Source organism: Hemicordylus capensis, chromosome 2 (genome assembly GCF_027244095.1).
Source record: "Hemicordylus capensis ecotype Gifberg chromosome 2, rHemCap1.1.pri, whole genome shotgun sequence".
In the NCBI taxonomy this organism is placed as follows: domain Eukaryota; kingdom Metazoa; phylum Chordata; class Lepidosauria; order Squamata; family Cordylidae; genus Hemicordylus; species Hemicordylus capensis.
The window spans coordinates 395,995,365-396,126,012 of NC_069658.1; the positions used below are offsets into that span (position 1 = coordinate 395,995,365).

At 46.2% G+C, this 130,648-nt stretch overlaps 3 protein-coding genes and 1 long non-coding RNA gene across 11 annotated transcripts; 3 read left to right on the forward strand and 1 right to left on the reverse strand.

The window, feature by feature from the left end:
* The first annotated feature begins 1,731 nt into the window (after positions 1–1,731).
* LOC128345054 (CMRF35-like molecule 8) lies at positions 1,732–14,466 on the forward strand. 7 transcript variants are annotated; one of them, XM_053296372.1, is made up of 6 exons: positions 1,732–1,881; positions 6,011–6,346; positions 7,231–7,315; positions 8,315–8,424; positions 11,773–11,816; positions 13,860–14,466. In XM_053296372.1, the coding sequence occupies exons 1-6, from the start codon at positions 1,833–1,835 to the stop codon at positions 14,022–14,024; spliced, it is 789 nt and encodes a 262-aa protein (XP_053152347.1). In that variant the 5' UTR covers positions 1,732–1,832; the 3' UTR covers positions 14,025–14,466. The 7 variants fall into 7 exon arrangements, with proteins under 7 accessions (XP_053152347.1, XP_053152350.1, XP_053152348.1 ...); XM_053296375.1 differs by having other exon boundaries at positions 8,386–8,424; XM_053296373.1 differs by having other exon boundaries at positions 6,011–6,307.
* Positions 14,467–15,032: 566 nt separating this feature from the next.
* HEATR9 (HEAT repeat containing 9) lies at positions 15,033–70,372 on the reverse strand. Its single transcript, XM_053296371.1, has 17 exons — positions 70,051–70,372; positions 63,754–63,893; positions 50,942–50,991; positions 48,849–49,018; positions 42,328–42,424; positions 38,853–38,909; positions 37,329–37,385; positions 35,579–35,639; positions 28,906–29,036; positions 28,559–28,747; positions 26,079–26,171; positions 24,179–24,298; positions 21,663–21,736; positions 18,892–18,943; positions 16,906–16,992; positions 16,670–16,761; positions 15,033–15,189 (listed from the first exon to the last, which is right to left on the reverse strand). The coding sequence occupies exons 2-17, from the start codon at positions 63,848–63,850 to the stop codon at positions 15,105–15,107; spliced, it is 1,512 nt and encodes a 503-aa protein (XP_053152346.1). The 5' UTR covers positions 63,851–63,893; positions 70,051–70,372; the 3' UTR covers positions 15,033–15,104.
* A 2,922-nt stretch (positions 70,373–73,294) lies between these two features.
* Positions 73,295–76,579, forward strand: LOC128345055 (uncharacterized). The gene is made up of 3 exons (XR_008316238.1): positions 73,295–73,553; positions 74,758–74,813; positions 76,448–76,579. It is a non-coding gene; the product is annotated as an uncharacterized LOC128345055 (long non-coding RNA).
* A 5,914-nt stretch (positions 76,580–82,493) lies between these two features.
* On the forward strand, positions 82,494–124,014 carry XYLT2 (xylosyltransferase 2). Of its 2 annotated transcripts, none has more exons than XM_053296368.1 (11): positions 82,494–82,677; positions 100,469–100,940; positions 102,641–102,816; positions 103,803–104,005; positions 104,985–105,065; positions 107,433–107,649; positions 110,776–110,952; positions 112,922–113,184; positions 114,292–114,487; positions 115,574–115,907; positions 121,453–124,014. In XM_053296368.1, the coding sequence occupies exons 1-11, from the start codon at positions 82,537–82,539 to the stop codon at positions 121,773–121,775; spliced, it is 2,583 nt and encodes an 860-aa protein (XP_053152343.1). In that variant the 5' UTR covers positions 82,494–82,536; the 3' UTR covers positions 121,776–124,014. The 2 variants fall into 2 exon arrangements, with proteins under 2 accessions (XP_053152343.1, XP_053152344.1); XM_053296369.1 differs by lacking the exon at positions 82,494–82,677 and adding an exon at positions 99,249–99,816.
* Positions 124,015–130,648: the final 6,634 nt, after the last annotated feature.

Genomic DNA, 130,648 nt, shown 5'->3' on the forward strand with positions numbered 1-130,648 from the left:
TGCCTATGTATGTTCCTACCTCTTGGGCAGATTCCAGATGGTGTCCCTCGGGGACTTTTGTTCTTTAAAATCTGAACTTCAGTTTGGTGTCCCTCAGGGCTCAGTATTGTCTCCGATGTTGTTTAACATTTACATGAAACTGCTGGGAGAGATCATCAGGAGATTTGGTGCAGGGTGTTACCAGTATGCTGATGACACCCCCCAAATTTCCTCCATGTCAACCTCGTCAGAAGAAGTCATAACCTCCCTAAATGCCTGCCTGGAGGCAGTGATGGGCTGTATGAGACATAACAACCTGAGACTGAATCCAGATTAGACGGAGGTACTTATTGTGTGGGGCTGGAAATTGGGAGCCATTTTGATCTGCCTGTTCTGGATGGGGTCACACTTTCCCAGAAGGAACAGGTATGCAGTCTGGGGGTGCTTCTTGACACAAACCTCTCCCTGGTGTCCCAGGATGAGGCAGTGGCCAGAGGTGCATTCTATCAGCTTCGGCTGATACGCCAGCTGTGTCCGTTTCTTGAGATAAATGGCCTCTTTTATTTTATTTATTTATTTATTTATTTATTTATTTATTTATTTAATCACATTTATATACCACCCAAATTTTCATCTCTGGGAGGTTAACATAAAACAATTTAAACACATATAAAATGTTAAAACAATTCAACAATTTAAATCAATCACAAAATTAAATTCCAACAAATTTTAAAAGGCTGAGAAAGCTTGGTTAAAAAGATGGGTTTTCAGATGTTTTTTAAAAATTGCCAAAGATGAGGAGGATCATATCTTAGTAGGGAGCACATTCCACAATCTCAGGGCAGCAACCGAGAAGGCCCATCTTTGTGTAGCCATCAGACGAGTTGGCGGTAACTGGAGACAGACCTCCTCAGATGTCCTCAATGGGCCGTGGGGCTCATAGTGAAGAAGGCGCTCTCTTAAATACCCAGGGCCTAAGCCATTTAGGGCTTTATAAGCTATAACTAGCACTTTGTATTTCGCCCGGAAACCTATTGGCAGCCAGTGTAACTCCATCAGCAAAGGAGTAATGTGGTCTCTCCAAGATGACCCAGAGACCAACCTGGCTGCAGCATTCTGAACCAACTGATGTTTCCGGACTACGTACAAAGGCAGCCCCACATAGAGTGCATTACAGAAGTCAATTCAAGTCTGAAATTGTTCTCTGGGCGGCTCACAAGAGAGAAATTAAAACATACAACAAAAACACATAACACATTACAAAACTTAATAAAGCTGCTCATTCTAGGATAAGTCTTTTTTACTTTCAGTATCAGGCAAAAACAAATTTTGCTCCCATTATCAGCTATAGCATTAATTGGAAATATATTACTAAGAATAATATCTTCTACAAAACCAAGCAAAGTAATTTCAAGACAAGCAGTAATTAGACATTAGCAACTGAAGGTGCTACCATCCTCCAAAGACTGATAGCCCTTTTGCATGACCATCACTTATGGGAGAAAAAAGGACAGCCATCAAATTCTGATGTTGATTTGAAACCACAAGCCCTTCTAAGATAAACAAGGTTTGGCTGCATTCTTGAAAGCTAACATTCTGTCACAAAGTATTATGTTCAGAGAGTAGCCAGAAATGGTTAATTTGCAAATGACAGCAACATGTGTATGGAGGGTGGCAGAAGAGGAGGCTTCCTTCTTTTGTTTCCAGGAGGAAGTCATTCTGCTCTCTGCTCTCTCTTTCAGATCTTGTGAGTGAGCTGCAGAACTTCCCTTCCAGCTTATGGAATCCACAAGCTCAAGAGACCATCTAGATGTTGCTTACCCTTGAATTTACGCCTACTCTAACAGAGAACTATGAAGATGCTGAGGACATTGTATCTTCTCATTTGGGTGTTAACTCCAGGTAAGGAAGAGATTAAAATTATTCCAAGGCCACAGGTCATAAGTGTAGGGCAGGTGTTTTGTTTTGTTTTAAAGAAGCAAGGACAATACTGCAGAAAGTGCAGCAGAAACAGAAGAGCAGGTGGCACAAAAAGAGCAGGAAAAGGGCTACTATAAGGGTTGCAAAGATCATAGGAATGTCACTTATGAACTTCAGAAGCAAATTCTGCAAGACAGCCTTGTGTTTGTTGTACAGTATTTTTCTATAGGGGTATCTTTAAAAATCAAGATCTTCCGCTCACATGTGCACACACTCCATTTTAACCTTTTGTAATTCAGTTTATCATTTAAGTAACTTTACTCCCATGTCTTGGATTTGTTTTGTCTTATGTTAGAGTACTGAGAAAATATCACCCTCTGGATCCAATTGTTTGCAAACCTCACTTGAGCTACATCCAGCTGGTTGTTTATTTTAGCCACTGCTGAGTGATGTTGTGGGCTGTCTAAATGACAACAGCACTTTGTACAACCTTATTGCACCATTTGCTTGAAAATCACAAAATACCTGTGTCTTTTCCAACCACTTTTTAATTCCTAACATGAACAAAAAAGTGGGGGGGGGATGTTGGGGCATGTGGGAGGAGGAAAAGGTGTGGAAAGGCCACATTGCGAATTTTATTTATTTATTTTCATTTATTTTCTAAACTTATACGAGGAGCTCAGAGCAGTGTACATGGTTATTTTTATCCTCACAACAACCCTGTGAGGAAGGTTAGGTTGAGAGATACATGACTGGCCCAGAGTCACCCAGTTAATTTTATGGCTGAATGGGGATTCGAACTCAAATCTTCCCGATCCTAGTCCAACACTCTAACCACTACACTATGCTGGCTCTGTGTGGGTGATGACATATGAAAGGACTAGCTTCCATGGGTATGCTCTGCTCATGCCTCCTCATTTACACATGAGTGTTGGAAGTGAAGGACTTTACACTATCTCTTGTCTCAATGACATAGGAGGACAGACTAGTGAGTCAGAGGGCTAGAGGGTCAAGACATTGGTCATCCCTTCTCTACTGCTCTGACACGATCCCTTTGGAATGTAGATTGCTACTCTTAGGGACTAACTTCCTTCCTGCTTTGCACTTCCTTTCTCCCTTCTCTTCCTGTTCCTACTACCTTGCAACATGCAAGCAAGCTACTCTCCCTGCACCATGTGTGCAGAGATGCAGAATCCATTTGCATCCAGCTAGATAGATAGATTAGAGATCCTAACTCCTCACTTTCCTATCTAGAATGGAGTTCTTTAATAAATGCCATATATATTGATTTGAAACTATGAACTGGCTCCAAGTTACTTTACTCTCAGCATACACACATGCCTAACCAAATTCTGCTGTGTTGTGCCTCTGTGCACTCTGCTATAATGAAAAAGGGATTCTCTTACCAGAGAAAATTCCCAACAATGAGCACCCCTCGCTTCCTGGATGCACTTCTCTTTCGTTCTCACCTGTGCAGCCTTCCCCCCACCCCCTTTGCTACTTAGGTAGCTATTATGACTTTTCAGCTTCCCCAACCTTTTTAATTTTTGTTGGGTGGGTTCTCACAATTCTTGAGAGCTCTGTTAAAAGTTAAATCCCAGATTCAGATGGTACACTTGCTCTCAAATTGTGGCTGTAAGAATCCAGGAATTTTCAGCGGTGTCAGGTTGGCACTGCCCCAACCCAGCATTTAATAGAGATCAACAGCTGTAGATCAAATCCTTGTTTACCAGTCTCTGCTAAATGGCAGGATAGCATGATACCAACCTGACATCATTGGAAATGTGTGGGTTCTTACAACTGCAAATCAGGAGCACGTAGACCATGTGAATCTGGGATTTAACCTTTAACACTGAAAATGCAAAGTGCTGGTTATAACCTAGAAAGCCCTAAACAGCTTAGGCCCTGGGTATTTAAGAGCACGTCTTCTTCACCATGAACTCCACTGCTCATTGAGATCATCAGGAGAAGTTCATCTACAGTTGCCACTGGCTCATCTGGTGGCTACGCAGGGACGGGCCTTCTCCATTGCTGCCCCAGGGCTTTGGAATGCACTTCCTACTGAAATAAGAGAGCCTCTCCATCTCTGCCAATTTTTTAAAAGGCAGTTAAGACTCTTCTAATTAGATTTACAGTTTAAAATATTTTTTAAACTTTGTGTTAAATGTTTAATTATTTTGTTTTATCATTTTAATTTTGTTTTAATTTGCATTGTTTTATTGTAAACTGCCCAGAGACACAAGTTTGGGGAGGTATACAAATGATAGATAGATAGATAGATAGATAGATAGATAAGCAGAGCTCATGGGGATCTTGAGAACCCACCCATTGTCAGTCTTGCACAATTGTACTATTCTTCTTGCCACCTGACTTAATAATAGTAATAATAATTAATTAAAATTAATAAGTAGCAGCTTGAAGGGGGCTTGATTCTGGAGGGGGAACCTTTCGTAGGGATTGCACCCACCTACTTCACCCTGTGTCTGAGCTCAACCTGTAGGAGCTGCTGGTCACAGTAGGCAACAAGTTAAGTAGCTGGCTGAGCAGAGTCATAGTGGGCTGTTGCACCAGCAGTGGGGCTGTCTGCAGTGGAGGCTCTTCCATATCCAGGGAGGCCTCTGCCTGGCGTTACTCAGCCTCATCTCTTCCATGTGGGCATGTCCCTATCTCCTTTGCCCAAGGAAACTCCTCTGCCTCATGAGGAGACCCTTCCAGATCAAATCTGCAGGCTGTCAGCCAAGCACTCCAGCACCACTGCTGCGTCTGGATCCGGGTTTGGCAGTAGAGACGAGGGTGGTTTCACCGTGGGGGCTAGGCAGGGATCTCTGGAGCATGGGACTCCCCACTGATGCCACCTCATCTAGGTGTTCCCCAGATCTGTGAAGGGTAGGGTCAAGGAGAGGAGGGCCTCTGGTTCTGAATCAGGAGCTCCACTCATCTCCTCCTCCTCCTCCTCCTCTCCTCCTCCTCCTCTGTGGAATCCCCAGTGTTCCAATCAGATGGGTTCCTGGCACACACACACCCCACCTACCAGAGGGATCTGATTCAAGTCCTGGCATGCAGGATCTTTCCCAGGCAACAGAGTTGGGGAAAGCCAGAGATCTCTGCACTGGAGTACCGCTCTGTGCCAGAGTGGTGAGAGGCTGCTGCTTTTGTACTCAGGAGAGCCCTACTGGAGTCTGTGACTGGGGGTTGGGTAATGCTGCAGAAGCTCAGGAAGAAGACATGCAGTAAACAAGAAATGTGTTTCTTAGTGTGCAACAACAAATTTAAAATTAAAATAGATTTTGTCATTTTCTGTGTACATGCACATTTAAGCACCTTCAGGGGAAGTGAGAGTGGGAGGGGTAGTAGTAGGGGCACACCTTGGTGTGAACAGAAAATAGCAGGATTAACTAATGCAAGAACTGTGATGTGCAGATGCTCTAGCATAATTTCCTCAAGCAGTTCTTGTGCAAGTCCACTGAACTTCCCTTTAAAAAGCCTCATCTGAATACTCTAGAGCAGGGATTCTCAACATAGGGCCCCCAGATGTTCTTGGACTTCAACTCCCATAATCCCCAGGCCCAGTGGCCTTTGGCTAGGGATTATGGGAGTTGAAGTCCAAGAACATACATACATAAAAATAGCTGTGTGTTTTGACTGGGAAGGTATGAGTGAAGGTCTAGCACAAGTGCAAAACAACAGGTGAGGTTCTCAGCAAAAATCCAGGCTCACATAAAGACTGCACAAAACGGATTTTCTCAGGTTCACTTTTGGTCATTTGAGAACAAACACCCACCAAATCCAGCTCAAAGGGACATCTCCCATTACAGATCTCCCAGTAATGAATGGGTCCCAGTGAGCTTCCCTAAAAAGGGAGCTCAATGGAGAGGTGCCCTACTCAAGAAAACCTTGCTCTTTAGTCTTTATAGCTACTAGCCTAGCTTCAGAAGCAACAGATCTCAGAGAATAAACCCATAATTTGATCTATGCTTACAGGGATGGAGGAGGAGCTTATCTGGAAGAAGACATTTCCTGAATGTGCAATAGCAAACTCTATTAGGCCACAATACAGCTTGACTGTACAGAATAAGCTGGCTGATCAGTCTTCCTTCTCTGTTTTCCACAGGCTGCTTGGCATTGACAGGTCCAGCTGAAGTGACAGGTTACATAGGAGGATCACTCCGTCTATCCTGCCACTATGAGGAAGCGTTTGAACAGAACACCAAGTTTTGGTGTAAAGGATACCAGTTCATAGAAGTCTGTTCTAGTAGTATAACTAAATCAGAATCAGAAGAGAAAGTGGAAAAAGACAGAGTCTCCATTGAAGATAATAAGAAACAACACTACTTCAATGTGACTATGGACAAGTTGAGACTGGAAGATGATGGTTTTTATCAGTGTGGCATTGAGAGAAGAATTATCGGTAATATAAGGCACAGTGTTCAAGTGACTATTTCCCTAGGTAAATGCTTCTCCTTCTCTACTGTCACAGGACCCCAGGCTTACCATGTGCTGGCGTTCCAGCTCAAAATCCCGCTCATGGCCACTGTTCCCAAGCTGCAGCATCAGCTCTGGTTGGAAGAGAGGCTCTGAAGACACCACCCAAGTGCAACAGCTGAGCAGCGGGTCATGGAGGGAAGTGAAGACAGGGGTGGGAAGGCAGAGTGCATCTTAGGAAGGGCCATAATGATTGGGATGGGACTGGGAGGTACAGAGAGTGCACAAGTATACATTTAGGCAGCCCAACATGATGATGGACAAAAGGCAAGTGAGGACTGGGTCTATGAGCACACCACAGGAGGTGGAAAGGGGTTGTTATAACTTCATCCCCTGAGCTCTGACTCTGAGGCACTTTGGGGTTAGCCAAGCTGAGCAGACATCCTCTGGACCTGATCTACTCATTATAAAGATAAATATGTAAGGCAGAGAATACTAGGTTGATGCCTTTTCTATGTAAATGAAAAATTGAAAGTCTCCACAACATCAAAGGCCTGATGAAACTTTCCTCCTCATGTGCTAAAAAATGCAATGTTAGGAATTAGGGTAATAGCTGCTTAACTTTTTGTTAAGTAAATAAATCATGGTTAAAAATTGGAGACCAATTTGATGGCCCTTACATGTTTTGTTAACACTTCTGCATCACCCTGGAGTGAAGTCTGATGGATCTGATAAGAAAAACAATAAGGTCATTCACACGACCAGCCCTACAGAGATAGGAACACTGCATTCCCTGGAACTTCTCACCTCTCAAAGAAGTAGGGATGAGGCCAAAATATTATTTTAGAAGGGCTACCACTACAATTGTTGTTGATTCTGTCTGGTTATTTTTCATTGTCCATTCCTCAGGTCCAGAAGGAATAACAACAAAACAGCCAGAACTCAACCACCCCATAAAGACTACTGAATCCAACACCAGCTTTACTCCTTCAAAGTGAGTATTGGGATTTTCTGCTAACCAGGCAAACAGGGGCAGCTTTAAAAGTATTCTTCTCTTTTATTTAGCAAGGGAGTCACCGTTGTTCCTGTTCATCCCAACATAGAGTCCTTCCCAGTGACTGTCACTATTTAGATTGTGTGCCTCCTTGTGACAGGGAACCATCTCCTCATGTTTCCCTATGTAAACCACTCCGAGAATGCTTTTGATGAGAAACAGAATAGAAGTATTCAGAATAATAATAAAATCAAATAAGTGTTCATTATGCTATCATGTGAGTCTTTTCTGTGTAGAATCAGTGATCCTGAAATGCTTTTAACAACCCCTATAGTTCCCCCGCCTGCCCAAAAATAGCAATAGCAATAGCAATAGCACTTACATTTATATACCGCTCTATAGCCAGAGCTCTCTAAGCGGTTTACAATGATTTAGCATATTGCCCCCCAACATTCTGGGTACTTATTTTACCGACCTCGGAAGGATGGAAGGCTGAGTCAACCTTGAGCCCCTGGTCAGGATTGAACTTGTAACCTTCTGGTTCAGGGCAGCAGTTTTACCACTGCGCCACCAGGGGCTCAATGGTGTACAATATCTCTGCAGCTAGCATCTTCCATGGCTGAGATATCAAGTGGAATGGGGAGAGAGGCTGCCTCTGAAAATCTTTCTGCTATCTAGCTTTAACACGAACACTTTTAACCTGCTGCTACCTGCCATGTGTTATGTCAACCAAACAGAAACAGCTCTGAATAGAGGGGTTTCCTTCTCCAAACCAGCATACTTCTTTGACATTGTCCATCCACTAATCAAAGTCATATCTGACAGTAGTGCAATCACGCTTTATATGTGTTACAAACTGGCCATGGTCACAGCAGATTGTACTATTTCAATGTTTCTTTTGTGCTTGTTACATGAAGATTTCTAAAAGAAATAATCATTGAAAGCAAAAATGTAAAAACATATTCTGTCTTTTCTTTCTTTTTTCTTTTTTGGCAACAGGCCTGGGAAATCAAAGTCCAAAGTGGTGATATATTGCATTGTTCTGCTGTTTATTCTTCTCTTGCTTGCAGCTGTAGTACTGGTGGTGGTGTCGCGGAAAAAGAAAAGAGGTGAGAGCAATGCTGTGCCAGGGGATGCTCTTCACTAAGGGCAGGTGGGACATTGCTCTCCCACCATCTACGTGTCCCCCACTTTTTCCATCCCATATCCTTACTTTGCTGAATACTTTTAATGCTTTCCATCAGGTCACAGGAGACAATTTTATCTGGCTCTCTCCCTTATGCCTGGCACATCTCTTGTAGAAAGTGGGGGGAGGGGGGACTTTGCTTTTATCCAGTGTAAAGCTGCCCTTAAACAGGGCTTTCTTCTGCAACACTCTGCACAGTCACAAAGCTTCATTCTCTGATTGACTATTTGTCCAAAAGTCACTGCGAAGAGCCACTTTGAAATGGTCCTCTTCCTCCTCCTCCTTTTCCTTCTTTGCTGCTCCTGTAGCAACAGCAGCGGCAGCCACTACTCACATCTCCTCCCCACATTGCCGATCTGATTGAGAAAAGCGGGGTGGAATGAAAAAGAAAATGTCAGAATGTCAGTGGAGTACTGGAGATGCTCTACAGAGTGTCTCTAGTACTCTGTTGCCCTTTCAGTGTTCAGCAGCATGGGAAAGAGGCACCAAAAATGTGATGGGAAAGGTTATTTCTGTTACAAAAGAGGATAAGAAAGATGCATGTGCACATGAGTAGGGGATGAAAACATCTGGCACTGGCACACAGAATTCTTGGGCCACTACTGTACCAAAATCCACCCTTTCGTAACTTAAGCTTTATGAATTAATCTTGCGCTCTGCAGCAGCAGAGACCAAGTCTTTGCCTTTATCTGTGTAGCAGGACTTCAGGTATCTGAAGGAAGTGCTACCATGTCCCCCCTCTATCTTCTCTTTTCCAGGCTAAACATATCCCGTTCCTTTAACCACAGAGTTTGTTTCCCACCCCAACCATCTTTGTTGCCCTCCTTTGAACTTGTTCCATTTTGTCTACATCCTTGTGACAATGTGGCTACAGCCAAATCAGGTATTTCCCAGACTATACCTGTGCATTTGACTATTCCCACCCCCACCCCCAAGTGCAAAACTTTAGTTTCTGTTTGAGTCCATTTTATTCATATCAGCCCACTTTTCTATTCTAGTATCAAGCTCATTTTAAATGATATTCCTACCTTCTGAGGTGTTCACTATCCATCCCATTTTAAAGTCATTTCTTCCCTGCATCCCTTCATCTAAGTCAGTGATAAAAAATGTTGAAGAGTATCCAGCCCAGGATAGAGCTCTGTGGCACCTCACTCAAAACCTCCCTCCAGTTTGGTGAGCCATTGATGAACATGGTTTTCCAACCAGCTATGAATCCATTTGATGATATTATTTATCTACTCTACATTTTACTGGTTTGCTCACCAAAATATCTTGTGGAACTTTGTCACATGTTTTGCTGAAATCAAGATAAGTAATGTTTACAGTATTCCCACAACCTACCAAGCTAGTAACTGGATACAAAATATAGGTTTAGACCAGGCCTGCTCAACTTCGGCCCTCCTGCAGATGTTGGCCTACAGTTCCCATAATCCCTGGCTATTGGCTGCTGTGGCTGAGAATTATGGGAGTTGTAGTCCAAAAACAGCTGGGGGGCCTAAGTTGAGCAGGCCTGGTTTAGACCCAGTTCAGACATACAGTTTAATTGCACTTAAAGTGAACAGAGTTTTTAACTGTAGTATGCCCGAACTTGGAAAACCTGTGTTAAGGGCCTCGACAAACTCCAATTGGGAGACCTGAGATTTTCTCAATGGTTCGCCACCAATAACTGCAGTTATGCCACCAAAGTGTTACGCCTGAAGGCAGACTTGTCCCTAACTGCAGTTAAGTACCCATTTCCAAACTCCAATTATAGATGCAATGGCACAGACCCACCCAAGGACGCTGCTGCTCCATGCTTTCAGCACTTCTCGCTCGCAGCGGCTTAGAAAAACAGCCCTGCCCCTCCTGTCAGCCATGCAGCTATGGAGTTGCCAGGCTACAGGCTCCGGACTGGCCATGCTGTCAAGCCACTCAGCAACTCGGGGCAAGCAGTCATGCGTGTCCACAAGCACGAACACACCAAGTGGAAGCAGGGGAACAAGAGGGGGAAGCCAAGAGGCAAACCGAATTAGAGGAGCTGGAGCAGCCAAGTTCTATTGTTTACAAAGAAAGGGTGGGGAAGGAGGGCCCAGCCCCTTCTGGGAGGGGGATTTTTGCTCCCTAAGTCTTACCCATGAGAAGAGCCATCCTTTGGACACTAATTGAAAATTTACAAAATGGTATTCATGTTGTAGGCTGAATCTCCAGCCCATTACCCCACATAATGCTCTCTCATGAGAGTGGCAGACTAAGGGGAGCAAGGGAGGATGCTCCATGTGGGAAAGCCGCAGGGACGGGCACTTGGGCAAGTGCTCTCCTGGTCTCAGGAACCGTTGCCAAGTCCCTGTCAAACCCTGCACCCTGCCGGCCCACCCGCCAATGTGGAGATGTGCACCGGCACACCACCATCCAAGGATGGCTGGAAACCGGGGCTCTCTGCTCCTGGGAAACTCCACTCCTCTAGATCTACATATGCCGCAACACCGGCCCTGGCCCAGGAATTTCAAATGCCTGGAAGGTCCGCTCCGCTGTCCACTGCCTGCCCCATCCTTGTGATTGGTTTTTGTGAGGGTGCTATGGGCAGGGTCTGAAAGGCAGACCCCCGGAAGGGCCAACCCAGCCACTGAACAGTCCCAAATCGACTGCCTCTTTTGGCTGCTCTATGGTTGGGTTGGCCCTGGAAAGATCATGGTGAACTTTTCTTATTCTTCTCCGAAGGCTTTGCATTTCCTCACTGCAGACCCACAGGAGCATGACCTGTGCGTCATGACCCCCTCATGACTACAAGAACACACCTGCAGCCAGATTGCTGTTAAAAGAGGGCAAGTGCAGTGTAATGTGTGTTTCCTCACAGCAATGCTGTTTCCCCTGCAGTCAGGATTCGCCATGTATACACACATATACACATGTATGCACACCATTTGTTACATCCAAATGGAATATCACTCTTGTCACTGAAAAATCATTTACAGTAAAAATCTCACTAATGTAGCTAAAACAGCTAAACAGCTAAGACATGTAGAAAGGCCCTCTGTTTTGAACTGGGGGGCATATCGCATAATGTGGGGAAATGTAATTTGCTGGCACCAGTGACTGGAGACCTTTCTGGTTCTATGACCTTAGCTAGGATTATCTCTTGTATTGCTGTAGGAGTTTAACACCAGAGGGATTATAGCCAAGTATATGTTTCTTGCCGCTTGACTAAAATTCCACAGGAATTTATTGCACTTACACTTGTTGCATCTGCTTGGTTTGACATACAGTATCTGATTTATTGAGGCATCTGTTTCAGGTTCATGTGTGCAGAGAGAAAAAGAAATAAACCTATCAGAAATGGTAAGGCAAAGAATTGCATCACTCTGTGATATCACACAACCTTGAAGCCAATGTTTGAGTGATGCCATGGTCTGAACTGTCTTAACAACAAAATCTATTACTGGATATTTGCTTAGATCACTAAGAGAAGGTGTTTGCTCCTTATTTGGGTCCATTAAGAATTCATTTTTAGCTCTGAAGACTATGGCAGCTATTACTGGGGCCAGAACAGTCAACTATGTTGTTTAATATCCTGATGTTTCATATCCTGGATGTTTAGACTATTTTTACCAAAATCCCTTCGTGGGTTTATTTCATTTTATATTGCCCTTTATTGTAAAGATGGGAATGAATAGTGCAGCAACTAAGGCTATGGAAACCTGGGCTCCAGTTAGGGGGAAACTATTGATGGAAAGGATTCTGGACCCACCATTGCCTGGTGCATTTCTACAAAGCCAGTCCTTGGGTGCTTCCAGGTAGTTTATTTCCTCAGTAGTGGCAGCTCGAAGCAGGAATGGAAGAAACAAGTACCAACCAGCGGGAGGAAGGGGTACTACTCTTGCTTCTTTTGTGCCATAGCTGCTGTCCCACCTTTGCTGATCAGTCCCTAGAGGCACTGTCCACCTCGCTTAGCACCACAGAGATAGGCGGAGTCTCCAAGTAGACTGCAGGTGTCAAGTGGGCCGATTCTGTTTGCCTGTCACTTAAAAAGTGCTACTGTTAGCTGCAGAGGCAGTCACCCGGCAGTGCCTTCAGAACAGAATTCTCCCCACATCAGAAATGCATGAAATAGTATAGGTTGCAAACGATGTGCAAATACATCCACTAACAGTAGCCGCGAGACAGCCTCTTGTAATATAAATTTTTACTTTTAAATTATATTGCTTTCCTTGTAGATTTAAATTAAAATATAATGTACAGTACAAACAATCTCTTCAGCCAGTGGTTCCGGTGTGGCCTTTGATCAGGATCAGTCCACCCTCTAGGTGTCCTAGGTGCCAAGCAGGGAGGGGTGAAGGGGGTGGGGAAGCACCAAAGCCAGACCCTGCCTTTGGTACTTAATAAATTGCATCTCTGTGTTTTAGAGACTCTCAGCATTTCAGTGGGGGAGTATGAGATTGTGGAAAGGAAGATGCATTGGGGGGGCCATAATCACTAGAATGCTTGTTCGTGACTTTCTATCTGGGTCATAGCTACATTTGAAGGGGGAGGGGAGCCTACGATTAGGAGAAGTGTAACAGAAACAGGAACAAGCTTTAAAACATGTACAAGTGAAGAGACAAACTTTGACAAGTATAAATCCAGAGCAGTTGCATTTCAGCTAGTGGGCCAGAAGTGTAGCATACTTTTGCAGCTCTTTGGGCTTTTTCAAATGGGCTTAATGCTCTGTTCCTGTTATTTGCTGTCTGAACCCAGCTCACTTGTCTCTCAGATGCCAAGTCAACACACAATACATCAAATGCCCACAATGGCTTCGCTGTTCCTGACCAACCCCAAGGCTCTGATGGGACAGGGCTCTACAGCAATGCAGAGGTTCCTCCCAGAGTGCCCGTCTCACAGGGATATCCCCCAATGCACCACACTCATCGCGTGGTGCATTGAGGGATATCCAGTGGCCAGGGAAACGAATCCTGGCCTCAAATGATCCATGCTGCATAGAGCAGCATGGATCATCTGGGAGCGCAAGTCGCACTCCCAGCAGAAGTCTGCTGGTCATCGGAGGGGGGAGGGGTGTTGGCAAAGACTTCCTGCCCACCCATCTGCCTGGTCATGTGAATGGCCTTGATTTTGATTTCTAGCCAGGTTGGGGAATAATACTGGGGGCAAAAAGAAACATCCATATGCAGTCTCTAGAGCAGGGCTGCTCAATTTCAGCCTTCCAGCTGTTTTTGGACTACAGCTCCCATAAACCCCAACCACAGTGGCCAATAGTCAGGGATTATGGGAGTTGTAGGCCAACATCGGCAGGAGAGCTGAAGATGAGCAGCCCTGCTGTAGAGTATATTGGGCTTGCTCCACTCATAAGCTTGCTGGCTTGGTTTCAATAGGACCATTTCATTTCAGGCTTCAGAGAAGAGAGAGGAAGTTCCTTACGCCACGCTGATGATTTCAGATCTGCAGGAGAAATCCATCTATGCCAATGCAGATCTTGTCTGCAACCCAACTCTCCCACAGACAACTACCGAGGAGGTTGTGTATACAGAGGTGGCAAAGAATTCTAAATGTTAACAAAGAGCTTCTCTCTTGTGCATTGGGTGTGTTTTTATCCAGAGCAGTGCCCTAGACCAGAGCCCCTTCTACTTGAAAAAGGCAATGGGTGATAGCATGGAACTGAACAACTCATTGCTCTTTGGTTAGAACTCTGCTCAACACAGTCATCTCTTGATGATCTGAAGAATGAAAGCAGACAGGCACTACTTGTGATGCCAAGAAGAGAAAAATACTAGATCTGCATTTACAGAAGCCACACATGGCAGGAAGGTGCAAGAACCTGCCCGAGAGATAAATATTACTGCTGGAAATGGGGCCAGGGGTGGGTGGGTGTTGCTTTCAGTGTACCTTCACATAGGACTTGGTGATTTTATTTGTATCATGGAATGTAGAATTTGGATCTGACTTGATTTCCATTTTTTAAACTATGCACTCTTGTTAAAAGCAAACAGATTTCTGATTCTCATCGTTTCAGAGCAATGCTTTAAAAGATGAAGCTCAGGCACCTACAAAAGACTTTGAGCAGGGCTTCCAGTAATCAAAAGATGAAGTTCCTTTAATGTATATAGCAGGGCTGTCCTTAAAGAGCCCTGGTGGGGTGCGAGGCTTGGGGCAAATCAGCCAGTGTGGGACCCCCTTCCAGTTAATTCCAATGGGGGTTAAAAGAGTGGGGCCCAGGATGGTCACCCTGCTTGCCATGCCCTAAGGACAGCCCTGGTATATAGCCCTTTTCCTCCCTGTGGTTTATGGTTCCTCACTATCTGGTCCAAGGAGGAAACTGGTCCTGGTGATTTGCTTAAATTGACAGAAACAAAGTTATGCAGATTAAATATGGCTTGAAAGTGTATCGGCCAAATGGCAACCAAAAGCTAACCAGTCTGTAGAAAGATTAGCCAGGCTCTGAACATCTGCCATCAGCTTGACTCTCCAACCCCAAGTAACTGCTGAAGAACTGCACTCCGCGAATAGGGATGCTCGAAGAAAACCTCAGACATCTTCCCTCTCTTCCTATATGCTGGACACCAGAAAACCAGAAGCCATGCTTTATTCCATCCGTCTTGTCTTCGTGTCCGTTTTGCCATCCAAAAAAATGAGACCTCACTGGATCCTGTAGGATTGGAGCATCAAGTATTTCTGGGCACCAGAGAGTTTATCAAGGATCTTCAAGGCTTTGGAAGATTCCCTGGAAAGGAGGTGGGGAGAGGGAAGCAGAAATATTGAGGAAGGGAAGGAAGGTCTATGAACTTGGCTCCCCTGGAGGGATACATATTTCTGAACCTTTTAATAAACAATATGCCCAGCCAGTTACATATCATCTGCTCCCAGAGACCATTCTTTTTGAAGTGTTTATTTCCTGAATGCACAACTTGCTCAGGAAGCTTGATGCTAAACGTTCCCAGTGCGGGCATGCCAACCACTCAGTTCCAGGACTCTGAGTGACAGATTATCAGTAGGCTTTTCCCCTTATGCCTGCTACTCTGCTTCGTGCGCTCCACAGAGGAAAACATTTCATCAAGCCATTTTCAATCTACTAGGACTAAAGCCTACTATGTTCTTGCACTGAGGGATGTCAGGCAGGGGTTCAGCCTCTGCATCCCCACACAACTCTGGTCAGAGAAGGGAACTTCAGAGTGACCAGCCACACCAGCCAAGGAAGACTCTTTACACCAATAAAACAGAAGGCAAGGCAGGTGATGCACCCTGGGTCCTATTAAAGCAACTGGCTCAAGCTTGCTTGCTAGTCTGAGTAGTGCTTGAATCGTGGGATGGGGAAAGTTGTTGGAAGTTCTCTGTGATGAGAGAATCCCTTTTTCATTATAGCAGAGTGCACAGAGGCACAACACAGCGGAATTTAGTTAGGCATGCATGTATGCTGAGAGTAAAGTAATTTGGAGCCAATTCATAGTTACAAATTAATACATAACGCATTTATTAAGGAACTCCATTCTAGATAGGAAAGTGAGGAGTTAGGATTTCTAATCTATCTATCTAGCTGGATGCAGATGGATTCTGCATCTTCTCTGCACACATGGTGCAGGGAGAGGAGCTTGCCATGTTGCAAGGTAGAAGGGCAGGTAGGGAAGAGAGAGAAGAAGGAAGTTAATCCCTAAGAATACCAATCTACATTTCAAAGGGATAGTGTCAGAGCAGTAGAGAAGGGATGACCAATGTCTTGACCCTCTAGCCCTCTGACTTACTAGTCTGTCCTCCACTGTCTGAGACAAGAGACAGCGCAAAGTCCTTTAACTTCCAACAAAAGTAGAGGTCCTTTATGAAATCCATAAGCCCCACCTTCTGGCTCCTTCCACCTTGTAATTTTAGCCCAATCACTCTCCCTACAGCCTTCAAAAAGAGCCATCACCAAAGGTAAGGGAGTCTGAATCCCCCCCCCCCATAATTTGAGCACCAAGCAATTAGAGGGTCTGCTACTGTTGGCTTCAGACTGGTTTTGCCTCACCCTGATCTGCATAGGAGCTGGGTCTGGCACATTCCTTCCCACTTTTGGGGTGCTCATCTCCTCACCACTTGCTTCTCCTGTCTCTGCCTCCCTGGAGATTTTGCCCCCTTTCTGCCTCCAGAGGCCTCCTCACAGAGAGGTATGATAGGAATGCTTCTCTTCCACCTTGACAGCTTTGCTTCCGTTCCTATCATGCACACAATACCTGGCTAGAATTCCTTCTGTTTGTTCCTTGTGCATCAGGCTCTTCCTCACATGTACATTGTTCATTCCCAACGTGGCAAATGTCCTGATAACCTGCAATATGGCAGTGAGGAGTGGGATGGAAAGCTAAGGTACTGGTCAGCCAAAATGGTACGTGTACACACACACACACACACACACACACACACACACACACACACACAAAAGCTTTTGTCTCCGGAGCACCCAATCACCAACCTGTATGCGAACATCTTCACTGGTGTCTAGTTCCAACATTTCCAGCAAGGTAAAGAACACACTTTTAAGGCGGATGCCAAGGACGCCCTAGCAAGAGACAAAAGAGCAGAGTCTCACTTTGCAACTGCTGAAGCCAAGCAAAATGTAGCAAGGATCCGGTTTGCACTTTAGCATACCCTCCTTAATGATGTGGCACAATGTTTAACCTGACAAACAAACATTGCAGCATTAGAGAATTGTTCATCTCTCTCTGAAGCAGATACAGGCGGTGCCAGCTCATGGCCTTTTGCCTCTTGAGGCACACAGCAACAAGACACCTGCCCCATGGGCACTGACATCGCCCCACCTCCTCCCCCCTCACCAGCCTCACCTCCTGGGCCATGCCACTGCTTGGCATTGGCACCCAACAAGGCAGTGCAGAGGCAGCTTGCTCCAGTGGCTACAGCAACAGCAGCTTGCTCTCCCCCCACCCTCCAGCAAGAAACCTCACACTCCATTTTGGGAGCTCCATTTTGGGAGCAGACAAAGCAAATTTGTTGCTGGAGGGAAGAGAGTGAGTGAGTGAGTGAGTGAGTGAGAGAGAGAGAGAGAGAGCGCACTGCTGATGCAACGGCAATAAGAAGAGGCTGCCACCAGATGCAGGCTCCTTCCACAGTGCCTAGACAGTCTATAACTCTGTCTATAGCAGTATGCTCCAGGAGGCGAGACCAGCAAGGTGGTGGGGAGGGCAGGGTTGAAGCCAGTGAGATAGGGGGCAAGTCTGGTAAAGGAGGGGGGCAGGGTCAATAAGATGGGGCAGCTTCGGGGGGCCCTAAGGAATGAGATGGCAGCCGCAGAGGTGAGGCGAGGGTGCCACCCTCACCTCACCTCTGCTGCTGCCATGCCATCCCTTAGGGCTCCCCCCACCCACCCAATGCTGCTCCATCATCTCACTGACCCTGCCCCCTCCTCCTTTACCAGATCTGCAGCAGCAGTCAGGTGCAGTGACACCTACAGCAGCGGGCAGGGCAGGGCAGGGCGCTCACACTCAATGCCCCTGTTGGCGGAGGCTGTTGCCTCACGGGGCAGTTGCCCCTGAATACAGATTTGTCAGGAACTGCATGGGAACCGTTTTTACTATGTTCACCTGCAGACAAAAGTATAACCTACCAGCAGAAAACTTCTCTGTCACTGTGAGCCACCTGATCAAATACAGAACCATACAAAATAACAAAAGGGAGACGTGGCAAGATGAAAACAAGCAACTAACATTCTGCCCTTGCTAAATGGGCCAAGAGACATTTTTCAGGTAGTAGCTGCTTTATATTTAGCAGGGGGAGAGCAGCTGTCCCCATTCAGGCCAGCCCAGCATCTTTGCCAGGGGCTGTTTGCTGATGGTTCCAATGTGACATTTTTTAGACTCTGCACCCCTTTGGAACAAAGAAAGAGCCATCATTTCATTTGCTGTGGAAACTACTTGGAGAACCTTCATTAAATGAAAAGCAGTGTATACATATTCTAAATTGAGTGCTAATGGATCCAAATGTAAGGAATTCATTGAAGAGGGCATGAAACAGTATAGAAGTAGGGAAGCAAAATATCCCAGCCTTACCCCCTCACCACCAGCATCACTCACTCCGCCCCCCCCCCAGCTTCTAAATTCTGCAAGTATTGTATGAGATGTTCTGAGTGGAGAGAGATGGCAATATTTAGGGTTCATGTATTAACTGGTGGTTCCCAAGGACTTTCTGAGCTCAAGGTGTGCTCACTCTTGGCCTAGGAAAAGTGAAGCAGGTCAGGTAATAATCCAAGGGGAGACTGCTCAGCTCACCAGTCCTCCGGCTCACTCATACCCACTTCAGGAAGCCACAAAGATGCTGCTTGGGGTTTCTGAGACTGTCACAGCAATTTAATCCCAAATACAAGTGTGTAGCCCACTATCTCATTTTGCATAATATCTATAGGGCAACTCCAGGGCTATTTGGCTAGATAGGAAACATGACTTACTAAGGAAATTACTGCCTGTCTTCGGATGTCCTCCCTCTCATCCTTCAGCTGCCTGTGGAGATAAAGGAAGCATTATCTGAAACATGAGAGAAAGAAAGATATGTTCTTCATCCCCATGAGATTATTTAAAGGGGACAAAAGACTTTAGTTCCACTGTGATGTTATTCCCTAATAAACTGATTGTCATCTTATCTTATGCTTGCTTACTTGGGAGTAAGCCTCTCATTAAGTTCAGTGAGACTTACTTCTGAGTAAACATGCATAGACTCAGGCTGCATGACTGTGTACAGATTATTATTTCTTGGAAGAATGGGAACAATTTCCTCTCATGGTTTCAGTGGCACAACCCCCTGCATGAATGGCTTAGTAACACTACAAGCATCACTGAGAAGGGTGTAGCTCTATTTCTCTCATTCCTAATTGCAGCCAGTTCCCTCCATCCCATACAAATTAATGGAGTATGGACAGGATGGCTGGCCCAGCAAAGTTCACTCCTAAGAGAAAATCTGTACTTTTTTTCTTACTTTTGCATTAGCCCCAGCTAATGCAAAACAGAATCCCTTGGGATAAAAAACTGAAAGCGTTGACTGCAAACCATGATAGCACTACAAGACTTTCTTCAGTTCTCTGGAAAGCTATCATCGGTACACAGCCTCATACCGATTCTGTTGGCATTAAGAATGTTCCTGTTCAAACAATCTCTGGATGTGTAAAATATCATTCTCTAGGGGAAGAGTTGGAATGAACCTCACAGAATGCTGGCCTGGCAGAGATCCCTCAGATTCCTGAGTGATGTAGTTCAATGACCTCCTTCACAGTCACACTCCTTTATGAAACAGCCTCCCCTAGGGAGGCCAAATCACTCTGCCTGGGCAGCAGTAATGAAAACCAGCAGTCTGCTCCAAGAAGCCACTAGAGCAACATCCCTTCCATGTTGCTGGACCCAGCTCTTATAGATCCCTGCACAGAGCTAGCCAAGGATCCACTTCCCCTCAAAGTTATCTGAAGTCTATATCCTCCCAAATTCCTGCCTCGGCAGAGGCTCTGGGCTTATTCTCATGACTGGCAGGTGGGTAGGAGGAGTGTCCAGTCTGGCTTTTTCAGTTCTGTGTGCTCTTGAGAAATGGTCATGTATAAGCCAACATCAAAGCAGAAGGAGGGGAAAGTGCTCATCTGCTAGCCTCGACCTGGGTAGGACAGTACAGGACTTTTCCTCTGCCATCAACACAGTGCTGGGCTCACAATCTGGGTTGGCTGCCACTGTCCTACCCAGACAGTGGATAGTAGTCCATCACACCTCCTCGCTCCTACCTTGATGTTTGCTGACGCATGGCCATTTCTTGGGGGTTTGCACAGGGCTTGGAGCCTTCCTGGATGTTCCTCCTAGGCATTTTCCAGACTATGAGATTTGCAATGAGTAAAGCATTGACAGAATAGTGCAATGGTTTAAAACCGAAAGTAAAGCGTTATTCAATGCTTTGTTGTAGGTGGGCGGCCATTCATATTTTCCGTCCATCGCAATGTGTTTTCAAGGCAGAGCTGTCCATATTCTCCCTGAAATGCATTTATCAAATAAACAAATAAGGGACAAAATAAACAAATAAGTGACAAAACAAGGGAATTGCTTAATGGGGGAGGGGGAGTGCAAGGGAATCCTGTGGTAAGTCAGGAAGGGGGGAAAGACAGGAACTGGCATGCCTCCAGAGAAATAAGTAAGTAAGTAAATAGGCAGGAGGAGGCAGAGGGCTGTGAGATTGCACAGAAGTAAATTAATCATGATTCAGTTCAATGGGCTTCCTTTTAAGTAAGTGACTGTTTACTCTCCCTGCACTTTGCTTTGCAGTAACCAAGAGGGATTGCACAGAAGTAAATGATTTAGTTCAATAGGCTTCAGTAAAAAAGTGCACGAGAAAGGGTTGGATTCAGGAATCTGCTCAGCTGCACTAGTATGAGTCTCTGGCCAAAGTAGCAGATTAAAAGGGGAATGCACAAAAGAACCCCGGTGGAAATAATAATAATAATAAACCCCCTCCGATCTCCTCCCTCCCACTCCCCTTCTGTACTGACAAGCTCAAGTTTTATTGGAAGCAAGCGGAGGAGGAGGGAGGTGTGGGGTTTGGGATCTGTGGGGAGGAAAGCCAAAATTTCTCCCTGCCTGTTTCTCTCCCCACAGCGAGGGGGCAGAGGAAGCAAGCACAGGCGGTGGGGAGGGCAAAAAACTGTCCATACTGCAACACGCTACAATGCATAAACTCTGTTGTAAGCCTCCCTACCACAGAAAAATACAGATACTTTCCTGCAACGCAATTACCACATAATGCAACATTAACATTTGAAACAAGGCATCGGAAATATGGACGGCACTCTGCTGACAGCGCAGCAAGTGCGTTGTCAAAACACTGGCAATATAGAGGAGCACTTATGGGACACGTGGCAGCGTGTAATCTGGAAAATGCCCTACCCAGCTTTCGATCATGGGATCCAGCCCCCTGGCTTGTCCCAAACATAAAAGTGTGTGAATACTGTCTGTAACCACATAGGAAGGGCAAATCATAAGGGTCCTTCCCATCCAATTCAATATCTCCCTTCACAGAAATAACTGGCCCTGTGACAATTAGAACAGATACCAAGATATGTGGGTCTCAAAAACACCCCAGAAACAAATATTACCACCCCCACCACCACCCGCCACCCCCACACACAGTTTCTGGTATGTGCTGATGGAAAGAACGGCGGAAATGAGTCATTGCAGTTTCTTGCTTGCAGCTTACTTCTCCACAATGTCCCAGACTTGCTTCTTCATTTCCAAATCTTCAATAGCCATGGCAACTGACTGCCTTACTACCTGCGTGACAGATGAGAGAGATCACGTTTGGGTAGGAAAGAGTTTATCCAAGCAGCCTGTGTCATCTGGGTGACCGGGAGACCTTGTGACCCAGCTGGGTGACCGGGAGACCTTGTGACCCAGCTGGGTGACCGGGAGACCTTGTGACCCAGTAGCCCAGATCTGCAAAAAGTGAGGTAGGAGGGGAAAGGAGCCCGTCCTCCCTCACTTTCTGCTTGTTTTGACATGTTCCAATGAGACTTATTAGTTTCTGTCTCTTTTCCTTCTGTCTAGAAAGGAGTACATTTAAAAAGTTGTACACAAGTGACGTAGTCTCTGAGCATATACAGAGTAGATTTCTTCCCTTTAAGCCTCAAGCCTCCACTTAATGGTTAATGCTGCTAAGATAATGGCTTACTCAATGCAGACTCATTAAAATTAAAAGAATACTAGGCATTCCTTCATATGTTATTTTAACTGCAGTAGAATTACTTTGAGTAATGTTCCTCATTATGTCAGTCACTGAAGCTATTCCCACAATCCACAGAAACTGGGATAACTGAGCCCAGCCAGGCGAGCCCACGAGCCCAGTGGTTCAACAGCAGCTAGCCTGCCTAATTTCCTCTCCCCTTAAACCAGGTTAACAGAGCAGGCACTCCATTAACCTGGGGTTTTTTTTGCTGCGAAATGCAGCGGCACCACATTGCTGTGAGATGCAGCGGCCACCACACCAAAACCCTCTTTTTAGGAGCTAAAAATATAAACTGCTGTATCCCAGGCATTTTGCAATGGATTTGCACCTAATTTGGAGGAGTGGTGTCTCATGTCCCCTAGTTGACGTGTGCACAATTTATTGGGTACTGGATGTATACTTTTGATGTTAAAAGCAATAGAATGTTCAGGGCTTATAATGGCGGAATTTTGAAAACACTGCTCATCTATCTTAACTATACTGGCATGACTGTGCCGATATAATTAAGAGTGCATTCATACTGAGGGCTTTAGGCATCTGTATATTTCCCATTATTCCACCAATGCATTACCTGTCAATCTATCCCAAGAATAGCTAGGTGTTTTAGTGGTGCTTCAAATGAGCATCCCTGGAGGGCCAGCCATCTCAGCATATGTTGGGACAGAGAGATGAGTGTTCCCTTATTCTAAACAATTTCAACTCAAAGTCCAGCATAAAGAATGTGTAAATGTATTTTTAAAAATTGCAGGGCTGTATGATATGCCTGCAGCTGACAGTATTTCAACTGTCTATCAAGCCACATTGAAACAGCAACAAGCACAGCAGCCAGGCATTATCAGTGTGCAGCAAGAATCTGACTTGCAGCTGGAGGTCAGTTTTCTCCAAGCCGAGGCTACTCTTACAGATGCATTCTATAAGTTCCTCATTGGCTTGAGTTGGGTCATGTGACTGGACTCTAGGCTTGCACTACCTAGAGTTGTTCCTTTGGCTAGTGCACTCAAGGAATTCCTACTACTGCTACATTCCTAGCTTGTGATGACTAGCGTTGTTGACTTTTTTTCCTGGCTGGGCTTTTATGCATTAACAAGCTGCCTTTCCAGAAGAAGTTTAGCAAGTGAGGCTCCTCCCATCACTTTATCTCCATGCCAGAAAAGTTTTACCTAAAGGCACATGAGTCGTACCTGAAGAAATTATTGGCCCTAGCCCTGCTTTGTGTTCATGTCCATCACCACCACCTTCCATCCAGACTGATTCCCCTGAATACTTGACCTTGACTTCCACCTGGATTTGCACATGGATCAGCCTGGAGCACACATATCCCAAGGGAGCCCAAGTGAGTGATTGTCTTATAAGCAGTCATGTGGGTGGCATACTACAAGGTAAACTATTTATAAGAATGGCTCTTCACGTGGTTAAGGCATATTCAAACTATGCAAATCCAACTGCTTCAAGGCATAGTTAAAATCCACCCAAACCATGTAAGGAAGGGACTGGAGACACTGACACAAAACAGGCATATTCCATGGCACTTTACCCATACCAGCAACCATTTAGTTGGGCCTCTGACTGACAAGGTAGCTTTTGACCATTGCCCTTGCCTTATGCAGTTAGTAATTTTTGCATCCCTGGAGCAAAATCTGGCAGAAAGACAGTTACTAGGGGAAGGCCAATTGCACTAATGTCCTTCCTTAGGCATGAGAAAGGAAGAGCACATAGGTACACAGGAAGCTGCCTTATCCCAAGTTGGTCTATTGGTCCATCTAGTTCAACATTGTCAACACTGACTGGCAGCGGCTTCTCCAAGGTTTCAGGCAGGAGTCTTTCCCAGCCCAGCCTGAAGATGCCAGGAATTGAACCTGGGACTCCACCTCTAAGCTATGGCCCCATCCCCAAGGGGGCAGCCCTTTGGCTCTAACCATGTTTTTTAGAAAGAGCCCACTTTGCAAAATGCAAGCATTAAGGGAGTGGCCCTCAACACTTTTCCACCTCACCAGATGTGGTTCTTCATACAGTTTCTCCAGAAGCACGTCAAACACATCCTCCTCCAATTCTTCCTCTTGGATTGCTTCCAGCCCAACAGTGCCCAGCAGTTGTGCAGAGTCAGCACGGTGCTGGGTGGAAAGAGACAAAAAGAGAGCATGCTCTGTTCACCAAGTGGCACTTCATCCCTACACCCTCACTCCAGCTCACTCAAGATTAAGCAGTGATGTGCTCCTTCTCCTACCTTCCTCATCACTTTCATTTTAAAGCTGCAGCCACAAGAACACAACACAGATAACCCCTTTAAAGACACACACATGGGAAAAGACCAAGGGCACTATGTAGCCTCCTTTTAAAAGAATATAACACATGCAGTCTCATCCAATACAGATTTACTCAGGGGAGGGAAACCCACTGAATGCCCTGAGAATGTGACAAAGTGCACATTCCTCAACCTTCTCTGGTTTTGTAGTGCTAATTGTATGAATTTGTAATTGTATGTATTTGTAATGTAGTGCTCAGCTGGTTTTGTAGTGCTAATAAACCCCTGCTAATTGAGCAAAGAGGCACCTTTTAAAGTGGTGGTTATCTAAGATTTAGCAGGGGGGTGGGGAGAGCAACTGGCCCTATCCAGCCCCAGCACAGCACCCCTCCAGTGGCTGTTGCTGGTATCTGCCTTATGTTTCTTTTTAGATTATGAGCCCTTTGGGGACAGGGGACCATTTTCTTTATGTATTTTTCTTTGTAAACTGCTTTGTGAACTTTGGTTGAAGTAAGGTAAAGTGTGCCATCAAGTCGATTTTTACTCCTGGTGCCCACAGAGCCCTGTGGTTTTCTTTGGCAGAATCCCACTGGTACTATATCGGGCAGCAGTGATATAGGAAGATGCTGAAAGGCATCATCTCATACTGCGCAGGAGGAGGCGATGGTAAACCCCTTCTGTATTCTACCAAAAGAAAACCGCAGGGCTCTGTGGGCGCCAGGAGTTGAAATCAACTTGACGGCACACTTGGTTGAAGAGTGGTATATAAATATCAGTAGTAGTAGCAATAGTAGTAGTAGTAGTATGCTTAGGCCATAACTCCTGAGGCATCAGGTTAAAACTGGCAGCTGATAAATGCATCTGTTCTGACTCTGTTCCCATTCTAGGAAGACTGTAGTATATTCTAATAATACCAGATCCTCGACCAGACTTCTAAAAGAAACAGTGCTGTTTGGTTTCTGAAATGACAGGGGCTGGGCCTAGCAACATCCTCTGGCCTAGCAGCTTCTGCTTCTTAAGCTGCAATCCTAAGCAAAATGACTTGGAAGTGAATCCCAATGTTTGCCCAGCCCTCTTCCTTTTTAACATGCAGAGAGTGTGGGAGGAAGAAGAGGTACATTGGCAGTGGTGGCAGTGGGTGATGGACCACACCACTGGCACTCCACTGTGTAAAGAGGATCACCAGGTGGAGGCTGGGCAGAAGTGGGTAAAGGGCATGGCGGTAGTGTAGGGCACCTCTTGCCACTATGCTGCTTGAGACAACCACCTCAGACAGCCTCATTGATGGCTGGTCCTGAGTACACTCTGTCTCAACCCTCTGGAAAGTTCAAATATATATATGTAAGAACAATGGCAGTTCACATCAGCAGAAACTGGTGATACAACAGAGTAACTTCAGAGGGAACAGAATTGTGCTGCAAGGTGCCCTAAACAGAAGCAAGTCCAAAACAGTGCCTGTCTGCTGCCGGCAGAGTCTGGTATTTGCTCAAGAAACTTAGTAAAATTCAAACATGGAAACCATATCGAGAGCAGCAGGAGCATTTCTGAATGCAGGTCCATGGTCAGGAAAGAGAATAAGGAGGAAAATACAATTTAGCATGAGAAGTAGTTCTCCACAGAGCAGACTCCACAGAACCAAACACACTTACTTTATACACAGGAGAAAGCCGAAGCTGCTCAAGAATGCTCTGGATGATAACGGCATCCACTAGGCCCATTTGGCTTACCAGCATGACCAAAGCCTACAAGAGATGATGTGGAAGGAGGGAAAACACATTCAGAAGGAAAAGAGAGAGATCATCCCAAGGCCCTTGTAGCTAAATTGTGTTAACATAAGAGTCTAAGACAGAATGAAAAGAACCTCGTGTTAAATAATTCAACATCTTTACTACTGAAGCAAGATGTCACATGCCTTAAACCAGCCCTTGTAAGATATTCGTCCAGCCCTTTTTCACAATCTTCCAGAAAGAGATTTCAGAACTTCTTTAGGCATTGTTTCCCATCGCTTAATTATTCTCATAATTATTTTAAAAAACAAAAACAGGAATTTGCCCTTTTGCAGTTTAAATCCTTGTAGCTTGATTCTAACATGTGTATTTGAAAGCTTTTTGCTTCATGTCTCTTCTAAAAGAAAATCCAACCTTTCTTTTTTACACCAGTTTCTAGCCATCATGGAAAAAGCTGGAACTGTGCAAATGATCAAGAACTAAGAGAACCCAAAAGTTCTTCTAATGTGAAAACAGATTGAGGTCGTTCTCACAACCATGCTGCAGAAGGCGGGTGAGGAGGCAAGTGTCTGCACACAATCTCCCTTACCTGACAGCTCTGCCGCTTGCTGGAGCACATGAGCCAAGCTGCAGTGAGTGGCAGAGCTAGCTGCCAGAGGAGAAAATCTTCTGGCATCCCGCAATGCACTGCACCAGGAAAGTGGTGTATCGAGGAATTCCCCCACTTTCAGATGCTCTTGCCACCCGGCATTGTGCATGTTTGAGTTGCAGGCAGTCCAAGCATTCGTATGATGGGGAGTGGAGTAGAAGGGTGCACTCGTGCCCTTCTACCCCACTATTAGCCCAGGTAAAAAATCTGGGCTACCCTGTTGCAGAGCGCCGCGATAGGGACTGATATGGATATACCTGCCCTGCCTGGATATAGCTGGTTGTGAGAATGACCTTATTTAATTTCTGGCATCTTCAAGTATATTGCTATAGATTTTTTCCCCAGTCCTTTGGAATTACCTCCCTTTCCCCCTCCATTTTTTCTGGTCTGCATTGGTGCCATTCCCCCCCTGCACTTTTTGTTTGTTTGTTTCCTGGATTAAGGCCCCCCTCTTTCTATACTGGGGTTGCCAACTTTCCTGAATTGGCATGGACTCTACTAGAAATTGCATTGAACTCCTGGTGACTATTGAAAGCAATCCAGGAGACAGCAGTAATAGCTTAATAATGTGAGAAATAGTGGGGGGAAATACGGCAGAGTGGTCTCCCAGAAGAGCTTCAAGTCAGAGTTGACAACTTTACCCAGCACTGTGGCGGCCCCAGTCTAATTTGTCTCCCTCCACATAACTGTTTTGAATTTTAAAAAAAATTAAAAAAACAAGTAGTAGACATTATCACAGATCTCCCAACATCTTGTCTAGTTTGGTCCTGGCTTGGGCTTCGATTCACCATTGGGTGGAGCCACAGCACAGGTATAAGCAGTCTGCAACATTATCCCTGCTAACTGGGCAAAGAGGCACCTTTTACCGTGGTGATTCTCTTTATTTAGCAGGGGGAGAGTAACTGGCCCCATCCACCCCCAGCACAGTACCTCCAGTGACTGTTGCTGGTGTCTGTCTTAGGTTTCTTTTAGATTGTGAGCCCTTTGGGGACAGGGAGCCATCTTATTTGTTTGTTATCTCTCTTTGTAAACCGCCCTGAGCCATTTTTGGAAGGGTGGTATAGAAATCAAATTAATAATAATAATTATTATTATTATTATTATAAAAACACTATTAAGGTAGCAATCACTGGCACAACACCCTTTTATTGGTCCAGCTCTTCAGTATATCTGAGCCTTGTTCCTGGCTTTCTTGCATCTGCTGTTCCCTGGCAAGACTTGCTTAGTCCCTTGCCTGCTACATTCCTTGGCCCTCGTATAATCCCTGGTTAGCTTAATCTTTTGCCTGCCTGGCTACCACCCTCTCTATCTCTTTACCATCTAGTATCCAGGGAATTCTTGCCACTGTGGGTTTTGTAGCTTGAGCAGGGCCAGACCTGGATAATGCTACCTTCCTTATCCTCTTCCTTTTTGTGTCTTGGATGCAATATGTATATAGACACACAACTCCAAATATGGTGGTGTATTGTGATTCTGTGTGTGACGGAACCTTAAGGCCGTTATTAGCAAAGGATTATTAGGGAACATCAGCGGGGAAGGGAAGCAAATAGTGTTCAAATGAACATTCTGAGCAGGAGGATAAGCAGCAATTTCATTCATATCTGACTGGAGAGAAGAAGCTATGACAATCCTGGTTCTCCTTTCATCTTGATCATGGGCAGATATTTTTCAAGTGATTTCACAGAGGTCTTTGGCATATGAAGGTGAAAGACTAAAACTCAGGTCTCCCTGATCACCTGTGCAGCATCCCCACCTGCATTCTCTTCTTCCAGTCTTTCTGGGCCAGACACATAAACATTGTCTCTCGAGCAATTGGATTTGATTTGTCCAGGTACCCCAAGCAAATGGCTGCATTGAAAGCTGTGCTGTCCAAAGGATCTTGGAGATTCACCAACCGCTGCAGATTTCGGATTAAACTGGATTGGGCACCTATGGGACCCCCCTGGGAAAAGATAATAGATCTGTTAGATGCAGCAGAGAGAGTCATATGCCATTTCAATAAGAAACCACAAAAGGAAGGGCTGCCCAGAACTTGCAGAGCAGGTGTCTAGCAATAGGACAGCCTCACTTTAAAAAAGAAAAGAAAAGTTCAGCAGTTACCTCAAATTTAGGCAATGTTGACCATGCCTGTAAAGCCATCTTCAAAGCAATCAATGCATCTTCTCTCCGATGCAGGCTCACCTCCTTCAAGTGTCTAATTAGCACTTTCATGACAGAGGCCTCAAGGCAACCTGCTCTAGAGAATTAAGAAGCAGTAATCAACAATAAAAGTGCAACTCTCAGTAAATGCAGGGAGAATAAAAGAGATGAAAAGAGAAAGAGGGGAAGGGGGCATCTTTTTTGTTTTGTTTTTGGTTACTATACTGTGTGGAGTTAAAAGGGGGAAGATGGAAGTACTAAGCTTCCTCTCCCGACCCTCTTCCTCTCAAGAGATTTCCCAAATCATTCTTTTTGCAAAGATGGCCCTCAGATTTGCAAAGCTTGGTCCAAGGCTGAGCCAAACTGCTGTGCTTTTCTATCCTGACCAGTGGCTGTGGACAAAGGTGGATTAAGCCTTTTGCTGCCCGTAGGCAGCCAAGTATTTGTGCCCCCACCGCCGCAGCCCCCACCGCCGCACCCCCCCACACACTTTTGCTTCTAAAAGCTGCCACAGCTGAAGGATGGAGACAGTGAAGGCCACACAGCGGCAGCTGCAGGGAGAGGGACAAGCGGAAAGTCCCCCCCCCTTTTACTTTAGAATGCCGCTGTGTGGCGGAATGGGGCAGCAGCAGGGAGGGAGGTGGTGGGGTGAGGGGAAAGTTCCCCCTTTTACCTTAAAGCAGTGCCACAGCATGGCGACGAGGGAGAGCTCCTTCCAACTTCCCTCCTTCCTCCCAAATGAGTGCACACCCCCATCTGTAGTTCATTATAGGCCTTTCTCTTCAGAGAAAGGGGGTGTGCACTCATTTTTAATGTAAAAGGTGGAACTTTCCTCTTGCCCCACCAGCACCCTCCACGGGGCAGTCACTGCCACCCCACCCCATCCCACCCCGCAGCAGCATTTTAAAGGAAAAGGGGGGACTTTCCCCTGCCCCCCCCCCCCCCGAGCTGCCTCTGTGCGGCCTTCACTGCCCTGCCCCCATCCTGACGCACAGCAGTGGTTTTTAGAAGGAAGGGGGGACTTCCCCTCCCCCCTCCCCCTCCTTCACTGCAGTCACACTCAAGTTAACAAGGAAGAGAACCCAGCCGACAATTTCTTCTCCCCTCTAACAAGCAGTTGCTTTTGCTGAGTAGCAGCTCCTCAGCAAGGGTGCAGGGATTAGGGACAGGAGAGTCCTCCTCCAAGCACACTCCAGTCTTCCCTGCCTGTAGAGACAGCTGGTGAGGGAGTGCTTGCCCCCTCTTCCAGGCAGAGGAGAGCTGGCTTATGGGTGGCCACTCATTAAAAGGGGCCTGCAGGTTAAGAAGAAGACAGTGTAAACAACTGAGAAATGGGAGGTGACATACAGGGTGGAGTATGGCTTTCTCCACAAATTGAAATGATTGCACGAAGTTCCTTGACAAGTTACAGCCAGTTAAAAATTAACCTCTTTCCTCTGTTGGCTGATTTCACCATAGAAAGACTACACATCCTGATGATTCAGTGTCTCCAGGTCTTTTTTTTTTAAACTAGCAATAACTAGCAGGGGCATAGCAAGGTTGGAGTGGGCCCAGAGACAAGATTTTAAAATGGGCCCCCCCTCATTGAAGCTCAGCTCATGAAGTAAAGAAATCTTAAATAAGGCTGAATAGTGGTAACAAAAAGCATACTAAAATTATAGATAGATAGATAGATAGATAGATAGATAGATACACACACACACACAAACAAACAAACACACACCTATGTGCCACAATAGATCATCATCCAAAAAAGGTTGTGTAAATTGTGGATGATGCAAGTCATTTAATGGTACTAGAGAAAGACATGCTGTTCTGGTAGCTCCAGGTCTTAACACTCACATCAATTTTGGAGGATGAATACAACTGAAGGAAGCCCGGGCGGGTGCGCAGCTGGGGGAGTCAGTCATGTGACTTGCCTCTGTCCCCCGCCCCAGGCAGTGGGCCCCCAGACAACTGTCTCTCCTTGCCCTATTATAGTTACGCCCCTGGTAACTAGTAACTTTGGCCTCGCATGTCCAGCACAATAAATCAATTCAGAAATGTCCAATATGCTGGCAAGAGATCCATAAAAACTAAAATGATAAGAGGATCACTGTGTTTATTTACGTAAGATTCCTGAGCCTCTAAGTAGTGCTGCAGGGGCAGCAGGATTACTTCACCGTCAGGCATGGTTGGGCAACTTCACCCAACAAGCATGCTGCTGCCTGCGGTTTATAGGGAGAGAGGGTGTGTCCATGAATCAGTTCAACCAACTCCAGCAGCAGACGCCACCCCCTAGGATACAGCATAAGATGGTGCATGCTGGGGTTTTGGTGGAGGGAGGGGCGAGGTGAGGTGTGAGAGCAAAAGCAGCACAGCAGCTGCTCTTAAGGAATGTGGACTTTTACAGCAGGCTGGATTTATACTTACCTTGAGGCTTTTCATAGTTAATTCTAATAAGGATTAGTATTCCCGTGACTGTTCATTTTCTACCAAAGAGTTAGAGCAAGTTTATGCAGTTCTTAAAGATACACAAGCCCTCTCAAGGGCTGGAGCTGGGACAGATGAGTCACACTTTCATGGTGGACGTATTACACAAACTTTTCCAGTAAGAAGAACAAGCTGTATGTAACCCTCCCTGTTAATTCAGGGTCCCTTGTCCATAAATAACTCAAACAAAACAAGCAATGTATGCACTTCCCCTTTTTCTGATTTGCTGGAGTGAAGCCATTCAGTCATGTTAAACTGAGTTTTAAGAAACAGTAAATTGCACAATGGCATTGTGTGAGAAACTGTTCTTCATTCCACTCCCACAGTACTGGCAAATAGGAAGAATGAAAATGTAGGCTTTCTTGGGTGGACCAAAATAATCTGGGTGCCTGGACCGCCCAGACCTCCCAGCTGGACCCCCCCAGTGAGCCCCCACGTGTGTGAGGCCCCCCCCAAGCCTCCTTGGGGGTCCCACCCTGCCAACCTCCGCTGCTTGGTTTTTTTTAACTTCTTCCCGCAGCCGAGGGGTGGCTGCAGGTGGGAGCCGAGCAGTCCTTCTCCCTTCTCCCCCTCCCCCAGCGGCGGAGAGACCGGAGGGATGCTGGCCATGTCCGTTCGGGCCAGCATCTTTAACAAAGTGTGAGGCGTGCCTGCAAAGTATGTTGGAAGTGAAGGACTCTACGCTGTCTCTTGTCTCAATGACATAGGAGGACAGACTAGTGAGTCAGAGGGCTAGAGAGGTCAAGACATTGGTCATCCCTTCTCTACTGCTCTGACACTATCCCTTTGATGTGTAGATTGCTAATCTCAGGGACTTCCTTCCTTCCTGCCACTTCCTCTTTCCCTTCTCTTCCCTTCCTTCTCCCTTGCAACATGCAAGCTCCTCTCCCATGCACCATGTGTGCAGAGCTGCAGAATCCATCTGCATCCAGCTAGATAGATAGATTAGAGATCCTATCTCTTCACTTTACTATCTAGAATGGAGTTCTCTAATAAATACCACTTATATTGATTTGAAACTATGAACTGGCTCCAAGTTACTTTACTCTCAGCATACAAACATGCCTAACTAAATTCCGCTGTGTTGTGCCTCTGTGCACTCTGCTATAAAGAAAAAGCATTTCTCTTACCAGAGAGAATTCCCAACACAGTATAGAGATTGTGGCCAGCATCCCTCCTGTCTCTCCGCTGCCGGGGGAGGGGGAAGAAGGGAGAAGGACTGCTCCGCTCCCCTCACCCACCGCCACCCCTCGGCCACAGTAAGAAGTTTTGAAAAAACAAAACAGCAGAAGTTGGGCAGGGTGGGCACAGGGTGGCTGCCGAGCCCCCCCCCGGCCATTTGGAGACTACCCCCCCGGACCTTGGAGGACCTGACCGGGTCCCCAAAGGTCTGGAGGTTAGTGCACCTCTGGGCTTTCTACAGCAAGCAAGACCTTTCTACATTCACCAGGCCCTGTCAATTATAGTTCAGTTTGATGCTCTTTAGAACCATTCTAACTGGAGACAAATGATACAAATGTCACAGTGGCAAACACAAGGTTGCCTCAAAAACAAGTCACAAAGGTCCATTAGTAGAGCTGATGGTGGCAGAGTCAAGCCCAGACACATTTAGTGGCCCAAAGATCCAGCCAGGGGCAGATTAAGCCTCTTGCCGCCTGTAGGGGGCCAAGGATTTTCCGCCCCCACCACAGCAAGGAGGGTAGGGGTGGTGAGGATGAAACCCCCCCTTTTTACTTCTAAATGCCGCCGCCAGTGAAGGCTGCACAGTGGTGGCTGCGGGGAGTGCCAGGGGATGAGAGGCAAGTCCCCTCTTCATATTAAAATGCCTCTCACCCCCTGGCACTCCCTGCAGCCGCTGCTGTGCAGCCTTCACTGGTGGTGGCATTTAGAAATAAAAAGGGGGGGCTTCATCCTTGACACCCCTCCCCTCCCTGCTGCAGTGGCAAGAGGCTTAATCTCTTGCCGCTGCTGCTGCCAGGAGCAGCAGTTTTAAAAGTAAAAAATAAAATAAAATACAAGTTAAAAACAAAAGAAAAAACTTCTCCCCCTTCCCAAGATCTGCTGCTCTTCCAGGATTCACTGCCATAGGCAATTGCCTCCATTGCCTCTGCGGTAATCTGCCATTGGATCCAGCTCTGCCATCTTGGCTCTCACTGAGCCTGCAGTCTGGCCACAGCAGGGGTGGAGCCACCATTGAGCAGATGGGTTCAAAGAACCTGGGCTGCTGCCTCTCCAAACACGCCCCCCCCCCGCGTCTGATGTCAGACGCAGGGGGCATGATTTAGCTCAAAAACGGGGGCCCGCTAAAAATCGGCTAGCACTGCCTTCATAGCACAGCCGGAGTGACTGTCCCTGCCTTTTAAAAGCAGGGAGAGCTGCGGGGGGCATGGTTTAGCTCCCAAAAGGGCTGCGCAGCCCCATTTGGGAGTTAGATCGGTCAGTGCTGTGTTCGCAGCACGGCTGGAGTGACTCTCCCTGCCCTGCTCCGGCCATACTGAAATGCAGCGCTGGTCAGTTTAACTCCCAAACGGGGCCATGTAGCCCCATTTGGGAGCTAAGCCATGCCCCCGCATCTGACATAAGACGCAGGGGGTATGGCTAAATGCTCCCTGCATCTGATGTCAGACACAGGGGGTGGGGCTAGGGGGCCCGCGGTGACGGCAGAACCCAGGCTGCTGCTGGCCTCCCTCCACCCCTGGGCTGCAGTGAGGGTACTGCACAGTGTCTCTGGCCTGCATTGGCATTGCACTGAGTGTTCCAATGTCCCAATATGACCGTGTAAATGGACGCTGGGCTATTCTCTCAATATGCACACCCTACTTCCCTGTTTCCTTTACCACCTGCTGTGTAGTTGAGCTGTGGTGTCTCCCCTAACCACAACAGTTAAGAGATTCTCCTAGAGTGAGGTTCCCAAGCCCCACCCGCAAACAGCTGGAGTTGCCATTGGGTGGCAGACTGAGTGCTGGTTTAAATTTGCTCCAGGTTTTTTAGCAGTGAGCAAAGTCACATACCAGTCAGTCACTGTAGTAACCAGCCTCCCCACCCTCTAAAGAGTTAACAGGAAGTGAACCCTTATCTTGACTGACACACTGCTGAATTCCAGGGCTCAACCAATCAGTCCACCAGGTGGGTGGGACCTGAGAGCTGCAGGGGAATTCTGGGAACAAGAAAGGGAGTCTTGGGAGAGAGTGTGTGGACTAGCCTGAAGTCTGTGCTGGGAGCATGAAAGAGGACATGCAGCAATGGAGTTTGCTGCAGCAGGATGACTGTAGATCCTTTTAAGACAGGATTGCAAGAGGCTTGATTCTCATCAAGAGTTTGGTGAGGGTTTTTCCTGTTCTTTACTTTTTACGAGCCTCTAAGGGTTGGTTATTAACCCAGCAGGAAAAAGGGGGACCATAACGGAGATTTCTCTGGTGCAAAATGCATCTCAATGAGATCTTGGCCAAATTAACAATTAACTCCATGTGCAGGCAGATGCCTGGGAGAACAATTAGATTTATACACTTGCTTGTTAGCAAGGAGGAAAAGGTGAACAGCGATCTTTGATCACTCCAATGCCCGTTCAAAGTAGCCCGTAGGAGAGATCTGGTGGCAGCAGTAACCTACCAGAACCTCTGGGTTTACCAGAATCTTTTTCTAAGGTTTCTGGGGTTTGAAAGTTAAGGATTTTTAATCGTCCATAGGCATTTTCTCTGAGCAGACTGCAGTAATGATTCATTGCTGATAGGAGTCATTTCTGAGCTAGTTGACTGAGAAGGCTGCTAAGCTGGTTAAAACTGGTTCAGCCAGTTTATTCATTGACTGACCTGAGTCAGGAAAGGAAATTTCCACACACCAATTTGCCACAGTCACCTATAACTATTTTGTATAATACATATGGATTCCACATGTCATAATGCTTGGTGCAAAATACCTGTCCTGGGCTTCTGATTTGGGGCCAGTTTCTTAAGCTTAAAAAACAAAAACAAAAAGCAAAAACTAGCGTAGCATTCCTGCTCTGAAGTTGTCTGCACCAACTTCTCAGGACTCCAAGAAGAAACGTCAACATTTCTGCCACTGTTGAGTAATCTACTATAAGCAATTACCAGTTAGTCTAATGCCCCAGTAGCACCCTGCTACCAGTCTCCACGTTAATGATCTGAGGAAGAAAGTCACTCACCCAGCAAAGCCAGGGACCGAGCTACTTCATACTGCAAAGGCAAACTGCTGCATTCCTGGAGCTGAGAAAGAATAAGTACTAATAGCAAACTAGCTAGAAGTCACTCGTGTGCATGAACATCGAATACAGAGTTATAGCAGTGGATGGATTCAAAAGACCATCTCACCGAATGGGAGGGCTATCCACTCTCCACTCTGTGCTGTCCAAAATACCATGAGCAGAGAGAAAGCTGTGCAGCAGAAAGCAGCATAATGAGCACATTCCTATAAATTACTCAAGTGTACAAGACAAGCTACATGTCCGATGCTAAGGCAACCCCCCACCCCCATGCTGTCTTTCCAATTTATTCTGAACAAAGCTCATGCAACCCACTTTTTTCACATAAGCATTGCCAATTATAATTATGTCCTTAATCACACCAACCCAACCAGCGTCAAGGATTTCTAAGTTAATTTAACACAATCAAACTTTTATCAGAGGAACTGCTCTACTCCTTCAGAAGATCTGACATTCATTTCTTATGTTCTTAAGGGTTCCCGTTTATTTATTTATTTGCTTATGGGAAACATACATAATGGGTTTTCATAGCTGTACAACCTGTTCTCAAGCATGTATATTTATGCATGCATATAGGCAGCACTGCACTATAGAGGTTGTAGACTTTAAGCTGTGCAAGAGCCCAATGGAATACATGTTCACAAGTTCAAATAGGTCTTGGTGTGAAAAATGGATATAGCACCATTTGCTTGATATAACACAATTTAAAATATCAGAAGAATAAATATATTGCAAGAACATGAAATGCTCATACTTTCATAGAACATTTCATAGGGTTATGAAAGCCATAAAATCTTACTTGATTTTCATAGAATATAGGTCAGTCAGACATTAATACAAAAATCAAGATAAGGAACAGCGATATAGGTTGTATATGTACACTAATTTTCCCTTGGACACATTGTCATTGCTGGTAGTAAAATATGATTCCCTAAGAGGCCAGATCTCACCTTCCACTGCATGTACAGAGATGCGGGGCATGGACAGGGAGCATGATCCTGCTCCTCCTCTATGTATTCACTATTTCTGTAGAAGAGAAGGTGAGATCAGGGCTTGGATGTTACAGGGGACACATGGCTCCATCAGCCCATGGCTCCTCATTAACAAAAGAGATGCATGACATGACATAGTTACATTTCAGATATCCCTGCCCCCTGCAAATGGTATCCAGTGAACTAGAGTGAGAACAAGGAAATGCTAAATGCAATGACATCACATCATGAGGCGATTCTCACGATCGCCAAAAAGTGGTTTAAGAGAGCCTAGCCCGCTTTTTGGCAGTCGTGTGCTGCCACGGGAGCCACCTGGCTCCCGTACCCCTGGTGGGCAGCTGAAACCAGCCTCCTGGCCCTGCATCCTGGAATTTCTGGGGGCCCCACAGCCCCCGATCCCTGCAGCCCCTACTGGCTCAGTGATGGAGCCGGCAGTCATTTGGGCGGCCAATTTGGCGGCCCAGGGCTCCATGGGTGATAATCTGCAGGGAGAGTGAGCTAAGCCCACTCTCCCTGCAAACCCCCTAAAGGCAAGTCTCACTGATCATAAGACTCGCCTCCTTGTGTTTCTTTCCCTACATATTATGAGGAAAAGATGTGGGAAAGCAGTACATAAGTAGCTCCACACACTGCTTGACGTCTGGTTATATTTTCTACACACTCGTTGCAAGAGAACGGTAGTTGATGGGAATTATACTTACAGTATTATAAAGTGCTGAGATAACATATTCTTCATCAACCCCAAGGTGTCCAAGGGCCTAGAGAGAGCAGTCAGAAAAATCAGAACAATCACTAGGGCAGGCTCTTCTAGCTTCTGCATAGGTTCTTTAATTCATTCATAGGTTCATTCAGCTTCATTCATAGGAACATAGGAAGCTGCCTTCTATCAAGTCAGAACATTGGTCCGTCTAGAGGAAGGACTTTTTCACACAGTGCATAATTAATCTATGGAATTCTAGTGATGCTCACTAGCTTGGATGGCTTTAAAGGGGGCTTAGATAAATTCATGGAGGACAGGTCTATCAATGGCTAGTAGTCTGGTGGCTATAAGCCACCTCCTGCCTCAGAGGCATGATGCCTCTCAATACCAGTTGCAGGGGAGCAATAGCAAGAGAGAGGGCATGCCTGTGGGCTTCCCAGAAACATTTGGTGGGCCACTTTGTGAAACAGGATGCTGTACTAGATAGGCCTTGGGCCTGATCCAGCAGGGCTGTTCTTATGAAGCTCAATATTGTCTACCCAGATTGGCGGCAGCTTCTCCAAGGTTGCAGGCAGCAAGCAGTCTCTCTCAGCCCTGTCTTGGAGATGCCAAGGACAAGGAGGGAACATGGAACCGTCTGCATGTGAGCATGCAGATGCTCTTCCCAGAGCAGCTCCATCCCCTAAGGGGAATATCTTACAATGCTCACACATGCAGTCTCCCATTCAAATGCAAACCAGGGTAGGCTCTGCTTAGCAAAGGAGACAGTTCATGCCTGCTACCACAAGACCAGCTCTGCTCCTCTGGTGGACAAGAGAGAGAAACTGCAGGCAAATATAGTTTCTGCATTGAAAAATATGTCTTACAGTGCAGTTTTCGCAAGAGGGCTTGAAAGGACAGACACCTAACCCACACCACACTTATCCTGGTCCACCATCCGTTTTGATAGCAGCCATTCAGCACTCAAGATCGTCTCTACTGTGAGCTGCACCCCTCCATCTAGATCAGGTGCAAGGTAAGGCAGAAAGTGGCAGCTTCCTGCTTCAGCAGGAGGCGCTGCTGGGGAAGCAAAATGTGGATAGAAAGTGTAGAAGCAGGTATATTTTTGCTCTGTTTTGATTTCTCTCCACTTTCTCCATACCATGCATAATTTTATATACTTCTATTATATCCTTCCTTGGTTACTTTTTTTTCTAAATTAAAAAGCCCCAAATGGTTTAGCCTTTGCTCATCATAGGGAAGGAAGCCCAGCCCCCTGGACATTTTGGTTGCCGTTTTTGCCATTCAGACTCAATACTTAGATTGTGAGCTCTTTGGGGGCAATGGGCATAGATAAATATTGATGAAATTTCTGAAAGCCATCCTGAGCCCATGGGTGTACTCAAAAATCAGAAATAAGGTACATGGAATGGTTATTAATCTGACAGACAAGTAAAGGCACAAATATGTTGGAGGAAAACTGAAAAAACAAGTATAGTTTCTGCTGAAATGGTTCTAGACCAAAAGGATAAAAGCCTTACTTCACCTGAGCCGCATAGAGTTGGTCAAGTTCTACAGAGGACGATAAGTGATTTATGAGTGCCTGAAAACACACAAAGGATACAGCTGTATCAATACTAGGAGAAGAAAAATGCTGAAGAACCTGAGCTCTATTACTAAGGGCCAGACTAGATGCTACATTAAGCCTGTTAGCGCTGAGAGGTGTAACTTTTTCTTTCGAAAGTAGCATTTGCATAGGATTTGGATCTGGACTGCAGCTGGGGGAGGACAGCTTTATATCTTTGCCTCCGCCCCACCACAGTCCCAATGTGGATCCAGGTGGACTACCACTGCTACTTGACAAAGAAAACAAGCTCCCATTGGCACAAATCGGGGGGGTGGGGGAGTCGGGATATGAAGCCCCCGTGCAGGGGTGGCTCATTACTGAGGTGAGGTGAGGCCATGGCCTCAGGCAGTGCCTGCACCACGAGGAGCTGATTGCAAGCATCTTGCCCCAACCACACTGCCTGTGGGCGTCATCTCACCCGCCTGCTGCTCCCTCACCCTTGCATACCACCTTCCCCTTCTCCTGGCTGGTTACCTCGGCAACCGCAGAACGGAAGGCGCTTTGAGCAGGGAGCAGTAGCTTGGTTTCTGTCTCTAGCTAAGCCAGCTCCACCTCCTTTGCACACCACCTTCCCCTTCTCCCTGCTGCTTACCTTCTGGGCACACAGGAATGGGGTTTTAAAACTGTGACTTGGCACACCCAGAAGATAAACAGTGGGGGAAAGGGAGAGATGATGCACAGGGGCTTGGGAGGTGGCGCTGGCCCATCTGACCCTTGACATTGGTGTCAAGGCTCCTTGACATTGGTGTCTGCATCAGGAGCATAGCCAGCTGCAATATAGCGCCCCTTCAGGCACTGCCAGTACTTAGCAGGCACTGCCCTGCAGCTGCTGTTTTTGACAGAAAAGTTAAACCCATTAACAAGGTTGTAACATGTAGTTTTGCCCTAACTGGTGTTAACATCGGAAAAGCCCCTTGCTGCAGCCTTTGTATGGATGCACACATGCATGTCCCACTAAGGCCAGCAGATTCCAGTCACTTCCCCTAAGTGTCCATTGGGTAAGGGTGTACATGGACCGGTTCAATGACCAACCAGTCTGCCACAAACTGGGCCGGTTCGAACAGTTCAATCGTGAACCACTTCGAATTGGTTCAAGCCAGTTCATTGACCCATCTGGCCCAGCCGATGGGTTTGACCAGACCGATTCGGGAACCCGCAGTTCGGTCCGTGCACAACCCTACCATTGGGTAGAAAGAGTCCATGGGTAGTAGTCCATGGGTCTTTCTACCATTGGGTAGAAAGAAATACCATGGCATGGATTCACTGGCCAACCTTAGGCAAATCACCCTCTCTCAGGCTCAGTCCCCATCTGTAAAATAGGGATAATAATGAGACATAATACATAGGATAGCATGTTGTGATGATGGTAAGGAATAAAAAATTGATAAATTAAAATTAAGAATGATAAGTAGTAATCTTCCACAGAAATCAGTGGGTCTTACAAGTATATAATTACATGCAGAATTCAGCCCATGCCTTTTCTTCACACATACAAACACTCTTATGGAAAAATGAATTCACTGGGATGGCTTTTCTCAGAAAAGGGATAGTTATTAAGAGGTTACATGATGTTAGGCTGTAATCCTCATTCATTTGGAAGTATGTCCCATTGAACTCGGCAAAGATGGACAATATTTCGGCAGTGGCCTTCTGGGTTTAGCAAGTGCTTGTTTCTGTCCTAAAATGGCATATTTTTGCCAGAGCCATTTACTAGTGTAGAATTGAGAGGAAAAGAGTTGTGGCACACAAAGACCGGGCAGTGGAGTATTACTAAGGATGTTAAATTAGTTTAATGAAATAAATATTATTTACAGAAAGGCAAGTGCAGACTGCTTGTTGTTTGCCCCGCCTCCAGTCTAGAACTGGACTAAAAAGTAACTAAAGCACCATTCAAAAGCTCGTCTGCATCAAGGAATGGATTAACCAGAAACACCACAAGCAGTATCAGGTGGAATTACCTATTATACTGGAAAACACAAGGTGCCAACTCCATGTTTGCCAGACAAGGTAGGTTTTGCTGGCAGGGGGCATCTGCAGCAGATAATCAGCCGATGTAAGGAGGATGCTTAACCCTTCCCCTGCTCACCACTCCCCTCCACCAACTCTTCTTTTGCCTTTCTCTTCTTCCCCCCAAGTCAGGCTTCAAAAGCCAAGCCAGCAAGAAGCCTGGCTAATATAAAGGAAAAATGGCTTGGTGACAGGGGTTGCAGGGAAGTGGTATGTGCCCTGTAGAATCTAGAGGAAATTGTTGTGGCATGCAAGGACAAGGCTGTGGAGTAGAATCAGGAATATTTATGGTTTAATGAAATAGATAATATTTACAGAGAGGAAAGTGCAAACTGTTTTCAATGCTCTTGCTGCTGGTTGTTTGTTAGCCCGCCTCCACTCCAGGACTGGACTAAAAATAACTAAACCACCACTCAAAAGCTGGCCTGGATCAAGGAATGAGTTAACCAAAAACACATGTCCCTTATGCCCATTGCTTATTTCCATCAGATGCTCTCCTCCAGAGTCATATTATTATGCAAATACAGGCATGGGAATCTATGTTTGCCAGAGCAATATGTTGTTCTGGATTCTTATTTCAAGTATTAAAACTATCCAACAAGTGCATCAGAACTGTAGTAGATCAGTTCCTCCAAGCACCCACTGTTTGGACAACCTCAAGTGGCGAGAGCATTACCAGTGCATACTGAAAAATAGCTTTCTTTCCCAGAGCATGGTCTGAGGACACATGATTCAACCACCTGGCAGAAGCTAAGCCAGACAAGAACTTGTCAATGCCCAGAGGCACTCTTACCCCTGGACTTCCGGGCCAAAGTCCAGGGCCTCTACAACTTCTGGGGGGCCCCAAATCCTCTTTAGTCTGTCCTGGGTGGTGTGGTTGCCTGGCTGAGCATGATGGTGCTTAATTTGCAGAGGAAAGAGGGGGGTGGGCCTCCAACGGCCTTTAGGTCCAGGCTCCAAAATTAACTAGGTGCACCTCTGTCTGTGCCTGGTTAGGTGACCACCTGGTAATCCCATTCCACCTTGGGCTCAGGTATGGAGGAAATGTTGGATATAATTTTAGAAATAAACAAAAAATTCTAAGCCCATTCCCAAGCACCCTGAAAGGTGATGAAGAAAGCAAACCGTTTTCATTCCCATTCTCCATAAAATAATATAATATATAAAGTACATGAGGAAGAGTACACATGTACCTCTATGTACTCATAGTACCTCCATGTACTCAAATGCACCATAGGAGGGTGCATTTGGGGGTATGGTTCATCCACACATATAAAACTGTCAACCTGCTCCACCACTAAAGGTTCCTCAGTCCTGGTTTGTGGGTAGAAAATAAAACTGTTTCTGACTGATGGTTCATTGCAAACCATAATCTTTGACTTCTGACCTTTAGCCTTTCTGGTTCCACCTTTTCATCCCAAATGTAGGTCCCTTTTTGTTTAGGCTTTGCTAGCTTGGTAAACTTTGAGAGGAAAAAGTCAGACCTGGATGAAAGAAGAGACAACATTCGAGATTGTTTACAAGTTGGTCTCTTCACAGTATTCACTGATGAGAGTATGCAGAAAATGCCACATAACATTCAGAAACATAGAGCCATGCCATGTTAGCAGGTCCTGGGTGGCTTGTGGATGGGGAGAAGCAGCTTATTTGTTACTTCCATTGTGCTAGGGAAAGGATTCTTAAAATATGAGGCATCTCTGTTGCCCATGTAATTATGCCAACCTATCCATTAGACCGCAGGCCTGCGGAGAATGCCAGACAGAAAGCCGCTTGTTCTCACCATCTAACTCCTATTAGGACTTTAAGATGTACGTATGTGTGTTCAGCTGTCTGTACACATGTATATGTTTTGTTTTGTAAAAGACTGTACCTGTATTCATTTTAAAAGTGAACCTGGATGCCGGCCCCCCAAATGCAGGGGACAGATAGGAAGCGTATTATCCATACATGTGTGGGTAATGTGTACATAACTGTACATGCAAACAGATCTGTATGTGTGTTCGCTATACAGAGATTGTACATGCACTGAACATAACATGTGAATGGGGCTCTACGTTCAGTCCCATGTGCTCGGCAGTCTCTCTCCTCTTCAGCAATATTGTGCCTCTGCAGTGGCATTGCAACATTGAGGGTAGCCTCAGGACGCAATTTGGGGTGGGCCCTGCCACTGCCACCACTCACCCGCCACCCAGCTGTCCATCATGCCTCCTTTTGTTGGGCTGGGTTGCATTGTAGTCTAATGATGTCACTGCACTGGTGCAAACTGGCACTCTGATGTAATCAGATCATGTTGTCATGGGTGGCAAAGGGAGGGAGGCCAGCGGCTGTGGGTGGGTGACCAGACAGCCAGCAGAGGCTGCAAAGGCAAGTGGTTCCCCTGCCTGGGAGTGGGAGCATGCGGCAGGCAGTGGCGTGGCTCAGTTAAGTTGGGTGCCTGGTGTTCAGGAGCCCTAAGATGGAATATGAGGGCAAGAGGGGAGGGCATTGGTGACCCCCCAGATCACAGTCAGGGAAATTTGTCGTCCCTCCACCCCCAACCCCCCGGCTCAATTAAACCTACATCCTTGTGCCTCTGTGATTGTAGATGAGCAAACCCCTAAGTCATGAGAATCTCTTCCAGGTGTTCACAGTAACTTTTAAAGTCTTTTCCCCCCCCCATAAAGGGGTTGAGCATATCTGGCCCCGCTTATAATAAAAGCAGTCTGAAGCCAATTCATTCATACCTTTGATGTTTAGATAAATATGATGTTTAGATAGATGTTGACATGGAGACATCGGTGAAACAATCGTCTTTTTAGTGGCTTCATGCTATTAGATATTGTTCTGGCTGAAAGCCACAGATTTTATTAATAAAGGAGATTATTGGGCTAATAATCCAGGAGACTTGAGTTAATGGTTCTTAATGGCCAGTAGTTATTTCTTAGTGGGAGTCTCTAGATGTAAAGACCACTCTGGACTGCCTGGAATGTGGAAAACCACCAGAACTTGGAAGAGTTGACTTCCAGCATGCTAAGTGGAGGGGCTGATGTGAGTGTTGTTGTTTGCAATTTTGGGGGATAATCAGAGACTGAAAGAGAGAGTCAAAAGCTGGAAGGCACCGTATGGGGACAGAGCCCCTCTCCCTGGGGATCTGATATAAGGTAGGATATTTGCTGCATTCAGGAAGTGCTGCTTGCCTTTATCTGTGCTCAACTAGTAAATAAACCAATTACAAAAACACCCTTCACTTCCAGTGCTCTCTTCTCCAAAGGGAACAAAATGTGCATAGTGGTACCCCAGGAACTTCTCAGCACTGAGTGAAGTGGGGAGCATGTAGCAAGTTTTTAAAGTATCAGTGTAAGCCATGTTGGTAATTTTATACTAAAAGATTTTTAATAAATAAATGCCCAGATTGTTAGTCAATCTATGATGAGTTTTTAAAAGACAGTAGGCTAGTTCACATGATCATTAATTGGGTAGGACAAACATCCTACCCAGGTTCAGGAGCTGTGCACACTCCTGTTTAGGAATGTGCACAAATTGCAATTTGCAGCGCCATTCAAAATACATCTCCAGCACCTTTAAAATGAAGAAGAGCAGGTACATTCCTGCTCCTCCACCACTTGCCGCCATTTCCTGAATTGGTGGCATTCCTCCCACCTATCTTCACATGCCGGTGGCACTCTCCCCTAGCTGCCCTCACGTGACGCTGGCACACACATGGCCTCCACACATGAGTGGCAGCTATTTGTGTGGTCAGCATGGTTGCTGACCACACAAATGGCCACATGGTCATCATGGTTGCTGACCCCTCAAATGGCCACCATGCATACACCGAGGCCATGTGCGTGCCGGTGTCGCGCAAGGACAGCTGGCGGAGAGCGCCTGCAGCACACAAATATAGCTGGGAGGAGCACTGCTGATTCAGGAAGTGGCGGCGAGTGGCAGAAGAGCAGGTATGCACCTGCTCTCCTTCGTTTTAAAGGTGCCAGGGTTGTGTTTTGAATCACGCTGCGATTTGCAATTCATGTGCATCCCTACTCCTGTTTGCGATCATGTGCAAATGAAAAGCAAGGTAGGAAACAGGAGAAGTGATTTTCTGTGAGGATTCCACTGGGTAGGCGGGCTTTTCCTCCTACCTCATTAAACAGCTGAGTACAGCTGCTGGAAGGATGGAGCCTGCCTACCCAGTGGGAGCCTTGCAGGCGATCACTTCCTCCGCCTCCTACCTTGCTTTTTACTACACAGTCACAAAACGGGAGCATGCACCACTCCCAAACTTGAGTAGGAGGCGTCCTACCCCATTAATGATCACGTGAACTAGCTTAGTACGGTTAGTGGATAGAGTGTTGGAATTGCAGCTGAGTTCAAATCCCCACTCAGCTGCAAAGCTCACTGGATTGCTTTGGGCCAGTTGCTATCCTATCTCACAGAGTTATTGTGAGGATAAAAATTGGAAGGAGGAATTCTGTATTCCCTGGGGGCTTCCTAAAGAATCTCCAGGAAAGAAGTGTTGCGTTGGGGGAGATGAAAGTGTTCAGTTCAGCACGGCCTATCCAGCTACCTGAATATGTGATGAGGCAATTTTGTACCCATCCCAGGAATGATAAAAGACACATGCTAGCACATGCAAACTATCGTATTAATTAGCCCTATAATTCCTCAGACTGGTAGCCATGACAAGCCACAAAAATGCAAGCATACCTATAGACAAACCTGAGTAACACTGAAAATTCTTAACTTTCATGGAAAAACTAAGCACAGCTGGGCCCAGCATATTACCAATGTAAGGTGTAGTTGGCCCTTAGGTGGGTGAGTCCCACATCCACCAAGGTACAGATGGTTCAGTCTGCACAGATTAGGATGACAGTATTTAACACTTCAAAAGCGACAATGTCCCAAATTGTCCTCTTGGACAAAAATGAAGAATCTGTGATTTCTTAGCACCATCTACTGGAGATTGAAGGAAGCAGATTTTGGAGACATATAAGCTATATGAGAAAGAAAAAGTTGGCCTCCTATATTTCAAAATAAGGAGTTCAGGCCTCACCTGAGAGCTTGGGAGATAGTGAAGTACTAAGACCTGCAGGAACAGCAACTGAGACTGTCATAAAAGGACCGCATGCTGTAGTGATGTTTTAATGAATTTTATTAATTTGATATTGTTTTACCAAAAATAATAATGAATAATATTTGAAACTTACATCCTACAAATTTCAAACTTTTCTTTTACTTCCCTTTTGCAAACACATTAATAAAAATTCTCTTACGTATAAAATTGTATCATTCAGATAGATAGATAGATAGATAGATAGATAGACAGAAAGATAAACAGTTTGTGGATTTGTTTGTACAAAATTAAGTCACACTTCCGGATTACCTGCAGAAACCAAATTTTGCATAAGCAATCCCACCATTTAAAGATGCTGAATGCACTAGTTTATACACTAGAGTATTCGGGGGGGGGACTATAAATAGCATTTTTAATGCAGAATGACTTTGCCCAGTCAATGACAGGCCTCACCTACTAGTACATTATTTTATTTTTTAAATAAATGCTGAAACCATCACACTATTCTCAGGGTTTAAAAGGATGCAAGGAGTGGCGAGATACATTCTTTAAGACATTTCTGCTCTTTTCTTTAAACTTACAAGTACATCTTTCTTGTAAGGCTTAACTGCCTTGGTGCAATTTTATTTATTTGTTTGTTTGTCAAATTGGTGCACCGCCCCAAACTTTCATCTCTAGGCAGTTAACAATAACATAAAACAATTTAAAACATACACAAAAATCTTTAAAACAGATTAAAACTTAAAAATTTAAAAAGCTGAAAAAGCTTGGGTGAAGAGGTGGGTTTTCAAATGCTTTTTAAAAAATTGTCAGAGATGGGGAGGATCGTATCTCAGTAGGGAGTGTATCCCACAGTCTCAGGGAAGCAATCGAGAAGGTCCGTCCCCGTGTGGCCACCAGCTGAGCTGGCGGCAACTAGAGACGGACCTCTCCAGACAACCTCAGTGGGCAGTGGGGCTCATAATGAAGAAGACTCTCTCTTAAATACCCAGGACCTAAGCCGTTAAGGGTTTTATAGGTTATAACCAGCACTTTGCATTTTGCCCAGAAAACTATTGGCACCCAGTGTAGTTCTATCAACAAAGGGGTAATGTGGTTTCTCTGAGATGACCCAGAGACCAACCTGGCTGCTGCATTCTGTACCAACTGGAGTTTCCGGACTATATACAAAGGCAGCCCCACATAAAGCGCATTGCAGAAGTCAAGTCTAGAGGTTACCATCAAATGTACCACTGTCTTAAGGTTGTTCATCTCAAGATACAGGTGCAGCTGGCATATCAGCTTCATCATACGCTAATTGTATTGTATCAAGGTTATATGGTCATGAACTCTAATAGCTCTGTTAATTTGCTTTTGGACAAATAAATTGGCCTCTGAAAGTACTAAAATGTTGTTTTGCAAGCAGTTACCTCTGCTACTTAAGCCAGTATGTTTAGTGAAGACTATAAAATACTTTGAAGGTTAAAAAAGAATTTATTATGTATTATTTCTGAATTTATACTACTGTTTGAATTATTGATTATTTCTGAATTTGTATTATCATTTATTCTGTTTCATTTTATTTGTAATAAGAATGAATCTGTAAGAAAGTTAAATATACATGCAATAAATATAATAAAACTTAGTTCTTTATTATATGTATATAAATATACATTAAATCATTAAAATATGCCTTATTTCTGTTATTTTAAGTCCTTGTAAAACTATAAATAAACCCCAGTGCAATTTAAATCACATATATACAAGTCATCCTAGCTAATACAAAAGATTATTGAATGACTGTGTTGTTTTATTTTGAAAATTCTGTATGGGTTTATGCAGTTTTCATATATTTCAGATATATAGAAATATCTTAAATATTTCTCAAAGTCCGAAATAATTTTTTAGTAGGCTTGTTCACACAATTATTATTAGGGCATAAGATCCCCCTATCCCTAGTTCAGGATCTGTACACACTCTCATTTCCTGATCATCTGAGTTAAAAACAAGGTTGGGGCCACTGGCAGTCGGGATAGAGGGTGTTTCCTCCTACCTTGTTAAGGACCTGGGTACTACTGCTGGGTAGGAGGGAGCCCTTCGACTCAGCAGCTGTCTAACATACAATTACTGCCAGCACCTCTGGCTTTGGTTTTAACTCATGGATGATCAGAAAACGGGAGTGTGCACAGTACCTGAATTAGGGTCGGAGGCTTCTCCTACCCAGCGTTCTTCATTGTAAGGCCGGGGGCATAAGCCCTAAGTGTGGCCTCCTGGCTAATTTTTTATTGGGCCTGTGTGAAGCTTTGATAGAAGCTGGATACTCTACACCAGAACTGCACAACTTCAGCCCTCCGGCTGTTGTTTGACTACAACTGCTATCATCCCTGGGAATGATGGGAGTTGTAGTCCAACATCAGCTAGAGGACCAACGTTGTGCAGCTCTACTCTACACAGCCCACTTGGCACCATGCAGAGATGCCCATTCTCATTTCTTTGTCCAGTGCTGAGGAGGGGAGCCCCTTTAAGGGAAACTGAGCTCTTGAAAGAGCTCCTGCACCATAGAGTGCTGGGAAGTGTAGCCCTTCCCAGAGCTTTCACCTCAAAACTCTTAAGAGAGGGTGCCGGCTTTCAAGGGCTTTCAAGCACTGAAAAAAGCACAGTACTGTGCAGGGGTCAGCACAGTGGGAAACAACTCTCACATAGAAGGTTTTTTGCTAACATGGCCCCCACTTGAAAAATAGTGAAGATCACTATCCTACCCTAATAATAATCATGTGAATGAGCCTATTGTGTATTTTAAATTATTAATTACTTAAATATGTTTATGTTGCCCATCTCCTTCCATTCTAGAGTTAGAGCCCCAGTATTTTTTCTCTTACTTTTTCTTTATGGACTTGGATTTCTCCTTCTCCAGCTTCTTTCGATACATACATTGCTTCTTCAAACTAGCTGGATTAGGCTGCTCAACTATTCTAGGTTGGATAAAGCGAGGCTTACGCCTGTGTGTTCTCCACACTGAAGGAGGTTGTGGGTAGGTTACTTGAGGAATCTAGGAACAAAACAAAGCACTCTCATTATTGGAAATATATTTGATCTGATATGATGGCCACAGGCCTTGGAATGTTTACCCCAAAGTACAAGACTAGCCTCTGGCACTTTTTCATCTTAGCTAATATATTATAATGCTAACTTGGTAACCCCTGCTAACTTGGCAAAGAGGCACCTTTTAACGTGGTGATTCTATTTATTTTGCAGCGGGAGAGTAACTGGCCCTATCCACCCCCAGCACAGTACCTCCATTGACTGTTGCTGGTGTCTCTCTGATGTTTCTTTTTAGATTGTGGGCCCTTTGGGGACAGGGATCCATCTTATTTATTTATTATTTCTCTGTGTAAACTGCCCTGAGCCATTTTTGGAAGGGCGGTATAGAAATCGAATAAATAATAAATAAGAATAAGAAAGCCATACCCTTTCCTGGAATGGGAAACTTTTCATTGTTCATCCTGCTTGGATTTGTGACTTCATGAGCTCCAACGGATCATCCTTCAACATGTGTGCATGCACGCACACACGCAGACACACACATGCCTCACAGGAAGCTGAGAATTTTGTCAGTGCAAACAGACATGCTAAGGAATTAACAGCTTTCTCTGCTAGTTCAGCGCAATGCTTAGCCAAAGGAACAAAGGAACATAGAAAGCTGTTTTATACTGAATCAGACCATTGGTCCATCCACCTCAGTATTGTCTACACAGACTGGCCCCATCCCCTAAGGGGAATATCTTACAGTGCTCACATATGCAGTCTCCCATTCAGATGCAAACCAGGGCAGACCCTGCTTAGCGAAAAGGAGAATTCATGCTTGCTGCCATAAGACCAGCTCTCCTCTCATATGTCACACAACTCACAGTTGACACTATTTCTATTTTACATCAAGAGATTAGCAAACTATCTGTTAGTGGGATGAGTGGGGACTGCAGGACAGAGGTATATTTCTGGAACTGTGAATGGAGAGTGTAATGCATTTTTTGTTTGTTTGTTTTCTCACACACTGATGGTGTTTTGTTAGTGGAAGCTTGGCAATCCACTGTTGGGAGTAGTGGACATGCCCCCGCCCCCGGAACATTTTTTCTGTTGGAGCTAGAACCCTGGCAGCAGCATCTCTCAGCTGCAATGTCTCATAGTGACCACTGCGGAGATGTTACTGTGGACTCCTCCCCTCTTTGTTCTTCCAGTGTTAGGCTCCATTTTGTCTCTCCAGAGATGGCTGTTTGTTTTTGGTCTCTCTCTTCAGCCATGCACTACAGCTGAAATTAAGCTGCAGCCTTTTTCACATTTGTTTGTAACCTTTTCTTTAAATAAATCCTTGTAGTTCTCAAGAACTATCTCAAGACCTCTTACTTTGCTGCTTTCTTGCCAAACTGGTTTTGCTTCGCTGTTTGAACTGCTATTCTTCCCCTACAGTTTCTGAGTTCAGTGCCTTACTTCTTTCCCCATAGGAACAAATGATAGCCATTCACTTATACAGGTCTTGCCATTCAAGTGGAGGCAAAGGCAAAAGCTGGTGACCCTATTGTCTGGTTGACCAGGGTAATGTTTTACCTCCTTTCAACTCAGTCCCAGACTGAAGCCATTTCATTTTGTCCCACCCAGGAGTCATTGGGAACTGAGCTGGCTTGCACCAGACTTCATAGCCCTGCCCCTCCATCTGTAGAGCAGTGTTCCCTGCAACAGGGATTCCCAGATGTTGTTGATGACAACTCCCATAATCCCCAGCCAAAGCCCATGCAGCTGGGGAAGTTGGGAGTTGTAGTCAGCAACATCTGGGAATCCCTGTTACAGGGACACTGCTGCAGAGCCCTGCTCTGGCTTCCCTTCCTTGATGACCCTGGCCCTGGGTGTGATAGAACCCTTTGAATTGGCTCCTAACATGTTTCACAGTAAGCTCCAAAAGCTACAGCAAAGACCATACCTGGTGCAAGGTGCTCTTTGGCATCCTGAACTCTGGAACATTTCTAGCCTCTAAAAGAAGAAGAGAGGAGAAAACTCCATCAAATAAGGCCAGCCAAAGCCCCCTGGGGACTGAAGTGGCATGGCCACCCCATTCCATCTTTGCAGCTTTCAGAGCACATGATCACATGCCAAACTGCCCCCTGCACCTTGCCCCCACCTCCATGCCAATTTTCTACTCGCCCTCGCCCAAGCTCACCCCCTACCAATTTTCCTCTGTCCTTCCACAACAACCACAGGAGTTGTGGAATGCCAAAACCTTCCCCTGCCCAATCTTCCCTGCTGGTTCCTGCCCAATCTCCTCACCCATTTGCCCGCAGCTGCCTTCTCCCCTTATTTAGTGGTGCAGTGGCAGCTACCACTGCCACTCCTGCTCCTCTTCCCAGTCCTGCCTTTCCTCTTCAAAAGGCAAACTGAGCTACAGGAAATGATTCAAGGTGCTTCCTGCTGCTCTGCTCCCCCTTCTGCCCTTTGAGAAGGGCCAGGTGGGATGATGAGCAGGAGGGAAGAGGAGGACAGGAGGAGTGGTGGCTGGAGCTGCCACTATATGTGTGTGGCCATCAGGTGAGGTTTGAGGGAGGCAGTGAGTTGGGTGAGGTAGCATCAGTTGATGGGCAATCTGCCACCCCTGCCAATCTGCCATCTGAGGCAAATAAAATATCACAAAAATATCACAAATAGGCTGACCATGCCATCAATGTATGTTACTTCATTCTTTGGTGAAAGCTAGTCCCTGGAACAAAGGAGGTCACCGCCTGTTAGACAAGTGTGCTTTCTTGATTTCTAGCTTTCTCACAGCTATTCTAAGAGCAGTCCTGTGCTCACTTATCTGGGAGTAAATTCTACTGAACTTCTATGTTATGACCCCCTTGGGGACAGAAATGTTAGCATCCCAACAAACTAATGTAAGCTACAATGAGCCTATGGGATCAGAGCAGGATATACAGATAAACAAAACTTTATTTTGTTGCAGTTAGACTCATTTATTTATGCTCTCATTTATATCCCACTTTTCTATATTTCCAGTTCTGAGCAAATATATGTATGTTCAGGTTGTGCGTTGTTCATCCATTTAGAAGCCTCCTCCAGTCAGAATCAAAGCTGGAAGGAACCTCAACAACCTTCTAGTCCAATCACACACAATAACACTCCCTCTACTGAAATGATCCATAAATACCTATTCAGTTTCTCCCCCAAATACCAAACTGCTCAATGGAAGGAAATTCCAAAATCTTATGGTTAGGAAGCATGTTGCTGTTCTAGAAACAAAATTATGGGTGTTTATCCACAGGATAGGAATGCACAAAGCAGAAATATAAGACACTTGTACATCCACTTTTCACTACTCCTTGCACAGTGTTTTGGTAAATGTAAAATGTCAGTATATGAATTGGTCCTAGCTGATCTGCATCAAGAGCGAAGGTGAATCCAGGACTGTATGAATGCTGCATTTCTGCAGGAGCACATACCCAAAATGTGATACTGGACACAGAATTCAGCTCCTTGAGGATATCAGCTTTATTTGTAAGCAAGTGTCTAGTCCTTGATATGCTTGAAAGAATCTGAGCAATGCCTGCTGAAATCTCAAAAGCCAGAAAAGTGGCTAAAAGATTGCCAGCAGTTCGGAGAAGGACTTCAGTCCACTGCATGACTCACTGAGGTCGTGCAGACAACCTTGCTGGGGTGGGAGGCTGCCAGGAAGGCAGGGGCTGACCTGTTTTTCCCGGCAGACAAGTGGCCACTGTCCACCCCTCCGCCAGGCAGCACGCCCACACAAGCAGCAGTGTAGGGATGTGCGGTTCGGTTCGGATCCGGACCGGTTCGTCCGAACCGGTCCGGATCCGGCGGCTCGATCCCGGACCGAATCGGGCCCTCCCGGGGACCGAGCCGGACCGAATTCGAGCCGGTTCGGGAATGAAATTGAGTCTCACTCAGTGTCTCTTTAAAGTGTGTCCTCCATTTTGTGTCTCCTTCCCGAAACTTTTGCTCCTCCTTGCATCCATTTTGTGATGCTATTTCCAGGCATTGTATTGGCTGCGCTATTGATCCTTGATTGGCCAGAATGAGTCCTTTGGTCTGGTAGGCTGCTTGGCTGTTGCACTGTTGAGAGCTGGCACCCTGTTGGCCGTGGGGGGAGTGCAAAGGTGGGGGCTCCCAAAGGAGGGAATTTCAAACCTATATAAACCCAAGCCTCTTCTCTGGAAACTTCTCTTGGCTGCAGTTGTGGGATCATCTCTGAGACCTGCTTGCCCTTTGCTGGCTGCTCTGGTGTCTCTGTGAGTCCTGACTGTGTCCTGTGTCTCTCTGTGTGTGCTCTGTCTAATCCTTTGTCCACCTGCCCTTTGTGACTCTCTGTGTGTCTCCTCTCTCTGTCTGTCTCTTGTCTGTATACTGTGTGTTACTTCACTTTACTTTCTTCTTAATTTCCCCCAATTTTCCCTGTTCCTTGTCTGTCTGCTTTTCTCCCCCCCCCTCCCCCCCCTTTCCCTTCTCATCCTTTGGGCCTACCCTCCCCCTCCCCCACTCCCACCCACTGCATCCTCATTGCTTTAAATCTTCTTCCATTAATTATTGCTCTTTGTCCTGCCTTGTTGTTGTCCAACTTTTTGATTTTCACATTGCATTCCATTGGTTTCAGTTATATATTGCTTGCTGGTTTTGCTTAAATTGTACCATTTTGTTTGTTTCTGCTGACTGCTGCTGCCCTGCGAGTTGGTTCCCTGAATCCCTCCCCCCCACCCCCAGAGGATTCTGTTGTTGTTTCTTGTTGTCCCATATAATCAGTTTTGGTTCCCTGCTCCAAACTTGCCCCTCCAAGTCCAACCACACCCCACCCCAACCCCACCCCATCCAGCCTTCTCCCAAGTTTGCTGCTGCCAAACCGAGTCCAGTTTTCTTTGCTTGGTTCCACTTATTCATTTGCTATTATTAATTTGCAGCAATTGTGGTTTCATTGTCTCTGTTCACTTAGTGGCCCCCCTCAGAGTCTGTGTTTGGTTCCCCCTCCCCACACCCCCACCCCCAAGTTTTTTCTGCTGGTTATAGTCTTTCTTTTAATTTTTTTTTAAACTTCTGGCTTGTGTTCTCTTGATATATATTGCTTTATATATTTTGCTACCCTCCTCCTCCTCCTCCCCCCCCTGCCTGCCCCCCCACCCTCCCTCCTCCCAGACCCTACCCTAGCCCAGGCCCAGCTCCTCCCCCAACCACCCCATCCAGCCTAATCGCTGCTGCTGCCCGAGTTGTTCCAGTTTCTCCTTTGCTGTTTGTTGTTGCCCCCTCCCCTTCCCCCCAACACCCCTCTGCCACACACTAGCCCCCAACCACACACACCCTCTCTGCTCCCCCCACCCCACCTCTTTTTCTCCTTGCCCCCGACTCTCTCCACTTACCCCAGGCCCCCTGCCACACACTAGCCCCCAACCACACACACCCTCTCTGCTCCCCCCACCCCACCTCTTTTTCTCCTTGCCCCCGACTCTCTCCACTTACCCCAGGCCCCCTGCCACACACTAGCCCCCAACCACACACAGCCTCTCTGCTCCCCCCACCCCACCTCTTTTCCTCCTTGCCCCCGACTCTCTCCACTTACCCCAGGCCCCCTGCCACACACTAGCCCCCAACCACACACACCCTCTCTGCTCCCCCCACCCCACCTCTTTTTCTCCTTGCCCCCGACTCTCTCCACTTACCCCAGGCCCCCTGCCACACACTAGCCCCCAACCACACACACCCTCTCTGCTCCCCCCACCCCACCTCTTTTCCTCCTTGCCCCCGACTCTCTCCACTTACCCCAGGCCCCCTGCCACACACTAGCCCCCAACCACACACACCCTCTCTGCTCCCCCCACCCCACCTCTTTTCCTCCTTGCCCCCGACTCTCTCCACTTACCCCAGGCCCCCTGCCACACACTAGCCCCCAACCACACACACCCTCTCTGCTCCCCCCACCTCTTTGGACCGCTGCTACTGCTGTGTCCTCCCCCCACACCTGAATCCCCCCTCCCTGCTGCGCTGCGCTTCTCCTCTCTCCTCTTTCTCTCTATCATCTCTCTTTCTCCTCTCTCTCTCTTTCTTTTCTCTCTCTCTCCTCTCTTTCTCTTTGTCCCTGCCCCCCCTCTCTTTTCTCTCTCTCTTAGTCTTTTCTCTCTCTGCTCCCCTTCACTTTCCACCTCCTCTCCCACAGCTGCAGCCGCACACAGTAGCCTACCCACCTGGCGGCTGCCATCGGTTTTTTTTTTCTTTTTATAGTTTTTGGTTGATTTTGTCTCTGCTTGGGGGTGAGTTGAGCGACACAAATAGTGTTGTCTCCTCACTTCTGCCCCTCCATCGTTGTTGAACTACCCCGGTTGCCTGTGTGCCTCGTGCGGCCGCCCTGCTGTGTCTCAGCCCAGGGTGGCTGGCTGGCGGCGGCGAATCCGTGACCAGCAGTGAGTGGCAGGAGAAGGACCGGAAGAAGAGGGGTTAGTGCGTGTGCGATTGTGCACCTTTTGTTGCCCCTTTCTCTCCCTAGCTGGCGGTTTTAAATAGGGACACCCCTATTCTGAAATGCATTTGGGTGTGGGGAGGAGGGAGGGAACCTTGGAGAGGAGATGTACTGTTGTAAAACTTGTGTCTTCATGCCCATGCCCAGTAAAGAAATTGCTGCTGTGTGTTGCGTTGCATTGCATGCGTCTTGCAGGTGGTTTTTGAACAGGTGCCTTCCAGAGTGCTTCCTTGCCTCTGGGGCAGTCTGAGTGGGGTCCAGGGTTCTGATGCGATGCTGCCACTACATGCTGGGCCCATGCCATGCCAGAGTGCTTCCTTGCCTCTGGGGCAGTCTGAGTGGGGTCCTGGCTGGGCTCTGATGCTGCCACTACATGCTGGGCCCATGCCATGCCAGAGTGCTTCCTTGCCTCTGGGGCAGTCTGAGTGGGGTCCTGGCTGGGCTCTGATGCTGCCACTACATGCTGGGCCAATACACACGTATGATGATGATCATGATGTTCAATCCATGAGGCTGCCATCAAGTGTTTGCTGCTGCTTGCTTGCCATGGCATTGGGCAGGCAGAGTCACAGAGTGGGTGGGTTCAACCTCTGTGTTGGTGTGACTGGGTTCTGGTTTTGGTTGTGTGCAATTTAGAGTCACTAAATAGGCTGCATTGAGTTTGATGCTCCCCCCACAGGAGCATTACTTGAGAACCACCCCCCAGAACCCACACTTTGTGTTCCAGTTCACTAAATAAGGGTTTCCTCCTTTGATCTGCAGGTTCCCAAGCGTTGACTGCATCCCTCCCCCACCCCCGGTAGGTGCTGTGCCCTCCCCCCATCCACTCTCCCCCCCCAAAAAAGCTAAAAACTTGCCACCCACACCACAACTACTCCACCCAACTGCCCGTGCCACCCTCCCACACCGGGGTTCCACCCTTTAACCCCCTATTTTTCTAAAAAAAACCCCTCCCAGACCCATCTCCCCAATTGGCTTGGTGGTTGACTCCCAAATTCAAAAAGGACACCCTCCCCCTCACTTCGATTGGCTTCCCCCCCCATATCAAAAAGTCTTCCTTTCCCCCCAATTGGCTTCCTTTTTTGAAAACAAACTTCCCCCCCGCCGCCTCCAAATCAGCTGCCTTTTTTTTGGCCCCTAAGCCCCTCCAAATTATTTTTTTGACCCTGTCTGGCCTTCCTCCTAAAGTCTCCCTCCTTCTGACCTAGCAGCATGTCTGAGCGCCGTGTGGCGGGCAGGGCTCGCTCAAGGCTGGCAGGCAGAGGTGGGAGAGGCCAGGTGCGGGGTGCGCCTGCGGCACGGGGAGGGAGAGGACGCGGGGAGCCTGAGGACACCCCAGTTCTCCCCATTGGAGAATTCTTTGCTCCGGCCCCATCTTTGGTGCGCAGGATTCAGTTCCCCACGCCTGCTGCCGCCAATCGCGGCAGAGGCAGAGGCACTGTTAGGGCTGTGGCGGGTCCCTCCTCGCCGGCGGCACCAGGTGCTGCTGAGCTACCGCCAGTTGTTGAGGTGGAGGAGACTGTGGAGTTGGAAGAGCAGGTAGAGGGCGGTGAGGACCGTGCGGCTGGCAGCGATGCAGCCAGGTTCTCTCTCCCTCTGGGGCCCCTTCCCCCTATCCTTTCGCCGCTCAGTGGGGCCCCCCCTCGTGAAGCCCGACACTCTGGTGGGGAGCGGTCTGGCGAGGTGGTGGAGGAGAGGCCTGCCTCTCCGATGCCAGTTGAGCCGGGCCCTTCCTCCGCTGTGGAGGGCGGAAGGGGCGGGTTGGGTGGCAGCAGTGGGCAGGCAGCGGCGGCCGCCCCCCCCCCAGGACTGCAGCCACCCTGCGAGAAACGGCCTAGGACGGCGCCCAGGGCGCAGGAGGCCAAGGGCAGTGGTGCATGGGTGCATTTTGAGGTCCCTCAAGATGCCCCATTCCACGCCCGCTGTGTCCACTGCAGGATGCTTGTCAGCCGTGGAAGGGACCCTGCGCACCTGGGTACGACGCCTATGTGGAGACACCTAGAGCGTCACCACCCAGGTCTCAGGGGACAGGCTGGCAGCGCTAGTGCGCCTTGTGCATCTGCCACTAGGGCGGGCAGCGGCAGTGTGCCAGCCAGCAGGCAGGCTACACTGCCCGTCCAGCGGTGGACGCAGTCCTCGGGCAGCCAGCGTATTGTTCGCGTGGACCATCATCACCTCACCCGCCTCATAGGGGAGATGATTTCCACCGATGACCAGCCGTTTCAGGTGGTCGAGAACAACGGCTTCCGCCGTATTCTCCAATACCTGGCTCCCGAATACGTCATCCCCTCAAGGACGACGTTCAGCCGGAACGTGGTCCCCTCCCTGTACCGCCGGTGCAGGGAGCTCGTGTCGGCCGAGCTGCGTGCAGCTCCGGCCGGGACAAGCGTGCATTTCACGACTGACCTCTGGACCAGTGTCAGTGGGATGCACGCTTCTTTCCTGGCCCTCACTGCCCACTGGTGGGGACCGGAGAGTGAGGGGACCTCCGCGGGCGATGCTTCCGGGTCCGGCGCGGCTCCCGATGCACTACGGCACAGGTGGGCCGTCCTGCACGTGGAGACGATGGACACGAGGCACACCGCGGAGGAGGTGGCGGCCGTACTCGACCGCCAGATAGAGGAGTGGATTGGCGGGTGTCCACACCTCTCCCGCGGCTTCATTGTCACCGACAATGGAGCCAACGTTACCGCCGCTGTCGAGACAGTCATGGACTGTGTGAACATACGGTGTATGGCACACACGCTCCATCTGACCGTCAGGGACGCCCTTGGCCTTAAGGAGCTGAGGGCGTCCCAGGAGAAGGGGACCCGCCCCATCGCAGGTGCTGTTGCTGCCACGGCTACGCTTGTGGATAAGTCCCGCAAGCTGGCCGCCCACTTCCACCGCAGCGAGAAGTCCAGGAGACTGCTTCGCCAGAAGCAGGATGACCTTGGCCTTCCTCGCCATCTCATCCCTACGGATGTGGAGACGCGGTGGAACTCCACCTTCCTCCTGTTCCAGCGCCTGTTGGAGCAGGAGAGAGCCCTTGTCGCCCTGGCGAGGGACGAGTCCTTGGATGTCTGCGACTTCTCGAACGCAGAGTGGAAGCAGATGTCCGAGGCGGTGTCGGCACTCGAGCCCTTCCAGCTTGCCACGAAGGGCTTGTGTGGCGACACCACTCCCTTGAGCCAGGCGCTGCCCACAGCTGTTGGTCTCGAGAAGCTGATGGGTGGACTCCATATCTCTCTGACCACGCCAGAGGGTCGTGCTCTGGCTGGGAGGCTGAGGTCTGGGGTTGACAAGCGGCTCGTTGATGTGCTGGGAGACAGGGAGGAGTATGTCCTCGCTTGTCTCTGTCACCCAGCCCTCAAGGGCAATGCCGTGAGTGCCGACGACTTGCCCAGGTGGAAGGGCATCCTGGTCGAGAAGGTTAGGGAGGAGGAGGCCGCTAGGGCCCGCAGAGACCAGGGTGTTGGTAGTGGTGCGGGGGCAGCCCTCGCGGCCCAACCCGCACCCAGCAGCAGCATGGGCGGCCAGCCGGCGTCAGCTTCCCCTTCCCCTCCCTCTTCCCAGTCCAGCAGCGCGGCATCCCAGGCGGCGCCATCGCAGCAGCCATTTGCTACCGACTCGAGATCCGCCCAGTGGTTTCAGCGGTTCTGCTATGGCGCCATGCCTGGTATGCGGGAGGCTCGACCTGCCAGGCCCCCCTCCAGTGCTGAGCAATGCGTTGCGCAGTACTTGGAGGAGCCTGTGGAGGGAGACGGCGTGGACTGCGCACAGTTCTGGGCGAGCCGCCGCCAAGTCTGGCCGGACCTGGCGGTGGTGGCTGTGCGCCTCCTCTCCTGCCCCCCAACCAGTGTCCAGAGCGAGCGGGTGTTTTCACGTGCCGGGGACGTGGTGACACCCTCTCGCTCCCGCTTGGACCCTGGTCTGGTGGAGCAGCTGGTCTTCCTTAAGGTGAACCTCCCCCTGTTGGGCTACCCCAAGCTGCAGTTTGAGACGGGCGAGTGATTACCGTGGGTTGCCCCATGGTTGGTCACCTGCCTGGCTCGAACTCTGTGCTTATCCCTACCCTCCCCCCTTCCACCTCTAGCTGAGCTGACGTGACAGATGCTGAGCCGTGCCAGCCAGTCGCAGCGTGTAGTGTGCCCACACAGAGATGCAGTTGTAGTAGTAGTTGTAGTGCTGCGACTGGCCAGATGTTTACAATGCCCACGCCCACCTAAAAAGAAACCCAATGCTGACCAGCACAGGCCCTTTATCTATCCACCTGTCAGCATTTGGGGACCTGGCGTGGGCACGGCACACCCCCCCAAAGTAGCACAGCCCACGGAGTACTAGACTTAGCGGCAGCGGCGGGTATACGTTCAAAAATGCAGTGTAGATATGTAAATACTGTATGTAAATAAACATGTAAATAATTTTTTCTTTAAAAACCCCATGTCAAAATCAAGCCTCAAAATTATGCAAAAGAAAGAAAAAAAGGTGACAAAGGGAGAACAAAATGATGAATGCCAAATGAATTGATTTTATTGAAAATGTCACCAGAAATCATGTGTGGGGGGCTTGGTTTACATGGAGAATATGATTGGGTGATTTTTTGAAATGAAACGAATGAATTATTATCATCTTATGTTCATCTTGATTGTGGTCACTGTTGATGTTGGCTGATGGCAAAAAACCCAAAACCATCAGAATAGCAATGAACTGGCTGCCAACACAACATATTGATTGATAACTGTGCAGGGGGGGAATTGGGTCTGTGTGTGTGTGTGTGGTGCAGGCTCAGTCTGTCTCTTCCTGTTGTGTGTCTGTCTGTCTGTCTGTCTGTGTGAATGGATGCCTAGCACTGTCTCTGTGTGTGGATGCTTTCTGTGTGTAGTGTGGTGTGTGTCTGTCTACATGTTTTTTTTCCTCCCCCCCATGCCTCCCTCCATCCTTCCCCTCTCATCCTCTCCCCTTCCTCTTCACCACCTTCCATCCTCCCTCCCTTCCAGCCCACCACCGCCTCACCTGCCCCCAACCCCGGTCTGGCAGATGATGAGAGTCTGGTCTCTCCCACCAAAGCACACACGTGAGCACGTGTGTGCACAAATATGTGGCTGACCAACTCTGAGCCGGACCCTCCCCCCTTCAATCCCCTCTACATCCCTCTCCCCCTCCCCTTTCCTCCCCCCTGCCTCCCAGCCTCCCTCCCTGCCTCCCTCCCCCCTCCTAGCTAGCAGCGCACACATACACACACAAAACACCTGTGGTGGCAAACACCACCAGCACACATGCACTCACACTGGTGCCACCACCTCTGCCTTGGGCCTCTGTGTCCTTGAGCAGATATGTGGTGGTGGACCAGAGAAGCATTTCTTTCCAGCAAGGCAAAAGGCATGCACTCACTGCACACACACACACACACACACACACGAAGAGGTGAAGACGAGAAGAGGCAACTTCTAGAACCAGCAGCAGCAGGTGAGTGTCGTGTAATTGTGTTGCTTCCCAAGGCCACTGCCCATGCTCAATGCTCAGTCTGCTGAAACTAAAGAACTAGCTACAATCACCCTTCCTCACATGCAGCTCAGCTCAGCTCAGCTCAGCTGCACAGCACACTGACTAACTAGACACTACAGCTGGTGGTAGAAAAAACAGAAGTCTAGATTCTAGAAGATGTCCTGGTGGATTTTAAACTTTCAAATCTGTGCTAGGATTGCCTCGCCCGCCTCCTCCTCCTCCTCCTCCTCCTCCTGCCTGTAATTGTGCCCTCTCCCCTTGCAGTTGCGCCGTCGTGATGGGTTGGTGATGTGCGTGCGCCGTCTACTTGTTAGCTCTCTCCTCCTCATGTTGGCTGGGCTTGCCAGGCACTGGCTGGCAGCAGCTGTTGGCTGTGTGCTAGGCTCAGGCTGTGGCGCGCGTGACTGGACTGGGAATGTTATTGTAGCGGCAACACTGGTTGTGGTGGTAGCAGTAGTAGCTGTTGTTGTTGCTGGGCTGGTGGCTGCTGGCCTGTGCTGACTCTGCGCACTTGGTCTGGTCTGGTCTGGTCATTGGGATGCAGATGTAGGGTGTGTGTGCATCATCCATGGGGAGCATCAGAGCAGAGCAGAGCAGGTTGGCTGGCTTCTGTCTGTCGGGCCTAGTCAGTGGCAGGCACTGAGTGAGGCGGTGGTTCCTTTGGGCATCACGTCACCCATCATGCAGAGCGGCAGGTCTGCTGCTCTGCTGCTCCGCCTCCTGCTTCTTCTCTGTGTGTGCTGCTCTTGTGCTTAGTGTGCTGCTCCGCTGCTGCTGCTGTGCTGGCAGGCAGCACAGCAGTGGCCTTTTTGTTAGATCAGAGAGTGGGTGTTGTCTCTCTGAGTGTCCTCCTCTTACTTGCTTGGATAGGAGTGGTGGTAGTAGGTAGGCATTAAGATGGACTGACTAGGTGTTACGTGTTAGGGCGCCCAGAGAGAGGGGCCAAAAAGATGGGGTGGCAATTGTTGGGTTGCTCCTAGTATTATTGGTGAATTTCTGAAGAAAAATTTTTTTTCCATTGGCTAGAATGGGGGTTCGGGGCTGCCCCAGACCCGCCTCTGTGGGGTGGCAGCACCGCCAAAGTGGGTCCGGGGCCATGGCAAAAATGCCCTCAGTCCCTCCCAGCAATCCCCGTAGAGATAGGAGTGATGGTTCTGTTGTTTTTCTGAGGTGTTCTGAGTGAGTGTGGATTCTGTGATAGCAAATGAGAGTGGATTCATGGTGTCTCATTGGAAATCTCATAAGCTATCATAGAATCTACACTCAGAATACCTCAGAAAAACAACAGAACCATCACTCCTATCTCTACGGGGATTGCTGGGAGGGACTGAGGGCATTTTTGCCATGGCCCCGGACCCACTTTGGGGGTGCTGCCACCCCACAGAGGTGGGTCTGGGGCAGCCCCGAACCCCCATTCTAGCCAATGGGAAAAAAATTTTCTTCAGAAATTCACCAATAATACTAGGAGCCACCAATTGCCTTGGGATTTTTGGGGTGGAGGACACCCATGGGTGGCTACCACCCACCCCAGCTTTTTTGCCCCTAAGGGCTCCACATTGTGAGTTATGGGCAAAAATTTATTTTTTGAAAAAAATTTGTAAAAAATCAGAGGAAGGTCCAATCGACTTGAAATTTGGGTGGCAGGTAGAACACAATGTCCCCTTCAAAACCAGCCACTTTTTGTGATCCGAACCAGTTCGGTTCGGATCCGAACCGGTTCGAAACCGAACCGGACCGGGGGGGTGGTCTGGCAAAACCAAAACCGAACCACCCCGGTCCGGTCCGGACCCGGTTCGGACCCGAACCGAACCGGGAGAACCGGTTTTATGCACATCCCTACAGCAGTGTGGCAAAGGGAATCCCTGGGAGCAGGAGGACTTACCCCTCCCATACCCCAGGGTACGCTGGCACATGAGTGCAGTGGCTGCTCTCATTAGAGCAGCCGCCACACTCGGTGCAGCCACTCCTTCCTCCGGCTTGCTGCCGGAAATGGCGGCAGGCCAGGGGGAAGCTGTTTAACCTGGCGGTGATCACCAGGACATTCGCTTAGCCTTGACTGAACGCTGGGTTGAAAAGTAGGGCTTGGCACGTGGGCAGCTCCAGGAGTGGCCTCGCTCCCAGTGCTTCATATGCACAGCCTAACCCAGGCTGGGCTGCCCTAGCCTAGGTAAGGCTGTATGCGTGAATATCCTTTTTCTCATTCCATGTGATCAGCAAAATCAGAATAAATTTGCAAGAGAGTAAACACTGCAAAATAAACTATTCACACTAAGTAGGACTATGCGAATCCGCCTAATTTACAAAAAATTAGGCAAGTTACAGAATTCAGCTTTTCTCTGAGAAACATATAGACTTCCAGGTTGCAGAATTTTAGAATTTTAAGGGCAGCAAATACACAGCCCTACGTAAAAGCAGTAAGCAAAGAGCTTGTGACTAACAAGTTTATTGCGGCATAAGCATCATGCACAAATGCTTCTGCCACAATAAATCTGGTACAGAATAACACAGCTACCCCTCTGGAGTGGGCAGTTTAAGTCGCCTATTGAGAGCCAAAGTCAGCAAGAACGCATATAATTAATTCTACCTAAAAACAAATGAAGAAACATGTGGCGCTTATTGATCTGGAACAAATGCAACATATTTGTAAATATATACTGAATCCCCCCACCCCCGCTCTGGGTCTACAGAACCTGTTCAAGAAGGGTACTATGGGTAGTTGTCCCTGGACAATCCCGACAGCAGGTCACACAATAATCAAGGGTATCATCAACTTCTTATTATTCCATGAAGCTCTAACTCACCCTTGTTCTCCGGTTTCTCAATTATTACGCCCCACGGTGATTTCCGAGGCATTTTGGCATCATACATAATTTCTGGGAGCATCTTTACTCCCCCCATTTTGGCTCATTCACTACCGGTCTGGCTTTAATATAAGGAGTCACTGCTGGGACCGATGGACAAAAGATAGATCAGCAAACATCTGGTGATTCTTGAGTACTCATTTTCCTTGAATCTGGAGTGAGCAATGATGTCATAAACCACTACTGTGATGAAGCCATCACTTGATATATACCCTCAAATATAAGCAGATTTATTTTAATAAGAAGTACACCTATTTTTCATAACTTTAGAGTTGGAGTCAAAATCTGCAGTCCCAAAACTTGAATTTCTCTTTTGACACCAAAATCATCTCATTGAAATCCTGCCAAGAAAAATTGCCCTCGTGTAAGATTAGCCCCATTCAGACATTAAGTTGTACAAATGTACAGATGTCTGTACACTTGTACATATTTTGTGTGAATGACTGTACCTGTGTTCATTTTAAAAGTGAACCTAGGAACAGGTACAGATAGGAAGTATACTACTGTGTCTGGGTTCAACATAACTGTACTGTACCTGTGCACAGATCTGGATCTGTTTACTCATTGTATGGGTGTTGAGCATAATGTGTGAATAGGTTCATTATCTTGCAGAGTATTTTTGTGTATTATCAGAAATTCAGGGGGTTATTAGAGGTTCTAATTTGGAGCTAATCAGCAGCAATCTCATTGCTGTCAGAAAGAAACCCCAACCTTTTTTCAAAATGTCAGACATTGGATAGAAGAAAAAGCTTCGGTCAAGTTATTTTAATTAAAAGAGAATAGCAGTATAAAGATAAGTGAATATAAATTCTCTATCAGAGTGAAAAAAGAATTAAAAACTTCCTATTTACGTAGTAAAATTCTGAAATGACCCTTAGAATACTTGTAAGAACTAATAGCCACATATGTTTTAAAAGAAACCTAGCTAAATCATGAAGGCTATTGTGATGGATTGGGATGAATCAGCCGCTTTTACAAGGTTGTTGTAAAGATAAAATAGGGTAGTGTTCTTCATTGTAAGGCCCAGGAGCCAGTGGCAGCTCTCATCAATCCTAAGTGTGACTCCCTGACTAATTGAAGAGCAAGTGTGCAGCTTGGGGGTAGCTTTTGGATGCTCAAGTGGAGGAGTCGGCCAGGGGTGCCTTTGCACAGCTTTGGCTACTGCGCTAGCTACATTCCTTTGTCAAGAAGGCAGATCTGGCTACCACAGTTACCCACGCCTTAGTCACATCACAGCTGGATTACTGTAACATGCTCTACGTGGGGCTGCCCTTGAAGAATATTCTGAAACTAGTGCGAAATGTGGCAGCTAAGATTTGGTCTGGAGCTGCCTGCTGGGATCATATTACACCCATTTTGAAAGAGCTACATTGGCTGCCAATTTGTTTTCAAGCCCAATTCAGGGTGCTAGTTTTGACCTTTAAGCCCTTAGCTTAAGGAAGGAAAGCTGGCAGGGGGAGAGGGAACCCGCACAGACCCTCCCCCCATGGCCTCAGCAAGCCCCCCAAAGGGGCTAAAGGTACTTATAATCAACTTTAATTTAAACCAATAAAACAAAAAATCGCAGACCGACCGGACCCAGCGGTCCGGTTCTGGTCCGATGGAACCGGGGTGTGTGTGTGGTTCGGTTCGACCACGAACCCCCGGACCGGACCGCCAGACTGCTGGACCAGCCCGCACATCCCTAGTACAGGGCCTTCTCAGTTATTGCCCCCAGGCTTTGGAATGCTCTCCCGCTGGGCATCTGTTCCTCAGTCTCCATCACAGTTTTCAGAAAGCAAGTGAAATCTTGGCTTTTTACACAGGCTTTATATGAATGTTGCTTTTGTTGCGGCTACTCTGTATTCTATGGGCTTATTGTGTACTTTTTTAAAGCTTTTGATTAGATTTGTATTTTTATATTCCAATTTAATATTTATATTGTTAAATTTTTAATAGTTTTATATTGTTTTAATGTTTGTAAACCGCCTTCAGATTGTTTTAATCAAAGTCGATATAAAAATCTAACAGTAGATAGATAGATAGATAGATAGATTATTGGGCCTTGCAAAACTTCCCTGGCATCATGAGTACGCAGTGCTGCTCTTTGCCCAGTGCTGGCGAGAATCTTTTCAGGGAAACAGAACCCTGTTGAGCCCCAGTGCCATCTTGGAAGGTTCACACAGAGTGCTGGGAAATGTAGCCGCCCCCCCCCCCGCCCCCGCCCCCGCCGTACTTTCTCCACAGAGTTCTTAAAAGAGGGCTCAGTCTCTCCTAAAGGACCCCCTGAGCATTCAGAAAAAGAGCAGTATGGGGTGGAGGCCAGCCAGGGCACTTTCCAAATTACACCCTACAACAGTGTCACTATGTGTCCGTTAAGTGTGCTTCTGTAGTGCCTGTGTTTTGACATCACAGTCCCTACACTGTCAGCAAGGTGCAGTTCACATTTCTGATGCCTTCTTTTGAGTTTTATCTTTGCGTTACAGTACTACAACGTTGCAAAAATATAGTTGTATTTTCCTGTTGTAGGAGGTTCGAACAAGCTAAAAAAGACTGCTCCCCCTGCTGGTGGCTTTGCACAACACTCTTTATTTACGGTTTCAAGACTATTCTGCCAAGCTGAAGTAAACTAACGCTGAACAGTGAGTAATCTGGAAAGCGCCCTAGTGGGAAGTGGCTCTTACACTGAAGGGTTTTTTTTGCCAAAGTGACCCCAATTTGAAAAATGGTGAAGATTACTGAAATGGGGGCTGGAAGAGACCATGTACACCAGTTCATACATATACATATACAGGTAGCAGGGATTCTGTTCTTGCCTATAACTGCAAATACAGAAACCATGAATAAAGAAACCTTACACCTATTGGAATCCAAGGGTTAGGTTCCTAACAACAACAACATAAATAAAAAAGCTGGGTCAGGGAGAGGAATAAGAATAGAAAAGCACAGTACCCTACTCTCCAAGGCTCCAGAAATGCCCCCCACCCCCAAATTGGCTGATTATTATTATTATTATTTTGCAAATATTCACTTTGCAAAGAAAGAAAGAAAAAGAAAGAAAGAAAGAAAGAAAGAAAGAAAGAAAGAGTCTCAAAGTGTGTCTGTACTGTAAAATGGCAGCCAAAAATGATACCGGACAGGGGTTTAGCAAGATTGGAGTGGGCCCAGAGACAAGATTTTAAAATGCCACCCCCCCCCGAAGCTCAGCTCATGAAGTAAAGAAATCTTAAATGAGGCTGAATAGTGGTAACAAAAAGCATAGTAAAATTTATATCTATATCTACTGTATATCTATATATCCCCTATGTGCCACAATAGAACATCATCCTAAATTATTCTATAAAACATCATCCTATATCATAGTAAAATTTAAACTACATCTATATCTATATATCTCCTATGTGCCACAATAGAACAACATCCTAAATTATTTTTTTTTAAGGTTTTGTAAATTGTGGACAATGCAAGTCATTTAATGGTACTAGAGAAAGACATGCTATTCTGGTAGCTCCAGGTCTGAACATTCACATCAATTTCGGAGCATGAATACAACTGAAGGAAGCCCGGCGGGTGCATGGCTGGGGGAGTCAATCATGTGACTTGCTTCTGGGGGGGGGGCCAAGACAGTGGACCCCCAGACAACTGTCTCCCCTTGCCCTATTACAGTTATGTCCCTGATACCGGAAGTCATTTCTGGGTCTTTTCTGGCCAATCAGGAACCACGAATAGGCAAATTTTAGCCTATTTTATACTGCAGATAAAGAAACCAGAACTCTAAGACCCATCTGCAGAAACTGTGGTTGATGAAACTACGGATAACAAGGGCTTCCTGTACATATACATAGACATAGACATAGACATAGACAGGAAACCTTTGCTTATCATGAATTCTCTGTTCGCAGTTTCAGCTATTTGTGGTTTGACTATATATACCTGGTTTGCATTATTGTGGGGGTGAATTTCAACTATTTATGGTTCCTGTGTGTGAATTGCACACTTGCAGTAGCATTTCTGGCTTGGAGGCACTTCTGGAGGTGTTTGTTTTTTGTTTTGTTTTTTTGGCAAAATTTGGAGGATTGTTTTGTTTTGGGGGACATTACTGGAGGAGCTGGAGAACTGCAGTAGCCAAGGCAGAGAGTGCAGAACTAAGAACATAAGTACAGCCCTGCTGGATCAGGCCCAAGGCCCACCTAGTCCAGCACCCTATTTCACACAGTGGCCCACCAGATGCCACTGGAAGCCTACAGGTAGGAGCTGAGGGCATGCCACCTCTCCTGCTGTTACTCCCCTGCAACTGGCATTGAGAGGTTTCATGCCTCTGAGGCTGGAGGTGGCCTATAGCCACTAGAAGCCATTGATAGACCTGTCCACCATAGATTTATCGAAATCCCTCTTAAAGTCATCCAGGCTGTTGGCTGTCACCACATGTGACAATGTGACATTGTGGCAGAGAATTTCATAGGCTGATTATATGTTGTGTGAAAATGTGCTTCCTTTTGTCAGTCCTAAATTTCTTGGCAATCAGTTTCATGGGATGACCCCTAGTTCCAGCATTATGCGAGAAAAATGTCTCTCTATTAACTTTCTCCACACCATGCAAGATTTTATTAACCTCTATCATGTCTCCCCGCACTCGTCTTTTTAATCTACTTTCCAGTAGGCCTATGAATCACCCAGCATTCTGTGTGTGTCCCCGTGTGTCTGTTTATATGTGTGTCCCTACCCCCAAATTCACAACACCTGGAACAATATGAACCAAATCGGGTACAGTTTTAGGGATACATAGGGACAACTCAACGGTGTAGTCTGTGATGATGTCATCCACCCAGATCCAAGTTGGCGGACGTGTAAACTTTTGACGTGCAAGTGGGCTAACTTGTGAACCGTCTAACCAATTTGAACCAAATTTCCTATAGCTGTAGGGACACATAGAGATGCCCTAATGGTATGGTATGTGATGATGTCATCCACTCCAATTCAAGATTATTGTTGTTTTACATTGATGGCGGCCGCATGAATGTTTGAGGTGCAAGCAGGCTAATTTGTGGACTGTCTAACCCATTTGAACCAAATTTGGTTCAGTTTTAGGGATACATAGGGACACCTCAACGGTGTAGTCTGTGATGATGTCATCCACCCCAATTCAAGATGGCAGACAGTAAACTTTGGAGGCACCAGTGGGCTAACCTGTGAACCGCTTAATGGATTTGAACCAAATTTGCTACAGCTGTAGGGACACATAGGGACACCCTAATGGTGTAGTTTGTTATGTCATCCACCCCAATTCAAGATGGCAGATGCATAAAATTTTGAGGTGCAAGTGCATTAACTTGAGGACTGTCAAACCGATTTGAACCAAATTTGCTGCAGCTGTAGGGACACATAGGGACACCTCAATGATATAGTTTGTGATGATGTCATCCACCCCAATTCAAGATGGTGGACATGTAAACTTTTGAGGCTTAAGAAGCCTAACTTATGAACCACATAACTGATTTGAACCAAAATTGCTACAGCTGTATGGACACATAGGGATGCCCCAATGGTGTAGTTTGTGATAATGTCATCCACCCCAAACCAAAACGGTGGATGCGTGAACATTTGAAGTGCAAGTGATCTAACTTGTAGACCTCAGTTTCAACCAAATTTAGTCTAATTGTAGAGATAGTGAAAGGAAAGTAGGCAGATTAGTTCTTACTAGAACGACTAGTTTCTAAACTAAAAAGCCCCATGTGTTGTAGCCTTGCCTCGTAAGAAAGGTGCTCTAGGCCCCTGATCATCTTGGTTGCCCTCTTCTGCACCTTTTCCAGTTCTACAATGTCCTTCTTCATATATGATGATCAAAACTGCACACAGTACTCCAAATGTGGCCGCACCACAGTTTTCATAAGAGCATTATAATATTAGCAGTTTTGTTGTCAAACTCCTTCCTAAGGATTCCAAGCATGGAATTAGCCTTTTTCACAACTTTTGCACATTAAGTTAACACTTTCAATGAGCTGTCCACCATGATGCCAAGATTCCTCTCCTGGTCAGTCACTGACAGCTCAGACCCCAGCAGCATATATGTGAAGTTGGGGGGGGGGTTGCCCCAATATGCACCACCCTACACTTGCTTACATTGAACCGCATTTTCCAACTCCCCCAGTTTGGAGAGATCCTTGGAGAGAGGTATACTATGTCAACTGGATTAGCTTTATCCACACACTTGCTGACACGCTAAAAAAAACTCCAAAAGGTTAGTGAAGCAAGATTTACCTTGGCAGAAGCCATTCTGGTTCTCCTTCAGCAGGACCTGTTCTTCTATATCCTTAACAATTTTATTCTTGAGAATGTTCTCCATCAGTTTGCCTGCAACAAAAGCTAACCAGCCTGTTATTTCCCAGATCCCCCTGGATCCCTGGTTATATTTTTGCAAGAAGCTCGGCAATCTCACATTTGAGTTCTTTAAGGACTCTAGGGTATATGCCATCTGGCCCTGGCAATTTGTTAATTTTAAATTTTTTCAGACAGTTTAGAATGTCTGAAGGAAGTCTTCTTCCCTTTATAACTTCCTTGACTTTATTTGTTAGACATGCTGGCATCCTCCCAGGCTTGGTGGTACCTTTCCTCCTTTTTGGTATACATTTTAACTGGGCTTCTATTATTGTGGTTTTAAGTAAACTCCATGCATGCTGGAGCAAAATGGCTCTCCTGGTTTTCCCTTTCAGTTTTCTTTTCACCAAACTCCTCATTTTAGAAAAGTTCCCGCTTCTGAAATTCAAAGTGTCTGTGTTAGGCTTCCTTGGTTACTCCTCTGTTATTTATGATTCCACCGCCTTTTTTGTTTATTTTTAGCACTTTTCAATGTACTGAGAAACCTAACCCCATCATTCTCATAGATGCAAAGTTTCAATTATCGCAGTTCCGTCATTCGCAGTGGTACATACATAAAAATATACATATAGTATATACCAGGATATAATAAACGTTGTTTTTAAGATTAGGAAGACATTGAGGTCCTTCACATGACCTCAGCGTGTGGCTCAGGGCAGCTGGGGTGAAGGCAAGAACTTGGCTGCCTTCCCCGGCAGATTAGCAGTGGCCATCTTGGGCTCCGTCGCACCACATGCCCACACAAGCAGCACAGTGGCGGAGTCCAGAACTAGGATTGGGAGGAGGAAGTCCTTCCACATCCCAGTGTGGAGAGTCCACTCCTTCCCTGGCAAACTGCCCAGAATGATGACGGGGCGGTGGCGGGGGGGGGGCAGCTACCCAGCAGTAATCACACAGACAATCACCTGCCGAGGTTGGAAAAATTCACAGCTTGTTCTACCTCAGTAGAATGCCAGGTTTAAAAGTTGGTCTCCACAGATCTGGAACAGCCGGGAGTGTAGGGCTCCCTAACCCTAACCCTGGGTAACCCAGGCAGTTCGTGTTGTGAGAATGCCCTCATTTTCTCTTATGAGGAAAATATTTTTCCTAAAGCATTAAAGATTTCCATAATTAGTAATTAGATACTAGATGGGATAGACAGGAGCTAAGAAACAATATTTTTGAGAGGACAGGGTGAGACAATTTGATGGGCACTGGGCATTATTTGCCTGCCTTCCTGGCTTAGCTGTTGCCCATATTAGAAGCTACAAATCCCAGACAGGAGAAATTACATAACCACCTGAAGGCAGATCAGCAGTGACGGGATGGAAGTAGGTGTCCAGTTCAAGGGCCAACTGCAAGAAAGCCATCCATGAGAAAAGAAGTGGCAAAGCTGGTGGTTATAGCAAGAAGCTTTTCCAAATACAATAGAAGCATAGATTAAAAGTAACATAAACCAACCTCATCGCAATAGCAATGTCCCAAAACAAAATGGGTCACCATTCTTGAAAGCTAAACTTATACCAACAAATTTAAATATACAGTGTGGACACTTTACACAGCAATTGTGCTGTGCCACCTGTATGTGAGGAGTATGAGAGGAGAGATAGGCCGCTCCAGACATGCAATGGACACGAGGCAGAGAACAATGGCCATTGCAGTCCACACGCATGTTAAACACCAGATGTTCCCTAGCAGCATCTGGGAAGGCATACCTACTCTTAACATTTTTCAGGAATAGGTGGCAAAATATTGATGTACAGGCACCAAACACAACTGTTGCATGAAGTCTGAGCTCGCCTTAAATCAATAGGAGGGTTATAGCTGTGAAATGTACCCAAATTACTTAATCTGGTGGAACTAGTCTCTTTACATGTTGAGACGGTGTTGTTAAATAGTCTGGGGAAATGAAACCCAGCCACTCACTGAGCCACTTCAGGCCGGTCATCACTCCCTGATTATCACAGATTACGTATGCCATGATCAAAGGGTTAGATGTGCACAGGGGCTGACAAGGTGAAGCACACAGAAATAAGAAGAGTCAGAAACTAAATAAACTGGAGCTAGATTGAATCAATCTATGAGAGGATATATACAAACCTGAATGCATGGGAAGTCACATGATTCTTGGAGACAAACAGACCAACAAATTAATGCACTTTAACCTAATTATACTGGTTGTACAGGAGTGCCCCTATAACTAAGGCGAGGAGTTATTTCAGCATTCTTCTACCATTATAAGCCCCGAATATTCTATTAGTCGTAAAACCAAAACTTTTGTCAAATGTGCTTGACCTTATGCAGATATTGACTACATGGCAAGAGATACCACACCTTCCAATTTGGTGCAGATTAATTGAAAAAAATATTATTAATTTATTATAATTTATTAATAATAATGAGATACAGGAGTTTAAATATCAACTTCTAAAAAGAGCAGGTTCGTGTGTTTTCTGCTGGAGAGGCAGTTCCTTCCTGGCAGCACCAACAACTGTATTGACCACTAGGGGCATTAGGGGTAGAGTCAACACTCCCTCTCTGACCATGCTTGCCTTTCTCTACTCTACTTCCCTTTTGTTAGACTAATTGTCTCAGGCTTCATTCTCTTACCTGAGAGACCGACTTCCTTTTTCTCCCTTTTCACTTCCTGTATGTAGCTAGCAATGAGGCATGTAGGTCTCAGTCTATCTCCCTGATGGATTTCCTAAATAAACCAGGCAATACTAATTAGCAGTGCTCCCTTACCTGTGCTCTTCCACTGGAGCTGGGGCTGATAAAGAAATCTCCCCTCCTGAGCTCTCTAACATTTTCTATGCTTCATGCCTCCTATGCTTCATGCCTTGCCTGCCACCCATCAGATAACATATCTTGTGTAATTTTTCAAATGTCCCTTTAAATGTTTTTAAATTTCAGGAATATGCTAAAGCATAATCCTCTGTTGTTTGGTGGTGGGGTGTGATCCAGTATTTCTTGAGCTATTAGCTGAACTCCCCATAATATGTGTAAAATCAACTAAAGGCGCTTATTGTCGGTTTTGCCCACTGAGGGTTCTGAAGGCAGAGTTGGGAGGGGCCAGAACTGGCAGGCGACTTCCTGGTTCTAGCAGCACTCTGGCACTTCTAGGGTTAAACAAATGTCCGCTTCCCCCTCCCTTTCCCCTTTGGGCTTTTCTTTTCTGCCTCCTCTGAGGCAGCAGCAAGGTGGTAAGGGGCCTTGCCCAGGCATGCAGTGCCTGGGCTGTGGGTCTTCCCTTAATAGCTCTGGCCTCCTGAAATCCTGCCTTTGGTTCTTCTCTTCATAACCCAATCTTACAATATATGAAAGCAATTAGTTTGCTTTAATTTTTTTCTCCTATGCACTGGTCCTAGTTTTGTTTTGTTCACCACAGGAGGCTCTTTTACTTTCAGGTAAAAAACAAGGAGGGTTTTGTTCATTTTAATTCAGACAAGGGAGTTCAGGAAACAAAACTGTATCTTGGATCTATCTATCTGCAGCACTACAGTTTGGGTGTTTACAGATTGTTAAACGGTGAGAAGGAAGTAATCCCAGAGGCACTGTTCCTTTATGTAAGCTTGATTATAACAGAACCAAAACTGTGCAAACAAATCTGAACACCTAGAAATGTTTGTGCTTTAAGCCTCCTGGGAACTTTCTGCTTAAAGTCTTGCCCACACACACAAAGTAAAATATTGAATTAAAATACCTTGGGATCCCCCCGGAGTACTTAAACAAACCCACAGTATACACTATACATCCATATTGACTAATGACCATGCTGTTGTTGTTCAGTGAGACAAGGAGAACATATTATTTAACATCACTGTAACGTACTGCACTTCTCAGGGCAAGCTGGCATCTTTGCAGCATGATCAGCCCCAACTGAAGTAAATGAAGGGCTGAAAATGATATAAAGATGTCAGGAGTAGAGTGGCCCTGCCACAGAACCTGGCCCTGCTCTAGGATTTAGAAAAAGGGTGGGGGTGCAAAGAGGAAAAGGATGGTCTGGCTCCAGACATAGTTGCTCTCAGGCAGGGTCTCCATGTGAGAGACCCATGTCCAGGGGGTCTCCTGACCAACTAGTGGGTAAACCTGCTCTGAAAGATCCATGTCCTGCCATGGTTTTTTTTTTAAAGAGAATGGCTTCTTCGTAATGAATCCTGCCGCCCATTGAGATCATCAGGAAAGGTCCGTCTGCATTTGCCACCGGCTCGTCTGGTGGCTACTCAGGGACGGGTCTTCTCCGTTGCTGCCCCAAGGCTTTGGCATGCACTCCCTAGTGTAATAAGAGCCTCCCCATCTCTGACATCCTTTAAAAAGTCCTTAAAGACGCATTTCTTCACCCAGGCTTTTAACTGATATTGTTTTGATTGTTTTGAATGTTGTTTTTAGAATATTGTTTTAAAATTTTTAAATTGTGTTTTACATTTCTTGCTTTTAAATTTTTGTTTTGTTTTGCTTTTGTTTTTAATTAATGTTTTACTTTTTAATCTTGTTGTAAACCTCCCAGAGACATAAGTTTTGGGCGGTGTAAAAATATGATATAAATAGATAGATAGATAGATAGATAGATAGATAGATAGATCAATAAATAAATGTTCTGCCTTCCTCCAGACTTACCTTACCCATTGGCCTACAGTCAAGACCAGTGGACCAACTCCATCTTGGTGGTGAGTCATTTGGGGAAATTCTGTCATTGTTGTGCAGTAACTGTTTGTATGGAAGCAGGAGGACACCAGTATCTGCCTGTTGGTATGGGGCACCTGGGCACCTGCAGGTCAGGCTAGAGTTGTACTCTCAGAGGCAGAGAGTTCCATGCCCCTGCCAGTCTTGATAACCACATCCTGGAAGTATGGATAAACTACAGAAACACAGAGGAAGATGCACTTGTGGCAAATACTGAAATGCAAGATTAAAGTTGCTGGAGGGCTATTTAACACAAAGCTGGAGGCAAACAAGGTATTCACAACTAGTTGCAACTAGATAATGCAGGTTTTAACAAACGCCAGGTGCCAGAGAGCCTAGAAATTTAACTGTGGTGCCTAGACTAGAACATTCATAAGCAGAGTTATTCAATAAAATATGCACTTTTCCCAGGGAGTCATGTTTCTGTTCTAAGTATGTTACTTGTAAAGGAGATAAAGAGAATCACATTTGCCATTAGACTTCACAGTGTCTATCATAAAGTCTAGTAATTTTGTCAAGTGTTAATTGTCTGGCTCCCAATTTGAGGGACTGGCTCCTGGATCTAAAGAAAGATTGTCAAGAATTAGTCATTATTATATAAAACATGTAGACTGGAAACAGAGACTAGTTGAAAATGTCCAATATGCAGGGGTGCACCTAGGTAATTTTGGTGCCTGGACCTGAAGGGCTTCAGAGGGCCCCCCACCACGAATTAAAATTTTTGGGGGGTGTGGGGTGGGTGGCAGTAGGAGGCCCCCCTGGGCCTTGGAGGCCATGGACTGGGGCCCCAAGGACTGGGGGTAAGAGCGCCTCTGCCGATATGTGAGAAGTCCCATGTGTGCACATACAGAGTTCTTTGTCCCAGTGTTGCGCCAAGAGCAGCAATCCCTCTTTCAAACCACCTTCAGCTTTCGGGGGGGGGAACCCACTGTGTGTCTCTAGCCTCACTACCACCACTCTTGGTACACAGTAACTAATAATAGCCTCGCTGCCCATTGTTCATGTGCATCTGATGCCGGGGTAGGATGCTGGGTCAGCCCTTGACAAAGAGTTGGAATAATGGTCAACTGTCTGTCTCAGTAATTCTCAGTGAGTTTGAAAGAGGGGGGAAAGTGAAGGTGACCCACCAAGCATCCAAGTTTAGTTCAAAGAATCGTACAGAAAGGTTTGACTTGTCTCCTCATTGCTCAGCATGGCTGGGACACAGACTAACATCTCAAAAATGATGCAGCATTTATATTCTGCTTTTTAGAGTTTAAGGGATTTTGTATGCAGTGAGCAGGTTATCGTGACCACATGATGCCAAAGGAATGGGAAAGGGAAGATTTGCAAGGTATGTGCACTCCCTGATTTCCAGTCATAAGAACCCAGACATTTTCAGTGATATTGAGTTGACACCACACCAACTCAACATTTAATGGAGATCAGTAAGCTAGGATTTGATCTATGGTTGTCAATCTCTGTTAAATGTCAGGTTGGTAAAGAGCCAACCCAACATCTCCAAAAATTTCTGGGTTCTTACGACCAGAAACTGGGAGTGTGCACACCTTGCAATTATCTTTCAGCAATCTTACCTGTGAAGCTGCCTTATACTGGGTTTGCCCATTCATCCATCTAGCTCAGTGTTGCCTATTCTGACTCACTGACTGCGGGTCTCCAGGATTTCGAGCAGGGGCTTTTCTCAGCTTTACCTGGAAATGTCAGGAACTGAACCTGTGACCTTCTGCATGCAGGGTATGTGAACCTTCACTGAGCAGCAGACCTTTCCCCATAAAGCAGGTTAGTATTATTATCCCAGTGTGGGAGATAGAATGCTTGAGGCTTACGTAAGGGATAGCTAGTTAGTGAGTATGTGGCTGAGGAGCAGAGACTTGAGCCAGAGACTTCACTATGCTATACTAGCTCTCAGTACTAAGGTTTTGTTTATTTGGAGCTCATTACCTTATATGCTTTACTGTCTCTAACCATCACTGAATTTCTTCTCGCTTTGAGAATCTTGGTCATGGTATACAGTCTCAGCAAACATAACCAAAACAATAGCAAGCCAGGATAATGACCTGGATTACCATAAACACATTGCAACTAACAGAGCGTTTCAAACCTGTCAGTCAGATCTGAGCGTTCTTTTCCTTGGAGGACTAGTCAGAAGACTCCCAGTCATGCCCTTTGAAAACCTCAGTGAACTGTGACTGACACTGAATAATTTATGTAATTCATAATTCACAGTTCATTAATTCATAATGGGTAATTCATTAATTTTTGACTTCTCAATTCATAATGTGTCGTTGGTAAGTAGCTTCACAAGTTGCATATTTATGGAAGACTCCAGTCTCTGCTATTTTGTTTAACAATCATAATCCGAGATATATTGTCCAGTCCACCAAAAAATGCCCCAGTGATAGGTCTCCTACTATGTGATCCACGTTGTGCCAGACCTGTACTCTCCATAATAGCCTGTCCAAAAGTCCACATAGTATGGGTTCTCAAACTTGGGCCCCTAGATATTATTCAACTACAACTGTAGAATGTTGTTGTTAACTGCCCAGAGACTAAAGTTTGGGGCGGTGACAAATAAATAAATAAAACTCTTATCATCCTCAGACACAATGGCCTTTGGCTTTTGCGGCTGGAATTGATGAAATTTCTAGTCCAACAACATCTGGACACTCATGTCTAAGAACCTCTGGTCTACAGCATCATTCCCTCACTGGGGTGTGTGTGCATTAAACCTGTGTCTAGACTGTATCACTTCAGACTGCAAGTGGGGGACCTCGCATGACGAAAAGTTCCTCTGTACAAAAAAGCCCTCTGCACACAGAAAACTATCATTTCAAGGGGAACACTTTTAGCCAATATTTTCTCTGATATCTAGTTTACTAGGTGCAGGTTGCATGTGAAGCATTCAGTCTTGTGAGCCCCCTATCTGCAATCTGAAGTGGTACAGTCCAGATACAAGTTACCAGTCCAGATACAAGTTACCAGATACAACTAGAGGCCTGTCTCCAACCTTCCGTGGCTGGGCAAGGTAATTGAGAGGGTGGTGGCCTCCCAACTCCAGGCAGTCTTGGAGGAAACTGATTATCTAGACCCATTTCAGACCGGCTTTCTGGTGGGCTATGGAGTGGAGACTGCCTTGGTTGGCCTGATGGATGATCTCCAATTGGGAATGGACAGAGGAAGTGTGACTCTGTTGGTCCTTTTGGACCTCTTGGCAGCTTTCGATACTATCGACCATAGTATCCTTCTGGAGCGTCTGAGGGGGTTGGGGGTGGGAGGCACTGCTTTGCAGTGGTTCCACTCTTACCTCTTAGACAGATTCCAGATGGTGCCCCTCGGCGACTGTTGTTCTGCAAAAACTGAACTTCTGTATGGTGTCCCTCAGGGCTCCATATTGTCTCCAATGTTGTTTAACATCTACATGAAACTGCTGGGAGAGATCATCAGGAGATTTGGTGCAGGGTGTTATCCGTATGCTGATGACACCCAAATCTATTTCTCCATGTCAACATCATCAGGAGAAGGCATAACCTCCCTAAATGCCTGCCTGGAGGCAATGATGGGCTGGATGAGAGGTAACAAGCTGAGACTGAATCCAGATAAGATGGAGGTACTTAATGTGGGGGTCAGAACCCGGGAGATTATTTTGATCTGCCTGTTCTGGATGGGGTCACACTTCTCCAGAAGGAACAGGTACGGAGTCTGGGGGTGCTTCTGGACACAAAACTCTCCCTGGTGTCCATGGTTGAGGCAGTGGCCAGAGGTACTTTTTATCAGCTTCGGCTGATATGCCAGCTGCCTCTATTTCTTAGATAAATGACCTCAGAACAGTAGTATATCTGCTGGTCACCTCCAGACTTGACTATTGCAATGCGCTCTATGTGGGGCTGCCTTTGTACATAGTCTGGAAACTGCAGTTAGTCCAGAATGTGGTAGCCAGGTTGGTCTCTGAGTCGTCTCGGAGAGACCATATCACTCCTATCTTAACAGATCTACACTGACTGCTAATACATTTCTGGGCAAAGTACAAGGTTTTGGTTACAACCTATACAGCTCTAAACAGCTGGGGCCCTGGGTATTTAAGAGAATGTCTTCTTTGCTATGAACCACACCGCCCATTGAGATCATCTGGAGAGGTTTGTCTGTAGTTGCCACCGGCTCATCTGGTGGCTACTCCGGGATAGGTCTTCTTCATTGCTGCACCGAGGCTTTGGAACACACTTCCTGCTGAAATAAGCGCCTCCCCATCTCTTACTTTTAAAAACCGCAGTCAAGACGCATTTGTTCACCCAGGTTTTTAATTAGATACTGTTTTAATTGTGTTTTAATAGTTTTAACTTTTTAATTTTTAATTGTTGAAATTTTTAAATCTTTTATTAGTTGCTTTATTGTCTTGTAAAACGCCCAGAGAACTTGTGTTTTGGGTGGTATAGAAATACTTTAAATAAATAAATAAGTTTTCTATTTCACTGAGAAGTTGAACTAGGCCTACATCAGTTAACCAAACACGCATCAGGAATCCTTTCTACAACTGAGGCATGCGCTAACTTCTCAGCAGCTAATATAGATTCACTTTTCCACAGGGACATATGTCAGGCAAACCAGTGTCTCAGCAGTACTGCCACAGTGGCTTGGAAATCAATAAGTAATCCAGCTTGGTCTGTTTCAGATGTAGGGAACAGACTCATAATCAGGAGTGATGAAGCAAGAGAGGTTCAGAGAGGCATCCAGCTATAACTGTCCTTTCCCAAGACAAGAATGGAGGAATTGTGCCTCAGCACAAATTAATCCAGTAAGCACAAAGGTAAATAAAATAACATTATCCACTAAAGAGGAGGCACCTGGAACGTTGTAAAACAAGAGAGCTGTAGAGATTCTGTATCCTGTAAGAAGTTAGTTATTATGAGTTAGGAATGTGTACGCCTCTCTTTTCCTAGTTGGTCTAACTTTATCTGATCTAGTTACTATTGAAGCTTTGGCACTAGCCTCTATATCTTAATACAATTTGGCTCTAACAGAAGTGCTTCTTTAAGAGTTGTTTCCATTTGAAGGCCTAGAGTGATAGGCTCCCCTCCCATAGACATGCCCACATTTTTCTGGATTTTATTTCTAAACTTTTACAATAGACTCTCATAGCAGCTGTTTATAAGTGACTTTGGCAGTATGGTTGCCACTTTCTGGGTGGCTGCTTCTCATATCATTCAGACAATGGGAATACCATGTGAAAGGGAGGATTAGCATGGTTACTTCCCACACCATTGCACCACCCAGAGGCGTAACTATAGGGGGGGCAGGGGGGGCACGTGCCCCGGGCGCCATCTTTTCTGGTCACGTGGGGGGCGCCGCCATGACAATTTTTTTAAAATTTTTTTAAAAAAATTTTGTTAATACAAATGTTTCCTGCTCAGTGCAGCAGCGCTGCAGCAGTCAAGGGAGTGCGTCGGCGCCCCCTCCCCCACGAGCGGTCCCTTCCGCGCCCCCCGTGCCCCCCCCATTGCTTTGCTGGAGCCTGGCGGCCAGTCAGTCGCCTGGCTTGGCGGCGGCGGCGGCGGGCGCTTGTGAGGAAAAACCTAAGTATAATGTGGTATGTTGGGGGGTGGGGGGTGGGGCGCCATTTCAGTGCTTGCCCCAGGTGCCGTTTTCCCTAGTTACGCCTCTGGCACCACCCTTGGAGGAATATGGAAGGTGCCATCCAGAAATGAAAACAACTAAGAATTGGTTTATATATGATCTTACTGGCATGGTATCGCTTCTGGACAACTGCTTCCTATATGCCTCTGAAGTTGGCATCATTGGTAGTTGCCAAATGATGTCTTGCATGATGTCCTTGCATAATGTCCTCTGTTATGTGCATTATCTGAGCTATCCTCCTTAGCCCAACAGTTTTCACAGGAGCATTCTCACTTTTAATATCCCTTATTCAGCCCTGAGCATACCCAAAGACTACCCACATGATGTTGCTGTAGATCAGCTGACCTAGATCACGTGAAGCTCCTGTGTAGGTCAGCTACCCACATGTTGCATCACACATTTCTCTATCAGTTTATTAATTTGAGCATCCAGAAAACTGCAAAATGGAAAAAGAAAATAGAGTAGCTTCTTATTTCTCAAGACTGACAATAAAGAGAAGGGGTAAGTGAAATGACCTGGCTTTCTATTTCATAGAAATTATATCTACTATGGAAAACCCCTGAAAACACATTTACTCAGAAGTAAGTCCCACACTGAGTTAAATGGACCTTACTATCTTGCAAGCGTGCTTAGGAGCACAGCCTGAATGACTAACAAACCTAACATTTTGTAGATGCAACCAAAAGAATATTTGTGCAATTGTGAATCAACCATGGGAAAGCAGAAAGGAAGCCCTAGATAGAATAGAATTAGGATATATATTCCTAGTTCTATATAACTTATAGACGTTTACACAAATTTTATGTTGTAGGTCTTTCAAATGAGAAACTGTCTCCAAAAGGCAGAAGAGAGGTCCAGATGAGAGTGGAATAAAAATGTTACTGTTGCATAATCCAGCACAGAGGTAGATGTGCTTAAACCTGTTGATGATTTCAACAGCCTTTATACACTTATTACCTAACTGTCAGATTGTGGCTCAAAACCCCACTAACTACCTGTCCAAAGAAATAATATTTTCATATGTTTGTTTGTTTTAATTTTCAGGGCCATATGTATAATATGGGGATGGCTGCACCTATGTATGTTTCACTCCAATACATAGGCCACTTTCTATCCAAAAATGTATGTCATTGAATGACTTGGATCCTATTACCTTTGGCTGGGTTTGTCATATTTGTATCCCATCCTTCCAATCCAAGGACCTGAGTGAACTGTATATGGGATGATTCCACACACACCCATTACAACAGACAGGCCTGTAAGGTAAGTTACCCCAAGAGAGTGCTATTTGCCCAAGGTCATCCAGTGAACCCAATGGCCCATCCAAACCCTTCCCAATCCATATGATTTCTCTTTGTGACCAAAACACTGAATGAACCTGATACTTCATTATCACTCACCCACCCCAACGCAAGGGACAGCGGACGCCTATTTTCTGGCAACTGCCCTTTTTTGTCCCTGTTTCCCCCTGCTTCCTTTTGGACCCCGACCCAGGCCAGTAAACACTTCCTCTAGTGTTGCTGACTGCGTTTGAGTTGTGGTGGTTCTGCAACTAGATTCGTCGCGATATTAAATATTTTCCTGTTTTATAGAGATAGTTGTTGTTGTTTTGTAATGAAACTGTTAGGGCCAGTTTATTTCTGCCGCCTGAGGAGGAGCAGAGCCTTCACCAAAGTGTAAACGAAGGGACGAGATGCTCAGGCGGGGGGGCGGGGGGTCCTTGGTATGGGGAGCCAAAGACCCTACTTTCCATTCATTTGCGAAACGGTGGAAGATGCAGGCTACTACGGAGCAATTTTCCTTGAGGGTTTTGCAAAGCCCCCCAGAGGCAGGCTTCATCAAGGCAAGCCAGGCGTCAGAGTCTGACCCCCTGCTTAGCGGGTTCGCTTACAGGCCAGGGGCTTAGGAAGCCGCTGTCCCGCCCCTTCCCCAGTTTTGTTTTTTCCCCTCCTGCGTGCGGGTGCTCTGGGCCTATCGCGCCGTGCGTGCTCGCGCCCGTGGTCTGCAGGGTTCTCAACTCCGCCGCCCTCTTTCTTCCCCTCCCCGCTGCCTCCCTCCCTCCCTCCCCGGCCGCTTGGAATGAAGATGGTGGCGAGTGTCCGGGTGCAAAAGCTGGTTCGCCGGTACAAACTGGCGATCGCCACGGCGCTGGCCATCCTGCTCATCCAGGGCCTGGTGGTGTGGAGCTTCAGCAGCCTCGAAGAGGACGACCAGGGAGAGGTGAGGGAAGGGCAGAAGCGGGAGCCTGCGGCGAGCACGCAGGAGGGCAAGGAGGAGAGGGGGCATCGCCTGGGGGAGAGAAGCAGGCGTCGTGAGAAATGGGCGCCTTGTGGTCGGCCGGGGGGCGGCTGCAAGGGCCACTCCGGCGGGGCTGCTGCTCCGGGGCTGGGTTACTGGTGGAGGCGGCGGGGCTGCTGCTGCTGCTGCTGCATCGGGTCAGTCTAGGGCGGGTGCGCGGGTGTGACTTAAGGGTGATGGTGCTGCTCTTCGAAGGGGAAGGGTGCCCGCCTCTTACGGGAGGCAAGGGTGTGTGTGTGTCTGATGGTGCATAGGGGTCCGTCCGTCGTCATAGTGCATGCATGAGGAGCGGAAGAAGGTGTACCCAGGGCCGGGGTGGGTGGGTGCCTTGCCGCGGTACGTGGGTGAGGGTGCTTGGGGGAATTGCGAGAGCCCGATACAGGTTGCTGGCGTAGCCGCGTCCGGAGGACTGGGTAGTAACGCTCAGTTCGTGATAGTTTTAGGGGAGTGGGTAACTCAGGAGCGCGTGCCAATGGTGGCATAGCAGGGCCTTGGCACTGGCAAGTGTGTGGCGTGTGTTTGTGTGCGAGGATTTATTTGGGAAGGGGTGCCTGGTATGTTGCGCGTTACGGATTGAAGGATTTCCATATTTATCCTGAGTACATGCCACTAAGTTCAGTGGCGCTTACTCCCGTCGGATTGTAGCCTGAGTGCATTAGACTCTGGGAGCAATGTTAGGAAGTTACTGTGGCAGGAGCCTGAAGCAGACCACTGGAGATGAACAGGCATGGAGACCTGTGTGTGTGCAAGAGGGAAGGTGCTTGATAGGGTATATGGAGGCAGAGACCTAGCTGGCTGTCTATACAAAGGCGTTGTTGTGATGTCTTGGGCTTCCTGGTGGGGGAAGATGCGATTATACTTATTGTAGCAACTTGGACTTGGGGATATGTGGTACCTACTTAGCTGTTCACACAGTTCACTGGGGCCTTCTTATGACAGGAACCAGGGGCGTAACAAGGCTGGAGTGGGCCCAGAGACAAAATTTTAAAATGGGCCCCTCGCTGATACACACTTCACAACATATAGTCATGTGACTTTCCTCATGTTACTTGCCTCTCTGGGGGGCCCCTCGAGGCGTGGGGGCCCCCAGGTAGCCGCCTCCCCTTGCCTAATAGTAGTTATGCCCCTGACAGGAACATAATAAGCCCGGCATGAGTTCATAGATCTTTTGTATGAGAAGCCTGTGCTGCACCTTTAAGCTATGGCCCTTCTATGAAACTCTTCTGTGTTTGGGCTGGGAGATATAACTGGTATGTGGGATGGTGTCGAGCCAAGATATGTGGGATGTTAAACTGTGAACTGGGTGGACAGTTGAGTGCACTGGGAATGCAGATGCCTGGGGAAGATGGCAGCCTGCTGTGACTTAGTGCTGGCTTATATTTGAAGGTGGCCTTTCTTTGCTCCATAGGGCAGAGTGTGTAGATACTCACTCTGTGTGTAGAGACTCATGATGTGAGTGATGATATTTCTCCCCCCCATGGCATGATAAAAGCTATTTAAATATATTTAACATCTACAGGGGTGTGATGAAGATCACCCAGTATGTAGGGTGAAGCTCTGCATGCAAACAGTTCAGCACACAGCACATTGCATGGAGCAATACAGAGCAGTCTCTATAGCCCCATTCAGAGTTTTTTTAAAAAACTGGTGCTCATGTTTACAACACTGAAAGTAGGTAGGAAGTACCGCCCTGGTGCTGTCATTTTTGCACACCCACACCAGCTGCTCACAGTTACAGCAGTCATCTGCAGAGGAACCCACTGGAACTGTGAGGGAAGACACTTCCATGATTGTCCTGAACAGGTTGCCAATCATGGAAGCACCTTCCCTTGTGGTTATAGCGGATCCCTCTGTAGATCACTGCTGCTGTAATCATGAGTGACTGGAGCATGCGAGTGGTGAATGACAGCACTGAGGTAGGATTACCCACTTTTGGTGTTGTAACCATGAGTGCCGCCAAAAATAAATAAATCTGAATGGGACTTCTGTGGCAGCTGTATTGCGCTGGACCTTAGAGTGTGGATAGATAACATAGTTGGCACAAAGGGCTACCCTGGAAATGTGTAATAAGCTGGAGAAAGAAAGATATGTCCTCTTTCTATGTACAACTATGGTTGAATGATGTTGTCAGGCCATAGCTTTTGGATGTGTTGCAATCATTCTGTGCTGCCATCATTTGTGCAATTGTAGGGCCAGTTCAAATGACCTTTCCTTCCATGCTTTCAGTCCTGAGTTGGTTTGCATTTTTTCTCTTAGACAGCACAGGTTAGATGTATACGTGTCCTTGGACTTCTCAGCATGGATTTACCTCTGATCTGGACACGTTGAACCCTTCACAGGGTGGGCCTGCATATCCGGTTCATGTTCACAGATGAAGTAAACTGGAATTGGCCTTCAGGCATGTGCCAAAAAGAACAATTTTGAATGTCTTGGAAAGGATCGCTTTTACATATGAAGAAACTGAAGTATGGCCCTGCCAAATTATTCTTCATCTGCCTTAACATTGAGCAAGTAACACAAATCATGTGTGTCAAAATTGGAATAATTCTGACCAGACCAGATTTTTACTTGAATATTTCAGATGAAAATGTTTCATCTAAAACAACGCTTCTTCATTTAAAGTTGTTCAAAAGCACTTGAAATAGTTGAATTATTCTGGTTGAGTTATTCAACCTTTGTGTTACCCATAACTTACTCTGAACCATCTGGAATTTGCATGGCATTGCTGATAGCCTTTGAGGAGGTTTTTCAAAAACAACATTTGGATTCTCAACTGCTAAAGTCTACTGACGCAAAGCATCTGATTAATATCCTGACTAGATTTACTAAAAAGATTTATCTATTAAAAATAGGAAAAAGCTTACAGACAAATTGTCTGTCTAGTCTAGATGGATTTGATCTCTCTTGTGTCAATCACAGAGATGGTTAACATGCATCCAAAATCAGACATGTCGGAAGTTAATTGTGGAGAGATCTATTTTTCACTCCTTGATTTGGGTAACTGGATGTTATGGGCAACTTAAGAATATGATCCCTAAAAATGGAAGGGGAAACCAGGTTTTGAAGATCTCCACCCTTATCCAGAAATAGAATGTGGTTGGCTGGTCTCCTGCTGTTTGCCTTTTGCGTCTCTGAACCAGAAAAATGTAATTGATATTTTTGCTCCAAAGAGAAAATGTTCATCCAGAGTGCTTTGTGAGAACATGAACCTATTAGAAAGTTCAGAGAAGCTGAATGCAACCACTTTTTATTTACAGACACCCATTGCTTCCTGGCTAATTACAGCTGGACAAGTCATTGTGGCAAGACAAAAATGAGCAGTGTGGCTCTTCTACATGAACCTCTATTGCCATCATTTCAACCTGTCTTTGCAGATGGAATAGGTTGCCATGAAAATCGCTGTCTGCTCAGGTGTTAGATAAAATGAACGTATCCTATGAAGGCATGAAATGGTTCTCTTGGGGAGCTCTCTGGATGAGTTGTACTTCACACTCTAGGCTTCAGGTGTTGGTTTTGGATTGATGTAGATGTTTGAAAAGAATTGCATGATGCCACCCTCCTGGGGCTATGCAGCTTCAGTAGGGCAAGCTGTAACCTTTCTTCATGATGTATAAGCTTTCCATGGGCAAAATAGCCTTGATACAGGGGAGCATTCAATCACATTATTTTCCTACTGGCCTGCCTTGGCTGCAGTCTGAAATGCAGGATTATTCTGTGCCACATGAATAATCTGAGTGTGTGCATCAGCTCTTACTTAAGATCTGGAAATAATTTTTTTACTTTAATGATATCCAAGGAATGCGGGCTAGATTTGTTTTTGGTATGTATTTAATGGTTCACTTATTTAGATTATCCTGCAAAACCTTTTAATTAGAATTAATTTTAATAATTTGTTTTATATTTTTATTGTGTTTAATGTATTTCAATCTGTGATTTTTAATATTAAAGTTTGTACACTGCCTAGAGATGTATATATCAGGCAGTATAAAACTATGTTAAATAAAATAAAGGGATGTGCATGCGATTCGGACACCAAATCATGTTTCGAGCACTTCCCTATCTGGCATACTAGAATCTGGGTGATGTAGACTGATCTATAGAGAGGTTTATATGTGGAGTGGACACGGGCTTGCTAATATGTAGACAATCATACCTCTGTTGAAATAAATGACCTTTAGGTTTCTCCCACTCATGCTGATAAAGCTGCAGAAACATAACTTCACATGTCAGAGGGCCAAGTAACACTCTTGAGGTTTGTATTCAGTCCCTGGTACAAAAAGAGAACAGTCTGGATCATATTTCAGAAACATCAGAAATGTTTGCAGTAGTGTGGTAAGATGGGATCTGGGTTTAGAGTTTAAACTTCCATACTGTTGCTTCACCATGCAGATAACTGAAGCAGACTAGAAAAAAAGGTTGGTGTGGCAATCAACCACAGATCTATCTTTTGTCTTCTGTGATGCTGATTTAGATTGGAGTTTGCCCTCAGTCATTGAATTCCTTGTCGGGTGTTTTAAGAGGATTTCCCCAAATTATGCATAGTCAGTATTTATTTGCTGCTGGTAGAGAAGCCTCCTAATGGTGCAGCGGGGAAATGACTTGCTTAGCAAGCATGAGGCTGCCAGTTTGAATCCCCTCTGGTATGTTTCCCAGACTATGGGAAACACCTATAGCGGGCAGCAGCAATATAGGAAGATGCTGAAAGGCATTGTCTCATACTGAGCGGGAGATGGCAATGGTAAACCGCTCCTGTATTCTACCAAAGAAAAACCACAGGGCTTTGTGGTCACCAGGAGCCGGCACCGACTTGATGGCACACTTTACCTTTACTGCTCAGTATCCATAAAATCAGCTGTACTGTTGCATTTCAAGAGCAGACCTACAACACAGTGTATGCAAGTTTACTTGGAAGGAAGTCCCACTGTATTCAGTGGGGCTTACTCTTTGGTAAGCTTTGATACAACTGCAGCCTTGGTCACTTGCCTACAACCGGGGGACTAAACCTCAGTTTGCAGGTCTCTTATTGCAGAGCAGTGTCACTGACTTTAATGTGAATACTCTGAAACTGCAAGCCCTAGTGTTTTCTTCAGCTGTTGCAGCCTGTGACCATATGTGGCTTCCCAGAAGAGATGGTTAGATTTACCCACAGGGCTGCTGAGCTGCTGCTTAAAGCAGCTGTTTTTGGCTCTTTTGTTTTTCAGAAAGCTTCCCCTCAGTTTCTACTTCCCTGTGCTTTTCTTCCTAACTTCTCGAAGTTCTGTTCTTGAGAGAAAGTGTCTCACAAGATAATAGGTTGCTGCTAAGTACAGAGTGGGAAGTGGAGGATGGAGATCTTCCAGCTAGAGAATCAATACAAAATCTGAGTAAGATCACTGGTCTTATTGTAGGCCATGCTGTTCACTAAAGAAATGTACATTTGACAAGGGGCAGCTGGGTGAGAAATGTAGACTAGCCCTTTTAAAACAGTCCTTTCAAGTGTTCATTTAAGAACCAAGGGGCCAGACTCTGACGTGATGTGCTGAAAAGAGGAGAAGGCAGATATGTCAGTGGCAGGGGTTGCTTTGCTTCTTTTCTTTTCAACCTAGCAATTCACAGCCACCGTCCAGAACAGGAGACATGTAGCAGGTGCCGATAGGGAACACAGGGATCAGTCTGCAGTCCTAAGCAAACTTACTTGGAAATAAGTCCCATTGAAATCCATTGTGACATGTCCAAGTAAACATGGTGAAATTGGGCTGTGTGCTCAGTCATTTCCAGATCCTGTTGTTTGTCTCATTTGTTCAGTATTCAACCTGAGCAAGATAAGGAGCACCTCCATGAATCCGGGTACAGATCTCCCCCTCCCCATGTGTTTGAGGTATTCCCTCCACCAAATTGAATAATCCATATCTTCAGCCCCGAAGGGCAGTATAGATATTGAATAATAATAATAATAATAATTATAATTATAATTATAATTATAATTATAATTATTATTATTTATTCAATATCTATACTGCCCTTCGGGGAGTTGTTGTTATTATTATTATTATTATTATTATTATTATTATTTTGTCCCCTCCCACCCAATGGTGTTGCTTCTCAAGTTTTCCCTCTTTTTTCAGCCCTGCTGTGAACGCTTAATGCTAATCTTATTTACCTTCTGAAAGGAAATGTCGGAGCTTCACATTAGTATTACATCTTCATACATACTTAGATACAAAAAAGAAAACATTTCAAAACCAAAAGAAAAGGGGAGAAACACAGTTCGATTAAGTTAAACCATTCTCAAATTATTATTTGGAAGTATTCGAAATGATAATAAGGTGTCCTAATTGGTTATTCTAAAAAGGTGACTTAATGCTAACTCTTTTCCATGTACCCCAATTTGCACTCTGGTATTCTGGATTGTTTAATATAACTATCCACCCCTTTGAGATCTATACTCTTCCTTACAAGTACATAAAAGTCAGAGAATGAGACAGTCCAGTATTTTTTATCATAGTAGAATAAATGCAACTGTGAAGAGCATCAATGCTTCGGAAGGGAACGTTACTTTAACTACAGACATCAGAGTTATTTCTCTGTAATCTTGAGGAAATCACGGTTTCGTAGCAGGAAGAAGGAGCATCAAAAAGTTTTGCTTTCATTTTTAGTTTTTTCATTCATACCATGTTTCCCCGAAAATAAGACAGTGTCTTATATTAATTTTAGCCCCCAAAAATGCACTAGGGCAATTAGCGGTACATCAGAAATTACTGCTAGGTCTTACTTTTGGGGTAGGTCTTACTTTCGGGGAAACAGGGTACTGGGCAGTTCCTCATAAAACATGCCCTAGCACAAGGGTATGCAGACATCTGATTGGAAAGAACAAACAGCAGTGATCAGGCAATCAGAAGGAAGTACTTCTAAACACAGACCACTGCTAGTCTGTGGAACTCAGGGCCACTGAACATATTTCAAAGTTCCTACATCAGTAGCACTTCGATGAAACAATTTATATGTGGGCTTCAAATTATCGTGTGATGATCACATGAGGGTTTGGCTTTGTTTTTTTGGCCTTCTTGTATGCACAAGCAATATATGTGCATAGGGAAGGAAGCTGCAGCCTTACAGGGCTTTCCAGTATATGTGGAGAACTCGCTCATGTGATTGTCATAAGTATCAATCTACATGTGGGTTACATATTATTTTTTACACTAAATGTAGGAATTTTGTACCATGTAAGTTGGCACCAGTTGTGAGAAGGTGGGACCAAAAATATGGGTGGTAGGAGGTTAAAAATTGATCTACTTGAAATTTCTTTCTTTCTTTCTAATGGGCAAAGTGTCCATTAGCCACAAAATAAGAAAGGCCAGAAATATGCCTTGCCATACTTATGTTGTGTAGCATGGAATCTCACTCTTTGTGTAGAATCTGGTATCATCCTAAGGATACCAGATAGTTTCTTCTGATTGTGGGGAAATCTTTGAAAACAAGAGAGCTGTAGATATCCACAGGGGGGAGACTGGAAGGATTGCTCCCCCCGCCCCTCCCTGCCCCCCTCCCCCATTCTGTATTTACTAGGAAAAAAAGATGTATGAAAACACTAGTTTAACCACACTGATCAGCAGGAAGCCTAGGGAGATCCCCAAGCCCATTTCTAGGGAGAGAATAGTAGCAGGCTCCAACTGCCGGGCCTGGGCTCTCTGTCCAGTCCAAGAAGAGGGCCTAGGTGAGAAGCTGGGCATTCAGATGAAGGCTGTTTGTTCTCCTGTAACTGGTTGCTTCTGATTGGCTCCTGCCAATCTTAGAATTGTTGGTTGCCCCATACATACAAAGATAAGATACATATGGTGGTTCATCAGTTTGTAACAACAAAAACATTTGCAAGAAGGGTTTGCATGATCTATTACAATTCAGCTTCAGTTTTTCCCTCATGGTAATAGATTTGTTTGCAATGGGTCAGTCCAGCTTTCCCTGCTCCTGGCAAAGTGTATCAATTCCCCCCCCCCCCTTCGTGTTAATGAGCCCTGCTAATGGCCCTTCTTTCATACTGCTCTGTCTTTAGACTTTCTTTCTTCCCCAGGCAGAGACCAGAGAGGAAGATTAGCATCGAGGCCATCCCTTCATTTTATCTTCACTTAGGTCAGCATTCGATATGGGAATGGGATAAGGAAAAGGGTGATGGTGGTGATTCAGAAAGTACAGAGGATCTCTCTGATCCTCTAAATATGGTCATGATAGAGTTGTACTCTGTTCATGCTCAGAGGCTATATTTCTGACACTGAACCATGACATTCAAACCAGGTTCTGGTTCTAAGCCCTCGTGAACCCTGGCTCAGATTAATCCCTTTCTTGGATTAGCAAATACTAAAATTTGATAACACTTCTTTTTTTGTAAAGTGGGGTTTTCAGAGCATCCTTTCCTAGTAGAAAGTCATATTGTAATTAATGGGACTTATTTTGAGTAGACAGGCATAGGGTCATGCTCCTAATTAGCTTATCTGGCCCAGCATGCCTCTACCTTAAGGCTTTTCATATAAGTAAGTATTGTATTATATTACCATTGTATTATGTGAAGTTGTGTATTCATAGCTTATATAAACAGCTTTGGAGAGATGCCTTGACAAAAAGATGTTTCTGTATGGAAACATTTTAAGTAAGGCACAGTTCTTAACTGATCTGCAAGAACTTTCTCTACTGCCATCTTAAGGCTGAAAGAGACTGAAGACTGGTTTAAATGATATGCCCTCTCTCAGAAACATCTCTTTTCTCCTTTTTAGATGCATCTGTCTGAGGAAAGAATTCTGTGTCAGTCAAAAGTTCACATACTACGCTATGGACCTCACAGGGAGCTGGGATACTAGCTGCACTGCAGGCTTGCATAGGAACATAGGAAGCTGCCATATACGGAGTCGGACCATTGGTCCAATACTCAATAGTAGTTGAGTATTGTCTGCACAGACTGGCAGCGGCTTCTCCAAGGTTACAAGCAGGAGTCTATCTCAGCCCTGTCTTGGAGATGCCGGGGAGGGAACTTGGAACCTTCTGCAGCCAAGCATGGAGGTGCTCTTCCCAGAGCAGCCCCACCCCCTTCGGGGAATATCTTGCAGTGCTCATATGTAGTTTCCCATTCAAATGTAAACCAGGAGTGGATCCTGCTTAGCAATGGGGACAATTCATGCTTGCTACCACAAGGCCAGCTTTCCAGTGCGGGGAACCAAGAACAATTTTTGCTTCTCTCCCCTCCTGCAAAATCAGGGTCCCCTTAGGAACCCTGTATAACCCACAGGGATATATTCCCTCTCAGTGGACAAGGCTTTTGTGGGGTGGGGAGAAAAGTGAAAATCACTTCCCAGTTCCCTTTTCATGTGCTGTGTCCAGTGTCCTGGCTCCCTGCGAGGGTGGAGCTCTGGCTCCGCTCTCATAAGGCTGTGGAGAATGTGGGCCACCATTTTTACTATTTTGTACAGGTTGAGTATCCTTTATCCAGACTGCTTGGGACCAGAAGTGTTCTGGATTTCAGATTTTTCTCAGTTTTGGAATATTTGCATAATAATATATCTTGGACATGGGATCCAAGTCTAAACACGAAAGGTTACTGTATTTTATTTTATTTTAGGTCTAACAGATCAGGCACCAAACTGAGCAGGGAGTGGAGGAGGGGGCTTTCCCTTTTCCCTCAGGGTATTTCCAGCCTTGAGATTTTTCTAAACTGGAGATGCCAAGTATTAAAACTGGAACCTTCCACCTGCAAAGCCTGTGGCCTGTCCACCTTAGCTCAGCAGGCTAGTTCCCAGCCTCAGACATGAGGCTCCCAGCCCTGGAATCCCCGACATAGTGAAGGTGAGGAAACAGGAAAACATATAAAGTGTCACTATCCTGAACTTTGACCATCCCAGATCTTCACAGACCCTTCTGACTGCTGAGGAATTCACAAAGACACCACTTACTGGACAGGCACCCATAGATATAATGGCGGGAGAGGCAGGAAGGCCCAGAATGGCTGGTGAATTTTAGGCATTGGGGTACTTGTGTAATCTATGTGTTTTATATTGTTTACACGCCTAGGGGGCACTGCTTTAGTGCCATGGTACATTTGTACTGTGCCTGCCCAGTCTTTTGGTCACACCAGCCTTCACCCAGTGAATAATCACAGCCATCCCCACCCTACTTCAGGGATCACAACTATCAAGTTGCTCACTATATTAGCAATACCTGGACCCTTGCTGGCAGGAAAGTGCCTATGCTGCACATATGTAGAGCGTATTTCTTTCACTGCTGAACAACCAAGCCAATTGCCCCTTGCACCATTTCAGGGATATCTCTACCAAAACACAGAATAGCATTTCTACACTGTTGCTCTGAATGAATAGGAAAATCCACTCTTTCCCATTGTTTAATTATCCTAACCATAAGCTGGTTAAATGGTAAATACCTACAGTTAGTACAAAAATTGAAGGTTGCATGTCTGAAGAACAGCAAAAAAAGTACAGGTTGAGTATCCCTTATCTGGACACCTGAAATCTGGAATGCTCCAAAATCCGGAAACCACCACGGTGTGCGCCGTAACAAAACAAATTTTTAAAAGCCTCAGCTCGCTCGCTCGCAGATTCCTAATTTTGCTGCTTTTAAACATGCAGTCAAAACTTACTTATTTCAGAAGGCTGTTAGTGACAGGGGTTTTGTCCGTAATTCTCTCTAGTTGTGGCTCTGTTCTTATTGTGAAGCTTTTTAATGTTTTTGATGTTCTCGCTACCCCTACCTGTGACCTTGGAGAGTTGTTGCTCTCAGGGGTTTTATTCCCCAAGGCTACAATGTGATTGGGACCTACTTTGACTATATGAATAAGTCTTGCAGACATGAAACTCTGTAGCAACCCATTTTTTACACTGAATGGTAATCTGGCCAAATAAATAAATAAAAATTTATTTCCCATGAAAACCCTACAGATGCATATTAAGAATGTAACACATGGTAAGGAGGAAACCATAGCAGAGCAGAGGGGGTCACTTCCCAGGTGCAGGTGATACCAACTGTTACGATGTGTGTGGTTACTGGAGATATTGGATGTCCTTAGGTCTCACAAGATCAGCTTTTCCCCAGTATGATTATTTTGCCAATAAAGTTGTCAGTAGGAATTGCACTACAGCCAGGAGTCTGGCAGAGGTAAAACCAAATGAAGATGAGACAGAGCATGTATGAAAACATTGGTGGAATAAGCTGTAGGGAATATGTGTAGGCAGAGAATTTGCTCTAAAGTTCTGCAGAAGTTGGGAGTAACTTATTTTATTTCCTTCATGGCTCAAGCCGAAGGGATTGTTTTGACACCTTGCAGCAATTAGGAACCACTGAGTTCATTAACTGGCAGCTGAAGGCAGGACTGGGACAGGCAGGATGCTCTCTCACCTGTCACAGGCTAGATTAAGAGCTCCATCTGGGAGAGATGGATCTGTCTGAGCCTGTGTCTGCAGCCGTCACTTAGGAGGCTGTCCTTAATGCTCGGCTGTGCATAGAATCGGAGGTGGGAGCAGTGGCCAGGTGTTCCAGCAGCATGTTTCCCCTTCCTTGCCTTGTTACTCGCTCCTCGAGGTTGTGTGCCATGGAGAACAGATCTGTCCTGAAGGATGCCTTCATTTGGAAAGGCGTTACGTTGGATTTGACTCCTGGAGGGCAAGGGGACATTCTGAAGAGGAGCAGCAACACTGGCACAGATGCTGCCGGGAGTTCAAATCTCAGAGTAAACAAAATGCCTCTGCTCCAGAGATATCTATGTGCAGGTGTGCGCGCAGCGAGAGATAGGCAGACTGCAGGCCGGAGAGAGAATATTTCTCCCTTTACTTCTCCAATCTCAGACAGAAGCTGAGCTCCTTCCTTTCCAAAAGGATGCAGCATTTCCTTCCTCCAGAGGGTACATGGTTGACCCTGCCAGGATGTGTGGATCTGAATGGGGAGCAGAACTTCACTTGCTTGCCAGCCTTCCCTCCTCAGCTCTCACCTCCTGAGCGGAGAAAACAGGTTTATAATTCTCTGAACAGATGGCTTCGCCTGGTGACTAATGAGCTGTTATCTGTGCCTGCTTGGGTCTCTTTCTAGGATGCATGCTTGAAGTGGAAACCTGAAGAAATTTTTGATCTTTCTGTGTATTTAGCCTGTTCTTTAAAAAATGGAATTGCTGATAAAAAGCAAAGTAGAAATTGGGCTGATCACTGATAGAAGGGCTTATATAAGAATCAGAACCGTGTGTTAGTGCAACTGTTGCACTCGGAGGGACCAGTTAGCCATCAGGCAGGCCATTTTTTAAAGGCTGAAACTATTCTGGTGCAGCAGGTCCACTCAGCTGGGTTGGGATCCATTCTGTGCCATGCACATTCTCGTGTCCACTGGGTTGCACCTTCCAGAATCTGCAAGGCTCAAGCTCTGTCCCAAGTCATCCAGTTGTTGTATTTTAAGGTGCATCATTCCCTTGGTCTGCAACAGAGATGGGCCACTGGGGGCCAGATCCTCCAACTATACCTCACTGTGGTGCTGTAGTGGTGGCTATAGAGCCTGACCACTGCTAAGCAGTAAGATTGTGTGGCAAAATAGAGTGGTCTGACACCAGACCACTGTGCTTCCATGGACTCCGGAAGCTGGCAACCCATTACTAGTCTGCAATATGTACCTTATAAAAAGGGAAGTATAGCCAGTTCCAGGTCTGACTTTCCATTGCTTCAAATAATCAAGTACCATATTTACCCAAATACAAGATGACTCTGAATTGAAGACAATCTTCTTTTAAAATAGAGGTTAAATGCAGGTTATACCTTATTTACCCCAAAGGAAGAGGTCTCTGAATTTAAGTTGACCCTCTAATTGCTTCATCAAAGAACTTGTGGAGGAACATAATCTTGGATTCTGGTAAATACAGTACTGATTTGGGTAGTGTAGACTGCATCACCTGGTCAGTGTCCAAGTGAGACTCAACTGCAGTCTTCAGGAGTGTTGCCATTTGTCCTGCTCGGTCAGTGTAAGAGCGCAAGTGAGGTTCTACAAGAATGCATTTTATTAATTCTCTGGTCATTCCAATGATGCATATCCAAAATGACACTGCTTTTGACGCTGGGTTCATATGAACAGAATTGCCGGAGGGTTTATTCCAGATTAGCTTCCTTACTTTGCAAGTGTTCACATCAGTGCAGAGTGGAGAGGGTATATCTCATGTGAAAGCAGTTGCTGAAGAAGTCATGTTTGGTTTTAAATGATTTGATGCATTCAAGTAATGTGCTCTGATTTTTACACGTGACTGTCATGTACTTAGCTGTTGAGATAATGACAGTCCTAGAGATTACAAACCCCAGCTTCACTAAGTGGTGTCTTTGTATGAAGTGCCTTCGGATGGAGCAGGGATATGTTCACCTTGCAGTAAAATCATGGAGAATAATGCTCGAGGGACCTAAGTTATACTGGAGAGGAAATCAACGTATATAAAAGGAGAGATCTTTTCATCTCTTTGGATATGTACTTGTATGTATTTGGGGCAAAGGGACTTAAATTCACCTCAGCTTACAATTGCATTGTAAAATGCAATTGAAACAGACATCAGCAAATGCATGGTGGACTATCCATCAATGGCGGTTAGCTGACAGGTGGAAGAGATGCAGCTTCATTCTAAACCAGGCAGTTTGAGAATGGATGGGATTAGCCCCTCCATAATTACTTTATTATTTCTTAAAACCTTTATCTGAAATCCCAAGTGCTGAGTCAGGATGTCGAGCAATTCTTGCTTATGTCAAGGCTCCTGCACTTTCATGTTCCTCTGCTGTAAACATTAGAATGGACCGATCAGGTTGGACCAATAATCTATAGGGCCTGGCTGGTGCCAGTTGCTAGTGTGTTAAAGTAGAGAGGCCACTACTGTTCTTGTTTCCAGATTTTCTAGGACCCACATCAGTTCCCACAGCTGCATTTCTGCATTATCCATGAATAATATTCGTCTTTGCTTCCTCTTGCTTTTGATGATTACTTGATAGGGCTACTTTGCTTTAATCAGCTTTCATTAACTGATAGAAAAACCTTTATTGGATACCTGTTGATACGGAGGCTATACATTAAAAATGATCAAGGTTGCCATGAGAGCATGCTGGATTAGGCATATTCTAGAAACTTGTGTGTGTGTGTGTGTGTGTGTGTGTGTGTGTGTGTGTCCATCCCAGCAGCCACAATACACTTTCCTCCAGGTGGATAAATGTCCAATTAGTGATGGGAAATTATTCTCTTTGGTGCCCCCCTGTTTTCAATAATTAATGCACACCCTGAATGTCCAGCTTCAAATATAACTTCCCTGTTGGTTGATCTTCAATCAGTAAGTGACACAAAACCCGATTGGTTAAGAGGCCCAAAGGAAAATTCTGCTATCCACAGCGTCTTTTAGGAAAAGAGAAGGGTGTGTATCAAACCCTGTCGGGAAAATGCTACCCATCATGGCTCTGATTCAGTTGTAAGGATATGGATACTGATTTTTAGCAAGTAACTTTCAAAGTTTTAGGACCAGCTGAATGAACAACTTGTAATCTAGAGCAGGTTTCTTAACCTTGGGCCCCCAGATATTGTTGGACTACAACTCCCATCATTCTCAGCCATAAAGGCCATGTCTGGGGATGATGGGAGTTGTAGTCCAGCAACATCTGGGGGCCCAAGGTTAAGAAATCCTGTTCTAGAAGAAACATAAGGTAGACAACAGAGGAAGAGGAGGAAAGCAAAAGCAAGGAGACACAGGGGAAGAAGAGGCAATTTATGTCTTGTACTTAATTAGCTTTAGTTACAGGATAGTATGGAGACTAGGAGTTTGTGCTAAACACTTCGTAGAACAGCCTGACTAATTTCCCTTTTTCATTTGTCTGTGGTGTTGAGGGGTGGGTGTGTGTGTGTGTGTGTGTGTGTATACTAATAAAAATAATTTTTGGTTAAGTGCTGTGGACTGGCATAACTCTATAATGTCAGCAATAACTCTGTGTCTAGATGTTTGGCTAGCATTACTAATCTGAAAAGGGCTGGGTACTGAAGACCAATAGAAAGTGGAGGGAAATCTAAGCTGCATGCAGAGTACACCTTTCCTAGCAGTCTTTCCTTTTTAGGGGAAACCTCCCTGCCACCTTAAGAGAGAATGGCCTTTTAGGGGGTTGATGTATCCTAGATTATTATTATTATTTTTACATTTTATATCCCTCTCTTCCCCAAGGAGCTCAGAGCAGTGTACTACATACTTAGGTTCCTCCTCACAACAACCCTGTGAAGTAGGTTAGGCTGAGAGAGAAGTGACTGGCCCAGAGTCACCCAGCTAGTTTCATGGCTGAATGGGGATTTGAACTCGGGTCTCCCCGGTCCTAGTCCAGCACTCTAAGCACTACACCATGCTGGCTCTGATGAGGAGATTTCAGTCAGAACTTGAATGGTCCCCCTCAAGTGAGTGGGTTTGTGTCACAAATACTTTTAATTCCTAAACATGGCATGTAAGAATTTACAAACAGTATTGTGAAACCAGTTGGACAGCTTTGTGGTCTCTTTAATTGTACAAACCTGCTCCTGTGACCCAGAATTGAGAAGATTTCCCCCCCCCCATCCATATGGCTTATTTGTTGTCTCACAGCAACTGGATGTAGGTGTGCCAGATTAAAGCTGAATTCAAACATGCTGAAGACTACCTGCAGATAACTGTATCTATAGAGCAAAGGGGGCGACTTAGTGATGGTAGCCTTGATCCAGCATTAATAGTTTAACTGTACAAACACTGGAGAGGAGAAGCCTTGCAGGAGAAGGGGAAGCGAATACCTATCTACTCCACTTCCCTAGTTATTATTTATTATTATTATTATTATTTTTACATTTATATCCCGCTCTTCCTCCAAGGAGCCCAGAGCGGTATACTACATACTTGAGTTTCTTTTTCACAACAACCCTGTGAAGTAGGTTAGGCTGAGAGAGAAGTGACTGGCCCAGCGTCACCCAGCAAGTCTCATGGCTGAATGGGGATTTGAACTCGGGTCTCCCCGGTCCTAGTCCAGCATTCTAACCACTACACCACACTGGCTCTGCTAGTTGCAACCACTTTCCCCCATGCCCCTTACAGGCAAAGGGAGTGGTGTGTCAAATAGACAGGCTTGAAAGCTGCTTCTGGTCCAATCAATTTTACTTCTTGGGGGATGAAGATGAAGGGAGAGCCTTATTGAAGGGGGTGGGGAGTCTTGTGTGGCCCCCTTAAAGTTTGCTCTACTGCTGGGGAGAGAGAAATGCAGACAGTAAAATGGCTCCTTAACAAAAACCACAAGGAAGTGCTCTGAAATAGTGGGCCATTGCTTTGGAGGATCAAGCAGCCCTGCTCCTCCCACATTTCTTAAATAGGGATTTGTGGATAAGTTCCCACCTTTTTGCATATTAAAATGTTTTCTAAAATGGGTTGGGCTGGAAGAGTAGGTGGGTGGGATTACATTGTTGGGGTGTGTGTGTTATAAAAAGATGATGGTGACAACAGAGATAGATAGATGAAATCAAATTTTAGTTGAACGTTTCAGCTTACAGTTTCATTAGCAACAGATGTTCTATAAAAAGACTTGTTTTTAAAACAATTCCAAACTTCTTGTAGAGCCATTATCGTATGTTGAATTCTGGGTTGCTGTGGTGACTAGAAGCATCTTCTATATAATTAATTCTCTTCGCCGGCATGCGTGTCCTGAATTTGGTGGCGGAACTCTCGCGACACATTGCGAGAGTTCTGCTGCCAAAGGGCAAGAGTTGCGGGCAAGAAAAAATGGCAGCGGGTGGTAGCGGCGGGCCACAAAATGGCCTGAGGAGGCCGGCTCAGCTGACTGCTGGGAGACGGCGGGACGGCCTGGCTAGGTCAGGCTGTCCCGGGTGAGGAGGAGGCGGTGGCCCAGCTTGGCCTGGCTGCGGGAGCGGGAGGCAGCGGCAGTAGGACAGCCAGAGTAGGTGCCGGTGAGAGGGGTGAGTGGGAAACGGGAGGTGGCACGAAGCCCTGACTCCCGTTGGAGGCTGATGTGGGAGGGAAACGGGTGGCAGGACTTTGCCGCCCAGGAGGAGGTTCCCTGTTTCCCACCCGCTGAGGTAAGAGGCAAAGTGTGTGTGGGGGGAGGAGAGGAACGGAAGGGGGGGACAAGAGAGAGGAGAGCAGGAGGGAGGGGGAGGGAGGGCAAGAGTGTGTGGGGTGGGAGGAGGAGGGGGCAAGAGAGAGGGGAGCAGGGGGGAGGGGGCAGGAGGGAGGGGGAGGGGAGGGAGGGCAACAGAGCGTGGGGCGGGAGGGGGCAAGAGAGAGGGGAGCAGGAGGGAGGGGGCTGGAGGGCAAGAGTGTGCGGCAGGAAGGTGAGGGGGCAAGAGGAAGGGGGAGGGAGGGCAAGAAAGTGTGGGGCAGGAGGGAGGGGGAGGGAAGGCAAGAGAAAGTGGGGCAGGAGGGAGCAGCAGGCCCCAAAGAGCACACAGATGCTCTGTGCGGGTAGGCTAGTGTGTTACTAATTCCTTAAACATTGCCACCAATGCCCCATGTTTTTTGCTAGGTTTTTTCCCCAGTTGAAGCAGCTATCTATAGTAAGCTGCCTGAATCCTAAACAGTGTACATTAAGCCATTGACATGCTTCTTTAGTAAAAGAAAGGGTTACTAGTTATTCAATGTACTCTGCAGGTAGCTTAATGATGAACTCTCAGGTTAATTCTCTCTCCCCCCCCCCCCGCCCTGCTTTTTTTTAATGTCTGGTCGGTAAAGGGGCGACAGAAGAAGGCCCGGCTCCTTGAAAACGGTGAAGGGTCCAAGGATTCAGACAGCTCAGCAGGCCGTCGGGGCAGCTTGAGCCGGAAGCATGGGCGGTGGAGGGCTCGCCCAGACAATCCTGGAGTTCTGGTGGCCAAGGTGGTGAGAGCTGTCACAGTGAAGCACAAACCTGGGCGCAGGTTGCCAGTCTACCTGGATTCCTCAAGTCGAAGGAACCTGACGGAGCTCAGAGGAGATGCCCAGCTGGCAGTGTTTCAGCATGGGGACACAGGCAGTGTGGAAGGGGCACCGCAGCCCACAGAGAACAACTTCATTCCCAAGTGTGAGATCACGGGCAAGGATGCACTCTCTGCATTAGCCAGAGCCAGCAGTAAGCAGTGTCAGCAGGAGATTGCCAATGTGGTCTGCCTGCACCAAGGGGGGAACCTCATGCCACGCTCTGTGCCCCGGCAGTGCCAGCTCTCAGGTGAGCACTGAATTTCCATTTGAGCATTAGCACCACTTTGCAGAGGGATGCTTTGCTGATGATCTGTATCCCCTTGTCACAGGGCAGGGACATTCCCTTCTAAACACAACAGACCATTGCATCATGCAGATGTATGAAGCTGCCTTACATTGAGTCAGAACTTTGGTACATACGCTCTGACTGGCAGCATCTGTCCAAGGACTCTGCCACAGGTGCTTCCCTGCCCTGCCACCAGAGTTTCTTTAGCTGGAGATGCTGAGGACTAAACTTGGGACCTTCTGCCTGCACATCATCTGCTCTGTTACTGAACTGTGGCCCCCTCCTAAAGAGTGGCCCTCAACACTGTGAGCTGTTATGCTTCTCTGCCATTAAATGCCTTTCAGCGTATTGCTATGAAGCAAGAGTGGGTAAAACCCACAGGAAATTGGTGGGCAAATAGTCTACGCAAATCTGTATGGAGAAACAAGAAGGTAGGCCAAGTGCAGAAATCCCAAATCCTGTTCAGAGGGTGGTCGTGCCCAGAGCCTCATTCATACATTCGGAGCTCAGCAGTGCTCACGGTTACAGCTCCCAAAGTGGGGAGGAAGTCCCTCCCTGGAGTTGTCACTCGTCCCCTCCAACCAGCCACTCACAGTTTCAGTGCTGTTTGTGTGAAGGGGGAAATGCAGTCACTGTGACGGCCAGCACTTCTGTGAATGGCAGCCTGGATTGCCTGAGGCTGCCACTTGCAGGAACGCCAGCCATCAGGGTTACCACATTTCCCCTTTTGCACAAACAGCGCTGTAACTGTGAGTGGCTGGTTGGAGGGGACGAGTGACGGCTCCAGGGAGGGACTTCCTCCCCACTTTGGGAGCTGTAACCATGTGTGCCGCTGTGCTCAATAACATTGGAATGGGACTTAGCTCTTTCCTGGATCCTACCCTGACTGTGTGCAGAATGATGGTGGTGTGCCCCTTCCTTGCCTCTCATGGGATGTATTTTTATTTCTAACCCAGTTCTTCACTACAAGGCCTGGGAGCCAGTGGCAGCTCCTGTTGACACTATAAGTGTGGCTCCTTGACTACTTTTTGCATTAGGCCTGTGTGAAACTTCAGCCAAAGTCCTGCCTCTGGCACCGCATAGAGACAGCCATTTCCCACCCCACCATTCTGTGCTTTTTCTGGTGCTGCTGGGGCTGCCTTAAGGGGAACAGAGCTTTTTCAGACCCCACTGCCATCTTGGAAACAGCACACAGGTAGTCCTTTCCAGCACTTTCCCCCTGTGCTCTGAGATGGTGCTGGGAAGGACTGCATTTCCCAGTGCTCCCTGCTCACCTTCCAAGTTGACACTGGGGCTTGACAGGGCCCCACCGGTACTGGGTAAAGTTCAGCACAGTGTGGAGGTTAGCACAGAGGGAAATGGTTTTCATGTTGAAGGTGTCTCCCCCCTGCCCCCCAAAAGTGGGCCTCGCTTGAAAAATCGTGAAGATCACTGTTCTAACTTATCCAATAGGTCCTGGTGGCTGCTGTGGGGATAATGTTATAAATGTGCTACTTTGAGCCACTCTTCCTTCCACCCTGGACATCTGGGGTCAGGCTAGGTGTGGAGCTTTGCCCCAGGAGCTTCTGCAGCAGTTCCTCTCCTTCCCTCCTGTGGTGAAAGGCTGAGCCTTGCCCGGGTGATGCTGATTCCGCTGTGCGTGACCCCTTTGCTCTCTGCAGGGAAGGTCAGCCCTGTGATCCAGTGGGATGAGAGCAGGGTGCTCCAGGCGTCTGTCAGCAAGCCAGTTCGCATTGCCTACATGTTGGTAGTTCACGGCCGAGCCATCCGCCAGCTGAAGCGCCTCATCAAGGCTGTGTATCACCAGCAACATTTCTTCTACATCCACGTGGACAAAGTAAGAGAGATGGCCTCTTGGGCTGTGTTCGTAGTATTTGATACGGTGGGGAAGGAGTGGGGAGGAAATGAGATGAACCATGAGTCCACAACGCCCCTTGTCAAGTTGCCGTGGCAACTGCCTCTCTGCTCAGCACAAGGATCCTTCCCCCCCCCCATCCATTAATTAATCAATCCAAATTACTACATTTATATCTCGCTCTTCCTCCAAGAAGCCCAGAGCACTATATGTGGTTATGTTTGTTCTCACAACAACCCTGTGAGGTGGGTTAGGCTGAGAAATAACAGACTGGCCCAGAGTCACCCAGTGAGTTTCATGGCTGAACAGAGATTTGAACTCAGGTCTTCTCAGTCCTGGGCGAGGAAGGGATCTCTGTGCATTCTCTCCTTTTCCCACTCTTCTGTACTCCCTCAGTGAGAGGGAGAAGCAGCCAGGGAAATGCCTCCTACTTCTACCTTCTCTCAAATCCATTATAAAAATGAAGCAACGACCATCACCACCCCACCAATTTATCTGGTGCATATTAGGACTTGGGAGAGGGAAGGGTGTATTTTCTTTCATTTTGCACTGCATTTTGGAGGAGGAAAAAGGTGCTGGGGACTCCTGTCACTTATCAAAAATGGTAGTGCAAAGTAAGGGGCTACAGTGAACGATTCTGTAATGGAGCTTCTAGTTCCCAACTGAAATTGGTACAGTCCTCCACGGCAAGAGTGGTGAATGTATGTAAGAATTAACACATTGCATGTCAGATTTTTAACTTCTCTGCTGTTTTCCTTCCCAACACTCACCAACTGCTCAGTTACATTTAAAAAAAAAAAATCAATCAATCCTTGAGTTCTGTTCCAGAAGTCAAAGAGTTCTGCCCTGAAGTGCACTGCCCTGAAGTTCCTAGACCCTTTCTAGGACACTAAATTCAACAGTGTTGCTCCTCCAAACATTGTATGAACTTGGCACTCAGTTTCCTCGCCTCCTTCTGCCCCCTGCAGCGCTCCACTTACCTGCACCGTGAAGTGGTGGAGCTGGCCCAGCACTATCCCAACATCCGGGTCACACCTTGGCGCATGGTCACTATTTGGGGCGGAGCCAGCTTACTGAAGATGTACCTGCGCAGCATGAAGGATCTGCTGGAAGTGACAGACTGGGCCTGGGACTATTTCATCAACCTGAGTGCCACAGACTACCCTACCAGGTCAGTGGAGAGAGCACAGAAGACCTGCAGGGCCAGCAGAGTGTCTCTGCAGAATCATTTAGAGTTCATCTGACCCCATATGGTCAGAGTTTGCAAAATCCTCAACTTCATTTAATGTTTGATTAAATTGCATTATTGTACATGCAAATCCACAGTACTACAGGACTCTTCCTCCATATATCCCTTCTCATTCAATTGAAATCCTAATTGTTGCATTATCAGTTTCACACAGAAGCAATTCCATACTGTTTTGGTTGCCTGTTTCTTTTCCTGTTGTTCTTTGTAAAGATTAGTCTTCCTAGGGCTTTTCAGGTGTTCAGTCAGGATAGAATGAATAAAAAGGGGAGCAAGATTGCAGTAGCATTCTCCACTTGTGGCCTGCTTGTGTTTGACTGAAGGTTTGAAGCAAGCTTTTGGACCCAGTTCATATGACGAAACTGTGATTGAGCCACAGTTGGCTTCTCCCCTCTCCTCTTCAGTTCTGTCACAGAGCTGTAACTTTTCAACCCTGGCTTGTTAAACCATGACTCCAGCGCTCGTGCAAAGCTGGGAACTTGAAACCAGGATGTGAGACCACAGTTTGAAATTGGTTTCATATACTGGCTTGTCAGCTAGAATTGAACCATGCTTCCTGACTTCACACAAGCTGCAGAGCCATGGTTTAAGCAGCCAGGATGTCTGGCAGTGCGTGAGGTAAGGTGGAAAGGGGAAAAGGGTGTGCATGGGTTCAGCTTGTGTTTCTGAGAGATAAACCTTGGCTTCTTAATTGTCTGACTGGAGTCTGTGTGTTTTTAAGTGTGTACACGTATGGGCTTTGCCACTTAGTGGGGGGGAAAGCAGTTGCGCTTGCATCAGCTCACTTCAGACCAGTGTGTGTGGATTGTGGTGGAACGTGCCACTGGGATGCCCTGCCACCTGCCCCCACCTTTAAATTCTGAGATAATCAAGCATTCCTCCTTTAACTTGCTGCCCCCTGCAGGACCAACGAGGAGCTGGTGATGTTCCTTTCCAAGTATCGAGACAAGAACTTCCTAAAATCTCATGGCAGAGATAATGCCAGGTAATTCTCTCAGGGAGGCTTGGCACTGGGAGTGAGCTAAGAACAATCTGTGGGCAAGAATGAATATAGAGAGAAGACAATACAGTGTCTGTTAGCCGCCATCCTCTGTCATTTTGCTGTAGCACAGTGGAGTCATGACTTATTGAAAGAAACGTACTGTGGCTTCATTGACAAGGGATCCAGGTTAACTGAAACTACATGAGTCTCATTGGCATATATGGCAATACATGGCACATATCTGCATGGCCACCAAGTGTGGAAGCTGGCTGTTTGGCAATATAGCTATACTTTTCTTTTTTCAGATTCCCAGCTTTGGGGGGTGGGGGTGGGGAGAGCATATCTTTTGATTTTTGTTGACTCTCAAGTATGTGTTTAAGTCAAGGTTCTAGATCTCATGATTGCAGGGGGAAAGCTATAAAATACATGGGGAATTTTTTTTTTAGAGGTTCAGAAAATCAAACCTTTCTTTAATGGACTTTCTGTTAGTCCAATTATTGGGATGTTTTTTGTCCTTCACAGTTTCCAGTCACTATCCTCCTCCTACTGCTAATGTTGCATCTTCAGCAGCTGCCAAAAACAGAACTTTGGACTGGGAGTATCCCCCCCCCCATTTTTCTTCTCGCAGAGATTCAAAGCAGCTTGCAAAACAATACATCACAAGGCAAATAATGTAAATAAGCTGTTTCTGCTGTGAATTAATAATCTGAAACTCTGCATAGCCAACTCAGTGATAGTCTTCATATTACTTCTGTTGGCATCTCTGCTCTCGGCTTCATTTGCTGCTGTTTGAATGCTATCAGAGACTTGCCTGTGTGGAAGTTCTCCTAGCTTGAAAAGGGAAAGTTTGACAGGATCATGGCAGCTGTTGAAGCCTCTGGCTGGTGTCTGACACCAGATGGATGTCCTCCCTTCTATAGTATTAGGCCCTGATATGATGAAGACCCTCTGGTGAGGAATTACTAATATTTTAAACCTATACCCCTCCTTTTCCAGACACTAAAACACAATGCAATTTACAATATTAAAACAATATATTAAAAACAAAGCATTTAGTAAACAAACTGTATAACAGCAGTAAAAATGTAATAACATACAAAAATTAAACAGCACAAAAAGAGATGACAGCATCCAGCAACAGTTCACTCCATACCAAATGCTTTGAGAAGAGCCAAGTCTTCACAGACTTCAGGAGGAGGATAGCGTGGAGCCAAATGAGCCTCTGAGGGGAAAGTGTTTGAGGGTATTGGGGCCACCACAGAAAAAGACCTGCTTTATGTAGAGACCTGTCTTGGTTTGCCAAGCAGTGGCATTAGGGCAGGGCCACAGATGTAGAGTGCAGTATGTGTGTGTGTGTGTGTTGGCACATAAAAGGCAGTCCTTAATTAGTAGGGATGTGCACAGAACCGTCTGGCCCAGTTCGGTTCGAGGCCAGAGTGGCCTCAAACAGAACCAGGCCAGTTGGGTCCGGCACCCCCTCGAACCACCACCACCCCAGTCTGGTCCGGTCCGGTCTGCGCGGGGTTCGTGAACCTAAAGTACCTTTAAAAAAACCTTTAAAAACCCTTTAAAATGATTGTCGTGGAGGCAGGGGTGTGTGCGGAGGTTCCTCCCCCCCGCCGGCCTTCAAAGTGCACCCCTCGGGCCTTTTAGGCCTGTTATTCGGCCCATTCAGGCCTTGCTGAAAACGGCATGGTGGCCAAAATGGCAGCCGTTGCACATGTGCAAAAGGCCTCTGCGAGGCCTGGCTTGAACTATGGCCTTGCAGAGGCAATTTGCTCATGCGCAGCAGCCATTTTTGTTTTGGTAGCCTTTTTTTCAAAACAAAAATGGCCACCATGCATGTGCAAATGGCCTCTGTGAGGCCGTGAGTCATGCCAGGCCTCGCAGAGGCCTTTTGCGCATGCACGGCGGCCGCCATTTTGGCTGCCGTGCCATTTTCAGCAAGGCCCGAACAAAAGGCCCAAGGGGGGCACTTTGAAGGCCGGCAGGGGGAGGGGGAACCTCTGCGCACCGCCCCCCCACCTCGACAATCATTTTAAAGGTATTTTTAAAAGGGTTTTTTAAGTACTTTAGGTTCACGAACCCCCCCAAACCATCCAGGTGGTTTTGATTCTGGGGGCTATCGAGCCGGATGGTGTTTGGTCCGTGGGTCGAACCAACGAATCCCCGAACCAAAACCACGTACCTTGAACCCCGGAACCTGTCTGCACATCCCTATTAATTAGGCACAATGCCTATAATGGTACAGATGGGGTGGAGTTTGCTGACCGCAGCATCTGAGGGTTTCAGTACTCTTCTTGTTATGATCTTAATTCAGGAAACTCCATGTTGCTTTCTAGTGAATCTGAGGCATTCATCTCTGCACAGGTTCATCAAGAAGCAGGGCCTGGACAGACTTTTCCATGAATGCGACTCCCATATGTGGCGGTTGGGCGAACGGCAGATCCCTGAGGGCATTGTGGTGGATGGCGGCTCTGATTGGTTCGCTCTCACTCGCAGCTTTGTGGAATATGTGGCCTACACCAGTGACCGATTGGTGTCCCAACTGCGGCAGTTCTACACGTATACACTTCTCCCAGCAGAGGTGAGTTGGAAGGCTTCTTACATGGAGGGATTTGGGGATGGCTTTAGAGGTAGCATGGTATAGTTTGGGGCTTTGGGACCAAAGACCCCTAATTTGCATTCCTAACTAAGGCAGTAACTTTGGCTGGATCATACTAGTTTATCGGTCTGATTGGTGAAGCGTTGCTTCACTCACCCCCCCCCCCGGATGATTGAGAGATTGTTGCTGATTCATCCCCAGAGAGCCAGGATGACACGCCCATCCCACAATGCACCGAGGGGTTTCCCCAGGGGATGGACACTCTAGGCACCTGTCTGTGTTGGTGTGAGCTGCAAGACACATGATCCCAGCAGCTGGGGGGGTTGTACCCCTAACCTCAGCTAAATGCTGGGCTTCGGTGCTGGGTTTGGCGCTGCGGGACCACATGGATCCTGGCGGTTCTTACGGAGAGCCAAGCCCAGGCTTAGCTGCTCATGAGAACAGCCTCATTGTGTATCTATACAAAGCTACTGGCATTCTTCAAAATAGTGAAACAGGAAGGTCTTTCGTAAGATCTCCCTCCCCCACCCCCTCTTTGGGAAGAAATCTGTGAATCTGTAACAGGTCATGGAGTATGTAGGCAAAAGGAGCTTGTTTCCCACCCGGCTACTCCAGTTCTGACCTCCCCAAGTGTATTATCTGTGGTCAGTGTATGTAGTAGCTGGGCAGTGGTTAAAGATGCACTAGCTACTAAAGTTGAATAAATACCTTTCTAATCTGACTGATACTACTTTATACATGCTGTCCACAGGTGCCTGTATTGAATAGTTGTGAGGCAGCGGTGTCGGCAACAGCAATATTTTTATTTTAAAATCATCTTTACTCAGATTATGTTAATTCTGGGAAATTGATAAGGGAGGGCACAAAGAAGGACTGCATTTTCCCCATTGTTTGCTTTGATTCAAGCAAAAGGGGAGTGGGGGGGTGGCTTTTGAAGCCAACTCTCCTAAGATGTGTTTCTGAAGAATGGAAAAAGTAGCCTTGAAGCCATTTTAAAAAGTATAGATATTCTTTCATTTTGCTTCAGTGTTCTCTGCCAACAAATTCAGCCCTGCAGGGAAAAGCATGTGTGAATCACTGCACTTCCTTGTAATAGAGTGCATGAAGCAAATATTATGATTTAGTGTGAAAGAAAAGAAGACTTTATGAGGTAGATTTTCCAGAAATCTTAAATCCCCATGTTGTTGTGTTGTTTTTTAAAAAGTCTGTTAATTACAGCATACTTCATCCCTATGACTAGGAGTGAATATTTTCCTTATTCATCTTTGCAATGACCCTAAGAGTTTTAGACTGTGGTTTTAAAATTTTCTACCTTTTGGGTATGCCTTTCCATGTTAATTTGTCCACCAAAGAACCCCTGCATGTTGCCAAGGGTTCTTCTGGGGCATCTTTCAGTATAGAGGTTCTCAACCTTAAGTCCTCAGATGCTCTTGGACTAAACTCCCGTCATCCTCAGCTGAGAGACAGCGGATGAAGGGAGTTGTAATCCAACAGCATCTGGGGACCCGAGGTTGAGAACTCTTGTTCTAGTCTGGTGCATACCCTTCATTTTAGGATATTCCATGGGGCACATTCTAGGTTATACCACAGGACACTGGTCAGGCCTGTTGGGTCTTGTCATTGCCCCATGTGAACTGAGAGTCTGCTCTAGAATCCTCTGGAGCTGAGCATTGCTGAGGAAGAATGGTAGCAGTGGATAATAGGGATGTGCACGAACCGGTCCGAAGGCCATGCAAGAGGCCTGACAACCGGTTAGTGCTGGTGCCATTTTGAAGTTCAGTGCTGGGGGAGGGGTCTCCCTTTAAGGGGGGGGGTTGCACTTACCCCTCCCGCCGCTTTTCCCCAGTCAGCTTTCCATTTTTTAAAAAGGTTTTTGGGGCAGCAGCGTTCCTCCTTCCCGCCTCTGCCCTTATTGTTGCCCAGAAATACAGAAAGTACAGGCTGTGTGTGCGCCCGCCCCCACGCGCACACGTTGCGTGAGCACATTGTGTGAAGTACGCAGCGGGCACACGTGGCGACAGGCGCATGCGCAGCCCGTACCTTTTTCTGGGCAACAACGTGGGCAGGGGCAGCAGGGAGGAACACTGCCGCCCCGAAAACCTTTTTTAGAAATGGAGCGCCAGCGGGGGGAAAGTGGTGGGAGGGGTAAGTGCAACCCCCCCCACCCCAAAAGGGAGACCCCTGCTGGTGTCAGACTGTGCCTCCGTGGTTCTATGCACATCACTAGTGGACAAGCCAATGTCCAAGGAAGCTTGCCTGTCACTATTGAAGGAACACCTGATTTCAAAGGGATCTCAGGGCTCCCTGGAACACAGTTTGAAAATGATTGGGTTAGAATGTTGGGTCAGTGGCTCAGCTCACATTTGGAAGAGTTTTGATTTCAGAGACAGACAATTGTCCAAGGCTATGAATAGCTTGACTGGGATTTTAATCTGACTCTCTGAGGTCCGCATCAGATGTTCTGTCCAGTGCACACCACTGACGTTTCCATAGTGGAATGGATAGAGCTGTATGTGAACAATACAGATGTTCAGTAAAACTCAAGGCAAAGTGGAGAATAAGCTGACACTCTAGGGATATTAGAAATGACCACTTCCTCTTTCACATTCAGTGTCTGGTGAATCCTGCAATCACAGAGATACCTGCAAAACCCTGCCATTTTAGTTTCTTGCAGCATTTCTGCACAATTCGGATGGTACTAGGTGCAGAATGTCAGGCATGAAGACCTGGCAGAACCTCTACAATAGTAGTTTCCAAATATGGCCATTGCTCCCATTATTTCAACACCACAGCTCCCAAATCGCTATGAAAGGGAATCCAGTGAGAAGATGAGTCTGCATCCAGAATTAGATAGGCAAATTGGCATGGCTTGCTTGGTTTGAATAAAATATTCTGAACACATAAGCATGAGGTTTCTTCTTGCAGAGTGTGGCTTTTCTTGTTTCAGAATGTGGAAGTGTTTGCAGAATACACAGCACCCGAGACCTGCACTTTATATAATGGTCAGTGTTAGAACAGGACATCCTTTGGGTGAGATGGGCAGCAGTTATCTGTTACAAGAGGCTGCCATGTTGTTCACTGTGGCTCTCATGCTCTCTGTCTGTGCAGTCCTTTTTCCACACTGTCCTGGAGAACAGCCATGCCTGCGAGACCCTTGTAGACAACAACCTCCGGGTGACAAACTGGAACCGCAAGCTGGGTTGCAAATGCCAGTACAAGCACATTGTGGACTGGTGCGGCTGCTCACCGAATGACTTCAAGCCACAGGACTTCTTGCGACTGCAGGTGATCCAGGCAATTCCCCTTCTCTCTGCCACAGTTCGGTTTCATTCCTCCTCTCAGGATCTGGTTTTTCTTTCCTTTTCAGCATTAATTATGTGCTTTGACAAGCAGCCCCACTTCTCTCACTCCCTAGGCTTCTTTGTACTGAGAAGCACTGAGGAGCAGAAATTGCCCACCTAAGTATGTGCTTGGTGCCACTTCTCTTGTTGTGTTACACGCTGCAGGGAAGACAGAAATGACACCATCCCCCTTCAGAGGGCCCTTCAGTTCCTGCAGTAAAGGAGCAAGTCCAGGGGAGCAGTCAAGGACTAATGATGAGTGGGGAAGTAGGGTGGATTTAATTGCAGTGGAGAGGCAGGTAAGGTCTAGGGTGACTTCACTGAAAGAGGAGAGGGAGAGTTAACTTGTGGAGAGCTCTTCCAAATACAAAGAGCAGGGTGGCAGAAGGCACGGAGACAGGCAAGGCAGGGAAGGTGGTATTAGAGGCTCATAGGAGGGGGAATGAGGTGAGCGGGAAGCAAGTAAAGAGAGGTGAGGGAAGAGTGATATTCCAACAGGCCTTCCCTAATGATTCTTGAGCTGTCTTAATTGTTTGTTGTATCTCTTTTGGTGTTTTAAAGTTGATGGTCGTTAAGCTTTTGTTTTATGTATTTTTCTATGGTTGTATGTTGTGTTTTTCTGTTTGCCACCTTGAATTCTTTTGGGGGAAGGATGGGATCTAGGGGTGTGCATGAAACACCTTTCAAGCATCTTTTGGGAGCGGACATTTTAAGAAAGAGGAGAGCAGGTCCTTACCTGCCCTCTGCTGCCCCACGCAACTTCCTGCATATGTGCTGTGTGTGTGCTGGTGCCAGCTGGGGGTACTTGGGATGCACACCACCCCAGCAGAAAGCTACATAGGGCGGCAAAGAGCAGGTAAGGACCCGTTCTCTTCTTTCTTAAAATTCCCGCTCCCAAAAGGTGCTCAAACTGTGCTTCATGCACACCCCTAGTGGGATCTGACACTGAAAAATTAAGAGCTTTAAGAGGACTAGAACCTTGAAACTGGGAAAACAAGCTCAAGTGCTTAAGAAGGGGGATTAATGTGGACCTTGAATGCAGAAAAGAGAAATGGTGAGTCAGTGGAAGAATAAATTCTAGAAGTTAAACATGCCTTGACCAAAGTTGGTCATCTGAGGCAAAATTAATCTTTGCTGGCCACTTCTTTAAATAGTAATCCTGTTCCATTTCTACTGATCCTGCAATTCATTGTCATGTGAATAGATCTGTTCAGGGACTCTTACAAAGGTGTACAAGTCTGCTGTTGCATCAGTCTTTGCCTGCTCAGTAGTCTGAATAAAATATTTAAATTCAAGGTCATAATATGAACAAATCTTTCCAGGTTATTCCATCTGGCTGCAAATGTTCTTCGAAAACTGTTTCCTTAGCTATGTTATGAGGATTGCTTTCCATTGGGACCTTGAAGCTGTGTAATTGCAGCTTTTGATAGCTGTTAACAGAATTACAGTTAATAAGGTGAAGCAGGGGTTATGACTCTTCTGGACATCCCCCGAACCTGGTTCTTTGAAGGTTCAGCATCCTTGCCTCGTGCAACAACTGCTGCAGCATTTTGCAGTGTTTCCAAATGCTCCTGAAGGGCTTCTCAAACACCTGGCCTCTTCACCATTTTCCCTTCCAAGAAAAGACCAGATTCTACAGTATGCAGAGGTTCATAAGAGCCCAGATTGTAATGGGTTGGGACATGTTCTATAACAGCGGTGTTCACTTTGCTTGAATGTCTACAATGCCAGTGCTACTTCATATTGAACACATGGGGCCTTGTCATGTCAAGGAGATTCCTTCACCTGGATTCCCCAAGTCCTCTCCTGTCGGTCTGTTTCTAGTCAGTTTGCCTTCCTTACTCTGCTGATTAGCCCAAATGGTGCCAGGTCTCAGGTTGTAAAACACCCCTCCAAATATCTGTCTCTTTCAGCAACTTTCCAGACCCACGTTCTTTGCCAGGAAGTTTGAATCAACTATCAATCAGGAGGTGCTGGAGATCCTGGATTCTCATCTCTATGGTAACTACCCACCTAACACGCCAGCCCTCAAGGCCTATTGGGAAAGTGTCTATGACCGCGTGGATGGGCTGAGTGGGCTCAACGACGTCACCCTGACTGTCTACACATCCTTCTCCAGGCTGGGGCTACAGAAAGAGACCTTTACCCCGGTGCAGAATGATGAGAGGCTTTGCAGGTAGTTCACCCTATTGTCAAATACTCATTCAGGGGTGAGGAATGGGAGCTTTATTTATGGATTTCTAGATTGTTTGCCACTTGGCTTGCCGGAAAGGGCACTTCTGCCGCTGCTGGAAGTCCAGTACTTGGTGCCCTTGGGCTTCCTTGTGGCCAGGGGAGAATGGGGTCCTGCACTCTTGCCGTTTGCCCACATCTCAGTGGTGCAGAGCACATGTTCTGCAGGCAGAAGCTCCCAGGCCCAGTCCCCGGCATCTCCAAAGGTAGCAAATCTGGAAAAGGCCCTGGCACGCTGCTGCTAGTGGGCATAAGTAGTATTGAACTAGATCAGGGCTGCACAACTTCGGTCCTCCTGCCAATGTAGTGCAACACCCGCAGAAGGGCCAAAATTACGTAGCCCTGAACTAGATGGATGAATGATTTGGTTCATTATATGGCAGTTGGGTATACAGGTGGACCTCAATATTTGTGGGGGTTCCATTCCCGGCTGCAGCTGCAGATATGAAAACCGCGAATATTGAGGCATTGGGGCAATGGGATCGCAGGGGGTTCCTGGTTGGCTGAAAATCAGCCTATTTGCAGGGGGTGGGATGCGGGGGGAGTCCCTTACCCTGCTTTGCTGCTCCCCCCCCAAGTCATGCTGTGTCTTCAAATGCCCCCAAATCGGCCAAAAATCACCAACTGTTTTCTTAAAGGAAGCCATTTTATGGCCGTAAATTATCTCTGTGGTCATTTCCGGCCACCCCTGATGTGCAGATATGCGGTCAATGTGTGCCGCCCCCCCCCCCCCCCGCCCCACCCCTGGTGTATGCCGAGGTTGGGTGTCGTTCACCCAACCTCAGATGTGCGAATCTGTGGATTCTAAATCCGTGGATAAAGAGATTCTCCTGTATGTTTCTTTTACAGTGTGGTGGGTGTGTATGGTAGGGTAGCCTAAGGACATGGGTAAAGGGTCATGGAGTCGATGAGTTCCATCTCCAGAGAGGTCCTGCAGGAAGACAGAATTATCCTGAGAGGTCCCCTTGCTTAAATGAGTTGGTATCAATAGAGGTCAGAGAGCTTTTGATTCCTGATTCACAAACAATTCTTATTCTTATTCCTTCTCCAGATTTGAGCCACAGGGCTTCCCATCCAGTGTGCATCTGTATTTCTATGATGACCATTTCCAGGGTTACTTGGTGACTCAGGAGGTACAAAACCTTATAACGCAACAGATGGAATCCCTGGAAATGTGGATGATGCCCCGTGGGACACTCAAACTAGCAGGTCATGGTAGACAAAGTAACCGTTTACAGAACCTTGAGGTAAGACTCCTGTTTCCTTCCTAATTTCTCTTGATGATACTTTCTGGCTCTCATCTGTTCAAATTGCACTCTCTCTCTCCCCTGCATTTGGTATCTCAATTTTGCCAATATGGAAGAGTCTGAAAGAAAGAGGTCCTCCATTTAAGATGCAGTGTTAATTTCCTATCTGATTTGGAAACGTATAAAGGAGAGTAGTAGATGGAGATTTCAATTCAACTGAGCTCTCTTTTCACAACTGGTAAAACGGTGGTGGTGCCTCCACCATCTTCTTTAGAGTAGCTATATAGTCTAAAAGTTCCATCCTGATCTGACTGTGACCTAGAGAAGATTGTGTTAACTGGCACACAGTAATAATTGTGTCGTGTATTTTTCCAGTCTAGGGGAAACCCCCTCATCAAACAATTTGGGCCCTATATATCTATGAGACAGCCCCTTCCATTTTGCACAATTGCAGTCTAAGATCATCTGAGAGATCCCAGCAGCAAGGGCACACAGAAAGGAGCTTGCCAGTTCTTGAACTGCGTCCTCCAAAGCCCTCTTTCACACATTTGCTAAGCTACGTTGAGTCCTCTTTTCTCTGGTTCTGTTCTGCATAACTGTGAGAGGTGTGTGGTGTATTCTTTTTGTGTGCACTGCAATTATTTGGTGGGCTGGTTGAGTGATTCTTTTCCACACAACCAATCTCCTCAGGAAGTGATGGTGCTAACTGGATGAGAAATATAGGGTAGAACCACAGAAATGTGACAGCCATCTGGATTGGTGAGTGTGTGGAAGGGGGCATTAGGGAAGACGGAATCTATTCCTGAGGTGATGTGGAGCTTCCCTATTTGGGTAAGCATTTAGTGACACAAGATAATCAAGGGCTTGTTTTAGCAGCATTTGGCATAAGTCGTGTGTTATAGATGCATATTGTATTTCAGTTGTGTTTTTATTATTTGTTTCAAAAGCCTTTACTTGGTAGGACAAGTTCTTCTTTTCTGGCTTTTTAAGAGCATGATGAAAATCATAATGTGATGAAAATAGCAGATGTTACTGCTTTCTCTGTGTTGTTTCCCATTCTGAAGGCTCTCTTGTCTCTTCCCACAGGTAGGGACTGAATGGGACCCTAAGGAGAGGATCTTCCGCAACTTTGGTGGCCTGATTGGGCCTTTTGATGAGCCAGTGGCCATGCAGAAGTGGTCACGGGGACCCAACCTCACAGCCACTGTCGTTTGGATTGACCCCACCTATATTGTTGCCACATCCTATGACATCACAGTGGATGCAGAAGCAGAGTTTACACAGTACAAGCCCCCCCTCAACCGGCCTCTTCGCCCTGGTGTGTGGACCATCCGCCTCCTGCAGTTCTGGGAGCTCCTGGGAGAGAGCCGTTTCCTGGTGGTTCCACAGACTTTCAACCGCAAGCAGCCTCTCAAGAAAGGTGAGGAGGTTGGTCTGGGAATCAAGCTGCGATGATGTCATCAGCATACACTAGGGATCTCAGGGCTGCCCCAAACATTGCCAGGCGGCAAACTAAAGTATACCACGGAGTATGCACTCAGCAGGGAGCTCCAGCCAATCCGGGCTCTCTGATGAATGTGCCTGTGTGATATTCATGTTTCTAACACACATTTGTCTCTTTCACACTTTATGTTTGTGGGTATAAACTTAAAAAGAAAAGCTTAGGTATGCAGGTAAAAACTTTAATGTGTGAATAGACCCTCGGGGGTGAGTGTTTGACTTCATGACCCCTTCTTGAAGCCCAACTATGTTTGTAAATTCCATGTCCCTCTGAGAATGTTCTCATGCAGGGTTCTCGCATTAGGTTTGTGTTAAATCTCCATCATGTGACAGTGTACACCATGGAAACATGAACCTACAGTGGTCATGTAACTTTGAATTTTTGTGGCTTTTATCCACCAAATGTGCATAAGCAAGAATGACTGTACAGAGTAATTAGAAATTTTAGCTATATACAGTATAACATCTGACTAAACATGGAGTACAAACTGAGAAACAGTTATGATAAGAGATTAGACTAGGATTGTAATGGAGCCATGTATGCAGAAAACTTCTTGTTTCTTCTGTGATTAAGAGATTTTTTAAAAAATTATATTTTTGCATTTAGAAACCACCCTTTGTCCACAACTCCAGGGTGGTGTGCAATACAATAAAAACCATTTAAAACACTAGAAACTTGAAAAGTAGTCACAAAATCACAAGTAAAGCAACACAAAACAAAACTTTCAAGCCACCTGGCCAAAAGCACAAATAAAAAGGGTAGTCATTGGTTTCTGGAATGCCAGGTGCAGAATGATGGGCCAAGGAGGGCTGGGCACAGACGTAATCTCCTCTGGGAGGAAGTTCCGTAGTCTGGGGGCAGTCACAGAGAAGGCCCTGTCCCATGTGCATGACTGGCAAGCCTCTTCAGGCACCTGCACACAAGCAGGGCCCTCCCAGTGGATCTGGTTGTCTGGTGGGTAGTTTCACGTGAGAGAAGATGGTCCATCAGGTAACTGGCTCAAACTATAAAAAGCTTTAAAGGTGATCACTAGCACCTTAAATTGCACCCAGAAACAAATTGGCAGCCAGTCCCTAAAGACTGGCGTGATGTGTGCACATCAAGCAGTACCAGTCAGGAATTGTAACAGATGTTACAATCCCAGATGTTGACTCTAACTCTCAGCATCCCCAACTGCAATCACCTTTGGCTGGGGTTTATGGGAACTGTCAAGAACATCTGGGAATCCCTGTTACAGGGGACACTGGCAGTCTGTAGTTTGCCAGTTTTTACTCTTACTAAATGTTTTGCTCTTTATGTAGTAAAGATGTGCTTCCTGCTGTTGGTGTGCTCTGCTCTGCTGGGAACACAAGTTCTTAAGAAAATTGATGTTAGGAAGCACATATTCTTTGTACCCATTTCAGTGTTTATAGGGAATGGTGTTTATAGGGGTTCCATATGGTTTGGGAGAGAAAGCGGCCTGTTCTGCATTGGGGAATAGCAGCTTGTGATGGTATGCAGTAGGAAGACTGACTAAGCTTGCTAGAGGTAAAGTTGGACAAAAGGTTTATTGGAAGGGTGGTATATGCAGTGTTCCTTCGAAGGCGTTCATGTGCACACAGGCGTTTTTGGACGTCCTCTCAGTTAATTTTAGATCCTGCTCAGGTTGAATCAGGACAGTCCCGTTCTGAATGCACATATGCGCACACTGCCTTGATACTGCTGCCCAGAACGAAAATTATTCTGCACATAGATGAAAAAAAATTAGAGGGCACGCTGGTGGTTATCATTTCTGAAAGCATGTGATGTTGGGAGGGAGCACCTTGTCCCTGGGGGAGGGAAGAGGGGATTGGGTAGTAAGTGTGCATTGTTCCAGTAGAATGTGGAAATGTGGTGCAGTGGGAAGAAGTTATGTGGATGCCAAGGGAAGGAAACCTCCAGTCTTCCTCCTGGAAGCTAAGGGCAGGAGTGGAAGGTCTCCTCGTTAGCATGCTCACAGTTGCCTTACAAATGGGTGGAATGTTACTGAACAATAATCATTTATGTTTGCTTTTGTTCTTTGTTTTACTAATGAAAAATTCTATGGTTGCTTAGGAAAACATGTTGGTAATTTCTGCCAAAAACATAAAGCCAGTCTCGTTCAGAATAATTACATGGTTCAGCACCACTGGGCCTATATCACTTCAGAATTTCGGTGGGGATCATGTGTTTGACTGTTTTCCCCATGGTGTTCTGCTAGACTAGAACCCTATTCCCTATGATGCTATTTTTCTAAGTGCAGGGGTTTTTAAGACATGGAGAACTTAATGACTGGATGCTCCCACATCTGCATTCTGAAATTGTATAGGCCAAGGAAGCTATACCATGTGATCCTTCTGAATGTGTCAGTCACTCTAGCACATCTGGGTGGGGCTCTCCAGAGGTAGTTCATTTCTAGCCCTTTCTCATGGTCTGAGATTCCTGTCCTTCTGCCTCTACATATCGATTGCCTCATTAGTATTCTATAAGTCCCAGTCTTTCATTCCCAGTTCCTCTTCAAAAACAAACCATAAGAAACTAATTAGAGTGCGGCATATCAGCAAGTTCAAAACTGCATATGTGGGTGAAGCTGTAATCAATTTGCATAATGTATTTCCTGTGCAAAATCTGAAATGTTGCAGTAATCTTATACATGTGTACAATTCAGCTATAAAGCGTCTTCACTGATTCCCCCCTCCAAAAAATAATTGAATACAAAGGCAATCTAAAAACAAAAATGAAAACACTGTTAATGAAACTTCTCTGGAGTGTTGGCTGTGCACTCCTGACTAACATTTGGGTTTGTGTGGGTAATCAGTGAAGCGAGAAAACAGTTCATTACAGAATAAATGTGTGCAAAGCTTTGGCCTTGGAAACTGATGACAGAGAATTGTAGTCAACATATTCTCAGGTTTATTTAGGGTGATGGGGTACAGAAAGGAAATAATGATTAATAAGCAACACAGTATTGACTAATAAGACCAATAAGATTAAATTGAAGCTCACAAAGAGGCGTTTTAGATTCAGATCCATATTAAAATCAACTCAAGGCTGGCCAGAGAAACAGGCCTTTAGAATAACAGCTTTAGACTTTAGAGAGCAAGGAGAAAGAGGACAAAAGAGTTTGAAGCAGAGCTTGATTAGTATACCTGTAACCTTTCCAATAGTGTGTTGTACACTTGTTGCTCAGTGGGTACTGAGAGGCCTCCGTCTAGGAACAAGCAAGAAAATGGGATGCAAAAGTGGAGAGCTGTGTGCCACTCGTGAGTCAGGAAGCCAGTAAGAGTCTAAAGGTGGTCTGATCCCAGGAGACCAGTTCTCTGAAGCAGCCAAGCATGCTATGCAAATTGGGCCTAGAGACAGGGCCAAAAGTGGAGGCTGCAAGTGGGAGGGGCAGGAGGGCCAAGGCATAGCCTGATGGAATAGCTAATGCCCAGATGCACGTACATGCAATGGGTGAATCTGGAGAAGAAGCACACTGCTTGATGGAGTTTTTGGTACAAATAGGCAGAAGTCTGCCTTGGGGCCAAATGCTGACCACACCTTGGTGATGAGGGTGACATCGGTGGTGGACAAAAGAATACATTTTGTCCTGAGCACAGTGAAGGGAAAAGGTTTAGGCAACCTGTATGTAAAAACATTGAATAGGCAGACTCAGGGTTTATCTTGTGTCAGGAAGACCTTCAGAGGAGAAGACAGATATTTCTTTAACATAATGAGTGCTTTCCCTGTGCTTCATGCCAACCATTAACACACATGTTAGAGGGAAGAGCCTGCTGCAGTCTTATCTGCTCTTCTTGTGAAGGTGACTAGCTTAGAAGGCTAATCTTTTTTGCCAAGACTGGGACAAGTTTTGGCTACTCCTAGAGAAATAGCTTCTGCTCAGCAACCTCTTCTGTGCATGAAAATAGAGGGAGCACAGAGAGTAGTTCCCTCTTTCAGTCGTGTGTTAGACTTGACCTGGAGTTACCTTCCCATGCTTACTGCTAAGTGACTTATTCTTGGGGGTTAGCCCATGTAGGCAAATGGTGAGCCCGCGATCCCATAGTCAAAATGGAAACAATAAACCTGTCTTTCCAAATCGCTACTATGAGCCCCCAAACAGGCTGTTCTCTTAACACCAGAATTGAGATCTATGTGTTATAATACTTGAGTTCCATTTTTGTAATGTAGAATTCTGGGCTTCCTCTCTGAGGGTATTGAGAGTATCTAGGAGGGTGAGTTGGGGCCATAGGAAGTGGATGGCGTATTTGAGTCTATGTAAGAATAATGCCCTGCTAACTGGGCAAAGAAACACCTTCTTAAATGCGGAGGGCATAACTGTCCCTATTTAGTCCATTATAATATCCCTCCCTGTGGCTGTTGTTGGTCTTGGAAATTGTCTCCCTTGTGTGCGTAGACACACAAATAGTTCTGAGCCCCAAAAGGGCTCAGTCTTCTCATTTCTTTTGCTATGCAAACTACTTTTTCTTGAAAAGTGGCACATAAAAATAATACACTGTGTTTAAGAAGAAAAGAGAGGACCAAGAAAAAGCTGAATTTAACTGGTATAAACCATGAAAATAAAGCACATTTCCATGTAGCTTGCCTTTTCTGCTCAATTTATTCAGATCTGTCTTTTCCAAGGGAAAGTGCTACACCAGAGTACTGGTCCTACTGCTTGGCCAATGGAAATCCTGAAAAACGGGGGGGGGGGCAGGAAGCATCTACTATGCACGAATAAAAAGAGATCCCATCTCAAAATGCTTGTGGCCATTTAATGAGCCCAGCACATTTCAGCAAAAGGCCTTCCTCAGGGGCAACTATTTGTTTGAACCTTACAAGAGATTTCAGATCAAAATGCTGCTCATTGACTTCAGTGAGGTTGCAGTGGATTGAACAGCATTTTTATCAAATAGTTGCCCCTTTGGCTGAAACGTGTTGGGGCTCATTAAATGGTTACAAGCATCTTGAGACATGGGCTGTGTTTGCTGGTGCAGTGGAAGTCCTGGTCAGCCCCAGCAACAGTAGGCACATCATGATGATTGATCGACCCATCTAAGACTTTGGTAGGTGTGCCCCTATGTCTTCAAGCCTGATTTCATAAGGGCTAGAAACATTAATCTTAAAAAAGAACTAAAGCTGAAATCCCAGATGCTAAATTCCATGCCCTGTAGCAAATTTTACTTGAAGAATTTAATTTAAATATTTAATGCCTAACCCTTTCCCAAACATTCAGTGTGGTTTTATTGCGTTAAAAACTGCGAGACTAGCAATAATCCTACCCTGCCCCCTCTCACCCAGTTGGCTTTGCACAGCACCCACTACATAACAGCCTTGCAGAAGATGAGGATTTAGAAGTGAGGTGAGACTACAGGCAGATTAGTCAAGGGTTTGGGGGACAAGACTACCTTGCTCTCTGGGAGGAGTTTACAGAGCACTCTGGTCTGCCCCAGCTAATCTCCTTTCCTTCTCTGTTCTGGCTCAGATGACGGCAAGTGGCTCCACGCTGGACCTCCCCGCAATGAGTACATGGAGCAGAATTTCCAGGGCCTGGCTGGCATCTTGAGCCTCCCGCGTTTGGACAAAGCCGAAAAAGCCGCCCATCAGCACACACAGCTAGTGGGCAAGGCGCTAGAGAACTGGACAGACAGCACTGTCAGCAACTTCTGGTCAGTGGCTGGCCTGTGTGTGGCAAGCCCCTCCAGCTGCTCCACCCTGGAGCTCTGTAGCAAAACCTCTTGGAGTTCGCTGTCCCCAGACCCCAAATCAGAACTTGGAGCCATCAAGCCTGATGGACGGCTGAGGTAGCAGGGGCAGCCGGCAGCACATTGTTGGGAGCAAGGAAGCATCCCCCACAGCGGGTGTGGGATGGGCATACGTACCCCTCCTCGCCATAGGGGAAACTCTCGACTGCATCATCCTGTGACAATGCACCTTATTCACGTGGCCAAACATGAGAGAGGAATCTTAAAGCAGAAAACAATCTAATTTGTTGGTGGTGCTAAGATGATGTGAAGATGGAGGTCCCGCACACCATTCTCAGGATTGGTCAGAGAGAACACGTGGATGGGAGGAGCTTTGTATTTGTGAATCCAGGCACTGGAAACTCTCTAGTCTTGGCAGGTAAGCTGCCAGCTTCCTGGCTCCAGCACGCTCTTCCCAACCACGGACAATGCTCTGCAAAATCAGGACTCTTTGTTCCCAAATGGTTGCTGGCAGAGGATTCTGGGAAACAGTGGGGTAGGGTAGATGGGGCATGCAGGAGGCCAGGCTTACTGTGTGTCCTTGGAGCTGCTGGTCCTGGTTTGTTTCTCATCCTTCTACCCCATCCTTTTAGTTCTTTTTTTAAAAAAATTAAATAAATGTGTATGTGTGTGTATATATATATATAAAACAAAGTGCAATAGAGACCACAGTCATTCCCCTCCCCCTCCACTTCTGAGGGGAGCAACTCAGTGTCTCCATTTTCTCCCTTAACACTTTAACATACCTTGTCCTCGTTGGTGATTCTGTAGGGATGGGAAGAGGGTGGAGTACTTTGTCCTCTCCTATCAGTACTGGGTGCCTGAATCTTATGCTGACCCTTGATAATGAGTTTCTCTCTTTGTCCAACATGGAGCTGTCTCCCCTTAGACACAAGTAAGGAGGAAATAGGGCCTCCTTGGCAGCTGTGCCAAGGCTCCCCTTTGGTGGGGTTGCCAGTTGTGCCAAACCTATGTACCTGCTACTTGTACAGTATCTCAGACCCCACTTTTCCTGTTCCCTTTTTAGCCTGAAATCTGGCTATGTTTGTACATTGGTGGCAGCTCACAGAGCAAGGTAAATGTTCCTATGTGTCCCATCCAAAAGGTGTCATGCCAGGTAGTGTGGTTGTCTGAGGCTAAGCACTAAATCCCATCATTTGCTTTCAGGATGAATCCTCTTGTCATTGGATTCCTGGAAACCCACTGTCTATTTCTCTGCACCTGCTCCACCTGTCACAGTGAATAATCAACCTTGACCCTATCTTCCCAGTCTGCCAGTCACTGTGGTGGTGTTGGGTTTTTTCCAGTCTTAACATGTTCAGTCGGTCGGTCAGTCAGTCTCATTTGTGTCCCTCCCCACGAACAGTCACACCTTCAGTGAAGAATCTAGCCCTATGAAATGGCCTGCCTTCCAGGCAGAAACAGTGTTCCCATCCATGGAAAGTGATCCTATTCTGTGCTGAATGTGTTCCCATGTCTTATTGTATTTCTTAGTCTGATTGGATCATTCAGGTGCACTCCAGTTATTGAGTGAACCACCCCCAGTTGAACTGGGGACAGCAGTATCTGGGGCTCATTGTCTTTTTCCTAATGGTGGTTATGAAACAAGTGTTAAGACAAAATTGTCTCCCTTGGGATATCCTTCCCCCGCCCTTGTTCTTCTTATGTGTGCCATATCAAAGTTCAGGGAGAACACAGGGAAGAATTGTTGATGCTGTCTCTGCAAAAGAACTTTTGGGAATTGCTATTTTTTTTCCAGCTCAGATGGACCTGCGGTTCAGAGTTTTGACACAGACCTGACAAAATTTTAAGAGCATTCTGATCTCGGGGTCTGGTTTGAGCCTTTCAAGAGAGAGAGTTTCCCTGCATTTCTTCAAAACCTCTGGATCAGAAGTGCAGATCACAAGTGATGTCTGGTTCCAAAGTCCTTTGATTTTGAGAGGCTTATAGTGGTGCTAAAAAGAACTGGACTGTGAAGGTCTCTGTCAGAATGGGTTGCCAGACTCGTATTACAAATGGAGAAAAAGTCTGATCCTTCTCTGGTGTTAACTCCTAACAGGACCAGTTCTTCCCACCTCTGGGCACACCTACTCTGTTTCTAGTTATGGGGTGGGATGAAGGGCGAGAGCATCTTTAGCCTGGAACATGGACATGTGACCTGCGTTTTGTACACTGAACCATGGGGAGAACTCAGGAGGGCTTGAGTGGAAACCTGTTCCAAAGACTGAGTGCCGAAAGCTTTCTGTGGGAAGCATCATGTAAAGTTGTCTTAAATATGCAACACAAATATATCTATATCTCTATGGTGTGAAGTGCGTGAATTCTTACACACTGCCTCCTTTTCTCTCAGTGTACTAAAAAAAACCTTTTGGGTCCCCCCCCCCCCATTCACATGTTATGCTTAACACTCGTACAACAAATACAGGTCTGTACACAGGCACAGTTACTTACATGTTCTGTTGAACACAGGCACCTCAGTATCCTTCCTATCAATACCATGTATTTGAGGGGCTTGGACCCAGGTTCACTTTTAATATGAATACAGGTACAGTCATTCACACAAAAGCATGTTTGAGTGTACAGACATCTGTGCACTTGTACAACATAATGTCTGGATAGGGTTACTGTCCACTCAAATTCCTCAACAAAGTAGTGTAACTGCTTTAGCCAGTGCTGTGCAAATTAATCATATGCATGTTTACCTGGAAGTAAGTTCCCGTGGCCCACATACAACACAGCAAAAATTGAAGGGTTCAGCACTGTCTGCACTGCTCCCTTAGGTGCCTCCTACCTAATGGAGGTAGCGTCACCCAACTGCCGCTGCACAATTTTAAGTCTGAGCAGAACAGCCCTGTTCTGCACCCACATGGGCAGTTAGACACATGCAGTGTTGCAGGCAGTGCTAAACCACCTGTTTCCGTGTGCTGTAGTACGTGCATTTAGAATTGTAGCTTTTGTGTCAATTTGCATTCTGTATGCAAAACTTGGGTTTCCTCATTTGTAAAACTTGGAATGTTTGGGAGGAAAATCCACTAGGCTCTAAAGATAAGCCACTGCAAATACTTTAAGGCGAAGCCCAGAGAAGGGCAGGAGTGCTAACTTTGTAAACATTAGATTTAATTCTGCCATAGGGCCCTGTAGTCCCTAGTGAAGTATTGCTAAAGCTAGACTCAGATATTCGATAGCCTGATGGATAATATACAGCACAGAGTCATTTGACTGCAAATCTAGGCTTCCTATGAGAATCTCTGCTTTTGGTGTCCTGAACGGTTTCTAGTTTTCATGGTTGTGGCAAAATGTGCAAACATCAAAGGTGGGGCTTGCACAGGGTTCACAGTGGTCAAACATGCGCTTTGTTTTTAGTGTTGTGAGGAACAGGGGACGGCAGATTGAAGTCCAGTGGTTGGTGAATTAGGGTTGAGAAGAACATGCTCAAGAGACCGGCAAGGATTAAGCAACAAATATCACTGATTCATGGGATCCCTAGTAGGTTGCTTCAGCACAGTGCTTCCAAGTACTGAATGGGATTGTTATGCCTCCATTGCCAGGATTAATTCATTCTGCTCTTTTGCAAAGCATCCGGAGGCCGCTTGCATAAAAATTGGTGTAACGCTGTCGAGCGTGATTAACCTTACCATATTCCCTTTATTACCAACCTGTGGCCTACTGCACTCCAGGGTGTGCAGGGAGGCTGCCTACACTCTGATATTATAAGCATCTTTTAATGAGCCTAATGAGAGCTGATCGAGTAAATATGGCACATTCTCAGATCATTCAGCAAATAGATTTTGTAACGGCACCAGGGAGACTGCTTCCATTTACCGGTAAATAAGTGGGGGTGCGAGGAGAATGTTAAAACCAGCTTCTGGTTTTTGACCACATTTTCTTTGTTCTATCTGCACAGGTACACAAATCTCATGTTCTTTTGCCTAGCAACTGCTGTAAGAATTCTGGCTATAATCGCATCTGTTTTGAATTATAATCACATCTGTTTGATAGGTTAACGTAGCAGCAATTCTCGAATGCAGGGGTGGCCAGTTGCTGCTTGTTGTCAGCATAATACTCCACCGCTTGATATTGTCCAGCCTCTGACACTGAATATTGTGCTAATTCATGTGTTCCCTGTAAGGGGAGGACCATGTGAAGGTGGAAGGGCTCTGGCTTTCTCTTCTGCTCTTTGCTGGCCTCTCCTCCACTTCAAGCCCAGGCGCCAATCTCTTCCCCTCTTCATCAGTTTCTGCTGTGTGCCCCAGCTGCTGAAAACTGGTCTGGCAGCGCAGAGAAGAGGGTGGTGCCTAGGCTTGTGAGGTGGAGGGGAAAGACACAGAGGTAGGGCAGTAGCCGGCAGGTGAGGTGATGCTCACAGCAGGGTCATGAGGTAGAGTGCCTGCACTTGCCACATGAGGCTGTGGCCTCATGCCTACAACCCACCCCTGCTGAAGAGGCCCCCTCTTATCTTAAATGGGTTAGGGACCAGGTAGGGTAGTAATGGGGTGGTTTTCCTTTGTGGTCCAAAATTGCATCATCTCCCTTCTTCCCAAGCCAAATCCAGAACATGTTTCATAACTGATCCCGCACCATCATACCTGCTGCAGGTTATCTTAATATAAAGCCCAGCCATTCATTCTCTCTCCCTCCCTTCTCCCTTTAACATACATGGCTTCTACTTAATGTTCAAAACAACTCCTATAATTTCCTAATTCTGACTATGAGCTCTTTGGAGACAGGGATCCATCTTATTTATTTGTTATTTCTCTGTGTAAACTGCCCTGGCCCTATCCAACCCCCAGCACAGCATCCCTCCAGTAGCTGTTGCTGGTGTCTATCTTTTCTTTTTTAGATTGTGAGCCACTTGAGGACAAGGAGCCATTTTATTTATTTATTTCTATGTAAACTGCTTTGGGAACTTTTGTTGAAAAGTGATGTGTATTTGTACTTATTCTCCCATTTTCCCACTTTAATATTTTCAGTGGGTTTTCTATGGGGCAGTCCTTTTAGTCATTACTGATCAAGACTCACTCTGGACTAGGGTTGCACAACTCAAATGCCCCAGTGACCCGGAACCAACCATGCCTTGCTGCACAGGGCTGAGGTCAGTTCAGCAAATTAATTCTTGCATTAAAATGATTTAAAATATTAATAAAAGTGAGAGGGCTGAAAAAGAAGGATGCTGTCAGTAAGCAACAGTCCAGGGGCAGGGGTCATCTGATCTGAAGCGGCCACTCAGCAGCGGGAAAGGCCAAGCGCTCTTAATGGTTCTTGCTGCACGATAGTCCTACCTGGGGGCCAGCAAAAAAGTCCCTGCGAGCCAGATCTGGGCCCCGAGCCTTATGTTGTGCAGGCCTGCTCTAACACCTCTTCTACCTTTCCTTGAGGAAAACAGTTCTTACATGGCCTCAGTTAGATGATGGTGGAGGGACTGCCTCAAGCATGAGAAGACCAACACTCCCTTTTAAATTTGTAGCAGAAAGTATCCATCTCTGCCTTGTGTCACAGGATAGCACTTATGGAATTTTATTTATTGATTTGATTTCTATACCGCCCTTCCAAAAATGGCTCAGGGCGGTATACACAGAGAAATAATAAATAAGACGGATCCCTGTCCCCACAGGGCTCACGATCTAAAAAGAAACACAAGATAGATACTAGCAACAGTCACTGGAGGTACTGTGCTGGGGGTGGAGAGGGCCAGTTACTCTCCCCTGCTAAATAAAGAGAATCCCCACATTAAAAGGTGCCACTTTGCCAAGTTAGCAGGGGTAATGGTGGGTGACTCTCAGTAACCTGTCTTTAACAAAGGTTTGGCATCCTTTCAGCTTAAACTTGCCTTAAAGAAGATATGTGGCTTAATTTTTTTTAAAATGTTTTAGGAGGGCACAAACAGAATTATTACAAATGATTGCCTTAATTTGAAGCATGTGCCAGCTGTTTTGTGATCTTGGCATGTCAGGTTCAACATCTGTGACCAAAAACATCAGAGACAAGGAGGCATGTTATGATAGATGAAGTGAAGTCAGTACATGAAATTAACAGCCAGTATACCCAGTTGTTGCTCTACCTGTGTAACTGCAGCAAAATAAACATGCCACACTTGACATGACAATGGACAAGCCCATGCAGACAGCCCTCTACAGGCCTTGTGGGGAGGGAATGAGCCAGCACCAGATTCCATCCCTCCACCCTACTCACATTTCACATATATCTGCAACATACCTATGTGCTTACACTTGTAGACATAGAGGCACACTGTGGACAAGGGATGGAATGTACTATTGGATGGCGCCTACTACCACAGGGCCACCCCTGCCCTGCAAACGTTCAGGGAACATGTAGACAAACTCTTGAACATTTGAAGATTGCTCCAATCTTCATGTAGGAATATGTGTTATGTACATAAGAACAGCCCTGCTGGATCAGGCCCAAGGCCCATCTAGTCCCGCATCCTGTTTCGCACAATGGCCCACCATGTAGGTAGTAGTCCTCTGTTTTGCTGCTGTAATGTTCCTATTGTTACAGCCCCAGTGGTGGTAGTTGCTATTCTAGAGCTTTCGGTATCAAAACTAGGCACAGTTAAGGAACAAGTGTCCAGGTCATGCTTGATGCTGTCATGCCTGTTAGATTTCCTGAAGATAATTTATTAAACACATCTTAATCAGAACAATTCAAGTCTTTCATGGTGGAAGGAAATCACAATCTTGTAAGATGACAGGCCTCCTGGTGGACCACGAAGTCTTTAAAATAGCTTTAAGTGTTTATCAGAGCAACTGACTCCTAGCATGGTGTAGAGAGTACCTGTGTCTACTAATCACAAAATTATGAGGACTGCTAATCAGCTTGTCTTGCTATTGAGAACATTTTTGGGAGGAATTTTGCTTTTTCTTAACAGATCATCTTGAACAAAAATTATAGCCAATGTGCTGGCCACTTGGTAAATATTTGAAGCCTGACTAATTGAACTGGGAGAGGGAACAAGCTTCTGCTCAGTTCCTCAAAAGAGCAACCTCTTAAAAGCACCATCATAAGGGGGATGTGAAGTGAATGAGTATGGTGCATATCACACATCTTCAGACTAGAGTAGCCACTTGATGAGTTCGTTGTATGAGCTTCCTGTGGTGCCAGAACCTATGGGAGTAAGACCAGTGAGTACCTAACTGACCTGCCGTACTTTCAGCTGTTGCAAGAAGTCTTCTAGTTTTAAATTGGAGGCTCTCATATACTTAGTGGCGGGGTGAGTGTGTGCACACAACTGTTCCTGTTCAACCCCTCCACAGCATACCTCCAGTGGCTGTTGCTGGGGTCGTCTTTGCATTTATTTGTTTTTCAAAGACAGTGAGCCCCTTTAGGACAGGAAGTCATCTTCTAATTCATTTTGCGATGCAACCTGCTTTAGGATTTTAAAATTTAAAAACAGTATTGATTAAGAATATACACATTTTAACAATAATTTAACTAATTTCCTGTCCAGCTAGATGATATATTTTGCTGCTTATGAACTAAAGGTAAAGTGTGCAGTCGAGTCGGTGTCGACTCTTGGCGACCACAGAGGTTTTTCTTTGGTAAAATACAGGTGTGGTTTACCAGTATGAGATGATGCCTTTCAGCATCTTCCTATATCGCTGCTGCCCGATAAAGGAGTTTCCCATAGTCTGGGAAACATACCAGTGGGGATTCGAACCAGCTATCTCATGCTTGTTAGGCAAGTCATTTCCCCGCTGCACTATTAGGTAACTACTCCAGGATAATTCCACACACATAACTAGTTTGCAGTGGTGTAGTGTGACCTGTCTTGGTCACTGCTGGTTGTATGTAGACTTCACAAAAAGCAAATAAGATTCAAAATTCTGTTTGACACACCGTAGTAAGTCAAATTGGTAGAGGTGCTTCTATTAGCAATAACTAATTAGTAGCATATACTGGGTCTTTTCAGCCTTAACACAGTGCTCTGTAATGCCAGACTGACAATGTTTCCAGTAACTTCTATAGCATAAGATGTAAAGAAAGTGCTTTTCAATAATTATCTTATTCATTAGTGAGCCAGCTTTTGTAGTGGTTAGAGTGCTGGACTAGGACTGGGGAGACCCGAGTTCAAATCCCCATTCAGCCATGATACTAGCTGGGTGACTCGGCCAGTCACTTCTGTCTCAGCCTAACCTACTTCACAGGATTGTTGTGAGGAGAAACTTAAGTATGTAGTAAGTACACCGCTCTGGACTCCTTGGAGGAAGAGCGGGATATAAATGTAAAATAACAACAATAATAATAATAACTAGCTGCACCCTGGTGTATCAAGCTATTGATATATCCAGTGTACCGATATGAGGGATTTGACAATGACAAACAATGCAAAGCAGGGCAGACAGGGCTGGCATCAGGAGTCAGCCAAGTTGGGCCCAGGGACCCATGGTTGGCCACACTGCTGGAGGAGGCAGCAGTGTGGTGTGTCTTCTCCTCTCCACCTTTCCCCTCTGGGTGAAGGAGCCTGCAATCATGGAGGAGCTTCTCCGAGGAAGGCCAATCTACCAAAAGGAAGGGGTAGGAGCCACTGCAGCAGGGGTGTAGCTACCGTTGGACAAAGGGGGGACAAATGGCTTTGGATTCCTCCAGCTGGGTGACAGCCTGCTCTTTGATGCCCCCCTTGTGCCTCTCTCACAATGAAGGAGTTGGGCGGGGCGAGGGCCCATCTTCACTTTTTGTGTTGGAAATTCTCTGTGGTGAGAGAATCCCTTTCTCATTATAGCAGAGTGCACAGAGGCACAACACACAGCGGATTTAGTTAGGCATGCGTATGTGCTGAGAGTAAAGTAACTTGGAGCCAATTCATAGTTTCAAATCAATATAAAAGGCATTTATTAAGGAACTCCATTCAAGATAGGAAAGTGAGGAGTTAGGATCTCTAATCTATCTATCTAGCTGGATGCAGATGGATTCTGCATCCTC

Coding starts and splice junctions, on each gene's coding strand:
- LOC128345054 (XM_053296372.1), top strand. CDS start 1,833: ATGAAGATGCTGAGGACATTGTATCTTCTCATTTGGGTGTTAACTCCA. Junction 6,347..7,230: donor TCAAGTGACTATTTCCCTAG/GTAAATGCTTCT, acceptor TCCATTCCTCAG/GTCCAGAAGGAATAACAACA. Junction 11,817..13,859: donor AAATAAACCTATCAGAAATG/GTAAGGCAAAGA, acceptor ATTTCATTTCAG/GCTTCAGAGAAGAGAGAGGA.
- HEATR9 (XM_053296371.1), bottom strand. CDS start 63,850: ATGGGGGGAGTAAAGATGCTCCCAGAAATTATGTATGATGCCAAAATG. Junction 26,172..28,558: donor ACTGGAAGAAGAGAATGCAG/GTGGGGATGCTG, acceptor CATCTCTTGTAG/GCTTTGGTCATGCTGGTAAG. Junction 24,299..26,078: donor GGCTTTCTCCTGTGTATAAA/GTAAGTGTGTTT, acceptor CTTTCCACCCAG/CACCGTGCTGACTCTGCACA.
- XYLT2 (XM_053296368.1), top strand. CDS start 82,537: ATGAAGATGGTGGCGAGTGTCCGGGTGCAAAAGCTGGTTCGCCGGTAC. Junction 100,941..102,640: donor CCGGCAGTGCCAGCTCTCAG/GTGAGCACTGAA, acceptor TGCTCTCTGCAG/GGAAGGTCAGCCCTGTGATC. Junction 114,488..115,573: donor ACCGTTTACAGAACCTTGAG/GTAAGACTCCTG, acceptor CTCTTCCCACAG/GTAGGGACTGAATGGGACCC.